This window comes from Lissotriton helveticus, chromosome 12 (assembly GCF_964261635.1).
Source record: "Lissotriton helveticus chromosome 12, aLisHel1.1, whole genome shotgun sequence".
Taxonomy (NCBI): Eukaryota; Metazoa; Chordata; class Amphibia; order Caudata; family Salamandridae; genus Lissotriton; species Lissotriton helveticus.
The window spans coordinates 158,178,507-158,322,685 of NC_136073.1; positions in this window are offsets into that span (position 1 = coordinate 158,178,507).

The following is a 144,179-nucleotide window of genomic DNA, read 5'->3' on the forward strand; positions in this document are numbered from 1 at the left end:
GGGTATGCTCAGACGTGAGTCCCATGATCTCCACACCACTGGAGTCAAGCTATCCATGCTGATGACGGCTGATAGCCAGAAACCGGTCCTTGGATGTTTGATTCCGGTCCAGGAAAGACATGGCTTGGCAGTTGGGGCTGGACTGTTCCCATGAGGCACAGGGTCAAGGCTGATTTGCATATGGCCATGTCTGACCTGGGGTGGTGTGGAGTGCAAAAAAATGATGGATTTAGTCCCAGATCTCTGTACTGGGGTGAATGTATGACAATGTTCTGCATTCTGTCCATCACCTGTTGTTTTTGCCTTTGTCGCCCCAAGTGGGATGGGTATGCTCAGACGTGAGTCCCATGCTCTCCACACCACTGGAGTCAAGCTATCCAGGCTGATGACGGCTGATAGCCAGAAACCGGTCCTTGGATGCTTGATTCTGGTCCAGGAAAGACATGGCTTGGCAGTTCGGGTTGGACTGTTCCCATGAGGCACAGGGTCAAGGCTGATTTGCATATGGCCATGTCTGACCTGTGGTGGTGTGGAGTGGAAAAAAACGATGGATTTAGGCCCAGATCTCTGTACTGGGGTGAATGTATGACAATGTTCTGCATTCTGTCCATCACCTGTTGGTTTTGCCTTTGTCGGCCCGAGTGGGATGGGTATGCTCAGACGTGAGTCCCATGCTTTCCACACCACTGGAGTCAAGCTATCCAGTCTGATGATGGCTGATAACCAGAAACCGGTCCTTGGATGCTTGATTCCGATCCAGGAAAGACATGGCTTGGCAGTTCAGGCTGGACTGTTCGCATGAGGCACAGGGTCAAGGCTGATTTGCATATGGCCATGTCTAACCTGGGGTGGTGTGAAGTGCAAAAAAAACGATGGATTTAGGCCCAAATCTCTGTACTGGGGTGAATGTATGACAATGTTCTGCATTCTGTCCATCACCTGTTGTTTTTGCCTTTGTCGCCCCGAGTGGGATGGGTATGCTCAGACGTGAGTCCCATGCTCTCCACACCACTGGAGTCATGCTATCCAGGCTGATGACGGCTGATAGCCAGAAACCGGTCCTTGGATGCTTGATTCCGGTCCAGGAAAGACATGGTTGGCAGTTCAGGTTGGACTGTTCCCATGAGGCACAGGGTCAAGGCTGATTTGCATATGGCCATGTCTGACCTGTGGTGGTGTGGAGTGGAAAAAAATGATGGATTTAGGCCCAGATCTCTGTACTGGGGTGAATGTATGACAATGTTCTGCATTCTGTCCATCACCTGTTGTTTTTGCCTTTGTCGCCCCGAGTGGGATGGGTATGCTCAGACGTGAGTCCCATGCTCTCCACACCACTGGAGTCATGCTATCCAGGCTGATGACGGCTGATAGCCAGAAACCGGTCCTTGGATGCTTGATTCCGGTCCAGGAAAGACATGGCTTGGCAGTCGGGCTGGACTGTTCCCATGAGGCACAGGGTCAAGGCTGATTTGCATATGGCCATGTCTGACCTGTGGTGGTGTGGAGAGGAAAAAAACGATGGATTTATGCCCAGATCTCTGTACTGGGGTGAATGTATGACAATGTTCTGCATTCTGTCCATCACCTGTTGGTTTTGCCTTTGTCGCCCCGAGTGGGATGGGTATGCTCAGACGTGAGTCCCATGCTTTCCACACCACTGGAGTCAAGCTATCCAGGCTGATGACGGCTGATAACCAGAAACCGGTCCTTGGATGCTTGATTCCGATCAAGGAAAGACATGGCTTGGCAGTTCAGGCTGGACTGTTCGCATGAGGCACAGGGTCAAGGCTGATTTGCATATGGCCATGTCTAACCTGGGGTGGTGTGAAGTGCAAAAAAACGATGGATTTAGGCCCAGATCTCTGTACTGGGGTGAATGTATGACAATGTTCTGCATTCTGTCCATCACCTGTTGTTTTTGCCTTTGTCGCCCCGAGTGGGATGGGTATGCTCAGACGTGAGTCCCATGCTCTCCACACCACTGGAGTCATGCTATCCAGGCTGATGACGGCTGATAGCCAGAAACCGGTCCTTGGATGCTTGATTCCGGTCAAGGAAAGACATGGCTTGGCAGTCGGGCTGGACTGTTCCCATGAGGCACAGGGTCAAGGCTGATTCGCATATGGCCATGTTTGACCTGTGGTGGTGTGGAGTGGAAAAAAACGATGGATTTAGGCCCAGATCTCTGTACTGGGGTGAATGTATGACAATGTTCTGCATTCTGTCCATCACCTGTTGGTTTTGCCTTTGTCGCCCTGAGTGGGATGGGTATGCTCAGACGTGAGTCCCATGCTTTCCACACCACTGGAGTCAAGCTATCCAGGCTGATGACGGCTGATAACCAGAAACCGGTCCTTGGATGCTTGATTCCGATCCAGGAAAGACATGGCTTGGCAGTTCAGGCTGGACTGTTCGCATGAGGCACAGGGTCAAGGCTGATTTGCATATGGCCATGTCTAACCTGGGGTGGTGTGAAGTGCAAAAAAACGATGGATTTAGGCCCAGATCTCTGTACTGGGGTGAATGTATGACAATGTTCTGCATTCTGTCCATCACCTGTTGTTTTTGCCTTTGTCGCCCCGAGTGGGATGGGTTATGCTCAGACGTGAGTCCCATGCTCTCCACACCACTGGAGTCATGCTATCCAGGCTGATGATGGCTGATAGCCAGAAACCGGTCCTTGGATGCTTGATTCCGGTCCAGGAAAGACATGGCTTGGCAGTCGGGCTGGACTGTTCCCTTGAGGCACAGGGTCAAGGCTGATTTGCATATGGCCATGTCTGACCTGGGGTGATGTGGAGTGCAAAAAAGCGATGGATTTAGGCCCAGATCTCTGTACTGGGGTGAATGTATGACAATGTTCTGCATTCTGTCCATCACTTGTTGTTTTTGCCTTTGTCGCCCCGAGTGGGATGGGTATGCTCAGACGTGAGTCCCATGATCTCCACATCACTGGAGTCAAGCTATCCATGCTGATGACGGCTGATAGCCAGAAACCGGTCCTTGGATGTTTGATTCCGGTCCCGGAAAGACATGGCTTGGCAGTTCGGGCTGGACTGTTCCCATGAGGCACAGGGTCAAGGCTGATTTGCATATGGCCATGTCTGACCTGGGGTGTGTGGAGTGCAAAAAAATTATGGATTTAGTCCCAGATCTCTGTACTGGGGTGAATGTATGACAATGTTCTGCATTCTGTCCATCACCTGTTGGTTTTGCCTTTGTCGCCCCGAGTGGGATGGGTATGCTCAGACGTGAGTCCCATGCTTTCCACACCACTGGAGTCAAGCTATCCAGGCTGATGACGGCTGATAACCAGAAACCGGTCCTTGGATGCTTGATTCCGATCCAGGAAAGACATGGCTTGGCAGTTCAGGCTGGACTGTTCGCATGAGGCACAGGGTCAAGGCTGATTTGCATATGGCCATGTCTAACCTGGGGTGGTGTGAAGTGCAAAAAAACGATGGATTTAGGCCCAGATCTCTGTACTGGGGTGAATGTATGACAATGTTCTGCATTCTGTCCATCACCTGTTGTTTTTGCCTTTGTCGCCCCGAGTGGGATGGGTATGCTCAGACGTGAGTCCCATGCTCTCCACACCACTGGAGTCATGCTATCCAGGCTGATGACGGCTGATAGCCAGAAACCGGTCCTTGGATGCTTGATTCCGGTCCAGGAAAGACATGGCTTGGCAGTCGGGCTGGACTGTTCCCATGAGGCACAGGGTCAAGGCTGATTTGCATATGGCCATGTCTGACCTGGGATGGTGTGGAGTGCAAAAAAACGATGGATTTAGGCCCAGATCTCTGTACTGGGGTGAATGTATGACAATGTTCTGCATTCTGTCCATCACTTGTTGTTTTTGCCTTTGTCGCCCCGAGTGGGATGGGTATGCTCAGACGTGAGTCCCATGCTTTCCACACCACTGGAGTCAAGCTATCCATGCTGATGACGGCTGATAGCCAGAAACCGGTCCTTGGATGTTTGATTCCGATCCAGGAAAGACATGGCTTGGCAGTTCAGGCTGGACTGTTCGCATGAGGCACAGGGTCAAGGCTGATTTGCATATGGCCATGTCTAACCTGGGGTGGTGTGAAGTGCAAAAAAACGATGGATTTAGGCCCAGATCTCTGTACTGGGGTGAATGTATGACAATGTTCTGCATTCTGTCCATCACCTGTTGTTTTTGCCTTTGTCGCCCCGAGTGGGATGGGTATGCTCAGACGTGAGTCCCATGCTCTCCACACCACTGGAGTCATGCTATCCAGGCTGATGACGGCTGATAGCCAGAAACCGGTCCTTGGATGCTTGATTCCGGTCCAGGAAAGACATGGCTTGGCAGTCGGGCTGGACTGTTCCCATGAGGCACAGGGTCAAGGCTGATTTGCATATGGCCATGTCTGACCTGGGATGGTGTGGAGTGCAAAAAAACGATGGATTTAGGCCCAGATCTCTGTACTGGGGTGAATGTATGACAATGTTCTGCATTCTGTCCATCACTTGTTGTTTTTGCCTTTGTCGCCCCGAGTGGGATGGGTATGCTCAGACGTGAGTCCCATGCTTTCCACACCACTGGAGTCAAGCTATCCATGCTGATGACGGCTGATAGCCAGAAACCGGTCCTTGGATGTTTGATTTCGGTCCAGGAAAGACATGGCTTGGCAGTTCGGGCTGGACTGTTCCCATGAAGCACAGGGTCAAGGCTGATTTGCATATGGCCATGTCTGACCTGGGGTGGTGTGGAGTGCAAAAAAATGATGGATTTAGTCCCAGATCCCTGTACTGGGGTGAATGTATGACAATGTTCTGCATTCTGTCCATCACCTGTTGTTTTTGCCTTCGTACTAGACTGCCCACAGGCTCTGCTTTTGCAGAACTGAGACACACTTTTACAAGCTGCTTCTCTGGGTGGCACAACCAGGGCTCCAAGCCCACCAGCAGTATTTGATTTACAAGCCCTGGGCACACATGGTGCACTGTACTAGGGTCTGACAAGTAAATCAAAAAACCCTATCATGAATTCACTAATCAATACACAAATTTAACATAGTGAGCACTTGCACTGTGACATGGAATAGCAGTGGCACTGTGCCCAAAGCATCTAAACCAGCAAAACAGATTAAAAACAGAGGAGGCAATCAGTAAAACATGGAAGGGAGACTCACGCCAATGATACCAGGTCTAACACAGAGTATTTGTTGTGCTATATAATCCCCACCTAATAAAATAAATAAATGAAAATATAATTTGGGATGAAACATTTTCAAGGAAATGATCAAGGAAAGAAGGTGTAAGCATAAAGCTCAACCATTAAAACTGTTTACTATGTTAGCAGCCTTTTGCACTCTTTTTGTAATGGCATGTTAAGTAATTGTAACGCGGGAATACCGGCACCTACAACTTCTGGGGGGGTGCCGACCTCGGCCGGTTGCTCATCCTGTGACCCCCCCCTCTTTTCTTCACAGACAATGTACTGGGGGCATACACTGGAATCCGAGGAACAGCGGGAGAAGGACGACGAGGACGACGGTCCCTTTAACTGGCTGCCCTATGGTGGGGAGGAGGAGCCCACACAGACGTCAAATACGAAGGCGGACAACACACAGGTGTGCTTGTACACCGGAGGCGTAGGAGAAGTCGGAGCGGAGACGAGAGAGGAGCCGAACGAAGAGGAAACCACCGAGGAAGAGGAGAAGACCGGAAGAAGCATCGTAACATCCCCGGCAGAAAGGAGGAGAGACCCGTCGGCGGCGCGGGAGCCAGGAGGCCATCGGTATCACGAGCCGCCCAGCCGCACGCCAGGAGGTGTGTGGCTAAATGAGGTATGAAGTCGTATCACGGGCTGGGTAGATAAGAGGTGGAGACCCGTACCCTGACCAGTAGACCTTTGTTTAAATCACTCTCCGTTCACTCACAACCCCCTGTACAGTGCACAAGCGGTGATTCCCTCACTCCGTTACCTGGTATTGTAATATCCAAGGCGGACGTGCCACTGATACTTGCCTCTCTTTTTCTTCTCTCCTGAGCGGCGTGCCTGGAGACATCACGGAGACGGATGAGCCTCTGCCCGTTAGGAGTCCCCGAAGGCGTACTCCGGAAGAAGAATCCAGACCGAGGAGAAGAACCCAGAGGAGCCGATCACCCCGGAGACCTTCCTCCCGCCAAACTTGCACCGATAGACTGTTCATACAAATAAATCCCTTAACAACAAAAACCCGCCTCCTGCCTTTGCCTGCCGATCCCGCTACAGTGGTGGAGAATGCGGGCAGCCCCTCCATCCGTACCATAGAGATGGAAACGATAGTGCAGCAACTTGTAAAGGGCCAGGAGCGCTTAGAGTGGTTCGTTGAGCAGCAGTTACGTTCGGCTGATGCTGACCGTGAAATAATGAAGGCCGCCATGGCCGCCCGGACTAGTGAGCCCGCCGCAACTTGGCCTGGCCCCAGCAGCCGCGAGGAGCGGAGCATGCCGCACGGGATCGGCGGGGTCTCCCTACAAAAGTATCAGCCAGGGGAGGACCCCGACTCCTTCCTACTGAATTTCGAGAGAGCAGCAAGGGCGTGTGGATGGCCCGTGGCCAAATGGCCGTTTTTTTGGGCTCCCCTATTGGTGGGGGAGGCACAGGCGGCCTACCAGGTCGCTAACCCCACAGGAGACACAGCATACGCCGAGGTGAAAAGAGTTATCCTGGACCATTTGGGGCTAGACTCCGAGGACTATCGCCTACGCTTCCGGCGGGAAAGAGGGACTCCAGGGGAGAGTCCGAAGACCCTTTTCGTAAGACTAAAGATGGCAGCCGATAAATGGCTTACTCCCGGTGTAAGTACGAAAGAGGAAATAATGGATAAAGTGTATCTGGAGCAATTCCTCGACGCCTTGCCCTTTGCCACACAGAAGTGGCTAAGGCAACATCACAACATCACCACGGCACAGGCCGTAGATATGGCCGCTACTTTTTCCAGAGCACAGCCCCGGATACCCTCCTGGGAGATGGAGAAGGGTCCCAGACCAGTAGCCAAGCCAGAACGGAAGTCGGTAAAGGCGACTGAAACGCCTTGACCCCGGACTTGGAAACCCGATCTACCAACGTCCTCAGGACCCCAGTGTTTTGAGTGTGGTCAATGGTGCCATATTGCGAGACTGTGCCCCCGAAGGAAAACCAGCGAGGAACCGATGGAGGTGGGATACCTCCCGAGGACTGTCCTCTACTCTGCAGAGACGGGCATTAATTACTGAGTGAGTGTGAGGGTAAACGGGTCCCCTGTAGATGCCCTATTAGATTCGGGATGTAGACAGTCAGTGGCCCAGTCCCCTCTCGTCCTGCCTTCCCAATATGTCCCTTCCGAGGTGGTGTACATACGATGCGTTCACGGGGATGTGAAGCCCTATCCCGTAGCCCACCCCCCCAATAGAGCCAGTACAGGGGGAGCCGCACGTCATAAAAGTAGGGGTCCTGCCTACTCTTCCGGAAGAGTTAATTATAGGAACCGATAACCCTGCTTTCCTGGAGTGGTTCCAACAAAGCCTCAACCCCCATCCCCGGGAGGGCCCCCAGAGAGCAGAGAAAACCCCGTCCCTCCCGGCTATGGTATCCCCTGACCCGTGGGTCCTAGACCGCAGCTTCCACTTTGCCCAGAGCAACGATGCGACCCTGTTCAATGCCTGGGAAAAAGCCCATGAGACCATAGGACAGGACAGACCCGGGTACCCTAGGTTCCTCATTAAAAACGAATTATTATACAGACAGAGTCAGCCCGGGGAACCAGAGCAGCTATTAGTACCCACTTCCTTCAGGGAACAAATCATGTTCATTTCACATGCCCACCTAGTGGCCGGGCACACTGGAGCAGAGAAAACAACGGAGAACGTGCTCCGCCACTTTTACTGGCCCGGGATATATAAAGATGTCCTCACATACTGCCAGGAGTGTGAACTCTGCCAGAGGAAGAACATGTCACGTGCCCCGGCTGTTCCCTTGCAGCCCCTCCCGATCATCGGAACCCCGTTTGAAATGGTTGGAATGGACCTAATTGGACCCCTACCCAAAACCAGGAGAGGATTTCAGCACGTATTGGTGATAGTCGATTATACAACTAGATTTCCTGAAGCCTTTGCTCTGACCACAGCTACCACCAAGCAAGTAGCCGATAAAATGATGGAATTGTTCACCCGGGTGGGGTTCCCCAAAGAGATCCTGACCGATCAGGGGACCCCCTTTGTCTCAAGGATGATGAAGGAGGTATGTCGAGTGCTGAATATACAACAAATAAGAACCTCTGTATACCATCCCCAGACGGACGGACTCGTGGAGCGGTATAACCGTACGGTGAAGACTACTTTACGTAAAATGTTGGAGGTAAGCGGAGCCAAGTGGGACCAGGTGCTCCCGCTGGCGCTATACGTGATACGGAGCCATAAACAAAGCAGTCTAGGGTTTTCCCCTTTTGAATTGCTCTACGGAAGGCAGCCGCGATCCCTCTTGGAAATGACGAAAGAGGCCTGGGAGCAGGAATCACCGGAAGAGACGAGAGCCACACTGGAATATGCAAGGACTCTGAGGTCCAGAATTGGAAAACTCCGGGACCTGGCGTACACAAATCTAGAAAAAAGTCAACAGAAGCAGAAACAGTTCTACGATAAGGGAAAGAAGTGGAGGAGGCTGGAACCCAACGACTGGGCTTTGATCCTGCTTCCCTCGTCTTCCCAGAAATTCAAAGCAGAATGGAAGGGGCCATACCAGGTGGTGTCTGCCGTAGAAAACACCAGCTACAAACTAAGGCTCTCGAGTAGAAAGATACAAACCTACCATATAAACATGTTAAAGAAATGGTTGGGACCCCTCCCGAAAGACATCCATCACACCACTGAGAAGGCGACGGATGGCAGTACCACAATCCGCGATCTAGTGGTGAACGACGAATTGCGGGATGAAGACAGGGAAGGACTCAAGGCCACGCTACAGCGACATGCCAGGGTCTTCTCCGACCGTCCGGGAAGGACGCAAGCAACAGAACACTGCATCAACACGCCACCCGGAAAAATCGTGAAGATAAGGCCCTATCGGGTACCAGAGGCACAACGATTGGACATACAAAAAGAAGTACAAGACATGTTGAGGCTGGGGGTCATTCGCCCGTCCAAAAGTAACTGGTCAAGCCCCATAGTCATGATCCCCAAACCAGACGGATCACGAAGATTCTGTATGGATTTCAGGGCGCTGAACGACATCTCGGATTTCGATGCCTACCCTATACCCCGTATAGATGAGCTTATCGAGAAATTGGGGGAGGCAAAGTACATCACCACGCTGGACCTCACCAAGGGGTACTGGCAAGTGCCCCTACGGGAAGAAGATCGGCATAAAACGGCCTTCTCTACAGCAGATGGACACTACGAATTCACGGTCCTGCCGTTCGGCCTTCATGGGGCCCCGCTACATTCCAGCGTTTAATGAATAATGTGCTGAAAGACAATCCTCATACACCTCTGCCTACCTGGATGACATCGTCATCTTCAGTCCGGATTGGGAAACCCATTTACGCCACCTACATCAGGTATTTACTACCCTGGAGGATGTTGGGTTAAAAGTCAACGCAAAAAAATCCCGGATAGCCTTCCAAAAGGTCAAATATCTCGGTTATGTCCTGGGACATGGAGTGATAGAGCCCCAGATAGAAAAAGTGAGAGCCATAGCCGAGACCACCTTTCTGAGCTCCAAAAGGGAAATGAGAGCCTTTCTCGGGCTGATTGGTTATTATAGGCGGTTTATCCCCCAGTTCGCGCAGAAGGCAGCCCCCCTCACTGACACCCTGAAACAGCATGTGAAGTCAGATGTGTTCCTCAGGCCCACCCCGAGATGCAGGAAGCCTTTCATACCCTCAAACGTGTTATCACTACCGCCCCGGTGTTGGCCTCTCCTGACTCCACCCGCCCCTTTTCTCTCCACACGGACGCCTCCGAGTATGGGATCGGGGCGGTGCTGTCCCAGGAAGGGGAGGAGGGGTCCGACCACCCTATACTGTACATCAGCAGAAAACTCTTTCCCCGGGAACTCAAATACCCCACCGTCGAGAAGGAATGTCTGGCCATAAAATGGGCGGTGGAGAAATTGTCCTATTATCTAGAGGGACACCCGTTTATCCACTACACTGATCACGCCCCTCTCACCTGGATGGCCAGAACAAGTCCAAGAACGCTAGGGTAATGCGATGGTTCCTCACCCTGCAGCCCTTTCAATTCCAAGTCAGACACAAAAAAGGGGCAGACAATACGAGAGCTGACTACTTGTCCCGTAATCCCCTTCCCGAACGGAAGGATCCAGGGGGGATGGTGTGTAACGCGGGAATACCGGCACCTACAACTTCTGGGGGGGTGCCGACCTCGGCCGGTTGCTCATCCTGTGACCCCCCCCTCTTTTCTTCACAGACAATGTACTGGGGGCATACACTGGAATCCGAGGAACAGCGGGAGAAGGACGACGAGGACGACGGTCCCTTTAACTGGCTGCCCTATGGTGGGGAGGAGGAGCCCACACAGACGTCAAATATGAAGGCGGACAACACACAGGTGTGCTTGTACACCGGAGGCGTAGGAGAAGTCGGAGCGGAGACGAGAGAGGAGCCGAACGAAGAGGAAACCACCGAGGAAGAGGAGAAGACCGGAAGAAGCATCATAACATCCCCGGCAGAAAGGAGGAGAGACCCGTCGGCGGCGCGGGAGCCATGAGGCCATCGGCATCACGAGCCGCCCAGCCGCACGCCAGGAGGTGTGTGGCTAAACGAGGTACGAAGTCGTATCACGGGCTGGGTAGATAAGAGGTGGAGACCCGTACCCTGACCAGCAGACCTTTGTTTAAATCACTCCCCGTTCACTCACAACCCCCTGTACAGTGCACGAGCGGTGATTCCCTCACTCCCTTCCCTGGTATTGTAATATCCAAGGCGGACGTGCCACTGATACTTGCCTCTCTTTTTCTTCTCTCCTGAGCGGCGTGCCTGGAGACATCACGGAGACGGATGAGCCTCCGCCCGTTAGGAGTCCCCGAAGGCGTACTCCGGAAGAAGAATCCAGACCGAGGAGAAGAACCCAGAGGAGCCGATCACTCCGGAGACCTTCCTCCCGCCAAACTTGCACCGATAGACTGTTCATACAAATAAATCCCTTAACAACAAAAACCCGCCTCCTGCCTTTGCCTGCCGATCCCGCTACAGTAATGTATTGTTCATTGTGCACTGATGCTTTTTTATATGTAAGGAAAAAAGAGCTACATGCAAAAGAATGACATGGAAGTTGTGGAGGACCAGCTTCTTTAGAGAGCAATGGCAACAAAGTAGGCTGAGCACAGCTTTCTCGAATTTGCTAATTGTTTCTGTGCCTTTCATTGAATTTGTGAAGTGAGCATTGTGGACAGAACACCATGGTGCGACAAAAGTCTAGTTTCAACTTCCGATCAAGTCCAACCTGCCTCACTCTCTCTGGGTGGTCAACATGGTGCTAAATTTTTAAATAATAAAGCTGCCTGGATCAGAAGGATTCAGAACACAAAACAATGAACCCGGCTCCGTACCACCGTACACTCCTACTACTCATGGAGTAACGAACAGTCAACTCTTTTAGCTGTCCAAATGGAATTTTTTGCAGACCATTCCTGTCTCTTTAAACGTTAATCAAAACAATTTTTGGGGAACTGAAAAAGAAACATAGACTTATCAAATTCACACATGAACTTACATGTATATACAATTCACAATAACATACACTTAAAGACAAAAATGGACTTAGACACTGTGAAAAAACTATTAGCAACAACTTGCAACATGACAAAATCAGCAAATGAATTTATACATTAATCTGATGCAAAACACATTTTTTGAAAAATGTACATCATATACCAAATTAAGAAATAAACCTGAACATGTCCAATGTTATGAATCACCTATGTTATTCCAGCTCCAGCATCTAAAGCGTATCTGAATAGTGGATCAATCCTCTCTCCAATAGTTTCCTTCAACACTCTCCACATTCAGAATTAACTAAATGCCTCCCAAAATGCCAACGCGTTTCAAGACCCAGGCGAATAGTACTGGGACTATCATCAGGGCTTCATATAAATGGACCATATATTCTGTTTTCTAGAGTTGGAGCAGCCGCTCTAGCTCGTTTACTCCAAGAGTTTTGGGGTTTTATGCCACTGGACTCGTTTATGTTATTGCCTATGAAGCTCCCTTAACGTTGCCAGTATACATTTCTTAACTGCAGAGTATGGGCAGGACTGAGGGCCATATTATCAGGAAAGGGCGATACCTTACCGCCACTTTTATCGGCAGGAAACTGCCTCTAAAGCGGCGATAATGGGCTTGATAATATGCCCTTGTGAATTCCCATAGCAGCCCAGGTTAACACCAGAACCTGGGCTGCTATGGGAATTCACAAGGGCATATTATCAAGCCCATTATCGCTGCTTTAGCAGCAGTTTCCTGCCGATGAAAGTGGCGATAATGTATCGCCCTTTCTTGATAATATGGCCCTGAGTTCCTTGAAGACTCTTTATTTTTACCTCATCTTCACCAATTCAAAACTCTGGATGCAATGGACTATCCTTTGCTCAAATACAGGCGTGCTTTCCCTCACGGGTATTATTTTATACTCAAAAACGAGAAGGAATATTCAACTCGTGCACCATGCTGGTTGTGATTAAACTACGCAACTCGAACCAGAGCACTTCCTGTTTTTAGAGCTATTGTTCAGAAGGATGGCAGTGCAGCCCTACATTGTTGAATCTAGTAGCCCCTTGCTTTCTGTTATTTTCCAACATAGCACCTGGTCAACACCATGCAAGCACACAGCAGATGATTAGCTTGGCAGCTTTGTTTCTTCTTTGAACTTGAACTTGCAGGCTCATCTGCTATTACCTACCCTCCTTCTGTCCTTATGCACCTACAATCTGCCGCCTGCCCCCTACCGCTGGACATCTGGACACGGATCACTTCACTTGGAATCGTAGGTGACCGTCCCCCTCATTTGGGCCCGGTCACTCCTTCCACCTCTCCTATCACCTCCGAGTCACAGATCCGTTTACTTTATTTAAACACTCGTTCTTTGGTCAGACATCAAACTGACATTTTTCACTTACTTTTGACCGAGAGGCCTGACGTCCTTTTACTTTCTGAGACCTGGCTCACGGACGACTCCCTCCCGGACATACTGGCAGCGTTACCTCCAGACTACTATCTGTTTAACACCAACCGCCAAGGGGGCCGCCCCGGGGGGGGGGGTCGCAGCGGTAATATGTAAGAACATCAAGGTTATTGCCTCCACTTCTATGACTCTTCCTGAAGTGGACAATCTGGTTCTCAGCCTTGGGACTGAGGTAGGCGCAGTTACCCTCATGGTACTCTACCGCCCTCCCCAGTCCATGCCCTCCTTCCCTGCATCTTTTATTGAACAGCTTGCCAGTCTAGCTACTTCTTCCCCACGCATAGCTATTGTTGGGGACTTTAATTACTGGTTTCAGCATAAGGAGGCTGGTCCCCATGCCACCGAATTGTTCGAAGGTCTCTCGAGCCTGAACTTTAGCCAATTAGTCACCTCTCCCACTCACAGTGGTGGTCACATACTTGACCACATTTGGGTCCATGGGGTGAAGCCCTCCTGCCCGCTCACCACACCTTGTGTGTGGTCTGATCATTTCCTTATCGACACCACCATTTCGGTGGCTGGTCAGATCAGGATTCCCCCGCGGGAGGGTGGCATGGCTCGTAAGTGGAAGGCTGTCGATTCCTCTAAATTGTTATCTCATCTGTCTCACACACGTTCCCCTACCCTTAACAATATTGACGTTAACGAGCTAGATGGTCAGGTCTCCGACTGGCTCGTGTCAGCCAGCGAAATCTTTGCCCCTCTAGTCAAGTTCCCTCGATCCCGACACAGCAACTCTCATAAATGGTTTACTCCCCATTTAAAAGCCATACTGCTGGAACTCTGCCAATCAGAACGTAAGTGGAGAAGAGATTACTGCCCGTCAAGCAGAGATACCTATGTGGCAGTCCGCAATAAGTACAAATCTGCCATCTCTGCAGCCAAAAAAGCCTATGCCTCAGAGAGAATCTTACTAGCCCCTTGCAAGTCGAAGGAGAACTTCAGAGTCCTGGATGAATTCACCTCTGATTCCAGAACGCTCCCGACCCAGACCCCGACACAGGAATCCTGTAATGCTCTCAGCACTTTTTTTATACAGAAGATTGTCTTGATTAAGGATACTATTCCGGTCACCTCACCGGGCGCTGATTCTGTTACTCCCCCCCATAATGCTCTCTCCATCACTCAGTTCCCCCCCTTAGACCCTACATCCCTAGCCTCTCTGGCCGCTCGCATTAAGTCTGGTTCCCCTGACGACCGATGTCCGCCTTCTATACTACGGGACATCTGCCACTCTTTACCTGACTGCATCCTTCCCTTGCTTAATTCTTCTCTCCTCTCCGGGACGGTACCCAGCTCCTTCAAGGAGGCCGTCTTGGTGCCTCTGTTGAAGAAGCCTGGAGCCGATCCCGCCGTCCCGGCGAACTATCGCCCTATCTCTCTCCTACCTTTCTTCTCTAAAATCTTGGAAGCCCATGTCACTGCCTGTCTCTCTAGGTTCATCGAGAGCTCTAACTTTCTCGAAGTTAACCAGGCCGGTTTCCGACCTGGTCATTCTACGGAGACTGTGATCCTGGCCGTCCTGGACACCTTGAGAGACGGAGCTGACAAGGGAACCCCCCAGGCCTTGGTATTATTAGATCTGTCGGCCGCCTTCGACACGGTGGACCATAACATCCTCTCCACCGTGTCGAACAGGCCGGCATCCAGGGCCTGGCGCTGGCATGGGTCAAATCCTTCCTCACAGGGAGATCTCAGACCCTCAGCCTAGGCACATTTAGGGCTCCTAGGGAGCACCTGCCTTGTGGGGTCCCCCAGGGCTCCTCTCTATCCCCCTTCTCTTTAATCTTTATCTTCGCCCTCTTCTTTTCTCTCTGAGGCAGTGGGACGTCACCGTCTTTAATTACGCAGACGACCTGCAACTCATCTTTTCTTTAAACTTCCCCTCTGCTATTCCCAATTTCCAGGCAGTTATGTCCCATATCCTTCAGTGGATGTGTCTGAACCAGCTTAAATTGAACCCAGGAAAGACGGAGCTCCTCTTGCCTGGTAAGAGCGCCGCCCATTGGGGCCCACATTTATGGCCGGCAGAGCTTGGCTCCCCTCCCATCCCGGTGGCCTCGGTGAAAAGCCTCGGGGTCACCATCGACGCTGGGCTATCTCTCGGGCCGCAGGTGGGGACGGTGGTCTCCTCCTGCATGTTCCAGCTGCGCAGGATCAGGAAGGTGGCCTACCTCCTCACCCCCGATGCTCTGCTGCAAGTTATCATGGCCCTCGTCCTCTCCCGCCTGGACTTTTCGAATTCCATCTATTATGGTCTCCCTAAATGTTCCATCTATAGGTTGCAGATCATTCAAAACCAGGCGGCGAGATTGGCCCTCGGGATACCAAAATGGCAGTCTGCCAAACCCCTCCTCATCAAATTGCACTGGCTCCCTGTCAGCCTCAGGGCTGCCTTCAAGCTTGGCTGCCTTATCTTTAAGTCTCTATCTGGTTCTTGCCCCGCTTTCCTGAAATCCCTCATTCGGCCCTATTGTCCCTCACGTAACCTCAGATCATCACACCTACACCTCCTGGTTGTCCCTTCCATTAAACTCTGCAGATCTGGTGGTCGGAGATTCGCTTACCTCGGCCACAAATTTTGGAACTCCCTTCCTTTCCCAGTTAGGACTTCTAACACTCTCATCCATTTCCGCAAATCACTAAAAACCTGGCTCTTCCCACAACCTAGCTAAAGTCCCTCTGTTTCTCTCAGCACCCTATCAGCGCCATGAAACTCACGGTGACAGTGCGCTTTATAAGCACCCCCTTAACATAACATAACATAACATAACATCTGCACATGACCCGGTCGATGCTCTTTGCTGTGGAGGAAGTTGTGTTGGCAGGGAGTTGCTTTCTAGTGGCTTGAGTATGAGTTGATTCAATTCCTTTCCTGGCTGTCCCCTCAGCATCCCCCAAACATGAGGGTCGATTATGATTGCGGTTTTTCCGCATCCTCCGGGCCGGCGGAAGCCACCGCCGGCCCGGAGGATGCGGAAAAACCGCTGCGGAGCCTCCAAAGACCCACCGCCAAATTAGGATGGCTGGTGGGTCTGGAATTCCGTCCGCAGCTTTTCCGCCGCGGTCGCCTTCCGACCGCGGCGGAAAAGCTCTAACATGGCTGGCGGTGTCTATCAGACACCGCCAGCCATATTAGGATGGTGGTGAATACATGCTTTTCCGCGGCGGCATTTCCGCCGTGGAAAAGCATACGGACTTTCACTTTGGGGGCCCGTTGCGGGCCCCCTGGGTGAAAGGGGGGTGGGATGTGCACATGGGGGGTACCTATGGTACCCCCCTGCATTTGCATGCACAAAGCAGCAGGCACTGCGCAGTGCCTGCTGCTTTGTGCATGCAAATGCGATGCATGCATTTTTAACATTGCGGCGGGTGCAGCTTGAAGCTGCATCCGCCGCAATGTTAAATATAGAGGATGTGACCGCCACCCTGGCGGTCACATCCTAATCTTCTCGGAGGGAACGCCGCAGCCCTTGCGGACGTTCCCTCCTCCTCAGGGGTCGCGGACGGACTCAAGTCCGTCCGCGATCCTAATCGGCCCCTTAATTTGAGCTATCTGAGCCAGATAGATTATTGGTATTAATGACTATTAATGAAGTTAGTATATAATTCCTCGCCTGTCATCCATTCACTCGTATTCCATGGGGGTGGAGGGCCAGCCTGGGAGTGCAGTGTGTCTGGTCCCAGCAGCAGTGACAGAGAGCACACACTAATAAAAGAGCTGGCCAGCATTTGCCCTGACGATGGACCAGAGTCTAAGAGAGACATGGAGATCACAACCTTCCTGCATGCCTGCATATCAGCATGACAATGCCACCAGCAGCTAACAGGCAGACAGGCAGACAGAACTGGCCTTACAGTAGAGCAGGATTGTGACACGGCCCTGTAACTAGACCAGAAGTTCAGTCTAAGAGCAGGCTTCTTCACTGGCAAGCACCAAGCTCATCCTACCTGCTGTCAGCACAGTACAATGCAGCACAATCTGCAGCTCGGTAAGTGGCCAACAGAGTTAGAAACCGCAGCGGAAAATGGGGTAAATGGGAAAAGAGGAGTGATTGAGACACTAAATGCGGCTACCCCTTCCACAGACCTAGAATTATTTGAATTCTATTCACAGGTCAATATTTTCAGAATTGAGGCACTTACAATTCTAAGTATCAGCACAATTATTGTTGTTATTCATTGACCTGATTCTGCTAATAATTTTTGGTGCATCAACTGACCTGGCTTGCTTTAGATGTATGTTTATTGCTTGATGATGTCTGGATACAGTGAAACCTCACATAGAGACACACAAACACTGGTCATGGCTTTGATTTACTAATGAGAAAGTGTCACACATTTGACAGCAGAATGTCGCTCAAAGCCGAATAGAAACCATATAAATGTCATATAAGCAGTCTGAAGACTTGCCACTTATGAACTGACCATTTCCTGGGAAATCTTACTGCCATTTGGATGTCAAAGACTTTTCTCTCAATTTTTATCACCCTGAGGCAGTCAGTTAGGGGTTGGGGAAAAAGGAGAACAACTGTAAACCACCAAGCCCATGTTACTCCAGTTCATATAAAGACAGGGGACTGTCATTTTCCTAGGGGTGGAGCCTCAGTCTACTCCACCAAAGGAAATCCTTGACCCAAAGGTCCATACACCAAAAGGAGAGCCAGTTCACAGTTGCTGTTGCTATGTCCTTTTTATGGCAAAGCGACAATCAATTAAAACCCGCCAGGTAAGTAGAAATATAAAAGGACAACATGCAGGCTGTCTTCTATTAGGGTGCATAGGTTAAATCATCTACCAACCCAGCATTCTTGTGGGCCACCCATCAGAAGGAAAACAGAACTACAACTTAAATATGTGTACAGAGATATGTTTTCTGTGGCACAAATTTATATAATTGAATCCATCCAAGTGACCAGAACCTGTGTAGAAGCCCCTGTCATAGTGGCAACTCGTGTGTTGAGAGGAGAGTAGTTCTATGTATCCTTTGAGATCATTCTCTTCTGAAAATAACCTGCAATAATCATTTTGTGGGCAATATTTTCTGTGTTGCTCTGAGCCACTGCTATAGTTTGTGCATATGTTTTTTTGCCTTGATGCCAGTACAATGGCAATCAAACATATAATGCACCTGTCAAAAGGCATCACAAAACACCATATATATTTGATAAGCTCTAGAAGTAGGTATGATATTCTTCAAAATCTTTAAAACCTGTGATATGGGGAATACGTTTTTCAGAAATCTTGTTCCTTTTGATTGCATATTCTGTTGTCTGAGAATGAAATGTGTCAGTATTTTTCCTAAGCAAGAATTGCTTCATTAGACCTCTACTGTACATCACAGACCATCTCTAAATCAGCCTAGAATATTTAGAAAAGAAGATGTGATCTGAAGCTATATGAAGTAGGATAAACCTAATACACATTTCAAAATAACATTTGTAATTACAAAAAGAGATTTAAGAGGGGAGTGATTCATCTATCACCTAAATATTCAATCAGTGTTTGGATAGAATTGATTATTTTAGTTTATTTCTAGTATTTCAGGTCCATTAGTGTTACATAAAAAGTTCAAATCCAAGGTCCACAAATGTACGGGCTCCTGCACACTGAGGGGCATATTACCAAGGCGGGCGATATGAGATTATCGCCGCTTTAGCGGCCGTTTTCAGCCGCTAAGTGGTAATAATTTCATCGCCCTATTAGCAAGCTGTCGCTAACAGCAGATAGCGAGAGCTTGTATGCGATAGCGAGCGGGTAGGGGCCCGCTTTGCGAAGCGCGAATATCTCCAAAACCTAACGCCTGCTCAGACCAGTTCTTAGCCTGTATGTCCAATGGGAGGTGGATATTCAGGCAAAGTCCCTATTAGCAATAATGCCTGAATATCTTTGGATTTCCAGCGATATTCACGTATTTCGCAGCTATTGCCGGAAATGTTATCGCTTTAGAGATAAAAATTGCTAATAGCACATTATCTCTGCGATAAAATCCGGCGATGCTCGGCGATTAAAAAAAATTCGCTATGCTTATTTAGCGATAAATATCGCTAGTTGTTGATATTATGCCCCTGAGTCCCTCCCTCAGAGTTTGTTTAAGGGTGGGAATGTGCTAAATGTGCAGGCAGTGGTTTCCCCACATTCAGTTTGCGTTTAGATAAACACTTGGGCATAACACAGGCCCTGCACCTCCTAAGGGGTAGCCTCGCCTTCTTTAAATAGGGACTCCCTCAGCCCAGGGCCCATGAATACCTGAGCAGTATATGGGACTCTCAGGAGCCCCTAACTGCATTCTACATAGCGGACCCATAATTCTGCTGGTCTTCAGTGGATAAAAGTGATATTATTGTATAAAAGATTCTGTTTTCCACATTTAAAGGTGAAAAATAGCACCAGCTTTTATTGCATACAAGCTGTGTCTATTTTGCACCTTTCAATTTGGAAAAAGTGGTAGTAATTGGATTTCTGCATTGTGTTCTCCATTTAATTCTGAATTCACTATCATTTCATTATTACTAGTTGTGGTAAAGCAATTATCAGAATGTGACCTGCAATCTCTCAATGAGGGTTGTACATTTCTTTTATGGGTTCAATTGGCTGATGTCAGTGACTGAAGCTTCCCCTTCAAATAATTTCTGCTGTTTAGATCAGGTCAGATGACAATGATGTAACACTTGGGAAGAAATATGCAAACTACAATCCCCATTGAGGATGAGATGATGGTGAAGACCTCCACAGCAACCATGTACTTCCTTTTGGTGTTCTGATAGGATGGAAGGAACAGTGTCCAGACGGTTAAGAAGGTCACCATGCTGAACGTGATGAGCTGAGCCTCATTGAAGCTGTCAGGCAACTTTCTTGCTTTAAATGCAACAAGAAAACTGGTGAGAGCCAGAAGTGCCATGTACCCCAGGACACACCAGAAGGCTGTGGGAGAGCCTTCGTTACATTCAATCACAACTTTCCCAGTCTGGGACTTCATATTCTGTACAGCGTAGGGGTGGAATGATCCCAACCATATTGTGCAAATCAGTGTTTGAATGAGTGTGCAAACAGAGACTATCATGGCTGGCATTTTTGACCAAAGTCTTCTTCTCAATGGCGTATTTGGATGGGTGGCTTGGAACGCCATCAGCACCAGGACAGTTTTGGCCAGCAAGCAAGAAATGCACATGACAAAGAGGATGCTGAATGTGACCTGGCGAAGCATGCAGGTTATGTGAGTAGGACGTCCTAGGAAGAGCAACGTGCTTAGAAGACAGAGTGACAAGCTAATTAGAAGAAGGTAGCTCAGGCCCCGATTGTTTGCCTTCACTATTGGGGTTTCTCGGTTCTTGAAATAGATGGCAAAGATTGTGAGGACTACCATGGTACTGGCTGTGGCCACAGCAAGCAATATGAAACCCAGGAGCTCTTGGAAGGAGAGGAACTCCACATATTTCTGGACGCAGAGATCCCGTTTCTCGCTGGACCACTGCTCATCTGGGCAGTTTATACAGTCAGGTGAATCTAGAACAAGAGACACAAATTCATGAGGCAGGATCAGACAAACCAGCTTGAGTTTTTTGGTTGGGGTTGGAGTGGAAACATTTTACAGGCATCCTTTCATTATGGTACAGTTACATTTTGGTCAATGTCTGATTATCTGAGTGAAGAGGCATGTGGAACACTTTCGATCTGTGCCATAGTTTGAGCTGCATGGCAAATCATAACGGTGCGAGGTCAACATCTTTTACATATATGGAAAACAGTTAACATCTTTTACATAAATGGCATTTGTGTACAGCAGGCTTCAAGAATAAGTAGCTTGTGATCTACGGGTAGCTCTTCAGTTACCTATAAATAGCTCTTCTGTGTTTAGATCATCCCATTAAATTAGAAGTTGTGGTGTTTTTTAATTAATAAATGCATACCAAAATTCAAACGGGTGTATTAGAGATTATCATTGAAGAAAAATGGTTGAAATTCCAACATATATTTAAAGCTAATATTTGAGCGACAGGTCATGTGTGAATTGAAGACCAATTACTCGTATTATTATCTTTGTGCCAGGGGCATTGCAGCCATGGCTGCTATGTGTTACCCATGTAGAGGCATTTCAAATTGATAAAGCCCTTTAAATATTACTACTGGCAAGCCTTCCTTATCCACTGAGGGGGTCACTGCTAACAATATTGCACAGAATGGCCATATATAACGAGCAGCTGGATGCACCTGGGCCCACCAGCACACATTTCTGGGGACCAGCAGTTACTTTTCCTCAAAAGATTTTGACACAGAACAAGAGAGAGCAAAGCACAACAGGGGGAAATAACAATAAGGAAAAATATGGTAAAACGGTGACAAAGAGAAAGCAGATATGAACAACAAGGGTGAGATAAGTGGGCAGGGAATGTCAGGTGATGGATTAGAAACAAAAGAGGTGGAATCAGGGGTAAACAGCCCTAGTATCCGGGTCACTAACCTTTCACAGTACCAGCCATGGACTTCTGAGCAAAAGTTTGGGCTCCACACTTATTCTTTTACAAATTAGGAACTGGTGCTGTAGAATATTTTTATGTGTTCATACTTTCGTGCATCATTTACTGTGTGCAGAATGCATTTTCACACTCCGTTTTACACAACTATATATATATATTCTTACAAACTGTTCCCACAATACGAAACAGGCTCCAGCACTCTCGGGATAGCTGAATAGAGATCTTATTTCTGACCACGCATAACCAGGTAACTCGTTTAGACCGTGCAAGTGGTCGCTGGTAGGTAGTTATAGTTAGAACCTTGTTTCTATTCAAAAAGCAATTTTTTTCTGCCAATATCTTTGGCGTCGTTTGATGAATCTTCATGAAATTTTCAAAACTGATGGCCCGCTCAGGTTAGCTCCTGTCTTGAAAGTTCCGGGTTGATTCATCAAGCAGGGGCCGGGAAAAAAGGGTAGTCCAAAAGTGTGTTTCTCCATGTTAATTTTCATAGTAAACTTTAGGCAAGGCTACAGCTGGAAATGCTGAACGGAATTACACCAAATATGGCAAAAAGGCAGCTTTTAGTACAGAAAGCACGCTTTTTTTTAAATGGTGTAAATCCGTTTGGTAGGTTTTAAGAAATGTAAACATTTATAGATATCTATATTTGAGAACTGTGAGATCTGATTAGCTGAACCCTCCAGAACATGAGCTTGATTATGATTGGCTGCCAACACTTCAAACCAGGAAGTGTTGGCAGCTGTTTTGTGACTCGGTAAAACCGAGTCACAAGAAAATAGCTAAGAAAGGGATTTAAAAAAAGAATACCCTGACCCCCTAGGCCTGGTCAGGGGGTCCCCAAAGAGCATTTTAAAAAAAATATTTTCAGCGGGATTCGTGAATCCAGCAGAGAAAAAAAAGATGAAGCTCGGTCTCCCGTGCTTCATTTCTTTTAATCCCCCATGTGGGCCAGGTCCCAGGGTTAATGTGTAACTGTTATGCGCCCCGGGGATTGCCACCTCCCCAGTGTTTGTTATTTATGCGCAGGGGCACGCGAACCCCCCGCAGCCCCGGGGTTTTATTTATTTTGGTGGACCACCACCTCCCTGGGGCACTAATTATTCAAATACAGGGGTCCGTTGCCGACCCCCAGCCACAGGGACCACCACCCCCCAGGTGATACATACATGTTGGGAGGGGAGCCGTGCACCCATCGTCCTGGAGCACTCCATGGCCCTGGGGACTGCCTCACCCCAGGGCCGGCTCAAGCAATGTCCTGTGATACCCACCCCCTGGACATTGCACTTTGCTATTGCAGGGTGGGAGCACTGCTCCCACCCTGCCATAGCAAACACTGCTTTGCTTTATTGAAGCAAGAGCAGTAAATCTGCTCTTGCTTCCATGAAGCAAAGCAGAATTGCTTTTGAACAAAGGGAGCTGCATGTTTGCAACTCCCTTTGTCCAAAAGCAATGCCGGCTTCCACTGGAGGCAGGGGACCTGCAGGGACCGCGGAGGCATTGGGGCTCCCCATGCAGTCCCCAACATGAGGCAAGGCCCCAGGTGATGGGTGGGGTCCCCGGACCAAAAGGGCCCCAGGGAAGAGGGCCCAAAACATGATGTTGCACAGCCCCCCTTCTAAAACAAGAAGGAAAACCGAAGCCGGCATCTCGCTGGAGCCCCTGGCCCCTCCCAGCACCACTCTACAAACGTGCCTCCTGGCGTGTTCTGGCGTGTTCTGGGTTGGGGGATTAAGTCCCCTTGTATCCTAAAGGTCCTTAGGGGCCAACTAGCCCACCAGGTACCTCCCGTAAGCCCCACATTGTGGGATTACTGAGAGTTGGTCCGGGGCCAAGCCCCTTTTTACACCACTCTGCAAACACGCCTCTTGGTGCACTGCTGGTAGGGCGATGAGGTCCCCTTGTGTCCTGAGGACTTCAGGACTAAAGTGGACTTCATCCCCCAAGCAGCAATGCACAAGGAGGCATTTTTGCAGAGTGGTGTAAAAAGGGGTCATGGCCTCTGAACACTCTCAGCAATCCAGCTGTTTGTGGCTTACTAGAGGTAACAGGAAGGCTAGTTCGCCTTCAGGGTCCATCAGAAGGCAAGGGGACTTCATCCCCAACCAACCACATGCCAGGAGGCGTGTTTGCAAAGTGGTGGAGAAAAGGGCCTTGGCCTGTGTCCACCTCTCAGCAATACCACTGTGTGGGGCTTACTGGAGGTAACAGGTAGGCTAGTTGGCCCCTAAGGATCCGCAGCGGCAAAGGGGACTTCAATCTCCATCCAAGAGTGCACCAGGGAGCCATGCAAGACCCCCCACCCACACAGACACTCAAGCACCCATACAGGTACTCAGACAACCAATCATTAACCCATATAGATCCTCATGTAGCTACTCACCAACCTATGCAGCCCCTTACACAGACTGATATTCACACAGATTAGTCACTCACCCATGCATTCACTATGACACGTTTAATCACTCACTAAACAGTGAGTCACGCACCCACAAAATCAGCCATACAGACACTCATACACCCACTCATTCTTCAATACACCTTGGCATATATATTGATAACATTCTTATACTCTTCAGAAACACAGAGTGGCTGGATGATGTCAACAGTGATATCATTTGAGATGCCATCAGTGATGTCATCAGTGATGTCACTGACCATGTCCTGAGTGATGTATTATGTGATGTCATCAGCAGTGCATTGTGGGGACGTGAGTTATAGCTAGCTCAACTAACAATAACGGACGAATTTCTCTGGTTTTGTACAAGTGAAATATCCTACTAACTATAACGTTCTATAAACCTGTGGTTTTTTTTTCATTGAATTTCTAAAGTTATTTAAATGCTAATTTCTAACAATAACGTCCCTGAAACCTATGTTTTTTCAGTGAAAATAATATATATATATATATATATATATATTTTTTTTTATATATATGTATGTATGTATGTATGTATGTATGTATGTATGTATATATATATATATATATATTTATATATGTATATATATTACCTACTGGCGGTCGCCAGTAGGTAGTTATAGTTAGGATTGTTTTCCATAGGGAAATCGCAACATTCTATTGAGAATAACTTTGGCGCCGGTTGAGGAATCTTCCTGAAATTTTCCCTAACTTTGCCTCGCCGCGCTCCGGTCCTTCCCTGAAAGTTTGGGGGGGATTCGTCAAGCGGGGGCCGAGATAAAAGGGGGGTCCCAAAACGTGTTTTCCCAATGTTAATTTCCATAGGGCGGTTTGACTCACTTTTAGCTCGAACGGCTGAATGGATTTTCACCAAACTTGGCAAAATTGTAGGGACTGGTAGCTTGATGTGCCTTTGCTATGTCTCAAGATATGTGCTCAAGAGGATTTTGAGTAATTTGGGTTTAAAAAAATATATATATATCTATAGCCGCGCCCCGGTACGCGCACCGGGGAGCACACCGGGCGCGCTACGCGACTTGCGCACGGAAAGCTGATTGGCTCTCGGGTGTCTGTAAACATTCGAAACTGTCCGCAGCGGCCGCCATCTTGTGTGTCGGTAGGATCGAGACACTAGAGGTGGCAAAAAACAATGGGGGAAATGACTAAAAGGGGGCAGGGTACAGCCCCCTGACCCCTTAGGTTTGATGTGGGGGCCATAAAAGGGTCCCGCGGGACAAAAAAAACATATCTTTTTTTCGATTTTCGCGGGGGGAGCGCCCGGTACGTACCATGGGGAAAACCCAGTGAAATAGGAAAATAATAATTTAAAGTGATTAGAGGTAGGGTAGCTCTGCATAGAGTTGTTGTGTTGTTTGGGTGTTTTAAGTATCAATATGTAGGTACCAATGCTGAGTCTTAAATTTAATGTACACCGTTTCCTCTGTAGATATCTTGCATGTTGTTACAGAAGTTATTGTGGTATATGGAATCCATATCATAGTCTGTCAGGAAAGCAGAAAGAACATGGAGGCAGGAGATGAAAAAGAGATGTCAAATACACATTGGAGATAATAAAGTGGGAGAAAGGAAGTAACTATGAGCAAAATTACTATGTAACACAAATAAGTTGCACAGTATATTATAAGTCTGACTTTATATTATAATCAATTTGGTACTAGTTTATGAATTACATATAAAAATGAATAATGTCTCGAACAATTTTTGATTATAAATATAAATTTATTTTTGTGATTGTTTTTCAAAATTTGATAGAACTTCTAACAACAAATTGTCGGAAATGTCCTCATTTTCAATCAGTGAATCTACTGCTTCTACACACTGAACCAATTCATGGTCCAGTGACTCATCCATAAAATCAAAGTCATCATTGTCTTTAATATTTTTTTCAGCGTTGTTCTCCAGAACAATTTTGAAGGAAATATTCTGCTCTCCTTCCATTTTCTTGCTGTAAATTGCATAAAAAATAAATATATCAGTAGAGATAGGGCACTGTTGTGTTTAAGTTCAGACAGGTAGTTTTGATTTTTTAACAGTGAAGTTATCTTTGGGCAGTGTATGGTATCAGGCTGGTAGTAGAAATATAAAAAAGTGTATGTCATAAATCCTAAGTAAATTCATAATTATACAAGACAAGCCTAACTCCATCCATAACTATAACAGAGAAGCCTATCTCAATCTATATCTATTACAGAGGGATAGTATATAACTATCAGAATTTTTTTTCCAAATTAACTTAAAGTGCACAACATACTTCAGTTTTCAAAATAACATCTTACCTTTGAAAAAGCAGTTTAAGTTCTCAGTGAAAATCCTTTTGAAATGTACTTCAGGAAGTAGTAGTCAAAATGGCTGTGTTTCCCTCTCTTTCTTTATATATATTCATGTACATAACCAATCAAATGTCATGAAATAATAGTAGAAAATGAAAGTAACATTTTAATTGGTTGTAAATTCTAACACTTCAGATGTGTTTTTGTCATGTAATTTACCTCAGGATATTTAGAGAGGGCTACAGGCCAAATGGCTCAATGGAATTCCACCAAATTTGGGAAAATGGTAGGGACTGGTATGTAGTATGGCCTATTCTATATTTGGTGAAAGTGTCTCCAGTGGTTTTTATGTAAATTAACTTTGAAAAATTTTTGGGAGCGCTTCCCGGAGCGCGCCCCGGTACGCGTACCGGCAACGCTACGGGAGTCCTCCATTTTGTGTTTCGGTAGATTTGAGACAGAAAATGGAGGACAAACAATGTTGGGAATGGGTATAAGGGGGCACGGTAGGCACTCCCTGACCCCCTAGGTTTTCTGAGGGGGTCTTAGGAGGCCCATATAGGCTAAAAAAAAAAATGTTTATTTTTCGCGGGGTGAGCGCCCGGTATGCTCACCGGGAAGCGTACCGGGGAGCGTACTTTGGTGAAAAATAGTGAAAAAAGTTAGAAACAGATAATCATTTGGAGTGATCAGAGGTAGGGTAGCCCTGAAAAGAGCTTTTGGGTTCTGTGGCTGATTTAGGTACCTACAAGTAGGTACCAATGCACAGTCTTAAATTCAGGAGGAATATTCTATTCCCCTCATCTGAGAAGTGCACACCATCTTCTCTGTAAATATCTTGCATGTTGTAACGCAAGTTATTGTTGTATATTGAACCCATTCCATAGTCTCTCATGTAAGCAGAAACAGATTTATTCACATGTTTCCGTGCTTTCTCAAATTGTGGACAAAATTGGTTGGACCACTTCCATTTCTGACTTTGGCATATATTGGAATATACCAAGGCAGTTTGTGGAAAAAGTGTCATCAATTGCCCAAAGGTGTGCTTTAAAACCATTTCCAGACCTACCCCAGTCAAAGTGCCTAGGTCATTTCCACCAGAGTGCAAAATTATGAGGTCAGGGTGTGGCAGATGGTGAAAGGTTTTCACCAATGGTATCAATTGATGACATCTTAATCCTCTTTGGCCAATCCATTTGATGTGCACATTTGGTAAATCAAGGTTGTGAAAATTTCTGAGAGCTGCATACCTTTGAGCCCAGTGGATATAGCTATGTCCAATAATCCAGACAGAATACATGGTGAGAGGAGGTTTTGGTGCAGTCAGATGAAGTGTAGGAATAAAATGGCAGTTGGAACAGTAGGAGTTTGCAAAAAAAAAACTGTGGAGTTTCAGTGCTCTTGAATCATAAGCAATGATTGGTGGATTCAGATAGTTAAAAACTGGAAGTTAGGGTGCATGGTTCTGTTCTGTGAAAGAAGTAATTTGAATGGTTAAGAAAAAGTCATTTAAAGAAAGATTGCAGCGGATAAGCTGGTGTATTGAGAGGTCAAACCTCCTTGCTGAGTTCATTTGCAACATTGTAGAATAAACTTTTAACCTTGAGAGCTCAGTGAGGAGGGAGTTGCTATGGTAACAGGTAGAAAAGGCTGAGGGGGGGAAGGGTGTTGGTTTGAAAACAGAGAGGGAAGAGTTTTGATTGGTTACCATGAGTAATATGTTTGTAGAATTAGAGGTTTTCTGTGCCATTAATGGTTGCAGTGCCTGGAGAACATACCTTTTTGCTCTGCTAAAGAAATATTGGTGTGTGTATCTAACACTGTTCTGAATCTCCCAAAGCATTTGTAAAGGTGAGTTATGATTCATTTAGATAGAGAGTTCAGATTAAGAAGCATATTGATTTTCTTTGCTGTTGGTTTGTGTGATGCTTTTTGAAAATGCATGGTTTCTATATTTGCAAAATAGAGGATTTGTATTTTGTGAAATAGTGATGTTTCAGTAGTGAAGTTGAATGGTTGTACATAGGACTTGCACTCTGTATCTAAAATGTTATTTTAAATACAATTTTAGGGTAAATCAATGGGTTTCAGTAGTGAAAATGAATGCTTGTACATAGGACCTGTGTTCTGTTCCTAAAATGGTAATTGAAAAACGATTTTAGTGCAAATCAATGGCTTTTACATTTTTAAGAAGGAATAAATAGTGTGTGCATAATTACATAAAAATATTTGAATCTTTTACAAACATGTTACCTGTGTTATCTCAGATTGGGAAGTAGACTGAGTTTTTGGGAAGTAGACTGAGTAGTTGCTGTTGGTTAGTGTCATTTTTTTGGGTAATGCTTGGTAGGAATGTTTGCAAGAGAGAGGAAATGTATTTTGTAAAATAGTGAGTTTTCAGTACTGAAATGGAATGCTTGTACATAGGATTTGCACTCTGTTTGTAAAATGTTATTCAAAAATAAATTTTGGAGCAAAGCAATTGGTTTTAGATTTTTGAGAAGGAATAAATAGTGTGTGCCTGATTACAAAAAAATATTTGAACTATTCTCAATTATGTCACCTGTGTTACCTCAGATTAGGAAGTAGACTGAGTTTCTTTGCTGTTGGTTTGTTTAATTTTTTGGGTAATGCTTGGTAGGAATGCTTGCAAGAGATAGTAAATGTATTTTGTAAAATAGTGACTTTTCAGTACTAAAATGGAATGCTTGTACATAGGACCTGCACTGTGTTTCTAAAATATTATTGAAAAATCGATTTTGGGGCAAATTAATAGCTTTTACATTTTTGAGAAAGAATAAATAGTGTGTGCATGATTACATAAAATAATTTGAAGCTTTCACAATCATGTCACCTGTGTTACCTCAGATTAGGAAGCACACTGAGAGCCTTATTTATGAAAACAGCGATGCGTCACTTTTCACTGAGCACTCCTTGAGACACCAATGATGCATTATATTTAATGTATGACGCATCATGTTTCTAGGACTTACAGATAAGTCAGTATTTCTGATGTATCTGTAAGCGCAAAAGTGACGAATTGCTGGAGTGTGTCACAAAAATGACGCAACTCCAGCAATGCATCCTTTCACATGGGGAAAGCCACATGTGAAAGCGCTTGCCTCAGTCTTACGCCTGATGAGAGGCAGGTGCAAGATTTTGACGTAACAGTGTCCTAAAAGTGATGCAGTGAAATCTCATAGATTTCACTGCGTCACTATTACGAGACTTTTTGCGGGGGAATGCCCCCTCTGTGTACATTACACCTGACAGAGGTATAATGTGGCGCAGAGGTTTAAAAAGTGACGCATCTACCTACATGCGTCACTTTTTAAATATGGCGCAAAAAGGCACATGTTTTATGCCGCCGATGTGTCACAAAAAGTAACGCATCAGCAGTACAAAACTGACGCAGGGCCTCATAAATGAGGTTCATCTTTTTTTGAACACTACTCCAGTTTAGTCCTGTCCACTGCACTCTTGGACACAAGCCTCACATTTTGTGCTCCCCTGAACAGGCTTCATCTCCTCTGCACTCCTGCTTAGGCCTCAGAATCTTTTTTTAGAATAACATTTGAAAAACAGAGAAAAGGTCATATGTATAAGCATTTCATTACACTACTAAAACATTTTTGGCGCAAATCAATGACTTTCACATTTGCTCTGTTCATAAAATATTAATTAAAAAACAATTTTAGGGCAAATTAATGGCTTTCATTAGGTAAAATGAATGCTTGTACATCGGACTTGTGTTCTGTTCCTAAAATGGTAATTGAAAAACGATTTTAGTGCAAATCAATGGCTTTTACATTTTTAAGAAGGAATAAATAGTGTGTGCATAATTACATAAAAATATTTGAATCTTTTACAAACATGTTACCTGTGTTACCTCAGATTGGGAAGTAGACTGAGTTTCTTTGCTGTTGGTTTGTGTCATTTTTTGGGTAATGCTTGGTAGGAATGTTTGCAAGAGAGAGGAAATGTATTTTGTAAAATAGTGAGTTTTCAGTACTGAAATCGAATGCTTGTACATTGGATCTGCACTTTGTTTGTAAAATGTTATTCAAAAACAATTTTGGGGCAAAGCAATTAGTTTTAGATTTTTGAGAAGGAATAAATAGTGTGTGCCTGATTACAAAAAAATATTTGAACCTTTCTTTTTTTATATATATTTTTATTAGTTATAACACAAGAGTAGAAATGTACATTTCGGGTGTCGTTGGTAGAACATATTACAGTGGCGAACGGGCAGAAGAAATGAAGAAATACAATACAATTGTAGGCATACGGACAATATCAGCACCAGAGCTGGGTCAAAACAATACAATACAAATAATCATAAGCAAACATTATCAGAATCCGCCCACCATGGATACAGGATATAAAAATGGACACTCGACACCCGAATATGCATAACAACAGGCGCAGGAGAATACGCCACATCTCTTGTGAAGAAGGGAAAAGGGAAAAAGATAGGTCATAGAACAAAATAAAGGAAAAATAAAAAAAAAACTCAACCCCCCACCCTACACCCCTGCAGATGGCTATGACCTAACCCCACTAGCAGCATGCCTGTTGCCCCCTAAACTACACCCCAAGGAAGGGAAAAGATGGAGGAGGAAGGTCTTACGATATGATGCGGGCTCCCGGACTCCCCTCTCCCCCGCCGCGAGCAGATGTTCCCTACCACGGTACTAAGCGAGGTAAAGCAGATTTATAAGCAAACTGATAGGGAAATCACCAAAGGAGAAAAGACCATCCCGCCCAGCCCCAGACACCACAGAGGCAACAAATCCCATTGTCGAACACAGTCAGTACACCAAACCCAAAAAGAGCAGAGTCCCATCTGGCCCTCACTCCCACCGATGCCACCCAGCAGTGTCAAAAGAAGTCCCCGCACAGAATCAGAACAGGCAAGTTCAGCCCTGGCCTCTACGTTCCATCACACAAACCTCTTTCGAAAGGACCTGCATAACAGCAAAATAGTCAAAACGTTGTAGAAAAGGGAGGGGATCAATATAGCACGAAAGGGTCAGAAGAGTCAAGTCTCGAAGTCTATCAGAAACACGAAAGTCAATCCAAAGAATTTCGATGGAGGTCTCCAGAAACGAAGAAAGAAATAAGTCCTGTGCGGGCGATGACTTTGCTGAGCTTACTGGCTGGTCAGGGGCTCCAGTCGCGGGCTGCTGTAGTTGCGCAGACACAATTGGCATCAGATTATAATGATGCTCGGGGTTCTCCTCTCGGATAAAATCAAGCTTCGCGGGGGTCACCATAAGTTGCGGGTCTGACTCTGGGCTAGGGTCCGGTCTCGAACAAATAGTCTCGATGCGTACAGTCAAGTTGTGGAGAGCAGCCTCCATTTTCCAGTGAAGAGCCCCGATGGCGGCCATTACAGTCCCCAGTGTCGGTCCACACTTCGTCCAATCCATCTCCGCTTAATCGATGACAAAGCAGGTTATCAACCCCGGAGGCCGGCTACTCCGGGGAAACCAACTGGAGTGGGGTGGGCGAAGGCGACTGGCGACTTTCAGGCTTTGCGCTTTTTACACCGCTGCCGAGAGCGGGCCCCCCCCCCGCGGACCCCAAGGGCCGCAGCAGGGTCCCAGGAATCGGACCCCCACTCACCGTGGCATCCACGTCTCGTGACCGTCTGGCTAACATACGCAGGGACCCGAGACCACCACCAGGATCGAGAATTCGTTTCACTCCGATGAGACCGGACCCTGCCAGGTACCCACGGCCGATGTTGTTCAACTGAAACCCGGCTGGGTCAGTACTTGAGGCCCCGGCTTATAGTCTGGAGGAGGCCCGAAAATGACAGACGGTGTAGCTTCGTCAAAAAAGGTGATAAAGACTCCGGGATTGCGCCCCTGGACTCAGAGACGATTCAGACACACAGGAGTCTGGCGGGAGGTCAGTATTAAGTTCAGGATAGATCCGCCAGCGACGGAGGTCGACGGAGCCGGGAGCTTATGCGGCCATCTTGGTTGCTAGCGTAGCTCCTCCCCATTTGAACCTTTCTTAATCATGTCACCTGTGTTACCTCAGATTAGGAAGCAGACTGAGTTTCTTTGCTGTTGGTTTGTTTCATTTTTTGGGTAATGCTTGGTAGGAATGTTTGCAAGAGATAGGAAATGTATTTTGTAAAATAGTGACTTTTCAGTACTGAAATGGAATGCTTGTACATAGGACCTGCACTGTGTTTCTAAAATGTTATTGAAAAATCGATTTTGGGGCAAATTAATAGCTTTTACATTTTTGAGAAAGAATAAATAGTGTGTGCAATGCATGATTACATAAAATAATTTGAAGCTTTCACAATCATGTCACCTGTGTTACCTCAGATTAGGAAGCACACTGAGAGCCTTATTTATAAAAACAGACATGCGTCACTTTTCACTGTGCACTCCTTGTGACACCAATGATGCATTATATTTAATGTATGACGCATCATGTTTCTAGGACTTACAGATAAGCCAGTATTTCTGATGTATCTGTAAGCGCAAAAGTGACGAATTGCTGGAGTGTGTCACAAAAATGACGCAACTCCAGCAATGCATCCTTTCACATGGGGAAAGCCACATGTGAAAGCGTTTGCCTCAGTCTTACGCCTGCTGTGAGGCAGGTGCACGATTTTGACGTAACAGTGTTCTAAAAGTGACGCAGTGAAATCTCATAGATTTCACTGCGTCACTATTACGAGACTTTTTGCAGGGGAATGCCCCCTCTGTGTACATTACACCTGACAGAGGTATAATGTGGCGCAGAGGTTTAAAAAGTGACGCATCTACCTACATGCGTCACTTTTTAAATATGGCGCAAAAAGGCACATGTTTTATGCCGCCGATGTGTCACAAAAAGTGACGCATCAGCAGTGCAAAACTGACACAGGGCCTCATAAATGAGGTTCATCTTTTTTTGCACACTACTCCAGTTTAGTCCTGTCCACTGCACTCTTGGACACAAGCCTCACCTTTTGTGCTCCCCTGGACAGGCTTCATCTCATCTGCACTCCTGCTTAGGCCTCAGAATCTTTTTTTAGAATAACATTTGAAAAACAGAGAAAAGGTCATATGTATAAGCTTTTCATTACACTACTAAAACATTTTTGGCGCAAATCAAGGACTTTCACATTTGCTCTGTTCATAAAATATAAATTAAAAAACGATTTTAGGGCAAATTAATGGCTTTCAGTAGTAAAAATGAATGCTTGTACATAGGACTTGTGTCTTGTTCCTAAAATGGTAATTGAAAAACGATTTTAGTGCAAACCAATGGCTTTTACATTTTTAAGAAGGAATAAATAGTGTGTGCATGATTACATAAAACAAATTTAAGCTTTCACAATCATGTCACCAGTGTTACCTCAGATTAGGAAGTAGATTGTGCAGATGAGGTGAGGCATGTCCAGAGGGACAGAGGAGGTGAGGCCTGTGTTCAAGACTGTAGTAGGAGAGAGGCCTTTCTTGGAGAGCGTAGGTGGTGAGGCCTGTGTCTAAGAGTGCAGTGGACTAGGCTTCATGAAGCCTATCCTCCACTGCGCTCTTAGACACAGGTCTCATCTTCTTTGCAGACGTGGACAGACCTCTCTTCCAGTACACTCTTCAATACAGGCCATACCTCTTCTGCACCCCTAGACAATCCTCACCTCATCTGCAACCCTCAATAGACTTCAACTAATCTGCATGCTTAGACAGGTCTCAGCTTATTTAGAACCTTAACGATTCAAAAGGGGGTGGTGATGGACAGAGTATCTGAATTAAGCAGAACACTCCCACCCAGTCAAAAGATCAGGGCTTGATCCATCACCGTTTTTTAGCTCACTGCACCATCCCAGTTCAGAACCTGGCTACATGCAAATTAGTCTGACCCTGGCCCAGTGCATCATGGGAACAGGGCAGACCAAACTACCAAGCCAATTCTTTACTGGAAAGGAAACAAGCTTCCGGGGAGAAGTTTCTGGTATACAGACGTCTTCGGCCCGGCTTGCTTGAATCCTGATGGTGCAGTGAGCAAGGGACTCACATCTGAGCATACCCTTCCACACTTGTGCTGGCCAAAACGATTCAAAAGGGGGTGGTGATGGACAGAGTATTTGAATTAAGCAGAACACTCCTACCCAGTCAAAAGATCAGGGCTTGATCCATCATCATTTTTTAGCTCACTGCACCATCCCAGTTCAGAACCTGGCTACATGCAAATTAGTCTGACCCTGGCCCAGTGCATCATGGGAACAGGGCAGACCAAACTACCAAGCCAATTCTTTACTGGAAAGGAAACAAGCTTCCGGGGACCGCTTTCTGGCATTACAGCCGTCTTCGGCCCGGCTTGCTTGAATCCTGATGGTGCAGTGAGCAAGGGACTCACATCTGAGCATACCCTTCCACACTTTTGGTGGCCAAAACGATTCAAAAGGGGGTGGTGATGGACAGAGTATCTGAATTAAGCAGAACACTCCTACCCAGTCAAAAGATCAGGGCTTGATCCATCACCGTTTTTTAGCTCACTGCACCATCCCAGTTCAGAACCTGGCTACATGCAAATTAGTCTGACCCTGGCCCAGTGCATCATGGGAACAGGGCAGACCAAACTACCAAGCCAATTCTTTACTGGAAAGGAAACAAGCTTCCGGGGACCGGTTTCTGGCATTACAGCCATCTTCGGCCCGGCTTGCTTGAATCCTGATGGTGCAGTGAGCAAGGGACTCGCATCTCAGCATACCCTTCCACACTTGTGGTGGCCAAAACGTTCAAAAGGGGGTGGTGATGGACAGAGTATCTGAATTAAGCAGAACACTCCTACCCAGTCAAAAGATCAGGGCTTGATCCATCACGTTTTTTAGCTCACTGCACCATCCCAGTTCAGAACCTGGCTACATGCAAATTAGTCTGACCCTGGCCCAGTGCATCATGGGAACAGGGCAGACCAAACTACCAAGCCAATTCTTTACTGGAACGGAAACAAGCTTCCGGGGACCGGTTTCTGGCATTACAGCCGTCTTCGGCCCGGCTTGCTTGAATCCTGATGGTGCAGTGAGCAAGGGACTCACATCTGAGCATACCCTTCCACACTTGTGGTGGCCAAAACGATTCAAAAGGGGGTGGTGATGGACAGAGTATCTGAATTAAGCAGAACACTGCTACCCAGTCAAAAGATCAGGGCTTGATCCATCACCGTTTTTTAGCTCACTGCACCATCCCAGTTCAGAACCTGGCTACATGCAAATTAGTCTGACCCTTGCCCAGTGCATCATGGGAACAGGGCAGACCAAACTACCAAGCCAATTCTTTACTTGAAAGGAAACAAGCTTCCGGGAACCGGTTTCTGGCATTACAGCCGTCTTCGGCCCGGCTTGCTTGAATCTTGATGGTGCAGTGAGCAAGGGACTCACATCTGAGCATACCCTTCCACACTTGTGGTGACCAAAACGATTCAAAAGGGGGTGGTGATGGACAGAGTATCTGAATTAAGCAGAACACTCCTACCCAGTCAAAAGATCAGGGCTTGATCCATCACCGTTTTTTAGCTCACTGCACCATCCCAGTTCAGAACCTGGCTACATGCAAATTAGTCTGACCCTGGCCCAGTGCATCATGGGAACAGGGCAGACCAAACTACCAAGCCAATTCTTTACTGGAAAGGAAACAAGCTTCCGGGGACCGGTTTCTGGCATTACAGCCATCTTCGGCCCGGCTTGCTTGAATCCTGATGGTGCTTTCCAGTAAAGAATTGGCTTGGTAGTTTGGTCTGCCCTGTTCCCATGATGCACTGGGCCAGGGTCAGACTAATTTGCATATAGCCAGGTTCTGAGCTGGGATGGTGCAGTGAGCTAAAAAACGGTGATGGATCAAGCCCTGATCTTTTGACTGGGTATGAGTGTTCTGTGTAACTCAGATGCTCTGTCCATCACCACCCCCTTTTCTGAATTATTTAGAACCTTAGACATGCGTCACCTCATCTGCACCCAGTTACCATCAATTATACTCAATACATTGACGCCTGTTTAGAGGACAGAGATGAGGTAAGGCTTGTCCAAGGGTTAGAGGAGGTTAGTCCTATCCACTGTAGTCATGGACACTGAATGCTTGTACATAGGGCCTGCACTGTGTGTCTAAAATGTTATTTAAAAAACGATTTTGGTGAAAATGAATGACTTTTAGTTTTTTTAGAAGGAATAAATTGTGTCTGCATGATTAAATACATATATGTCCAGAGGTACAGAGGAGATGAGGCCTATGTTCAAGACTGTAGTGAGAGAGAGGCCTTTCCTGGGAAGCATAGATGGTGAAGTCTGTGTGTAACAGTGCAGTGGACTAGACTTCATGAAGCCTATCTCCCACTGCACTCTTAGGCACAGGTCTCACTTTCTTTGTACCTGTGGATATACCTCTCTTCCACTACACTCTTCAATACAGGTCTCACCTCTTCTGCACCCCTGGAGAATCCTCACCTGATCTGTAACCCTGAATAGACCGTTTGTTTTTTGTCATTGCTTTGTTGTTTGGTAATAGTGGTCTATAATGTGCTATTTTTTTCTTTAACACAGATTAAAATCAAGATTTCAAGAGTAAGGAAAGATGCCCTCAAGGCAAAGAAGGAAAGATGATACGCGGACAAAATCAAAAACAGCATCAGAATTACAGCACTCCTTTACAACAAAGACTTCAAAAAACAGGAAAGAAGCTCCTGGTAAGATAACTAACAGCCTGATTCATGAAGCAAAATTGCACTCGCAAAGGGCAAGATTCTCAGAATCTTGCCTTTTGCGAGTGCAATTTTGGCATTTGGGATTCACAATCCCAAATGCAAAAATCGCTAATGAGGAATTAGCAAATATGCGAGGATTAGCATTTAAGGAATCTCTATTAGAGATTCCTTAAATGCTATTCATGACACTTGCAAAAATTGCGATTTAGCAAAATTGGGCCGCTATTTACCGAGAGGTCAGACCTCTCGGTAAATAGCAAAAACATAGAAAAATGCTTTTAAAAGCATTTTTCTAAGTTGCATGTTGCACACACACATGTCCTTTGGACATGTGTGTGCGCAACACCTGTTCAAATGTGCATTTTAGGGGTGCTACAGGGTGTCCTTTGGACACCCCTGGCACCCTTAAAATCGCTATCTGATTTGCGAGTAGCAAATTGCTACTCGCAAATAAGGGATACTCCCCATTCATTCCTATGGGCCTTTTGGCCCATAGGAATGAATGGGGAGTTATTCCTTTTTTTGCGAGTAGCAAATTGCTACTCGCAAATAGAGAACATGTAGGAATCGCTATTGATTTAGCAATTCCTACATGAATGCCGTTTTGCGTGTCCTCAATAGCGAGTCGCTATGATTCGCTATTAGGGCCACGCAAAACGGCCCGTACATGAATCAGGCTGTAAGTCTTTCTTACGGAACATATGTAGATCCAAAAAAAATGTGGGACAGCAGGTAGAAAAAAAAAAAGGAGAGAGTAAATTTGAAAAGGAAGGAGAGGCCATCAAAAAATCTTACTACTGGAGCAGGAGAGAATAATATGTATCGGAATAGAAGGCAGAATCAGTTTAGAGACATTCGTAACGAATGTTTCGCAATAGGGTGGTTTTAAATTTGTTACAAAACATAAGGAAAGAGCTGCTTTTTATAAGAAAAAGAAGAATGTAGAGAAGATTGTTGATCAGGCTTTTGAAGTTAAGAAAAAATTATTTATTTTAATAATCAATAGAATTAGGACACTTAACAAGACAATTGATGTTTTTAAATCAAACAGTAGATGGAAAAGAGTAATTAATCGGACTAATTTTTGTAAAGTTTTTTCAGGAGAATGGATGCACAGTTCAAGTTGTGAGCCATTTTTTAATGAGGAGAGTTACTTCCAGGAGAATGATTTAGTGCATGCAGTTGACACCAGTGGTCGAGCATATGAGGTGAAAGACGGTTGTCCGATTGAAAAAGAGAAACTTGTGCCTAGAGAACCAAAAGAGGTGTTAACTGATCAAGTTTTAGGGAGACGTACTAAGGGTCCAGTGTACACTTGGAAGTGTAGTAGTATTTGTACTGTGCGACAGGAATCAATTGATTTGTTTTGTAATTTCTTACGTACATATAGTAAGAAAAGTCTAAAACAAAAAATGAAGTTGTTGCAAGACTTAGATCCTTGTAGATTGAGAGAAAACACAGGTTTGCAAGGCCATTCACTGGCTTGTCTTTCTCGAAAAGTCTGTCAGAGTGTTTTTCATCATTTTAGGATGTTAGCAGTGCATCATACCAAAATGAGGAAATTAGTGAGAATGTTGTATTATGCAAAAAGTCCAGCACTTAAGCTTAAACAATTAAACAGTGCTCTTTTGCATGGAACTGAATTAGATGTGAAGAAGATTTGTGAAGAAATTGGGATTTCTTATTTTGGTGAAAAAGAGGACAGTGTAGAAATTGACACAGAAATTCAAGGTAATGTGGAAGACAATGTACAGATTTCAAGTACAGAAAAGTTTGACCAGGAAAGGTGAAATCCAGTGAAAGGCCGAATTTTACTTGTGTGTGTTGTCGACGAACTCATTATAAGCATCAAACTAGATTAGTTGATTTATACGTAAAAAGTGAAAAGATAAATAATTATGAGTGGAAGGATTTTGCAACTTATTTGTGGGTGGAGAATTGTTTTGATTTGAGTTATGAGCAGCGTATTTGTAAATATTGTTATGATAAATTAAATCCAAAACAGAATGCCTGCTAGAGCTGTTCATAATAATCTGGAGTTGGTAGACATTCCTCCTGAATTGATGGATTTAAATACATATGAGTCTATTTTGATTCAATGTGTCCATCCTTTTCAAGCTATTGTTCGCATGGAGTCTAAGATAGGGAAATTGCCTCCTTCAGATTTACAGAGAGGATTAAAGGGAAGAGTTGTTTATTTGCCTCTAGATTTCAAGAAAAATATTCATACCATTGGTGTAGAGAAAGTGGAAGAGGAACCTCTGGTTATTCTAGTTAATGGGGTTCCGACAAAGAGTAAGAAAATCTGGCAAGATTTAGTGGATGTTAGGAAAGTCAAAAAGGCAACGTTGTATTTGGTCAAAAACAATGAGTACTACAAACATGTATGTGTTGAAGCAGAGGAAACAGCTGCATATGAAGACAGTGATTGTTCAGCTGGCCAAATTGAAAAAGTTGATGTTTCTAGAAGTGAAGAAATATATGAACATTATACTGTTCATCCTTTGCATTCCAAAGAAGTGATGGGGAATGCAATTGACTTGTTTCAAATGAAAGCAGCAAAAGGAAGTCCCATTAGTGTATGGGAAGAAAGTTTGGAAGCTCGTTGTTTTCCACATTTATTTCCAACAGGTCGAGGTGGACGATATGACGATCGACCTCTTCAAATTCCTGCATCTGAATATCGAACTGTAAGATTCTATGCTGAAGATCCAAGGTTTCGTCAATGCATTCCCTATTTGTTTCATCTACTGTATGAAAGTGACTTGTCTGGGCTTTTTATGCAGTAAACCATATACTGAAAAGTGGAGCACATCTGCAAAATGTTTCGGCGAGGGACTTTATGGAGAAAGTGAATCTGCAAGATAATATTTTGGAATCTCATTTAATCAATCTCATGGCATGTCAGCGTGGTACAAACGAGTATTGGTACCGTCGTCATGGGGAATTGATATGTATGCTAAGAAACTTAGGAACTCCTACATGGTTCCTCACTCTTAGCTGTGCAGAGTATGCATGGGACGACTTACTTCAATTTCTACGAGAGGCAAATGCAAATATACAAAATATAGAATTCAAAACACCTGGAGAACTGTGTTCTTTGGATCCAGTGAATGTATGCAGATATTTTAATCATAGATTTGAAGCTATGATGTCTTTTATTACCAACAAAAAAAATCCTCCCCTTGGAGAGGTTTTGGACTTCTTTTGGAGAAAGGAGTATCAAGCGAGAGGTGCTCCTCATATACATATGTTGTTGTGGATTAAAGATGCACCCAAATTTGGAACAGATTCGGATGAGACAGTGATGAGCTTCATTGAAGAGTATTCAACATGTGCTGTTCCGAAAACTACCGAAGAAAACAGTTTAAGGCAACAAGTTTTACTCTTTCAATCCCATCGTTGTGGAAAGTACTGTCATCGAAAATTCAGAAACAAGGACAAGTTCTACACAAAATGTCGTTTCGGCTTTAAACGACCAGTGATTTCTAAAGGAAGAGTCAATAACTTGATGTCTTCTCTACGACATACTGTGACGAGGAAATCACCCAAAAATACATACAATTTAAAAAGAAACGAAGAATCCAAGTACATCAACGACTACAACCCAGTGATTTTGTCCATGTGGAATGCTAACATGGATATTCAATTCGTTGCTGACAACTCTATTGCTGTGGCTCGATATGTGACGTCTTACATCACAAAAAAAGAAAAGACAGAACTGAAGGAAATATGGGAGGACATTTCACATGAAAAGAGTCTAAGCAAGAAATTATACATTTACAGTCTGAAGATGTTGTCGCATCAAGAAATTTGAGCATATGAATGTTCTGATCGATTGTCATCAGCAAGTCTCTATGCCAAATCTAGAACCATCATTTGGATAAGTCTAGGTCTTGCTGCAACACGAAACCGAGTTTTGAAATCTGTACAAGAGATAGAGTATTTGGCGGAGAAAGAACCAGAAAGTACAGATATTTTGAAGACAAACATGTTTGATACATACTATCCAAATAGAAGTCCTCACCTTGAGAACGCTTGTCTCTATGAAGTTCTTGAAAGCTATATTTATAAGAGGAACATCAGAGAAGATATCAATAATGGAATATATGCTGTCATTGGATGTGAAGGATGTCTAGTGAAACAGAGAAAAGGTCATTTGATTAATCATCGAAAATTGAGCTGTTAAAATCCAGACAAAAGAGAATTTTACTATTTGGCTCTTTTGCAACTCTTTAAACCATGGCGTACAGAAGAGGAACTACTTGGAGATTTTCTCTGTTATGAAGACTCTTTTAATTCAACGAAGGATACCATAGAATGTCCTGTTTTTCCAAATTATCTGGAAATGTTGAATGAAGAAATAGAGCAAGAAGCAACAATTGCTGCAGAGAATGCGAGAGACAGTTCTCAAGACAGTCAGAGTTCTGCTTCATTGAGTCAGGGTCCACTAGGAGGAACAATTATCCAAAATGAACTCTGCCACTGCCATGGATGAGGTGGAAAGAGCTATGGAGCACGCTCAAGAGGATGTAATTAATTTAGAAGATTTGGTGAAACAATTAAACCTTGAGCAGAAACAGATATATGACGAAGTCACAGAACAGGTTGAACATGGATTGAGTCATGAGAAGAAAGAGTGCCCATGTACATCATTTAAGCCTGTCCGACTGTATGTGAGTGGAGAAGCGGGAACTGGAAAAAGTTTTCTGATTAAAGCAATTGCAACTTATCTGCAGAAAAGGACTGAATCACCGCTGTCTTGTGTTGTTACAGCTCCATCTGAGCTGGCAGCACATGATATTAAAGGGATTACTTTACATCGTTTACTGATGCTGCCAGTGGAGCATGATAACAAATTGCACTACCACAAGCTATCTGGAGATGCGTGTTCTGAAGTTTCCAGAGTCCTGAAGAAAATGAAACTTCTTATCATTGATGAAGTAAGCATGGTCTCAAATCTAATGCTTGCTTTTGTGCATTTGAGAATGCAAGAAATTCTTAGAACAGACTATGATGTCTTATTTGGAGGAAAACACATTATTGTTTTTGGAGATCTACTGCAGTTGACTCCAGTGAAAGGTCAACCAGTGTTTAAAATGGTCATGCATGAAGATACCAGGAAGTTCCTAGGAAGCATTGGGAACGTTAATATATGGTTAAATTTCAAATATGCAGAACTACTCCAAAATATGCGGCAGGCAAAGGATGAAGATTATAAAAATATTCTACAAGATGTAAGAATCGGAATAATAAGTCAGCATGGGAAAGAAGCTTTACATGGACGATTAATTTCAAATTTGTACCCAAATGAAAACATTCTTCCAGAGAATATTTTTAAGAAAATTAACGAGAAGAAATCTGGCATATGTTTGATGCCTACTCTGAAAGAATGTTCCATGTTCAAAAACAAAATGTTAAAGTTAGAAAATGAAGCGATAGTGAAACTGGAAGCTATAGATAAAATAGAGCATATGAGAGCAACAATTATTTTGTCTGAAAATTTGAAATCAAAATTGGATTCATTAGAAAAGACTATATCTAACACTGCTGTTTTTGAAAAGACTCTGAATGTGTGTTTAAATTGTCGTATCATTTTGAGAAGGAATTTAAATGTTGAAAGAGGTCTGGTAAATGGAGCAATGGGTCATGTTGTTGGTTTTGTGAATTACAAAAATAGAGATGGAATTGAAATTTTAAAAATTACATTTGATGGCATTGACGAAATAGAACAAAGTTGTCGTTGTTCAGCTAGATTTTTGCTTGTGAAAGACTTATATGTTCGCCGAAAACAGTTTCCTGTTTGTTTGGCATATGCAGTGACAATTCATAAATCTCAAGGTTTAAGTGTAGATAGTGCTTTGGTGAACATTGGAAGTTCTGTGTTTAAAAAGGGTATGGCATATGTGGCATTATCACGAGTCAGAACTTTATCAGGATTGTACTTGATTGAGTGTGATGAAACAAAGATTTGTGCTGATCTAGATTGTGTTAAAGAATACAATAGGTTAAGAAGAGAGTATGCTCCACATTAGCCTCAATATCCTCTGTTTGAAAAACGTGTGGTAGGCCGAAAAAGAAGAAATGAGAATAATCGCAGTGAGGTACTAGCAAAAAGACAAAAAGTAGATGAAACTGTAATTGTAAGGAGAAAGAAAAAGTATTCTGTTGAAGATGTTGTTGGATTTCAGTTTGAAAACAGTTCTGGTGTCAACTGCTATGCTAATGTAGTAGTTAATGTTGTTTTTTATCTTCAAAATTTACAAGAACAGATTGTTGAAAATCGGGATCAAACATTCTGCTGTTTATTGAATTCTGTGTTTCAGAAATGTAGCAGTGATAGAGCAAAAATAGAAAGTGTTTCAGAAATTAGAAATCTTCTAGACATATGTTCTGGTCAAAATCAATTTTCACAGATAATTCAGCAGGATTGTCAGGAATTGTTAATGTATATGTTTGATGTATTGGAAGATGAAGGAGTAGATATAAAAAATCTTTTTAACCTTTCTTATCAATGGCAGCATGACTGTGATAACTGTACTTCTTCAAGTAGTACTAGAATAGACACTGAAAGATTTATATATTTGAGTTTACCAGACTGCAAATCAGTGCCTTTTAATAATCTCTTTAAAGCAGCTGATCACAATATGGTGTGTACCCAATGTAAGTCTGCAATGCTGTCCACATTATTTCTACAAAGGTTTGGTAACTATGTCATTTTAATGTTCCAACGATATAGACCTGATGGAACGAAATTGACAACTTCTATAAAAAAATTTGTGGCTTCTCAGTTATCAATTTCAGGAAGAACGTTTGCAACTATAGCTATTATTTATCATGACGGTCCTTCAACAACATCATGGCATTACACATGCTATTTAAAAAGTTGTAAAGGTTGGACCCTTTGTAATGACACTCATTTGACTTAAAAACAACGTTTGCCTTTTGACTTAAAAAATTCATATCTAGTGTTTTTACAACCAAAAATGAAGTAAAGGTAATTGGCCTATGAAGACGGGAGCAGTTAATAAAGGTTAGTTTGCTGTTTAAAATTATATTCTGAGTAAAAGTGATCAAGATAATATAAAAAATTGAGTTGTCATATAGGTGCTGTAAGTGGATCTCATAGTAAGTGATATCAGTATTATAGGAAATGATGAACATGAGTGAGTCAGAGATAAAATTACAAAAAATTTAAATATTGTGAAAATGTTTTTTGAGTCTTTCTTTCAGAACGTCGGAAAAACGGTAATTTTAGAGTTTGTTTTAAGTAATTTGAAAATATACTGATACATCTGACACTATTTGGCCTTAAGGAATGGTGAAGGAATGAGTAAAGAGTCATGACTGAAAAAAGGAGTATATGAAAATAATGAAAATATTTCAGATGTTCTTGGAGCTTTTCTTCTAGAAAGTCGATGAAATGGATTTTGTAGTTAACAGCAGAGTACTTTCCAACGAGAAAAGGACCTTCATGATATACTATTTGGCCTAAAGGAAAAGTAAGTGAATCAAAGATTAGTGTACATTTGTCATTTGTCAGTATCTAAGTTTTTTTTTAAAACACAATCTTTTAGATTGTGTTTTTTTATTCCCGCTGTCATATGATGAGTAATTTGAACTCACTGTTTTAAGTGAAATTCAATATATTCTGAGAACAGCAAAAATAAACTATGTAACATGTTGTACAAGTTATTCTATACTTTGGATTGTGTAAATTAAATTGTATTCCCATTCTCTGACACTCACTTTCCTTTTTCTATCCTATTTCAGCTCTTTTTACTCACTTATAATGTCTTTCTCTCACTCTCTGTAACCCCCGTTCCTTTACTCAACTTCTTTCACAACCCCTCATTCTCATTTCAACTGTCTGCATTCCCTCTCTCCCTTGCATAACTTTTCAGGTTTCACTCTCTCTGCTTTACTTCCCTTTTCCGTATTTTCCTCCTTTGCTCTTTTAGTAATTCCTCTTTACTCACTCAGCAGTATTGTCGCACTCTATCACTATAAATCACTCACTCTCCCTCGCTTATCTTTGTTTGCTCCTTTCTTTTGACCTCTTCTCTCTATTTTTCGTTCACTACCTCTATGTCCTCAGTGCCTCACTCTCCATGTGTTATGTTCACTTGTGTTTATCTACCTTCTATCATTTCTTTTATAACAACTTCACTGCTCCTCTCTCATTGTTCTTCATCCCATTTCTTTTAGTCTGGTTCCATTACTATCCCTCATTTCCTTTCTTTCAATGTCCTTCTCTTTACTTTCATCACCAAATTATTTTCTCTCAGTACCACTGTTTTAGTCGTCTTGTCCTCTGTTTCCTTTTTTTGCTTCCCTACTCATTTCCTTTGCTTACTCATTGTACTCCACCTCACTCAGATTTTCTCTTAGTGTGTCTGTCTACTAACTTCCTCACTCCATTTCCCTCAATCATTGTATATTATCCTCTCTCCCTTCATCCCTTCACTCTATGACTGTTCTTCGCTTACTCTCAGTTATCTTCTTTTTCTCATTCTTCTAAATGCATCCTTAATTAGATTCTTTTCCGTCTCTGTCATTATCTTTTTACTTACTACTGTTTCCTGACTTAGTTTTGCTAACTCACATTGTTTTAGTATCTTTCTTACCTACAGTTCATTTCTCTGTTCTTCTCTTCCTCTCTGTCAGTGAATCTATATGCCTTACTCTTACTAATTTGCTCTCCTTCTATTTTTTTTATCTCTTTTTGTCCTTCTACCTTACTTTATTTCCCTTTCTATGTCCTTCACTCTTACTTTATTTCTAAATACACTGTTATGCTTTTTAACCTCTTCATTTGTATCTTTTAATTTAAAATACATATTTTACTAATTATAACTTATTTTTTCTTCTCTCTTTCACAGATACAAAGTGTAGTAAAAAAATGTAATTAAAGTTACATTTATTATATGGTAAGTGTGACTAAAAAAATGTAGTTTGTCATCACCCTTTGCTTTAAGCTCACTAATATTTTCTCAACCAACCTCACTCCTGTTTCTTTACTCTGCTTCCCTCACTTATTCTTATTCTCCATGTTTACTCCAATTTCCCTATTTCCCCTCTCATATTCAACTTCTTTCAGTCCCTATTCTTTACTTCACTTACCTTCCTTTGCTTCTTCACTCATTCTGTTTTTTTAAATTATTTACCTTACTCCTACACACACACCTCATCCCCCTCCCAACACATACACACACCTCTAACATACACCCCACAAACACACACCACACACACACCTCATAAACACCAAAAATCCCCCCACACACACTCCTCACACACACACACACACATACATCCCACACATATACACCCCACACCCATACACCCCTCACACATATTTCACACACCCTCACCTCCACCCACACCGAAACACCCCACACACCCACACCCACAGACACACCTTACACACCCACACCCCGACCTACACCCACTGACTCCCTATAAGTCACACACACTGCATTACTTACCTTTCTGTGCTGTTTCACTCAAACCCATTCAGGCACTGTTTCCTTTACTCTCTTTGACCTTTCTCTTTGTCACGCGCCATGTCTTAGCCTAATTCAATTTTTCACCCTCTTGCACCCCTCTTTACTTACACTAACTGGTCTTTTCTCACCGTCCTTCACCGTTCTTCATTTATCCCGGTTCCGCCACTACCCTTAATTCTCCAATGTTTACTGTCCTTTCTTTTTCTTTCAACACCCACTCACATTCTCCCACTATCTCTACTTTAGTCTTCTTCCTCTCTCTTCCTTTCTTTCGCTCCTATAGTCATTTTACTTTTCTCACTTTCACCCTATTACACCTTCTCTGTTTTTTACTATGTAATAAACAATCCCTCTGTGTTTCTCCCTGTAGCTCTCTTTCTCTTAACATTACTCTTTTTGTGTTCTTCCCTCATGCTAACTCCTTCATTAATTTTTTTTTTCTCTTTTTACGGGGCGCGCCCCGGTATGCGTACCCTAAGGAAAAAAAATTAACAGAGATTCTTTAAAAATATAGGTTTATTTTTATAAATTAAAGGTAGTTCTAAAAAGAACTGGTTTTTTTCTTCTTTTTGTTGTTTTATATTTTTTTTAAAATTTTTGAACATTTTGTACTTTTTTTGGCTTTTCTGAACACTTTTATATTTTGTTTGTATTTTTTATGGGGAGAAACAAAAAAAAGGGAATTGAAAATGGCTCAACTGGAGCAAAAAACAAAAAACGGAAAAAATTAGGGTTTTTTGGGGCAATTGTGGTGGTCACCAGCAAGGACGATGAGCTTTACACTCTTTTCACCGTAGGAGATGAGCTTACCACAATAAATACATGTAATTCGGTAATCCTCAAATCGTTTTTTAATGCAAGGCATCGTCTCCGTTGTCTCTGGTCCCGATTGAGTGGGTTGCTTTCTTTTGGAGGTGGTCCTTGAAGATTGGGGGAGGTTACTGGCCAGTTCCCTAATCTCTGCACGAGAATAGTTGTTCGGATGCTTGCGGGTCATTTGTCTAATCATGGTATTATTACCAAAAGAATACTTCTTGTTAGGGTTGCCCCTTGAAAGTTCCATGCCACAGATTAGGCAAGTCACCTTGGCCGCATTGACTTTTTTCTTGCCCTCTGGGATAGAAAAAAACTCCCATACAATGTGTGGTCTTGGCTGGTATGGGGTATTGTCTTCATGCAGCCATCTTCTCCCCGCCTCCTCTTCCTCTTCCTCCTCCTCCTCTTCTTGACCACCAATGTAATCTTGTGGTGGTCCTCTTGGTGGTGGTGGTGGTGGTGGTGGTGCAGATGCTCCAGCTGCTGCTGCTACTGTAGCCATTTTAAAGTACAAAATATTTCTCTCAGTTGTTGAAACAGGTCTTCCTCAGTCAAATGACAAAGTCAGAATAAGGAAAAAAGGGGTGGGCTTTCATCATTGGGAAAATAAAACTGTTCAGGACCAATGAAAAGTGTTATTTTCAAGTCACATGATCCGGGCTTTCATCATTTGGAAACCAAAACTGATCTGCACCAATGAAAAGTGTTATTTTCAGATCACATGACCCGACGCGCTTTCGCTACGCGCCCCGGGGCGCGCCGGTAGTCGCGCCCCGGGGCGCGCCCGTAACGTAAATGTGTCAGGATGTTTCGCGATCGTATGCGCTCGCGTGCTTCCGGGTGCGCTTACGCAGTGCGTCATATGACGCATCACGCGGCTACGCGAAACGTCACAATGTTGTTTTCGTTCGCGGCAATAGCGCTAACAGGACGCTCCCCGGTACGCGCCCGGGGCGCGCCGTAACATTGCGCTTATCCGTGCGTTCACCGGTACGCGACCCGGGAGCGCCCCAGGGCAAAAAAAATAAATAAAAAAAAAAAAAAGACATAATTATACAATATAAAATTTGTTATAAAAAATATTACTTTTCATACCTATAGAGATTTGCTATTAAAAAACCATTGAAATTCACTGAAAAAAACCATAGGTTTCACACCAGTTATAGTTAGGAATTAGCATTTAAAAAACCTATTAAATTCACACGTTATAGTTAGTTGGACTCACTATAACTTGCGCGTGCAATGCACTGCTGATGACGTCACATATTACATCACTCATGACATGGTCAGTGACATCACTCATGAGATCACTGATGACACCATCCTTGTGACAGAGTGACAGACCTCCTTTCACTGTAATGTAACCCTTAAAACACACATTCAAAAATAGAAACTAAAATTTTCAAAAAAATGCAGATACCCATACCAGTTACAACAACCAATTCAATAATTCCACCATCTATATACACATCCACTCATTCACCAACAGTTCTATATAATCACTCATATGTATACTCACTCATCATATGTAGTGATACACCTATACATCCTGTTACACACCGACAGTCATCCAAAAGTTACTCACACACATACTCACACATGCAAATAAACTATTGAACATCCATTTATTTGCATATACAGCTATACACACACTACCACTTTACTTCTAAGGAAACTTACACATACTTACTCTTTTAAACAATCACTTATAGAAACACATACTAATTTAAATAGGAACTCTTACAATCTCTTACTCTCAGATATACTCACTTATATACATCAATATTCACATACACTAGATTAAAACATATGTAGTTACTGATAAAGAAACTAGTGAGACACTCATTCACTCAGTAATACACATATATACACAGTCATCCACCCATACAGTCCTGCACATATGCTGTCTTCAAAACACATGCAAAGAGAGAGTCAGTCATTCATGCATCTATGTGCTAAGTAATACCTCCACCAAACTATACAAACACTCATACTGATACTAAGAAAAACATCTAATAACCTATATACATACACATGTACCTACCCTCCAACCCATGCAGCCACTTATACACAAAGTGAAACACTAATACATATATTTAAATATTTAAACATTACTCACTAATATTTATTTTTCAGAAAGACACACATTCACTGGATGGTGTCATCAGTGATGTCATGAGTGATGTCACTGACCATGTCATGAGTGATGTAATATGTGACGTCATCAGCAGTGCATTGCACGCGCAAGTTATAGTGAGTCCAACTAACTATAACGTGGGAATTTCATTGGTTTTATGCCAGTAAAATTTCCAGCTAACTATAACTGGTGTGAAACCTATGGTTTTTTCAGTGAATTTTATAGGTTTTTTAAATGCTAATTCCTAACTATAACTGGTGTGAAACCTATGGTTTTTTCAGTGAATATATATATATATATATATATATATATATATTCACTGAAAAAACCATAGGTTATAGACCATATATAGTTAGGAATTAGCATTTAAAAAACCTTATTTTACTCACACAAAGCATTGAAATTCCATATATAGTTAGTTGCACTAACTATATATCGCGCACCCGCAATCCACTGCTGATGATGTCACATATTACATCATTCATGACATGGTCAGTGACATCACTGATGACATCACTGATGACATCTCAAATGACATCACTGATGACATCACTAATGACAACATCCAGTGACTGTATGTTTCTGTAAAGTTAAAATATGTCTTACATATTGAAGAATGAGTGGAAGTATAAGTGTCTGGACGAAGGATTTAGTAGGTGCATGACTGAATGTATGAGCGAGTGATTAAATGTGTCTCACTGAGTGCATGGGTTAGTGACTAAACTGTCTTAATTTGTGCATCATTATGTCTGTTGTTCTGTAAACTGCTGCATGTGTACCTGACAGGTACTGCTGCCATTGCGCTTGCGCTGCTGCTAGCGCTATTTGTATTTTAAACCTACCCTATTGGATATTTGCTTTGCTTATTTTATTTTCGTCTTCCCCTGCTTTTAGGCGGGATCAGGCTGGGTCTTACATCTCTCCCTCCCTCTTACCGCATTTAACGGAAAGCACATCGCCGTTTTGGCGAGTCCGGGTCCCGGGGGCTGCCCTGCCTGGGAGCCATCTTAGTTTGGGCTCCTCACCACATCGACGGGCGCCATTTTGGAACGCCCTCGCGATCACGCTGGGCCTGGAGTGCCTATTTAAGGCGGTTTCTTTACCATCTCTGCCCTGACAGGTACTGCTGCCATTGCGCTTGCGCTGCTGCTAGCGCTATTTGTATTTTAAACCTACCCTATTGGATATTTGCTTTGCTTATTTTATTTTCGTCTTCCCCTGCTTTTAGGCGGGATCAGGCTGGGTCTTACATCTCTCCCTCCCTCTTACCGCATTTAACGGAAAGCACATCGCCGTTTTGGCGAGTCCGGGTCCCGGGGGCTGCCCTGCCTGGGAGCCATCTTAGTTTGGGCTCCTCACCACATCGACGGGCACCATTTTGGAACGCCCTCGCGATCGCGCTGGGCCTGGAGTGCCTATTTAAGGCGGTTTCTTTACCATCTCTGCCCTGACAGGTACTGCTGCCATTGCGCTTGCGCTGCTGCTAGCGCTATTTGTATTTTAAACCTACCCTATTGGATATTTGCTTTGCTTATTTTATTTTCGTCTTCCCCTGCTTTTAGGCGGGATCAGGCTGGGTCTTACATCTCTCCCTCCCTCTTATCGCATTTAACGGAAAGCACATCGCCGTTTTGGTGAGTCCGGGTCCCGGGGGCTGCCCTGCCTGGGAGCCATCTTAGTTTGGGCTCCTCACCACATCGACGGGCGCCATTTTGGAACGCCCTCGCGATCGCGCTGGGCCTGGAGTGCCTATTTAATGCTCTCCTCTACCGCGCAGCAGGACGCGCAGATGGGTCGCCCTCGCTTAGCCGGAGTCGTGCCTGAGTCCTGCCCGTCTGCGCCCGTCCGCGCTGAGGACGGGCTGCAGGACGGGCTGCCCTTTACTAACGTGACTTCAGGTATGTTATCTCGGGATGGTCGCGTATGTTATTCATCCGCGATACTCCACTCACTGCGACCCTCTGCCCCTACTTTTTGTGCCCCTTGTATTCTGCCGTGTCATTACTTTTCATGTTCCGGCTGTGGTTTCACTACCGGCAAAATGCAGCTCTCTAAAACCCAACAGTACATTAAGCATTGTAGGGGGAAAAGGAAGCCTACGAAGGGTGGTATTTCTCCTCCCTCTCTGCTCCATTTTTGGAGCTTAAACTGTAGATCGCTTCCCAAGAATAAATTAGACATCCACGATTTCATAACCGAGGAATCTCCTGATGTCCTATTCCTGACCGAGACCTGGATACATGCCAGTTCGGGTCCAGACATCGCCGCAGCTATTCCCTCAAATTATGTTATGCTACATCAGGATAGACCCTCAGGTAAAGGGGGTGGAATTGCTATTATTTTTAAATCCACCTACCAATGTAAACTGGAAGCACTACATCTTCCAGGTAGTGAAGCTGCATTGTTTAAACTTACGATTAATCCCCGACTGACGCTTTCTGGCCTGTTAATTTATTGGCCACCGGGGAATGCTGCTTCTTGGATTCCCTTACTTGTTGATTGTCTATCAGCAATACTTTTGAAATCAAAGAATTTCACCATTCTTGGTGATTTAAATATTCATCTAGATGATGTCAACATTTCCCTTACCAAATCTTTTCTTTTTGATCTTGAGGTTTTTAACCTCAAACTTTGTAATACTGGAGCTACTCATCTGGCCGGTCATCTTTTGGACCCAGTTATTTCCACTCTTTCATTTGACTGTACTCACTTGGCACGCCCGCTTGTTTGGTCCGATCATTATGCTGTACACTTTGTGCTACCGCCCGGTCTCCATATAGCTAGTGATTATGTAGAGGAAACAAAACCTTCCTATCGATGGGACAGGATTGATTTAGCTGCTTTTAATCTGCATCTGACTGAGACAATTCCTTCTCTCATTAACACTGAGCAAAATTTGAATGCCCCCATTTCTAGGTGGCTAACAGATGCAGTATCTGTTCATGCCCCTCGTTCTGGCAGTAAATTTCGATCCTTGCGTCCCCCAGCACCTTGGTACTCGGATGAGTTAAAAATCCAACGTGTTAAATGTAAAGCCTTGGAGAGGAAGTGGAGAAGGTTCTATTCCATTCCCTCTAAAGTGATTTACAAGGATGAGCTAAAAGCTTATCACGCCAACTGTAAACGTGCCAAAGCTCTTAACATCACCTCTACAATCACTTCAGTGCAGAACTGTCCTCGGACTCTTTTTGCTACTGTCAAGAAACTTACAGGTGCTGACACTGTCCCCGCGTTGCCGGCTTTAGATGGTATACATTGCAATGCCATTGCGGACTTTTTTATATCGAAGGTTCAGGGCATCCATCAATCCCTAGCCTCCCTTCCACCTTCTACTGACCCTTCCTTACCTGGCTTTTGCTGTAATGCCTCTGTCCCTCCCACTGAGTTTCTGTACAACTGGAAATTATTTGACGATGTGTCCTTCCTGTCATGCTTAAAAAGCATTAGGTCAGGCTCTCCTCGGGACCCTGTCCCTATGAAGATATTGAAACAACTTGACCTTGAACCACGTAGATTCCTAATGAGGTTACTCAACATCTCCCTCAGTGAATCCCGTGTTGAACAGGATTGGAAACATGCCATGGTCGTTCCCCTACTAAAAAAATCTGGTGCAGACATTACTAACCTGGCCAACTTCAGGCCTATATCCTTGCTGCCAGCTTGCTCCAAAATACTGGAACGCCATGTCAACATCCAGCTAAACGAGTTTGTTGAAAATACGGGATATCTTCATTCATCCCAATCAGGCTTTCGCGCCAATTATTCCACCGAATCCGCACTCCTAGGGGTGACTGAGCGACTCCGACATGGTATTGATAGTGGTGAGACCTTTGCGCTTATCCTTCTGGATTTAAGCGCGGCTTTCGATACCGTGTCGCATTCCATTCTATTGGAGTCCCTTCACTCCCTTGGTGTTGCTGGATCCGCGCTTGCCTGGGTGACCTCATTTCTTAATGAGCGCACATTTCAGGTATTTTCAAACAAAGCTGAATCGGCGATCTGTTCATCTGCTTACGGCGTCCCTCAGGGGTCTATTTTGAGCCCTCTGTTGTTCAATATTTACATCAGACCCCTCGCTACTATCGTAGAGGACGCCGGTCTGTCCATATACTTATATGCAGACGACACGCAGATTGTGTTTTCCTTGTCTGGCAGCAGGGTTCAGGACACCTCTGCCCTTAAAATCGGCCTTTCTCGTGTTGCGGCCTGGATGCAAGTCAATCTGCTAAAGCTCAACGGTGATAAGACTGAGGTTATTATACTTGGCAAACATAAAGATCTGTGGGGCCCTAGACACTGGCCCAGTGATATGGGTCCACTGCCTACCCCCGTGCCAGTTGTTCGTAACCTCGGTTTTCTAATCGACGAGAAACTCTCGATGCGACAACAGGCAACTAAGGTTGCTGCAATCTGCTTTAATACCTTACGCTGGTTGCAGAAGATCCTATGGATGTTGCCTGAGTCTACTCGAAGAACTGTTGTTCAGGCCCTTGTAATGTCCCGTATCGACTACGGCAATGTGCTCTATCTAGGAGCCGATAAAGCCACAATGAATATACTCCAGGTTGTACAGAACTCAGCTGCCCGCCTTTTGTGCAATGTTCCACGAAGAATGTCTGCAACGCAAGCCCTGTGTGACCTTCACTGGCTAAAAATCCCTGACCGTGTAGCTTTTAAAACCTTGTGTCTTCTGTTTAAGATCCGTCAGGGTTCTGCCCCCACTTACCTGCACAATCTTGTTCAGCCATATCAGCCCAGTCGTCCTCTCAGGTCATCAAATAAAGCCAACCTTGTAATTCCTAGAATCCGATTGGCAAAAATTGGAGGTCGCTCATTCGCCCATTTGGGGCCGAAGATGTGGAATGCTCTTCCGTTAACGCTAAAAACAGAGACCAATCTTTTTGCTTTCCGCAAGAAGTTGAAAACTTTTCTGTTTTAGTATGGTCACTGTTCTTGCTCCTTCCCTTCCTCAGCAATTACCTGTTTCTCTTCTCTAGTCTGTCCCTGGCGCCGGGAAACCCATTACGGGTAGCTGAGCGCAATATAAATTCAATAAATAAATAAATAATTAAAATAAATAAATAAATGTGTTGATCAGTAGCTATATGAGTAACTATATGGGTTATTGATTGATTGTCCAAGTATTTGTATGGGAGACTGGTGTATGACTCTGTGCAGATCAATGTGTACTTGTATCAATGATTGTATAAGAGAGTAAGTATGTGTTAGTATATGTTTGAAAATGTAAGGTGCTCTATGTTTAACTGTATAGATTAGAAAATGGAAGTGTGATTGATTCTTTACAGGACTGACTAGGTGTGTGAGTAACTCCATGGATGAGTGGCAGAGTGTGAGTGTCTGTATAGGTGTATGAGTGCATATGATAGTGTTGTAAAGATGAGTGATTGTATGTATGAATGATTGTATGGGTGAATGAGTGAATGTGTGTGTAGACGTAGGAATCAGTGAGTGCGTATGTAGTAACTAGTATTGGTGTGTCAATGGTTTCAAAAATTATACTCTGTATTTAACACTGGGTGTAACAGAGGTTATATTAAAATGTGAGGAGATGCATTGTATTGTCACATGAATGATATCATCAGTGATGTGGTCATTGATGTCAAATGAGATGTCATCAGTGATGTCATCAGTGATGTAATTTGAGATGTCATCAGTGATGTCATCAGTGATGTCACTGACCATGTCATGAATGATGTAATATGTGACATCATCAGCAGTGGATTGCGGGTGCGCGATATATAGTTAGTGCAACTAACTATATATGGAATTTCAATGGTTTTGTGTGAGTAAAATAAGGTTTTGTAAATGCTAATTCCTAACTATATATGGTCTATAACCTATGGTTTTTTCAGTGAATTTCAATGTTTTTTTAATAGCAAATATCAAAAGCTTTAAAATGTCAAGTACGTGGTAGGTAAAAACATTTTCGTGTTTATGCACGCTGATGTGCTTTGAACGCTGCCCCCCCCCTCTTTTCTTTTAGGAGTATTCTCTCTTTGCAGATAGTGAAGGGTAGGTAACGCAGGCCTTTGCCCCCGTTGTAATCCGTCGTGCCTGCTTCCCTCTCCATTTGATTGATTGTTATCCAAGCATTTACTGTTTTGGAATTAGTTCTCTTTGGTTCATTCTCTATTTACAAACAAGCACAGAGTCGCAATACTCTGTTTAGTCTTTGCAGATAGTGAAGGATAGGTAACGCAGGCTTTAGCCCCCGTTGTAATCCGTTGTGCCTATTTTTATCCCTCATTTGATTGATTGTTTGGCCGAACATTGATCGTTCAGAATTGGTTCTCTTTGGGTGATTCTCTATTCACAAATAAGCACAGAGTCGCAATACTCTGTTTAGTCTTTGCGGATAGTGAAGGATAGGTAGTGCAGACTTTTGTCCCCTTTGTAATCCGTCATGCCTATCTCTGCCCCGTTTGTTGGTAGTTGGTTCAGCCCGGACCGTTTATTAGAGGTAGATCATCCGACTCCACCGGAGGACACCCCTAATAAAAAGGACATATATATAAAATGCGGACTAGCCGCTGTATCGTGCAAGCAAACTATAACATAAAAATCGTTAGAAAAAACAAAAGGAATCAAGCAAAATCAGTAGGCCACTGATGGGATCTCTTTTTTACCTCGCTAAAATAGAAACATTAGGAACAACCCCTCATGAGAAATATGAAACTAGTGAGAGGAAGCGAGCTCGACGCCATGATGTCTGCAAGACAGCTCGGCTCCGCCGCCCACCCCGCCCAAAATAACGACAAACCCTATGCAAATATTATAAATATATACAACACACCAGCAAAGTAACAGGGTAAAACGTTTTATTAAATAACTATTTACATGGCAGCCTGCTGCAACATCGATCCAAATGCATGACGCTGTTCCTGTCCCTCCTTCCTTAAAGTAGCAATGCTGGGCTACTTTGGGCTACTTTTTAGTAGGATGTGGGCTTTAGAAAGTCTACAAAGGCCATCACCCGGCGAGGTAGCGGCCTAGGGGTGGAGGACCGTTGTGCAAATAGCCCGGGGGCGACACCACGCGCCAAGGCTCGTCCCCAATACACCCAGAGATGATGTCCAGCAAGTTGTGTGGGGGGATGCCTTGCTGATGCCGCCACCCCCCCACCTTCTTGTTGCCTGATCCGGCCAGCTCAATCGATCGAGCATGAGACTCTTAAACCCAGGGTCGTAGGCCCGGCCATCTTAGTGATGTGTAATGCATGCCCCGACTACTCTGCGGCCTACGAGATGGAGAGGCCGGGGCGTTGACTAGGCGGGGCCTCCGGCCGCAACCACAGCGCCAACGATCGCTGCTGACGGAGGGGAGCCTTGCCGGTGAGAGCCACTGATCTGAAGAACTGCTGCCTGCGGTGCCTCCCTGAGCCGATTGACGGAGGCCCCCGAGGGGCGGTGTGGTGGCGCGGACTCGGAGGGGGTGCTTGGCTCCTGTCCCCTCCCCAAGTCTTGTTGCCCTGGTGTGGCCTGAGATCGCCCCCGGCATAGGCGGCCGGCTCCCGCGGTCCGGCGGGACTTTTAGCCTTTTGGTGACTCTTCCATTCTGGACCCTGTCCCACAATCCGTTTGACCTGGGGACACGTCCTGCGGTGCCCTCGCAATGCGGCCTGGTCCCTGAATGTGTGCGGGGGGACGGTGTTGATTGGATCAAGATGGCGGCTGGTGCCCTTCTTCATGGCTCACGTCCGGACCGGGCGACTGTTCCAGGCCCCCGAGGGGCGGTGTGGTGGCGTGGACTCGGAGGGGGCGTTTGGCTCCTGCCCCCTCCCCAAGTCTTGTTGCCCTGGTGTGGCCTGAGATCGCCCCCGACATAGGCGGCCGGCTCCCGGGGTAGGGCGGGACTTTTAGCCTTTTGGTGACTCTTCCATTCTGGACCTTGACCCACAATCCGTTTGACCTGAAGACACGTCCTGCGGTGCCCTCGCAATGCGGCCTGGTCCCTGAATGTGTGCGGGGGGACGGTATTGATTGGATCAAGATGGCGGCTTCACACAAAGCTGACTCAAGTGTTGCTGCTGATGCTATGCAGACAAAAACTGGTTTTCAGTTTGTACATTCTACAGGATTTTTCCATCCAAGGCTGGTTGAGAGTTTGTAGAACGATGGCTTCAGATTTTCAACATACTACTCTTCAACATTCTTCATAAATGTAAGAATGTGAGACTCACTAGGAGAACGGCCGTTTATCTTTCCTTTCAAAATGCTGCCAACAATATTTTCTGTATGGAAGACACCATCTTGTAGCATAAAGGGCTGCGTCAAGGGTGGTATTGCCCAGAATGTCTTGTTTTCAAGTGCTCGTAATGACGAAGCCAGGACTGTGGCAGAGCGTCCAAAATCTAGAAAAAACACCACTGCCAACTCTTCAATAACTTCCATCACCCAGCACCGCATTTCCAAAGAAACAGCATAGCAAGCTTTCGTGGCCTTTAGAGTTTTCGGAAGCAGTTTCCCAAGACCATCACTGCAGCCTTTGCAATCCAACAGAGGAACTTTTTCCAAGATCGGCATATTAACAGGGCTGCTGGTGTAATCGGGGCTCTTGCAGCCATTCAACTTAATTGAAGCTTTCACAATGACAGACCGCCCACTGAACTTCGTGCCATGACATTTACTTATAACATTCTGCTGGGTCTTCGCCGAACTGAAGTCTACAAATGCAAAGCATTTCATTCCGCTTTGACATTTCTTGACATGTAGTGGGTTGAAGTCTTTAAAGAGGTCCACAATTTGCTCCTCAGTCACATCACTTGAAAGATTCCCCAAGCCAGGCAGGTCCCACATCACTTGAAAGGACCTGCCTGGCCTCGACCAAAATGGCGCCAGTATGGGAGCGACTTGCAACTCCTTATGACGTTCTAGTTACTTAGCCTTGACGTTATGGGGGATGTATGCGGTCTTTGTGCACATGGCGGGCGGGGAAGGGTACTGACTGGGCATACGGACAACCCTATTGATGTCGGTTTTTCATTATTGATTATTGTATTATTAAAGCTTCGAAGTAATGTTACCCATGATACTCGCCCTTGGTGTGCGTATGGACGATTTTATTGTAACTGATCCTGTTATACTTTCGAATAAAAAATCAACCTTCACTGATCCTGCAACCGTTTGTCACGTTTATTTTTTTCAATTAAATGGCTCGCTTGTTACATACTCCTATACCCCTGGCTTTTGACCCTTTCCTACGCGCGGTCTGTACTACCGCCCTCGGGCGATCTATGTAATGAACAGACTACCATTGCCGAGACACAAGGGAATGCATCTCAGAGAGATAAGTCAAGTACGTGGTAGATAAAAACATTTTCGTGTTTATGCACGCTGATGTGCTTTGAACGCTGCCCCCCCCCTCTTTTCTTTTTCTGCAGGTTACATTGGAATTTCAGCTAAAGTATGGAGAAGACCTAAACCGCACCGTGTTCCACGCGAGGAAAAATAGGCTAGCTCTGTGAGATGGTACATTATATGTACGAGCTATCTCTGGGAGCGTGAAAGATTGTATGGTATGAATGTGCACATGGGCCCTGATTTGTACGGTATGAATGCGTATGTGTGGCGCACGACTGGGTCAATAAAAGAATGCTTTTTGTATGACTGAGGCGTTGATCGAACGGTTAATGGAATGAGAAAAATAAGCCCGAACATGGTATCCGCATGTGAAGGACGAAAAAGAATATAGCACTTTCCTTACTTAGGAACGACTCTCTCTGGAGCTAGTGAATGGGAGAGTAGCCTACACCAGAAACTTGAAGGGTTATTTCAGTACGACGAACCCGACCCCAACCGATATTCCAAATGTACACCCAAAATAATGCGCACCAGTAAGTAAATTTATGTGCTGACTAAATAAGAGAAGTTAGCTCGGCTCCGCCGCCCACCCCGCCCAAAATAACGACAAACCCTATGCAAATATTATAAATATATAAAACACACCAGCAAAGTAACAGGGTAAAACGTTTTATTAAATAACTATTTACATGGCAGCCTGCTGCAACATCGATCCAAATGCATGACGCTGTTCCTGTCGAGGTAGCATAGGTGGCGGCCTAGGGGTGGCGGACCGTTGTGCAAATAGCCCGGGGGCGACACCACGCGCCAAGGCCCGTCCCCGCGGTCAGCTGCAGCAGGGCGACCCTTAGCGTTTCACTCCCCGGTCAGCTGCACCATGACTGCCATTGGCGTCCCACTCGGTTGGATGGCCGGGGACCCGCTCCGGTGGCCGGGGTGAAGAGCGGCTGTTGCTGCGGAACGCTCAAAATGGCGGCCGACTCCCCGGATTTGGGCCTGGTCCACTAGAACGACTCTGGACTACGCTGGAACTCGAATGCTTGCCTGCTCGGGCATGAGCCCCACTCTTGAAGACGTCCTCTCAGTTTTAAAGGTTCTACGAGAGTCGTTGGCCCTCGACTCCCGCGGGCTTCCGATGGGGGCAACCGATACTGTTGCTCGACTATCCCCCATGGATATACCGCTGCCCCGGGTGTCCGCCGCCTCATCCACATCTGGTGCCGTGAGGGAGGCTGATTCAGTGCATTGGCGGAGGGATACGCCTGCTGTCCCGCTCTCCGGAAGTGGCCACAACATTGTCACAGGATGGCAGTGCTCTCATGCTGACGCCAGTTTTTGTCCGAATTACTAAGAGACACTGTAGACTGCCAACTTGATCAGCTCCGGTGGGACCTCAGCGTGACCCGGTAGGGAAGATTTTGCCTCCCTCGCCTTTGAGTCATGGTTCATGCTGCCTGTTCTTTCTGTTGGCGCTAACGAACTTTTTGAACTGCCGAAAGGGATTCTGGTCCTGCCGCTACTTATTGGAGACATTGAACTATACTCTGAACCTGCCTGGCCTCGACCAAAATGGCGCCAGTATGGGAGCGACTTGCAACTCCTTATGACGTTCTAGTTACTTAGCCTTGACGTTATGGGGGATGTATGCGGTCTTTGTGCACATGGCGGGCGGGGAAGGGTACTGACTGGGCATACAGACAACCCTATTGATGTCGATTTTTCATTATTGATTATTGTATTAATAAAGCTTCGAAGTAATGTTACCCATGATACTCGCCCATGGTGTGCGTATGGACGATTTTATTGTAACTGATCCTGTTATACTTTCAATTATAAAATCAACCTTCACTGATCCTGCAACCGTTTGTCACGTTTAGTTTTTTCAATTAAATGGCTCGCTTGTTACATACTCCTATACCCCTGGCTTTTGACCCTTTCCTACGCGCGGTCTGTACTACCGCCCACGGGCGATCTATGTAATGAACAGACTACCATTGCCGAAACACAAGGGAATGCATCTCAGAGAGATAAGTCAAGTACGTGGTAGATAAAAACATTTTCGTGTTTATGCACGCTGATGTGCTTTGAACGCTGCCCCCCCCCCCCTCATCATTTAGATTACCACCGCCCATTGCACAAAAGCGTACCGGGCGCTCCCCACGCAAAAAAAATGATTTTTTTTTTTTTGTTGCCCCGCGGGGCCCTTTTAAAGACTCCACATCAAACCTAGGGGGTCAGGGAGGATCTACTATGCCCCCTTATGGTCATTTCCCCCTTTGTTTTGGCCTCCTCTTGTCTCTCGATCCTACCGAGAGACAAGATGGCGGACGCTCCGGACTGTTTAGAATGTTGACAGACACCGGAGAGCCAATCAGCTTCGCTTCGCGAAGTTCCGTTACGCGTCAAGTACGCGAACCGGAGCGCTACCCGGAGCGCTGTTACAGATATATATATTTTTTGGAACGTTAATTTATCAAAATCCACTGGAGCACATATATTGAGACCTAGCAAAGGCACATCGGGCTAACAGTCCCTACAATTTTGCCAAGTTTCATGCAAATCCATTCAGCCGTTCGGGCTAAAAGTGAGGCCAACCGCCCTATGGAAATTAACATGGGAAAAACGCGTTTTGGGACCCCCCTTTTTTCTCGGCCCCCCCTTGACGAACCCCGCCCAAATTATCAGGGGCTGCTCAGAAACAAAATGTTCCATTTTCCTGAAAATTTCAGCCAATTCCGTCCACAAACGCCAAAGTTATTAGACATAGAATTTTCAAAAATCCCATAGAGAAAAAATCCTAACTATATATACCTACTGGCGACCGCCAGTAGGTAATATATATATATATATATATATATATATATATATATAATGGTACTCCAGACGTCCCTCTGGGCTGTCTTGGGGAGCCCAGAGGGACATCTGGAGTGCCGACGGGAAGAGCGGTGCTCTATTTACCTGCGCTGTAGCCAGGTGAGGTGGAGCAGTCCTCTCCTGCCATATAGTAAGGAGATGGGTGATTCAATTCACAATCAGGTGATATCTTTTTCTATTATATATAGCAGTAGCGCTAATGGTCCTGATGAAGCAGCAGGATACCTTTTGGCTCCGTTTGTCTGCAGAAACATGTTGACCTTACATACTTATTAGTAGTTATCTGTTTACACTACTATTTTCACACTCCTTTTAAGATTTGGACGTGAAGAGGTGCATATTAAAGTTTCTCACCCCTTTACTATCCAATTTTATTCATAGACACATGTCTTATCACTTATTATTTTTTTCACTATTTTTTGCACTGCTATTCAGTTGAAACCCATAACCCCTACACATTACACTAATCACTGGGACCCACAGGCTAGATTAGGCTTATACATCTGCCAATACGCTGTGGGTATGCACTCTTGCCTTCATGGAGTGAAGGATCCCAGATGATGAAGGGCGGTCTAAGTCGATAACTGATGGGAATTCTTTTCCCCAATGAATGAATACCCTAGGTGAGATTTCATAGGTTCAGCTGATAAGTTGAGTTTACTCCATCTTCCTCCTACACAGATACTTAGTTTGTAGTTTCTTTTTGTTTGACCCTCTGCTACTTTTTTGCTGGTACATATATATATACAGCACCTTTTCTTTTAAACAGTCAAATGTCATGACAATTGTTTAATGTGTGATGTAACACTTAACTACGCTTTGGCAAAAAAGTACTGTACCGTTAAAGCTAAAATGTTCTTTACAAAGCTGTAAACCAAAGAAAACCTTTTTACTATGTCTATGACTGTGACTATGCACTTAAGCACCTATATATGTATGCACTCGGAGATGTAGGTCATGTGACCAAGACCACGGATGTGGTCGAAACGCGTCGTCCTATCTGCCAAGAAAAATAAAGACCTAAACTTACTGCAACTGCTGTGGGCTCGCCTGAATTCCTTGTGTCTGGAATCCTTGGATCAGAATATATATATATATATATATATATATATATATATATATATATATATATATATATATATATATATATATATATATATATATATATATATATATATATATATATATATATATTCAGCCAAACACTCTGCTCCATGCAAGAAAGAAGTCCGGGACACTTTAGAGTTGCAAAGCGTATTTAATTCAGAAGGCTTTCTTTCAACGCGTTTTCGCAGGTGAAACCTGCTTTTTCACTTTTTCTGCATGGAGGAGAGTGTTTAGCTGAAAATACAAGGACTCGCTACCCCGTCCGAGGCCCGCCACTGAAAGCGGCAGGGATTCAAAGCGACTTCGTTGGGTTTGATATATATATATATATTCCCAAAGTTGCCCTGTGCATAGAGGACGCCACTCCACAGGGATTAGGTCAACAAACCTTTATTGGCAACAAGCAGCTTCACAAACAGGGAATGTTCAAAGACGCCCTGACGCGTTTCGAGGCAGCATGCCTCTTATTCATAGGGCAAAGCAGTTAGTGCGCGGCTGCGCAATACAACCCTTTTATTCCCATTCTGCATGCCACTTCCACATGGGTTTTCCAACAGCATGCTGGGTGTTGTAGTGCCATGATACCCTCCAGTGGGTGATTTCATGCCTCTGGTGGCTTGCCATGCACTAACATTCATTGTTGCTTTTTCAATCGTCTTTAAAAACCCTCCAGTGGGCCTCCGTTTAAAAAGCTGTCTGTGAATCAAAGGCAATCCTTGTGCTGCCATGCCGGCATGATTCCGGCATGTAGACCCGCCATTTCTTCAGGCGGGCGGTGCATCCGCCCACGGCCGGGCTACCGTGTGATAAACATCTTCCCAAAGTTGCCCTGTGCATAGAGGCGCCACTCCACAGGGATTAGGTCAACAAACCTTTATTGGCAACAAGCAGCTTCACAAACAGGGAATGGTCAAAGATGCCCTGACGCGTTTCGAGGCAGCATACCTCTTATTCATAGCGCATTACAACCCTTTTATTCCCATTCTGCAGTGCTGAACTCCATCTCTAGATATCGCTATGATTTAACTTGCAATTTTCTCAGAAACTACTGAACGGATTTACACCATTTAACAAAAAACACAATCTGCAAACAGAACGCTACCTCTCTGCCAAACTTTGTGTAATTCCGTTCAGCCGTTCGGCTTCCTGGTTTCGAGTGTCTGTCAACACTCGAAACCAGAAAGTGTTGGCGGCCATCTTGTGCCTCGCTAGAACCGAGTCACAAGAAAACAGTAAAACAAAGTTGAGAAATAAGGGAAGGGGGTAGGGTAGAGACATACGGACCCTCTAGGCTTGCTCAGGGGGCCGCACATGGATGTTTAGGCTCTATTTTTATTTTTTTAAAGAAAAATCGCGGCGTACGCGTATGGACAATTACGAGCAGGAGCTGCAGGCTGATTGGCTGTCAATACTCCAAACCAGGAAGTGTTGGCAGCCATGTTGTTTGTCGGGAGAGCACAGTCACAAGAAAACAGTAAAACAAATTTGAGAAATAAGGAAACGGGGCAGGGTAGAAACATTCTGAGCCTATAGTCTTGGTCAGGGGGTGGTACATGGATCTTTAGGCTCAATTTTAATTTTTTTTAAAATAAAAAATGGCGGTGTACTCGTGCAGTACTTGTACGCGGTGGAAAAGGTGAAAAAAAAGTAGAAGTCAGTTTTATTCATTCGGTCCCGGGGGGCAAATTACGGGGGCAATTTTTCTGCATAATGGGGGCTTGTAAGGTGCCCCGAGCACTGGGGAATGGCACTCCTCTGGTTTTATTTTGAAGTATGCGGGGGGTTACGGTCCTACTCCCCGCAGTCTCGGTGAGCGGCACCCCTTGAGTCTTTTTAAAAAAAAAATATGTTTTGAGCTCTCTCGCTCTCCCCGTACACGTCGCGGGGAATGGGGAACACCACATTTCTGGGGCAGTGATATGTAAAATGACCTTCCAGCTCCGGGTACCTGCATTGTCTGGAGTTTTTTATTAATGTTGGGAGGGTGGGCTTGATAATACGTCCTTGTTAATTGCCAAAGAAGCCTATGCCCTGGTGTTAACATGGGCTTCTATGGGAAATAACAAGGCTGTATTACCATGGTTATTATCGCCGTTTTATCAGCAGTTTCTTGCCAATAAAACGGCGATAATTGTAACACCGGTCCTTGATAATATGCACCTAAGTTTACTGGTCAAAAAAGAGCAATGGGACATATTATCAAAACAAGGCAATACATTACCTTCGCTTTTATCGGCAGGAAACTGCCGATAAAGCGGCGATAAGGGCTTGATAACATGCCCTTGTGAATAGCCATAGGAGCCCAGGTTAACACCAGAACCTGGGCTGCTATGGGAAGTTACAAGGGCCTATTATCAAGCACATTATCGCCGCTTTATCGGCAGTTTCCTGTCGATAAAAGTGGCGATAATGTATCGCCTTTTGTTGATAATATGCTCCTTCATTTCTTTTTTTTTTTGGGTAATCCTCATATATCACGAATGGTACTCTTGATGGAAAGCTGGCACCTCCATGCACCATTGGTCGTTCCGTACCGGCCCTCATTGTTTACGGCCAAAAAGCAAAGTGGTACGCCTGCATCCTCAAGTAGCCACTGCCTTCCCCTCCATACTCCTTTTTTTCGCCGATCTTTGGGCGCCCATGCTACTTAGGAGTCCAGGGAACCAGCAGGACTCCAGACAAATCATTGGAAAACCAATCATCGAAGTTGCCATGCCACCAAGGCCTCCCAGACCTTAGTCTCACTCACGGGGTCACATGCCATATCTGATTTACTTGTTATCATAATCTGCCGTAGACATTTAGCAAAGGTAGGGGGAGTTGGGTCCTTCCACACCCTACAGATCTCTCGCCTTGCCAACAAAATGATGTAAAAGACAAATTTTGTGGGAAGATCGTCTACCTGATAAGCCGTGATTAGCCCTGAGATGATAGTGAGCGTTGAAACTAATATGGGCATTGAGAGGACCTCTTCCAAGAATTTCCTTATCTTACTCCAATATTCCTCCAATTCGGGACAATCTGCGAACATATGTACATCATCTGCTTTCAGATGACCGCACCTCGGGCAGTCGTGATCTATGTTAGAGTATTTAGATAGTTTCTTAGGCGTTATATAAACTCTATACATTGTGAACAGATGATTTCTTTTCAGAGCTGCTGGCTTAATTACAGCGTTTAACACTCTGAAAGAGTCGTGCCAAAACTCCATAAAGGACCCACTGGCCGGATTTATAGCGTTGCTCCATATTTTGGTAATTTCAGCCTCTGACACCTCCTCACCCTCTAACAGTGCTGAATACCAAAAAGATATTTGACTCTTCCGCTTGCCCCCTCTCGTTACTGCATCAAATTTGGGATTGGGGGGATAGTTAGCCGTGGATCTTACGGGTCTCCTTGCCCACCACCCTGATAGTTGATAATATTTAAACCTGGACAAGGTCCCCCTTGTTAAATTGGAGAGCGTGTCCCAGCTTAAGAGCTGTCCATCTTCCTGCAGATCCCCCCAATATTCCAACCCAGCCTGTTTTAATGGTAGCGATAAAAGGTCATTTAGGCATGCAGGAAGTCCGGGAGAATCCCATATCGGGGCCTGTGATGCATAATAAGGGATGTTCAGTTTATTCTTCACAAATACCCAATTTTTCAAAGCTGTCCCCAAAATCTTCAACCTTACTTTTTTGAAAAAATTTGGATCCCCGAATTTATAAAGGAAGAAACTCGATCCCTGGAGGACATCTTTTAACAAGGCAGAAAATAGCAAACCCATCGATGATTGGTCCAGTTGACCAGCCATGGTTCTAAAATGCTTGAAGTGGAAAGCTTGACAATACATAGGTAAATCTGGAAAAGCAAGCCCTCCTGTCTTTAGACCTCTCCTTAATTTTTTCAAAGCTATTCGAGGGCCTTTGGCATTCCAAATAAATGATCCTAATTTTCCTTGTAGTTTTTTAATTAAAGCTAACAGAAAAGATAAAGGGATTGCATTAAATAGGAAAGTGATTTTTGGAAGGATTATCATTTTCAAGAGGTTCACTCTTCCATAAATATTTAGGGGGAGCGAGGATCAACGTTGTAATAAGGCAATTATGTCTTTAGTGACTCTAACTAGATTAATTTTTGGGATTTCTTCTATCTTATTCACTAGATGGACTCCCAGATTCCTCATATTATCTTTTTTCCCTACTGAGTCTGTCTGCTGGTTCCATTCCATTATTTCCGTTTTTTCTACATTTATAGAATACCCAGAAATTTTACCAAACCCTTCGGCGAGATCTAATAATCTGGGTATTGCTTCTTCTGGATTTGACGTATACATCAGCAGGTCATCTGCATACAATGCAAACTTCAATTCCATGTCAGCGATCTTAAAGGGTTTGATTAATGGTTCTGCTCTTAACATACAAACAAAAGGCTCAATATATAAGTCAAACAAAAGGGGGTATAAGGGACAGCCCTGACGCGTGCCTCGGGTAATGCATATCTGCTCCGTCAGGGAGCCATTTACTAAGACTTTTGCTGTTGGGGCTGAATATAGTAGCTTTATGGCTGTTATAAAACTTTCAGGGAAGCCAAATTTTTCCATCGTCATCCAGAGGTAGTCCCAGTCAACCTGGTCAAAAGCCTTGGCGGCGTCGATTGCCACAATAGTCAGGGGCAACTTCTTCTCTTGGGCTACATCTATTGCGGCAACTACTTGAAAGGTCAACTCGTTGAGTTGCCTATCCGGAATAAATCCCCTTTGGTCGCAATGTACCAACGCTTTTACTACCTTTGCTAGTCTGGTTGCTAACACCCCTGCGAATACCTTATAATCTACGTTTAATAAGGAGATAGATCTATAAGACTCTATCCTACTCGGATCCTTATTTGGCTTCAATATTAGTGTAACTATAGCCTCAGACCATGATCTTGGAGCCTGTCCCCCTTGAAGTAAAATATCGTTAAACAATAAGGTCAAAGCCCCTATTATCTGCTTTTGCACGATCTTGTACAATTCCACTGGAAGCCCATCTGGACCTGCGGCCTTACCCTTAACCATCTTTGACAGCTGAATCCTCACTTCTCCTTCTCTTATTTCCGAGCTAAGAAAAGACCTGTCTGAATCTACCAACTCAGGGATCTGTGCATTAGCCAGCCATATTTCTGTCTGCTGCCTACTCAAAGAGGGGTTAGCTCCATAAAGGGACTGCATGTACCTCATTACCTCTTCCCTAATGAGGTCATCATCATTAGTTTTTTCTCCCGTGCTTGTTAGTAGTAAACTGTCTATTAGGTTCCTTGTTCTGTCTGCTCGGGCTTTCCACGCTAAGAGTCGCCCACACTTCTCGCCGTAGGCGAAATGTTGCAAATTACTTGTGTCCCACTTTTCCTTCAAAGTTTTATCTATCTCCGCTTGGTATTCAGCCCGCAGACAATCCAGTTCCCTCTGAAGAGATAGTCTATTATCGGTCTCATCCACAGATGCCCTTTGCAACTCTGATTCTTTGAGTTTGATTCTCGAAATCCTTGCTTCCCTGCTCTCTCTCTCCAGTCTGTTCCTCCTTATCATCAGGGTTGTTAAAAGGCCTCGAGAAAAGGCTTTATATGCATCCCAGACAGTTTGTTTACTTTCTGTCCCGATGTTGACCCTAAAGTACTCCTCCGCCTGGATCACTAAGTCCTGTCTGACCCCCTCTTCCAACAGCAACGTCCGATCCAGTGTCCATCTCCTTTGCTGCATTTTTTGCTTCAGACTGATCACCACCTCCACTATTGAGTGGTCTGACAGAGTTGCTGGAATATATGATATAGAGTCAACTGCTGATGTAAGAGTTTTATCCAATAGAAAGAAGTCTATCCTAGAGTGATGTCTATATCGTCTGCTGTAGAAGGAATAATCTCTTTTTCCCGGATTTCTGAGCCTCCAAATATCTGTCAAGTTAAAATCCCGTATTAGATTCTTCAACTCCAATCTAGTTTTTTTGGGGGGTGTGAATTTTACTCTTGAGGTTCGATCCAGTTCTTTATCAAAGATTAAGTTGAAATCGCCCCCCAGAATTATGGGACCCTCTGTCTCTATTAAACTGATTTTGAGTTTCAACAGAGCCCCAGGGGCATCCAGATTCGGACCATAGTAGACTGCACAGGTAAGAGGGGTACTCCCAGCAATCAAAGACGTCACCAACCACCTACCGGAGTTATCTGTCTCATGTTTAATAAGCCTGATCCCTGTGCCTGCTCTGATAATTATTGCCACCCCTCGCGTACTGCCACCTTGTTCTGAGAAAACAACATCCTGGACCCACCTACATCTACCGAATGTTCGATTACACTCTTCCCTCTCCAAATGCGACTCCTCTAGTAGACATATATGAGCCCCTGAGTTAAACATAAAATCAGTGATCCTTCTCGCTTTCTTTCTATCCCTTAACCCGTTAACATTCCAGCTTATTAATTTTATTCTACTTATCATGTCGACCTTGTTCCTCTATGCCCACTTTGAGGATTCTAGACCAGCTCTCCATGAGAGTACAATTTAATTTTGTGCATAAATGAGGATTATTTTTTTTTGTTTTTTCCCACGCTCCCCACCCTCCTCCCCCCCTCCCCTGAGGAACCCCCCCCTCGATTCTTCTGGCGAACATGTCGCCAATTGGGAGTTTTCCAGACCCCTGGATGGTGACCCCCTATAGCAAATTACACTTTGAGAGTACGCCAACTGTTTGAGATTCAAATATATATAAAGAGAAAAATGTGCAAAAAAATACCTAGGTGACCCCCTTTTTTTTTTCTCCCTTTTTCTCCTTTTCATTCTCTTATTTCCCTTTTTTTTTTTTTTTTTCTTCCTTCCTTCCCCGCCCAAAAGAAAGAAATATCAAAGAAGATTCTGCTTAAAGCTTCTTATGCCTCACCTATCCCCACTTATTCACATTAATACAAGTGTTGCTTAGTTTCTAACTGTACCCTTGGTTGTAAACTTCATTTTTACACCCATCTTTAAGACCTGTGCTATAACTTCTATATATCAGGGGCGCCCACTACCAAATTGTTGAAAGTTTTTGGGATTTATGTCTCTCTTTTAAGCATGGGCGTAAAATCCGTTCCGCTCGCGGATTTTGCGGATTTTCGGCAAATTCGCAATCCGCGAACTCTCGGGAACTTGCCGAAAATTCGTAAAATCCGTGCGAAGCGGATTTTTTGCTTGGTCGCACTTGCCAACTAGAATACTATACAATTTCGCGGGAATAAACACTTGCGAACACGTAGATGCTGCGGGCAGCGACAATCTCGCAATTGCGAGATTGCAAAATTTGCAATTTCGCACAAGAAATCCACCAGCAGGCAGCATAAACCTTGAAAATTATGATTTTTATCAGAATAACTCCTCAGGTTGACATTTGCCTGCACTTTATCTTTGCAAGGATTCCATTTTGGGGGGGGTGGGAGGAAGGAAGTGCCCCACAGTCTCCAACTTCCTGTTCCTGTCTAGCAGGCTCCTCCCAGTGCTTTCTTCATGTGCTGGTCACTTTGATTTGGATCTTGACCTGGAAGGGTTACTTTTTGTGGATGCTGCTGGATATTTGGATTTTTGCAAAACTGAAAGTACTCAGCAGGTGCAAAAGTTCAATCTTATCATTAGTAACCTTTCCCTGTAGTGCTTCCTGAGGGGCCCCTTCAGAGTTCATTTGCCTACTTGCAACTATTCTATGACCCTTCTCTGACCCTCACAGCAGGCTCAGAGAATAGCTACAAGTATACAACAAAGGTCCTGTTAAAAAAATTACACTGCAACAGAAAGCAATTACAGACAAAACTGGAAGCACTCAGCAGGTGCAAAACTTCAATCTTATCATTAGTAACCATTCCCTGTAGTGCTTCCTGAGGGGCCCCTTCAGAGTTCAGTTGCCTACTTGCAACTATTCTATGACCATGCTCTGACCCTCACAGCAGGCTCAGAGAATAGCTACAAGTAGGCCACAAAGGTCCTGTGAAAAAAATTGCACTGCAACAGAAAGCAAATTACAGATAAGGAAGCAGGTGCCAGCCAGACTGGAAGTTTAAATTCAGTGACACATTAATCAACCCCAAATTAATTCATGTCAGTTGAAGCAGGGCAGGTGTGCTTGCTTTTTTTCACCCCCATAATCTACAGTGATAAACCAACCAGAGGGTGGCAGTGATGTACCAGAGGGTGGCATGGGTGTACCAGAGGGTGGCAGTGGTGAAACAGAGGGTGCTGTGAACCTGTGATGATAAACCAGATGTAGAAACAACATAGTCGCCGCCGTTTTGAGCCGACAAGTAAGTTCGCAATTGCGAACTGGTACACAACCCTCGCGAACTGGCAGAAACCCTTGCGAACACAAAAAAAAAAAATCTGCAAATTCGCGAGAGTTCGCGGATTTTGCGGATTGCGAATCCGTAAATACGCACGTTCGCGGATTGCCAATTCGCAAAATCCGCCCATGCTTACTCTCTTTCTTAAATTGCACTTTCTCGCATTAGGGTGATGAAGGAATCAACTTCTTGTGTTGAAGTGAAATTATGTGTCTTGTTCTTCAAGACCACTCTCAAAAAAGCTGGGAACTTCATTTGCACCTGGGCCCCCAAGCTCCTCAAGTCCGGCATCCGGCTCCCTAGCTCCCATTGCCTCTGCGCCGTTACTTTCCCCACATCAGATCGAATAAGATAATTGGCTGAACCAAATTGTAAAGATTTTTCTTGCAAGGCTCTGCTCAGAATTAGTTCTTTAACCGTAAAGGTCAAGAAATTTACCAGGATCTTCCTCTGGCCTGACCACCCCGAACGTTGCCTAAAGGGATCTCTGTGTGCTCTTTGTATCTCGTCTTCCAGGTTGATATCTGGACTATCGTTAAGGACACCCTCTCTGAGAATTTTACATATTAGGCCCTTGACATCCCCATTTTCCACTCCTTCCGGTATTTTCAAAAATTTCAAGTTGTTTCTTCTTGAATGAATTTCAAGTCTTTCCACGTCCATCTGTAGAGCTCTGTTCTGCATTCTTAGAGTCTCGATGTCTCTGTCATGTCTACTTGAGGCCCCTGTTAGTAAGCTAACTTCCTCCTCCAACACATCCGTACGTTTACTGACATCTACCAGCTTTTGTTCTAAACTAGCACACTGCTCGTGAATGGTTTTTTGATTGGCTTCAGATGTATCGAATTTGTTGTCGAGTTTTGTCAAAAAGTCTTCTCTAAGACTGAGGATAAGAATCTCGACCTGCGACAGACCTGTTCCCAGGCTTGCTGATTCGGTTACTCCATTACCGGCTATAGCTTCAACTACAGGTGTAGTTACGGGGATTGAAGAATTAGCTTGGGCTACATGAGGGAGCTTCTGCCTCACAGATATATCCTCTGCTCCATCTGTTTCTGTTTGCTCTGATTCTTCTTCCTGTACCTGAGCATCCTCCATTTGTGCCAGCACCGTATATCTATTTGTGAGAGACACCGAGGGGGATATGTTCGGCATGCTAGGTACGCTATGCGGTTTTGATTGGATAAGCTAAGGGTACTAGGTGCGTCTGTTGTATTGAGGTCGCCTGTTGCATTAAGGTCGTCTGACAGCAGGGAGGCAGGAAGATCAGAGTTAAGAACACTTGGGGTATTAACTGTGTGTCCCCCCGAGCTGTTTCTTGCTCTCCCCCACTTTGGGGTCAACTACCTTTTCCATAATTTTAAAATAAGATTTCAAAGATGGGGCAGGCTTTGGCAATGTCCAGCGCACTTTCGGGAGCTTCTGCCTCTGCTTATTTACCTCCCCTGTCCTAGAAGTGTTACTTCTCCTGTCCCTCCTCTCTTCCTTAGGGGAAATCGGTATGGACCCTGCTCTTGCGGGGCTCGGGCACTCAACTCCTGTTTTTTGCAGCACAAGTCTGGATCTTAATTGATACCTATTCCTAACCTGTGAGACAGGGGGTGCGTGAGAAAACTCCCTGCCCTTGCCCTTATCCTTGCTCTTATTTTTACACTCTTCCCCAGCTGGGCAACCCTCTGAAGTGTCAATCCCGTTGACTTTGGCTGATTCTACTCTACGCTGTGAATATGAGGGAGACTGTGGGTGTAAATACTCTGTGTCTAAGTCTGGATTCATTTCTAGGTCCATACCCTTGCGCAGTATGAAGCTCTGAGCCACAGGAGCCACAGGAGCCCTACTCGTGCTTCTCCCTGCTTTCATCCGACCTGCATCGCATGGTACCCCCCACATATTTTTCGCCCTGCAAAGCTCACAGAACCATTTGGCCCCCAGGCCCCCTGGTGCTCCTCTCTCAACAATTAGGGGAGAAAATACAAATTGCGGTTCAGAGGCTTTCCGAGACTTATTTTCGCCAATAGCCTCCTAGCATGCCTCCAAAAACTTGCCCGGTCCTTTTGGTCCCCCGCTGAATCACTGGTGCTCCTCCTCCCCTTAGGAGAACCGGTACCTGCTGCTACCGCTTGTCCCACGGCCCCGGCCGCTTTTCCACCTTCTGTCTCCACCGTGCATCCGAACGGCTGTCTGCAACAGCCCATAGCCTTCCGCCCAGGCGCTTGCTTCGCTCACCACTCCCCCGTCTTCCTGTGCCTGTAACTACAGGGTCCTAGCGCCGGGTCTGTATCTGGGTGTATTCGGACGCCGTCTTGTTTCTCGTTTTCTCCAAAAAAAAAGGGAAAAAGGGAAAAGAAAACTCCCATCAAGGGTTAGCCTGAAATGTAATACAAGATCTCCGCATCGTCTCACCATTCAAGCGTCTCTGCTACAGCATTTTCTTCGGGGAAACCATCTCCCGGTCTGGAGCTCCCACGGCAGACGTCAGCCTGCCGCCATGTTCCTCCTTCATTTCTATGATAGTATGTAAAGCTTTCCTTTTTTTTGGTGTAGCAGTTGTACTCTCTTCGCATGCTCAGCGTCGTTTCAAAGCCCACGTTTTCTTTTTCTTCAAGTTCAACAAGCAAACCTTTCTTTATATCAGTTAGTAAATCTGTTGCTTTCTTTTCCCGGTTCGTGTGTGTCATCCGCTGCTGTACTTTTGTACAGTATTAATAGTCATATTTTTTATATATTTATTTAAAAGGTAGTGCCGAGGCGCCAAACGTTGATTACGAACTCCCTCCACCGTCATTTTAGTAGTTTCTCACATTTGATTTTATTATATCTGTTAGTTAGAACTCAGTAGTTTTCAATCCTAGTCTTGAATATCTTTCTATAGTATTTCAACAGTATTTTCATTGTGGGCCGTCATACCTCTCCCCCACAAAATGAAAGAAGGATGTAATTTTTTTTTAATTTACTTTTATTAAATAATAAATATAAACGAAACTCAATTATAACTATATTAGAACTGGAAAAATAACTTAAACAATGTTATAAACAAATTGTGAAATGGATTCCAAAAGGTGTCCGATTGGTAATCTGCAAAAGAAAAAAGAAAATTAGAGTTTAGAATTATGTAGATGTGAGTAAATGGGCTGAAGCATTACGGGGCTTATTATCAAGAACGGCGATAAAGTTATCGCCGTTTCAGCGGCAGGAAACTGCAGCTAAAGCGGCGATAATGGGCTTGATATTATGCTGTTGTGAATTCCCATAGCAGTCCGGGTACTGGTGTTAACCTGGGCTACTATGGGAATTCACAAGGGCATATTATCAAGCCCATTATCGCCGCTTTAGCGGCAGTTTCCTGCCGCTGAAACGGCGATAATTTTATCGTCATTCTTGATACTATGCCACTACAAGTTTTGGTAACTCTACGGTTTTACATGTGCAGTGTGACTCGTATATTCCAGTTCTGTTATAGTGCCACGTTCAAGTGGTGTCTATATGGAAGTGCCTACTGCGTTACTGACGCCCGTTATGGCGACTTCTTTCTAATGCATTCCTATGAAGGCTTTGTAGATCTAGGCCTCTGTGCTTACCGTTGTATAAACTTTGCGGGTAAACATTTCAGGCAGTTGGTGTCACAACTTATTCTGAACAATTCTTCTACACGTCTATACGTCCAAGACAGCAGTGTCTAAGTTTAGGAGAGAAAGAGAAATTATGTCACAGAGTGTGAGAGAGAGAAAGAGAGAGAAAACAACATTAAAAATGTGTCGCAGAGTCTGGAGTTGAGATTTTTTCTTGAAAAGTCAGACGTAGATTTACTAGCTCCTTGCATCACTTTACCCATGTTAAAAGTGACTCAAAAGTGGCGTAATAAGGTTGCGAATCTGTTTGTCAGACTGTTGTAAGCTATCTGTTGTCATTGCTCGGAGGTAATTATAGATTTTACAGAGAAGCTGCTGTACACTACGCACTCTGGGCCATAATATCAAGCCTGGGCGACAAAATTATCACCACTTTATCGGCAGGAAAGTGTCGCTAAAGTGGCGATAATGGGTTTGATAATATGCTCTTTGGAATTCCAATCGAAGCTCATGTTAGATGTCCTTCACATCTAACATGAGCTTCAATTGGAATTCAATAGAGCATATTATCAAACCTATTATGGCCACTTCAGAGGCAGTTTGCTGCCGATAAAGTGGCGATAATTTTGTTGCCAAGGTTTGATAATATAGCCCTCTCCCTTTCATAAATAAAAGTTACACTACAGTTTTACGAGTGCAGTGTACCTGGTGCATTTTACTTGTTATAGTGCCGCATTCAAGTGGTGTCTATATGGAAGTGCCTACTGCGTTACTAATGCCCGTTATGCCAAATTATTTCTAATGCATTCCTATGAAGGATTTGTAGATCTAGGCCTCTGTGCTTACCGTTGTATAAACCTTGCGGCCAAACACTTAAGCCAGTTGGATTGGCAACTTCATTTCCACAATTCTTCTACACGTCCAAGCAGACAGCAGTGTCTAAGTTTAAGAGAGAAAGAGAAATAATGTCAAAGAGAGTGAGAGAGAGAGGAAGAGAGAGAAAACAACATTAAAAATGACTCAAAAGTGGCGTAATAAGTTTGTGGATCTGTTTGTCAGACTGTTGTAACCTATCTGTTGTCACTGCTCAGAGGTAATTATAGATTTTGCAGAGAAGCTGCTGTACACTACGCACTCTGGGCCATAATATCAAGCCTGGGCGACAAAACTATCGCCACTTTATCGGCAGGAAAGTGTCGCTAAAGTGGCGATAATGGGTTTGATAATATGCTCTATGGAATTCCAATCGAAGCTCATGTCTGATGTCCTTCACATCTAACATGAGCTTCGATTGGAATTCCATAGAGCATATTATCAAACCTATTATCGCCACTTTAGCGGCACTTTCCTGCCCATAAAGTAGCGATAATTTTGTCGCCCAGGCTTGATAATATGGCCCTCTCTCGTTTGACAATTAAAGCTAACACTACAGTTTTACGAGTGCAGTGTACCTGGTATATTTCAGTTGTTATAGTGCCGCGTTCAAGTGGTGTCTATATGGAAGTGCCTACTGCGTTACTGACGCCCGTTATGGCGACTTATTTCTAATGCATAGCTATGAAGGCTTTGTAGATCTAGGCTGCTGTGCTTACCTTGTATAAAGAGTGCGGCCACTGGAGTTCACCATTCGACTTGAACTCTGCGTCTATACGTCAAAGTATTTTCAATAAGTTGCAAAGAATTCCATTGCTATTGCTCGATAGGCCGTGGTTGTTTCTGAACGATGTTTGATGAAGGAAACAAAAGGACATTTTGATTAGTCATCGTAAACTGAGTTGCGTAACTACTATCAAAAGTGAATTTTAATGTGGGTTCTTAATATTCCGTAGTTAAGACTGTTGCAGCTCCAGCAAACAAAGGAAGATCAATAAGTTAATAGAGGCCTGGGACAGCCTTGTGATGCAGAAACAAAAATACTATCATGGACGCACAATTAATAATAATAGAGGCCTAAGCACGTGGCTTAGTACAGAAATACGACACAGAAATTTATGGACGCACAATTTTTAAGATTAGAGGTGTATAGGACCTCGTGACTTATAAAGAAATATTTCAATTATGTAAGTACAATTTAAAACCATTCAGGGGTAGGAAAGCCATATGAAGGATAAAAAAATAGCATTATGCATATACAATTTTCAGTGGAGGCTGATGTTGTGACGTCTTTTCTTACCTTTGCTTCTGTCGTCTTTTGTTGTGTCTTGAAAGGCTGCTGTTTAGCTATGTCTTGGGTGTTTTCGACAGTCTGTCTGTCACCGCAGCAGAGGCAGGCAAAAGAGAGCGTGCTCACGTCAGTGCCTGCATTATATGGGAACCACGGGGGATGACCAAACCAAGCCCAGGGCTGTCATTGGTAGCGTTTTCACGGTCTGCAAGAATGATGGCCCTGGGGGACATGCCATTGGGTAATGTATTGGTTTCGAGGCTAAATGATAGCAAGCATGCTAGGTGGTGGCATGTGGATAGTGTGGGCGGGCGTGCACCGTGCAAGTATGAGTGTGTGCACTAACAATTAACAACAGAGAGAGATGGGGGCGGTGTTATAAAGTACGCAGAGGCAGGCGCAGAATCGGATCTGCAATGAGTCAGCACTTCTAATCATTCTCCTTTGCGCGCCCTGAGCTCTGATTTGTCACTGAGAAGGTGATCGCACCATAGTTTGTACTGCTTATCATACTCAGCGTGTACCCGCGCATGCGTTACGAATATGCTTTGACGTTACGCGTCGCATTAAAGCTTCGGTGTGACGTCATGTACGGCTTTCTGTAAGCGAAAGTGGGCAATGTTTCCACTTGGTTTAAAACATGTATGTATTTAATGTACATACCAAGGGCAGAAATTTGGGAAAACTATGAATTTTTTTAAATACTTGTAACAAATATAAAATACTTTTAAAAAGAATTACACAAATAGCGGTAGAACATCATGCGTACTCATATTGAAAGAGCTGCGCAAGCGCATCATAAGCCTACGCAAAGCCATGTGACTTTAAAAGTAGAGATATGATTGGTTCATAACTTTTCCTATTGCGACTGTTGAAAGTTCCGTCCCATTATAATTATTCGACTTTGACTTTCTAAGAAGAAGCATTTGTTCTGAGAATCTTCTCAAATAGAAGGAAGATCACAATAATAAGAGCAATGGAGTCATCTTCTAGCAGTTCTTCAGAGGGAGATTTCATTCCTGAAGAACGTCCAAAGAAGAGGAAAGAAGCTCTAATTTGGAAGTTTTTCACTTTTCCAGAAGGTCAAAAAAAGGTTAATGCTCCAACAGTAACCTGTAAAATTTGCGAAACAACTCCTTCAAGGGGTGATCCATGTAAAAAATGCTCATTTGGCACAGCAAATATGGTGCGACACGTGAAGAACTTGCACCCCAAGAACTTTGCTCGAGCTGCAAGACGGAGGTTGCACGAGAACCCACCTGCTGCCACACCAAGCACATCAACTGCGGCAGCAGCATTTTCAGCAAGCAGTCCACAGCCACATATTGTTTCTGACTTTTCTAAAGTTAAAATTCTATGCATTTATTGCGATAAACTTTTGTGTTATGGGGAACAATCTATAGACTTGATGAAACGCAGGATGCAGGATCATTTCTGTCCTCGACATTAGTTGTTCTTTTTTTCATTCTTTTGTTCCGCTTCGAATTTGTTGAGAAAACACACAAAAAAATACAAAACAAAAAACCCAGTTCTTTTTACAACTACCTTCACTGGTCAAAGAAAGAACTATATTTCTATGTTAGTGTGTAAAAGTTTGTCAGAATAAATGTGTAGTTCATAAATGAATGAATGAATATGTTACTAGTGTATGGAGAATGTGAAAGTGCAGAACTATAAGGAACTGCTACAGCATAAATCTATAAGGTGTTTATCTATAGTATCCTGTAGTATGTCCGAAGCACTTGAATGTATCATATGTACATAAATATATTACAAGTCTATGCTCCAATTTGCGCTGCTGGTGAAAGTGCCTGGGTGACTTTGTATGTGTTAGGGGGGATTTACAATCCCCTTGTGCCTCTTTTACACAGCTGTTGCGTCACTTTTGTGACACAGCGGTGGTGCAAAAGATGTGCCATGGTGTGTGCTATTAACAATGTGACGCATCTGGAAGGTGTATTACATTGTAAAGCGCTGCACTAGAAGAGGCTTTCTTGTGCAGAAGGGGGTGCAGCAAGGCCTCCTAAAAGTGACTGAGTGAAATGTATAACATTTTATTCAGTGACCTTTGAGCTTATGCTGCGTCAAAACCTTGCACATGCTTGAAGCAGGTGTAAGGATTGATACAGCATTGTGAGCATAGGGCCCCAAGAGAATTGCTGGAGCTGTGTTATACAAGCAATAATTAATCCAAAAATTACTTTGCAATTTTAGTTAGTTTTTGTTATTTTTTTATAATAAGAATATGAAATATAATCTAAAAAATAAAATAAATATAAATATTTATATTAAAAATATAAGAAATTAGTATAAAAAGAAAGACATAATAATTAATACATTTATAAATGATCAGGGATGTCATTTGAGATGTCATCAGTGATGTCATGAGTGATGTCACTGACCATTGTCATGAGTGATGTAATATGTTACGTCATCAGCAGTGCATTGCGGGCGCGCAAGTTATAGTTAGCTGAGCTAACTATAGCGGAGGAGTTTCAAGGTTTTGTATGAGAGAAATGTTCAGCTAACTATAACGTGTGAAACCTATGGTTTTTTCAATGAATGAATTTGCAATTTGCACTGCTCTTGCAGGACTACAGTCAACTGTTTATGTGGGTCACAAAGGGTGGCATAAACAGTTCTTCAGGCCCTGGTAACCCCATTTAACTCCCATGCCCTGGGTACTGTTGGTACCTCTTACCAGGGACTTATAAGGGAGTTAAAGTCCTTGCCAATTGGGGTTACACATTTGCATACATCATATTTAGGAAGAGAGCACTGACACTTGGGTTTGGATAGCAAGCTCCAGTGCACTTTGAGAGTCATAACCATCAGCATAGGGAAAACAATTTTGGGGCTGACCATACAAAAAGGGCACTTTCATGCTACCTGGATTTAGGAATGGCATGAATGGACGGCTTCTGATACAGACCTACAGTTTCCTAAACAGGGTATCATCAGCATTGGAAAGTTAGATTTCCTGAGTCAAACTATGAATGATAGAAAGCTGTTCCCTAGACCTGCACACAGTTTGAAGCATTGAACACATCAGATTGGATGGCTATAGAGAAGGAGACAAAGAAAAGTTGAGGCAGGTGAAACGCACATGGATTGTCAGGAAAGCTGCTGAAGAGAGTGTATGATGGAGGGAGTGAGAGTTTTTCCTGCAAATGTCAAAGAGACAGCAGCGAAAAGAAAATTCATGCTGGAGTAAGAAAAAACAAAATCAAGACTCAGAAAAGGAGGATAACTTTTTAAATAACCTTTTGAATTCCAGACCTCCTCCATATATAGTGGAAGAACAGAGAAAACAATTTGGGTCTGGTACTAGACATGGTTGGAGCAGGAGATAGTATGGGTGTAAAACACAGGGACCAATTACATTTGAGGTTGTGAATACGATAGCAAGTGCCCCAACCAAGATTGCAATTACAGCATTGCCAATTGCTAGCAGAAATAATTCCCTTTCCTTAGTTCAGATTGATCCTCCTGTTACTAATGCTACCTTTGAGGAACCTCCAATGAGAATGTTATTCATTTTGGTCATTTAAAATTTTAATTTGTAGAAATTTTACAAGGGACAATAGACTTAAACTGATTGTTAAGGAGACAGTGGCAGTGTCTCTAACCTGCTTGCCGGTTACCTCGACCAGGAGAACGTTCATGTAATGGGAACTATTTTAATTCGAATTGTAGCAACATTTTAATTGAATTTACACTGTATTGTAATTGTGTGCTTTTAAAATTGGAGCGCATTACTTGCACCCACGCACTCACTAAAAGCAGCTCTGCTTCCAGCCCTCCTCGCTTGGGGAAACGCTAGGCTGCCGCCTCCCTCGCTTACAAGGGGGTGGTAGGCTCTTTGACTCACTTCCTGTTCACTTCCTGGTCCACTGGGAGCGGTTAGCGCTGTAGTGGATCCTCACAGCGCTATATAGGCAGAGCGCCTGGGGTGCTCGCTGTGGGAAGGAGACAGTGGCAGTGTCTCTAACCTGCTTGCCGGTTACCTCGACCAGGAGAACGTTCATGTAATGGGAACTATTTTAATTCGAATTGTAGCAACATTTTAATTGAATTTACACTGTATTGTAATTGTGTGCTTTTAAAATTGGAGCGCATTACTTGCACCCACGCACTCACTAAAAGCAGCTCTGCTTCCAGCCCTCCTCGCTTGGGGAAACGCTAGGCTGCCGCCTCCCTCGCTTACAAGGGGGTGGTAGGCTCTTTGACTCACTTCCTGGTCCACTGGGAGCGGTTAGCGCTCTAGTGGATCCTCACAGCGCTATATAGCCCTCGCGCCTTACCGAGCGCGCAGCGATCGCGCGCAGCCCTGCCGAAGACCCGCCAAAGAGCTGCCCGTCTGCGCCCGTCCGCGACAGGACGGGGCATAGGGGCCAGGGACACTGCACCTTCCATCTTGCCACGTTTAGGTATGTGTTCACATCGTAGTACCTATACCGCCCACGCCCTACTAGACTTAAAACCACAGATAGCATGTGGTTCTAAAATACCATGGCACACCGTAGAAGGAGCATTCTCATGTTTCCAATGTCATCACCGACTACTCGGTAACAACGCCCCGTCCAACGCAGGAGCCCCAGTTACTGGGCTGAAGGCTTTCCTCCTAAATGTACGGTCCCTGCCTAAACACCAGCATGAGGTATGGGACCTGGTAAACTCTATCCAACCAGACATATGTTTCCTTACTGAAACTTGGATGAAGCCCCATACCATCACAGCTGTAACAATGGGGATTCCTATTGGATACAAACTGAAACATCTAGATAGAGAAGGGAAGACAGGTGGTGGCCTAGCAATCATACACAAGGATGATTTAAAGGTCACCATATTCTCACAATATCAAAATCTGCAATTAGAAATCATGTTTTTTAAAATTGCCCTTACTAGCCACACTTTCTGGAAAGGAGCCCTTGCTTACCGCCCACCAGGACCAAACCCTGATTTTTCTCTCCTTCTTCAAGAATTGTTAGTTCCCCAACTTAAATCCAATGAAGACTTCATTCTTCTAGGGGATTTCAACATTCATGTAGACTTACCAACTTTACCTGAATCTTATACCCTAATCACTGACTTGCTAAACGTGGGTCTAGAGATAAAAAATACTGGACCCACGCATAATGGGGGCCACACGCTAGACCTTGTTCTCTCCAATTGTCCCAAGGTCATCTGTCTTCCAGCCAGAGAGATCTTATGGACAGACCACTTTCTTCTAGAATTTACACTCTCAACTCCCAAAAGACCGATAAATAAAGGACCCTCCCTCCCTTCCTGGCGCCGTCAATGGCACAAAATTTCCCTAAGCAATCTACAGGAAACATGGGTACAACCCACCATATCAGCAGAAGATACAGTAGATGTAGCATTGGCTAAACTTACAGGCTCAATCAAACAAGCCATTGACACTTTGGCCCCCTTAAAACTATACAAAGAGTATCCTGCCTCCAAACAAGAAAGCTGGTACACTAAGGAGTTAAGGGAGGAAAAACAAAAATGTAGGCAAGCCGAAAAAAAATGGAGGAAATATAAGACCAAGGAAACAAGAGCGGTCTTTCATCATGCTCAATCTAAGTACTATAAAAACATTAGACAGGCCAGGAAAAATCGTCTTCAGCAACAACTAGAAGAAGCCATTAACTGTCCCAAGGAGCTTTTCAAAATCCTCCAAAACTTTGTTAATCCTGCCGCATGTGAAAGCTCAGAGGAGTTCTCACAGACCTTATGTGATGAGATATCGTCCTTTTTTGAGAGTAAAATTGATACTATATACGAGAAAATAGTGGCTGCCAATAACAGTACGAATGGCGCCAGCAGGATTACACCTCTAAACCTGCCCAAAGACAAAGACAGTGGAAGTCCCATATCACACTTCCCCCTTATTGAAAGTGCAGATCTCCCCCACCTCATCACCCACATCAATTCAGGGTCTCCAAACGACCTTCTCCCTGCTAAGATGGTTCCTCCCCTGCTCCCTCTCCTGGGCCCCTTCATACAGAATGTCATCAACACATCTCTTATGAAAGGACAAGTCCCAGCAGATTGGAAGAGGGCGGTAGTAAACCCAATACGTAAGAAAGCTGCTTCCCCATGGACCGACCTTTCCAACCTGCGTCCCATTTCACTCTTACCATACATCAGTAAGATAGCTGAGAAGCATGTGAACACCTATCTGTCACAACATCTAGAAGCGACGGAGGGCCTGGACTATTCTCAATCTGGGTTCAGGCCAAACCACAGCACCGAATCTGCCCTCCAAACAGTGACCAATAACATCAGAATGGCACTGGATGGGGGCAATTCCATGATTCTGGTGCTGTTGGATCTCTCCGCCGCTTTCGATACGGTGTCTCACAAAGTGCTTCTTGAGCGACTAAAAGACGCAGGTTTGGAGGGCACGGCATTGGCATGGATGGAAAGCTTCCTGTCAGGACGCTCCCAAGAGGTCAGGCGGGGCTCCCACAAATCCATCCACAGGGAGCTCAATAAGGGAGTGCCACAGGGCTCCTGTTTAAGCCCTACACTTTTCAACGTGTATGTGGCTCCCCTAGCCAACCTAGCAAGATCATTTGGGTTTACACCAGTGTCGTACGCTGACGACACCCAACTTCTCTTCCCCTTTAAAGATCTGACACCTGCGATAAAAAAATCTTTCGCAGAGGGAATGAGAGCAATATCTGCTTGGATGTCAGCAAACTGTCTCCAATGCAATATAGGAAAAACGGAGGTCATGCTGTTTGGACAAGCAATAACACATTGGACACCGGACTGGTGGCCCCTGGAATTAGGCCCCGTTCCTAGCCCCAAAAACACAGTGAGAAACCTAGGAGTGTTAATAGACCAAACACTTACTTACAAGGACCACGTAAACCAGGTGGCAAGCACCTGTTTCCGAGCCATTGGTATGCTAAGGAGAGTGTTTCCCTACCTGCCAGACTGCCATAGAAAAACACTAGTGCAAGCATTAATCATCAGCAGAGTGGATTACTGCAACGGCCTTCTTTTGGGAGCAAATGAAGGGCAGTTTAAAAAACTGCAAGTGATCCAAAACACGGCAGCAAGGATAGTCCTCAACGCCCCCCCCAGGACTCCCTCCCTTCCCCTGCTGACCAAACTCCATTGGTTACCAGTGAGGAAACGAGTGCATTTTAAGACCCTATGCACAATTCACAAAAGTGTGATAGGTAAAGGCCCCAAATATCTGGCCAACATCTTCCTGCCTTATGCTCCTGGGCGAACCCTGCGCTCTGTGAACCAACAGTTTCTGCAGGTGCCCAGATTAAAAAAGGCCAGACAAGGAGGGCGAGCCCTGGCCCATCTTGGACCAAGGCTTTGGAACTCTCTGCCTCTTGAGATAAGAACACTGACCAACCATCTGACCTTTCGTAAGGTCTTGAAAACACATCTGTTTCCCATTAACTAATCTCGCTCTCTAAATGCACCATTCACCTCTTCTCTTAACACCTGAGGATATACTCACTGGCAAAGCGCGGAGATACCCTTCCGGGGGTCTATTCATGCGCTACAGAAGAATATAAAATAAAAATAAAATAAATATTGTTGGAAGATCTACAAATGAAGCACATGGACAAACTTGAAGACCTTGCTGATGATTGTGAGCTAGGCATAGGTAATGTGATGAATGTTAGGAGAAATTACGAAATGGATCTATCTAATGATGAAATAAAGGACCTCGGTTTAATAACTTTAAGGGCTCAAAGAAATACAAAGATGGAAGAAAGTAAAACTAGTAAAAAGAAAGCTTCAGAAACAGGGAAAAAACGTTCAGGAGTCAATGAGTGATTCAGAAACAGGGGCAGTTTCCCATTAAGAGAAGTACATGGAGGGAATTATGTGTATAAACGTGGCTGATCTGATTGCTTTTACAACAAACTTTCCAAAATTCTGAGCGGGACCTGAAAAATCACACAAGAAGTTTCATAGGTTGAAAGCCATTTCCAAAATGCGCTGGACCGATTTGAATCTGTTGTTTGAAACTGTAGCTATTAGTCATTTTTAGTCCAAGTGTAAGGTTGCTGCTGCTTGGCCAAGTGAGGAACCTGATTGTCAGGATGTCAGCAGTGCAAGATAATAAAAGCCACTAACCTCTGAAATCGGCCAGTGGGGACAATGGCATGTTGAGGAGCCCTCCCCCCACTCCCCTGGGTGCAACCTCCCACAGAGTAAGGAACATTGCTATGCACGGAAGCACTCCGGGGAAAACGGAAGTTGATAAATAATAAACACTGCTGCAGGGATGGCTCCTTGTCTCCCTATGTCTGGTCTAGGTGTCTGGACGTCTTCAATGACCACCCCACATAAGAATGCTGCATACAACAGAAGAGAGAGAGGTATGAGAGGCAGTATGGGAAGGATCATACAAACTCACTCAACAGGACTTGTAGACGTTCATACACTCACTATGTGCCATGCAGCAATACACGCATAGCGGGCAGAGAACACCAATCCTGGAGAGACCACAACTTCAGAGAGTCTTCAAAGAATACCAGGATCATACATGCTCCAAATACAGAAAGCAAGGCAACGTAAATATTATGATCACTTGCAATAGTTCAGAGAAGTAGACACCCCATAGTCTCAGACCTTCGTGGGCAAGTTCAAATCAGCAACAAATTAGTTTCCCCAACTGCTGTTGAGCTTCACAGTGTGAAACCTTATGGAGTATCGGCACCAGTAAAAGCTAAAAAAACAGTGCACCCCACCGCTGTTTGAATCACAGTGACAGTGCTTGCAGGCGCTAAGACAACTGTTGATTTTCAACTGCAAGCGCACCCGGCCACTGCTCTACATCACAGAGTGAGTGCTTGCGGTTTGTAGGCGCTTATTTAAAACCCAGCGTGGGAGAAAACAAACAATGTCGTGGGTGTGAGCGGAGCGCTCCGGCGCTTCTCCCCAGTCTGAAACTATGGTACCTGGGGACTCCCCACGCCGGGGGTGTGGATCTCTGAGAACAACGCTGTGCTCAGGAAAGAAGTCTCTCCTTGGGATCAGCCCAAAATGCTGTGGAACCGATGCCGAAAGAATCAGGAACAACAGCAGGGACATACCTTCCGCTCACTTCGAGAAACAGCAACAGGTAAGATTGTCAAGCACCACCTTCTGGAAGAGCAGGAGCTTTATAGGGGCAGATTCCCTGACGGCGTCTGATCCATTTTCCTCCTATGCGTCCCAGTCGTTTCTTGGATGTGTAGTGTGCTAGGTGCCTAGTCCAACCAAACAAATCATCATGCACACAGGGGAGGGCAACTCTGCATGAATGTATGTTATCTGCCTTTCTTCCCTGTCCCGCTGTGTGATCGCGACACTGCTAGGTTTGGGCATAAGAATACGCCTTCTAATGTGGTTGCTGACACATACAAGGAGGAGATAGAGCATTTGAAAAAGAAGGTATCAGAGAGACATTAACTCTGCAAATATATTGCAATCCTAACAAGAGCAGAAAGAACCAGTATCTGCCTACTATGAGACACTTATGCAGATCTTTATGGTCTGGGACTACCGACCACCCCCTCCCTGCGAGTGTACTAAGCATGGGCTGAAGATTTGTTCCGCTCACGGAATTTGCGGATTTTCCGCGATCCGTGAATCTCGCGAAACCACGGTAAAATCCGCGAATTAGCGGGGACGACTTTTCAGCCAGGCATTTACAGGGTTACAGCAGCCGGTGCAAAAGTTGAAGCTAATTTTTTGTAACCTTTTACAAAAGGCTTACAAAGAAAGTAAGAAATTAACTTCAACTTGGGCACCTGCTGCTGTAAGCCTGTAAGTGCTTCCTAGTGCCTCGTTGCCTACTTGCAACTATTCTCTGACCCTGCTCTGACCCTTGAAGCAGGGTCAGAGAATAGTTACAAGTAGGCAATGAGGTGCCTGTCACGAAAATTAAACCTCAACAGGAAGCACTGACAGATATAAAAACAAGCATTTGCAATGCAATAGGTATCGCATTAGAAAAGTTTGAGCTATTGGCCTTGTAAATGACAATTTTTTTTATTAATGTGTTGGTTTTGAAAATAGTTAAATTAATAACTTTGTCATTTACAATGCCAATAGTTATAACTTTTGCAAATGTGACACCTATAGCAATTGTAATGCAACATGTTTTGTATTTACGTGACTTAGCTGTATTGATATTACAAATTACAATGGCTTTTATTTTTTTTAAATAATTAATACTTAAATAAAAGTGATTTTAATTTGTAATGGCAATAGCTTAAACTTTTGTAAATAACGTTTGTGAAGATTATGTTCAGTGTATTTTATTGTGACGAAAATCCAAGAACAGAAGTGAAATATTAACATTTTTTGTCATAAAGTTTGAAACATTGAGAGAACATATTTGAACCAGTTGTTGTTGAATGGTTGCGCAGATTGATGCTGGGGTGTCGCTGAGTAGTGCTGTGCTGGTGCAGAGGGTGGCAGTGGTGAACCAGAGGGTGACAGTGCTGAACCAGAGGGTGGCAGGGGTGAACCAGAGGGTGACAGTGCTGAACCAGAGGGTGGCAGTGCTGAACCAGAGGGTGGCAGGGGTGAACCAGGGGGTGGCAGGGTGAACCAGAGGGTGGCAGTGATGAACAAGATGGTGGCAGGGGTGAACCAGGGGGTGGCAGTGGTGAACCAGAGGGTGGCATGGGTGAACCAGAGGGTAGCAGTGGTGAACCAGAGAGTGGCAGTGGTGTACCAGAGGGTGGCAGTGCTGAACCAAAGGGTGACAGTGGTTAACCAGAGGGTGGCAGTGGTGAACCAGAGGTGCTGTGATGAACCAGAGGGTGACAGCCGTGAACCAGAGGGTGGCAGTGGTGAACCAGAGGGTGACAGTTCTGAACCAGAGGGTGGCAGGTGTGAAACAGAGGGTGCTGTGATGAACCAGAGGGTGGCAGTGGTGAACCAGAGGGTGGCAGGGGTGAACCAGAGGGTGGCAGTGGTGAACCAGAGGGTGGCAGTGCTGAACCAGAGGGTGACAGTGGTTAACCAGAGGGTGGCAGTGGTGAACCAGAGGTGCTGTGATGAACCAGAGGGTGGCAGTCGTGAACGAGAGGGTGGCAGTGGTGAACCAGAGGGTGACAGTGCTGAACCAGAGGGTGGCAGGGGTGAACGAGAGGGTGGCAAGGGTGATCCTGAGGGTGGTAGTGGCGAACCAGAGGGTGGCTGTAATGAACCAGAGGGTGGCAGTGAGGAGCCAGAGGGTGGCAGTAGTGAACAAGAGGGTGGTAGTGGTGAACCAGAGGGTGACAGTGGTGAACCAGAGGGTGCTGTGATGAACCAGAGGGTGGCAGTCGTGAGTGCTGAACCAGAGGGTGGCAGGGGTGAGCCAGAGGGAGGCAGTGATGAACCAGAGGGGGACAGTGATGATCCAGAGGGTGGCAGTGATGAACCAGAGGGTGGCAGTGATGATCCTGAGGGTGGCAGTGGCGAACCAGAGGGTGGCAGTAATGAACCAGAGGGTAGCAGTGATGAACCAGAGGGTGGCAGTGGTGAACAAGAGGGTGGTAGTGGTGAACCAGAGGGTGACAGTGGTGAACCAGAGGGTGCTGTGATGAACCAGAGGGTGGAAGTGGTGAGTGCTGAACCAGAGGGTGGCAGGGGTGAACCAGAGGGTGTCAGTGGTGAACCAGAGGGTGACAGTGGTGAACAAGAGGGTGCTGTGGTGAACCAGTGGGTGGCAGTGGTGAATGCTGAACCAGAGGGTGGCAGCAGGAGTGAACCAGAGGGTGCTGTGATGAACCAGAGGGTGGCAGTGGTGAGTGCTTAACCTGTGGGTGGCAGGGGTGAACCAGAGGGTGTCAGTGGTAAACCAGAGGGTGACAGTGGTGAACCAGAGGGTGCTGTGATGAACCAGAGGGTGGCAGTGGTGAGTGCTGAACCAGAGGGTGGCAGCAGGGGTGAACCAGAGGGTGCTGTGATGACCAGAGGGTGGCAATGGTGAGTGCTGAACCTGAGGGTGGCGGTGATGAACCAGAGGGTGGCAGTGGTGAACCAGAGGGTGGCAGTGATGAGCCAGAGGGTGGCACTGGTGAACCAGAGGGTGCTGCGATGAACCAGAGGGTGGCAGTGATGAACCAGAGGGGGACAGTGATGATTCAGAGGGTGGCACTGGTGAACCAAAGGGTGCTGTGATGAACCAGAGGGTGGCAGTGATGAACCAGAGGGTGACAGTGATGATCCAGAGGGTGGCAGTGATGAACCAGAGGGTGGCAATGATGATCCTGAGGGTGGCAGTGGCGAACCAGAGGGTGGCAGTAATGAACCAGAGGGTGGCAGTGATGAACCAGAGGGTGGCAGTGGTGAACCAGAGGGTGTCAGTGGTGAACCAGAGGGTAACAGTGGTGAACCAGAGGGTGCTGTGATAAACCAGAGGGTGGCAGTGGTGAGTGCTGAACCTGTGGGTGGCAGGGGTGAACCAGAGGGTGTCAGTGGTGAACCAGAGGGTGCTGTGATAAACCAGAGGGTGGCAGTGGTGAGTGCTGAACCAGAGGGTGGCAGCAGGGGTGAACCAGAGGGTGCTGTGATGACCAGAGGGTGACAGTGGTGAGTGCTGAACCTGAGGGTAGCAGGGGAGAACCAGAGGGTGGCAGTGGTGAACCAGAGGGTGCTGTGATGAACCAGAGGGTGGCAGTAATGAACCAAAGGATGGCAGTGGTGAACCAGAGGGTGGCAGTGATGAACCAGAGGGTGGCACTGGTGAACCAGAGGGTGCTGTGATGAACCAGAGGGTGGCAATGATGAACCAGAGGGGGCCAGTGATGATCCAGAGGGTGGCACTGGTGAACCAGAGGGTGCTGTGATGAAGCAGAGGGTGGCAGTGATGAACCAGAGGGCTACAGTGATGATCCTGAGGGTGGCAGTGGCGAACCAGAGGGTGGCAGTAATGAACCAGAGGGTGGCAGTGATGAACCAGAGGGTGGCAGTGGTGAACAAGAGGGTGGTAGTGGTGAACCAGAGGGTGACAGTGATGATCCATAGGGTGGCAGTGGCAAACCAGAGGGTGGCAGTGATGAACCACAGGGTGGCAGTGATGATCCTGAGGGTGGCAGTGGTGAACCAGAGGGTGGCAGTAATGAACCAGATGGTGGCAGTGATGAACCAGAGGGTGGCAGTGGTGAACAAGGGGGTGGTAGTGGTGAACCAGAGGGTGACAGTGATGATCCAGAGGGTGGCAGTGGCAAACCAGAGGGTGGCAGTGATGAACCAGAGGGTGGCAGTGATGATCCTGAGGGTGGCAGTGGCGAACCAGAGGGTGGAAGTAATGAACCAGAGGGTGGCAGTGTTGAACCAGAGGGTGGCAGTGGTGAACAAGAGGGTGTTAGTGGTGAACCAGAGGGTGACAGTGGTGAACCAGAGGGTGCTGTGATGAACCAGAGGATGGCAGTGGTGAGTGCTGAACCAGAGGGTGGCAGGGGTGAACCAGAGGGTGTCAGTGGTGAACCAGAGGGTGACAGTGGTGAACCAGAGGGTGCTATGATGAACCAGAGGGTGTCAGTGGTGAGTGCTGAACCAGAGGGTGGCAGCAGGGGTGAACCAGAGGGTGCTGTGATGAACCAGTGGGTGGCAGTGGTGCGTGTTGAACCTGTGGGTGGCAGGGGTGGATCAGAGGGTGTCAGTGGTGAACCAGAGGGTGACAGTGGTGAACCAGAGGGTGCTGTGATGAACCAGAGGGTGGCAGTGGTGAGTGCTGAACCTGTGGGTGGCAGGGGTGAACCAGAGGGTGTCAGTGGTGAACCAGAGGGTGACAGTGGTGAACCAGAGGGTGCTGTGATAAACCAGAGGGTGGCAGTGGTGAGTGCTGAACCAGAGGGTGACAGCAGGGGTGAACCAGAGGGTGCTGTGATGACCAGAGGGTGACAGTGGTGAGTGCTGAACCTGAGGGTGGCAGGGGAGAACCAGAGGGTGGCAGTGGTGAACCAGAGGGTGCTGTGATGAACCAGAGGGTGGCAGTGATGAACCAGAGGGTGGCAGTGGTGAACCAGAGGGTGGCAGTGATGATCCAGAGGGTGGCAGTGGCAAACCAGAGGGTGGCAGTGATGAACCAGAGGGTGGCAGTGATGATCCTGAGGGTGGCAGTGGCGAACCAGAGGGTGGCAGTAATGAACCGGAGGGTGGCAGTGATGAACCAGAGGGTGGCATTGGTGAACAAGAGGGTGGTAATGGTGAACCAGAGGGTGACAGTGATGATTCAGAGGGTGACAGTGGCAAACCAGAGGGTGGCAGTGATGAACCAGAGGGTGGCAGTGATGAACCAGAGGGTGGCAGTGGTGAACAAGAGGGTGGTAGTGGGTAACCAGAGGGTGACAGTGGTGAACCAGAGGGTGCTGTGATGAACCAGAGGATGGCAGTGGTGAGTGCTGAACCAGAGGGTGGCAGGGGTGAACCAGAGGGTGTCAGTGGTGAACCAGAGGGTGACAGTGGTGAACCAGAGGGTGCTATGATGAACCAGAGGGTGGCAGTGGTGAGTGCTGAACCAGAGGGTGGCAGCAGTGGTGAACCAGAGGGTGCTGTGATGAACCAGAGGGTGGCAGTGATGAACCAGAGGGTGGCAGTGGTGAACCAGAGGGTGATAGTGGTGAACCAGAGGGTGACAATGGTGAACCAGAGGGTGACAGTGCTGAACCAGAGGGTGGCAGGGGTGAACCAGAGGGTGGCAGGGGTGAACCAGAGGGTGGCAGTGGTGAACCAGAGGGTGGCAGTGGTGTACCAGAGAGTGGCAGTGGTAAACCAGAGGGTGACAGTGCTGAACCAGAGGGTGGCAGTGGTGAACCAGAGGGTGCTGTGGTGAACCAGAGGGTGCTGTGATGAACCAGAGGATGGCAGTGGTGAGTGCTGAACCAGAGGGTGGCAGGGGTGAACCAGAGGGTGTCAGTGGTGAACCAGAGGGTGACAGTGGTGAACCAGAGGGTGCTATGATGAACCAGAGGGTGGCAGTGGTGAGTGCTGAACCAGAGGGTGGCAGCAGTGGTGAACCAGAGGGTGCTGTGATGAAGCAGAGGGTGGCAGTGATGAACCAGAGGGTGGCAGTGGTGAACCAGAGGGTGATAGTGGTGAACCAGAGGGTGACAATGGTGAACCAGAGGGTGACAGTGCTGAACCAGAGGGTGGCAGGGGTGAACCAGAGGGTGGCAGGGGTGAACCAGAGGGTGGCAGTGGTGAACCAGAGGGTGGCAGTGGTGAACCAGAGAGTGGCAGTGGTGAACCAGAGGGTGACAGTGCTGAACCAGAGGGTGGCAGTGGTGAACCAGAGGGTGCTGTGCCCATACACGACCGCATGGGTAACTTCACTGTGCTAGCGGGTCGCGAACACACACAAAGCCCCGCGATTACGCAAAAATCCCCGCAAACACGCAAAAACCCCGAAATTTGCAATTTCGCACGAATTCACGAATTATGCGGATCGCGAATTTGCTTTCGCACGATTTCATGGACCGCGATTTCGCAGATTTCGCCCAACCCCTAAAGCAAATACTTACAAGAAGTTTCTTTGGAAGGCGGGGGTCTCGCGACCCCCGGCCGTATTAATTAAAATATGAAAACAAATAAAAATTGGTTAAAATAAACATTATTTACATAATCAACAATTTGCAAAATTCTGAGATTAGATTTACAGCAGTGTAGACAGGTATGAAAGAGGGGCTAACCTTAATAAATGTCTAATACAGCGTGTTCCTAACCGAATCTAAGATCCTATGTATGAATATTGCAATTCTAAACATTTAAGGCCTACGGCAAGGTCGCTAACTGGTGTCAGATCCTTATTAATTAGCTATGCCTTCACGTATGAGTGCGCAAGCGCGACAGGGCCCGGTTAGCGGGAGAGTACGTCCCTCTCCTGGTTACCCCGTACGCTCCGTGAACTCCATTAAACCAAAAGGAGGGCCCTTTCACTCGCGCCGTTTGATGAAGGCATAGTGTATGTGTGGGGTGGCTACCAGCCCGAGGAAAGCGTGACTCCCTCCCCCGTACCCTTCCAACCAAGCGGATGTCCTGCCCCTGAAGTTCTAAGAGAGACCATTGGCCCCTCCCCCTGGGCGTCCCCATTCGAGAATGGTGCCGCCCCCTAAGGATCTTAAATTGCTGCTTACCGATCATGACCTTACCGCCTGACCTCGTAACAATAAATACGACAATTAATTCCTGTAAATGGGGGGGGGGGAAGAAAAAAGAAGGCCTAAGGACTAAATTTATACATACTTCAACTCCACACATATTGAACATATTCCTGTCAAAATGGAAAAAAGGCCTAAGGACAAAACAAATGCACATACTACATCCTATTCCCCATGAAATGCCAACATTATACACCTGTAAAGGAGAAAACAACTAAAGGAAACTTCACCATATTATTCACAACTACCTAGTATCTCCACGGTCAACCAACTAATGCTTTCACTGAACCCTCTGCTTAATGGGATGGTGGGTAAGGAAAATTACAAGCCCCTCGCCAAGGGGCACGGAGCGATTCTGGGGAGCGTGGCAACAAAGAGGGCGCCTCCCGCGCTCCCCAGACCATATATGCCCTTGTCTTGGAGGCAGACCAGCGTGCGCTGTCCTGCCACTCCTTGGCCCCCACCCTTGTCCCGGAAACACTTCTAGTGCTTCCGGGCCAAGAAAGGGGGGCTCGACCAATCGGTGGTAGGGCGTCCCCCGGACGCATCACCAGGATGCGCCGCAAAGGAGGGCACGCTCCACCACCCAGGATCCAGGGGAGGAGGGAAGCCAGGCCCCGCCATACGTGCGTGGGGGCCGAGCGGCCCCCCCTTTCCTTATGGTCTGGGGCTACCGACCGACCACCCCCTCCCTGCGAGTGTACCACCACATCAACCCCTAAAGCAAATACTTACAAGAAGTTCTTTGGAAGGCGGGGGTCTCGCAACCCCCCGGCAATATTTATTAAAATATGAAAACAAATTAAAATTGGTTAAAATAAACATTATTTACACAATCAACAATTTTCAAAATTCTGACATTAGATTTACAGCAGTGTAGACAGGTATGAAAAAGGGACTAACCTTAACAAATGTCTAATACAGCATGTTCCTAACCGAATCTAACATCTACATATGAATATTGCAATTCTAAAAATGTATGGCCTACGGCAAGGTCGCTAACCGGTGTCAGATCCTTATTAACTAGCTACGCCCTCACATATGAGTGCGCAAGCGTGACAGGGCCCAGTTACTGGGAGAGTACGTCCCTCTCCTGGTTACCCCGTATGCTCCGTGAACTCCATTAAACCAAAAGGAGGGCCCTTTCACTCGCGCCGTTTGATTACATCATAGTGTATGTGCGGCGTGGCTACCAGCCCAAGGAAAGCATGACTCCCTCCCCTGCACCCTTCCAACCAAGCGGATATCCTGCCCCTGAAGTTCTAGGAGAGACCATTGGCCCCTCCCCCTGGGCGACCCCATTCGAGAATGGTGCCGCCCCCTAAGGACCTTATATTGCTGCTCACCGATCATGACCTTACCACCACAGGCCAGCATTGTTGACCGACAATCTGGCCCCCCAAAAACCTACTCTGAAAGGTCATGCCTACCTCGCAAAACCCTCCATCCATGCCAACATATTCTTTGTCAGTAGTTCTTTCCCTGTTCAGTCAAGTGGACCCCATCCCTTAAGTAAAACTCCTACCCCCAGATGCACCCATGTGGAATATTCTTCAATTGGGGTGTACGGAAAAGCATCTCTGTCTTGTTGTTAATCCTCTTTGCCGAGTAATTCAACGTCTTAACTGAGTGCCCTCCCCTCCACTGCAGATGAGGAATCAACTGCGACCACACTATGGTGCAGCCTGGACAGGTCTTTGCCAGCCAACCCACCACAGAAATAATTTCTTCAACCAGGACCCTTCTTCCCAATTTCACCAAATCATTTCACACCAGGTGTATGATAAACACTGTGGGCGGCGGGATGTGTTTGCCAAGTACTTCTAAAAAGAAACCCCTGAACTGGCTGAGGCAGATCCCCCCCCTCCCATGCAAGGAAACCTTAAAACCCCCCTGCTCTGCCCTCCGTCTACATTCACCTGCAAGAAAAACAGATTTAGCTCAGGTAACATAAGAATGCCTCACAATCCATACAACTTGAGTCTGTCCTTTGTCTTCATCGTTCCGCCGTGTTGATGAAGGCTGATGTTGCTGACCCGGTACCAGTTCCCACCCTGCGTCACAGGCTCGAGAAACTGAAACATGAACAAATGACAAGGCAGGTGTCAGGTGGTTTAGTCGCACCTTACAACATGTGCAACCGCACGTAACGTTTGTAACTATTGGAGGCCCATCTCCCAATCCTCTTCACACTGTTAGCATGCAACCCTCTCGCTGAGGCTTCCATGGCTGCTCCTATCCTGAATGAATGTGTTCCATAATCCTTAGGATTCAGACCCGCTTTAGTGATTGCCATTGCCAACACTCTCTTAAACTGGAACGTGGTCAATGGGGTACCATCTGCATGTATCAACAATGCACCCCGTGCTTGGCCCCGCCGTTGTCTTATGAATGCCTCCACATGGGACACAGGGCAGCAGGGATTATTGCTCGCCCGATGGAGCACCACGCTATCTCCCCGGGCCTCCTTGTCTGTTTTGGATCTCACTATAGTTAACAACATTCTATCCTCTATTATCCTTGTGTTGCTGAGTCGGAGACCCCCTAGCGAGTCCAACTTGTTGCTCGCCACCAACTCGTTCACTCGTTGAGCCCCATAGAATGCTATAGAGAAAGCTGCTCTAAATAAGAGGACCTCTCCTGGGGAGCTACAAATGTCAGATAAGGTTCCCAATAACACAGCCAATGGTTCCAGGCCTATTGGTTGTCTGGTGTCAGCGGTATTTGCCTGTAGGCGCCGCCATCCCTTCAATGCCTTTCGTACTAAGAAGCTGTTCGTGGGATCCCTGGCCCCCTTCAATTGTGCAAAGAAAGAAACAGCTGCCTTGTGTCTGTTCGCTGTCGCCGCTGAACGCCCCTCCCCGTGCAATGTTTCCATGTACAAGGTAAAGTTTGCCTCCTGGTCCCACTTAGCCTCCCAATCCTGATCCAGAAAACAACAGTAATACATAAACGCCCCTTCGTAAGCTGTCCTGGTCCTGGGGGCTAGGCTGACTGCCACGAGGTTCTGTTAAGCGGGGGCACCAATTTGCCAAAGTGTTGCTGGGAAGTGTGCTGGTGTGGCTTCTGCAGATGGTAGATGTTCCCCGAATACCTGCATCTTGAAGCGAGAGAGTGCGTCAGTAGCGTTATTCAAGACCCCAGGTACATGCTTTACCCTAAACTGTACATTTAGCTTCAAGCATCTCAGCACAATCTCTTTCATGAGACGGAGTATGAATTTACATCGCGCCGCCTGCTGATTAATACACTCCACCACCGTCATGTTATCATGTTATCTGACCAGAAGGTCACAGATTGATTACGCAAGTCTTCAGGCCAGACTGTCAAGGCCACCCAGATTGGAAACAACTCCAGAAAACCAATGTTCGCAGTTAGGCCATTTTCTCCCCACCATGTCAGCCACTGTTGTGCCACCCACTTGTTTCCAAGTATGGCACCAAAACCTACACTCCCAGCGGCATCAGACCAAAGACCCAATTCTGCTGAAGAAGTGGGGGGGCCGCCCCACACTACCCTGCCGTTGAAATCCTCCAGGAAGGCCATACAAATCCGCATATCCTGGCGGACCTCCACTGACAATCTTGTGCGGTGGTGCTTCTCCCGCAGTCCCTTCATGGCCTGAGCGATGGAGCGGGAAAAGGGGCACGCTGTCGAGTTCAATGCCAAAGAATTCCGGGCATGTCGCTGGTGCCACCGTTTTACCTGGTGCCAGTGGGACACCAAAAGCACGCATGAGCACGCAAAATTCCTGCAATGCCCATGTACACTCCTGGGAGCCCGCTGCACCCAGCAAAAGAAAGTCATCTAGGTAGTGCATGACATGACGGTGACCAGTCTTCTGTCTCAAAACCCATTCTAAGAAAGAACTAAATGACTCAAAAGAGGCACATGACACAGAGCAACCAATGGGCATAAACTTATCCATATAGAATTTCCCCTGAAATGAGAAACCCAGCAAATGTTGGTCCCGGGGGTGCACTGGCAGCAAGCGGAAAGCGGATTCTATGTCTGATTTAGCCATTAAAGCCCCAGGCCCAAGAATCGTCAACATCTCAATGGCCTGGTCAAAGGATGCATATTTGACACGACAAATGCCATTGTCTATTGCGTCATTCACTGATGTCCCCCTGGGTGCTGATAGGTTGTGGATGAGTCTGTACTCACCCTTTTCTTTCTTTGGGACCACCCCGAGTGGAGAGCATACAAAATCTTGCACAGGGATTCTGCAAATGGGCCCGCTATCCTTCCCAGGCGCAACTCCTTGTCAATTTTTGCCGCCACTACCCCAGGGTTGCGTCTAACCGACAATTGATTTTTACACTCTGGCGTCCCGGTATAGCCTAATGCCGGGATCCTAAAACCTTGAGAGAAACCTTCCAGCAGCAACCTCGCAGTGACATGATCAGGGTACCTGTTCAGCAAAGGGATCATAGCAATTACATCGACTGGGGAGTGGGCAACCCGCAGGCCTATCACCCTATTCCTGTTTCTTTCGTCCCCTGTTGCCTGAGTTGTTACCCTTGGAGCAGCAAGCTGTTTCTGGGTGGGAAGTATGGCCACAGATGTAACATGCATGCCTGAATTTACATGTGCCTGCTGCCCTGGTACATTTTTTTCTGTTGAAATCCCAACAGACGCCCTTGCAATCTCCACTGTTCCTAGCCCTCCCTGGCGTGTCTCCCCCCTGCGCAGTACGAAAGGGCTGCTGGAATTTGCTGGGGTACCCTTTCTCCCAGCTTGTGTTTGGTTTTGTCACCTGCACCCCTGAAAACTGGACCTGCCAAGAGATGGAATCCACCCTATACCAGGACAGTGATTGATCAAATTCCCTCGCTTTCCTGAAGGTTATGTCGTACTATTTCCACCCGTCACCCCCGTGCTGATCACTGAAACTCGTGATCCTACTCTGATAGCATGCCAACTCTGCTTGTACGTTAGGGGGGCGCTCTGCCATGACCGCCGTAAAAACAGAGAAAGCCCTGATCCAATTGATCAATGTCTCCTCAGTCCTGAATTTGGCCAACTGAGTCCGCCATTCATGAGGATAAATCCACTCCTTCTGTGACTTGGCATACTCCATTTCCCTGTTGTCTAATAGAAGCGAAAAAATAATGATATACTTGTTGTCCCAAATCAACTCCTTCACCCCTTGTGACACATGTTGGGCCAGGTTCTCTCTCCTGGACGGTATTGTACCTGTCCCTAATACTGGCAAAGTCACCTCCTTACCACTGTCAGCGGGTTTCGTTGTTTCGTTCTCTTGTCCCGCGTCGCAGCCCGAACCTGAGGGCTGCGGACAAATAGTTGCACCTGACACCCCTTCATTCCCCTTAGCCAGCATCATTTTTGCCACCAACCTTTGTGCCTCCGCGGCGGGATCCTCAGCAGAAGGTAACAACTCCCCTATTCCCAACCACGGACGTACTGCCGCTAATTGAGCCACCAGCTCGGGGGGCACTTGACCCACCCTGGGAGGTACCACGACCGGAGTGGGCAGTGTCATAGGGAGCACTGGGGGCGGTACAGTGTTAACTGCCTCAGGGACCCCACCCGCTAATAAATTGGGTGCCGACGGTGGTGTGGCTGGAGCCGGTGCCACCGGTGAACTAGGTTGTGGGGTCTGCATGTCTACCACTCGCTCCTTGAGAACCCGCCCATCACCTTTCTTGGCTTTACCCTTCTTTGGCAAAGCGTCCAAATCACCCCTGGGTGGGGGTGGCACTATGACTCTCTTGGGTCGGCCAGATGGCCCTGCCTGGTAATCTAGCCTTTTACTTAGCGCCGCCATGCTCCTCCCCAACTGTGCCACTGTTCCCATACTCCTGTCCATTGCTGACATCTTGCGCATCATTGTCTGCAGCACGCGCTCCATGTGCATACGGTTAGCACCGCGCCCCCTTGACATTCTTACACTTTTGTCAGTGAAACGCTACACTCAATGTCACCAAATGGGCACCCTGTGGGCTGTACCTGTACTGATGGAGGCTCCCAGGCTGGCCGCGAGCACCACGCAACTGTGACCGCAACACACCAGCTAGCCTGGGTGCTTGGGCGAGCGTACTCTAGACCGGCGGCCCGCCAGAAGCAGTGAAATGCAGGCCTGCCTGAGTCCTCAGATCACAACGTCCCCTGTGCTCACCGTCAATCCAACTCCACAGAGCGTCCTTTCTGCTACTGGCGTGCCTGGTCTACGATGAAAAGAATATTAGCCACAGCTTGGATGTCACAGTACTTGTCACCTTGCAACTCAAAACCTGTTCCCCTTGTGTGAAACCGACTTCGTCCGAGCCTGATTCTTATCAAAACACCCACAATTGATGTGTCGCAATGCACGCTTATTTGATCCTGTGTTGCTACCAGGCAATTCAGTACCTTTCACTACTGCCCCTCCTTCCAGGTCGTTTCTCTTTGAGTTACTAACAAGGCTAAACCCTGTTTACCATACACCACCAAACTCCCAGAAGCCTTGCTGACTGTTATTCCCAGAATTTGTCCCGACAAAAACAAGGGGGGGAGGTGGGGGAACCCAATTCCAATTTGCCAATATGGTACCTGAAAATTAATTCACCTCCAGATGCACATATTACACAATAAATGCTAGCATCTCAGTGTTGTAAAGGCTTATATGCAAGAGGGGCAGACTGAGTGTTTACTGGCATGGTACGCTTATTTATTAGAAAATGCAAACAAATTCAATTCACATTTCTCCCCCACATGGTAAGCCCCAACAATATTAATGCCGCCAGCCACTCTTTCCTTGATACCGCTCTCTAGCTATGTGGTTTATCGCAATGCCTCACTGGTCTCCCATCCAGCTGCTGCCCGGCTGACCCTGCTTTGCAACCTTACTTCCACGAACTACTAGGGCTGCATCCCAAGCTCTGATGCCCCGTTCAGTCTTCCCGGGACTCCGGATTTAAAATTGCCACCTCGTGGGATCCCTGCCGCTCCGTCTTCACCGCTACTCTGGTCAAAATTCCACCTCGTGATTCAGGTCTCCTCTGTTTCCACCGCACTCCAACAATTACGAGCAAACCCTGCAACAAAAATAAAGAAAATGACAAGCCCCTCGCCAAGGGGCACGGAGCGATTCTGGGGAGCGCGGGAACAAAGGGGGTGCCTCCCGCGCTCCCCAGACCTTATATGCCCTCGTCTTGGAGGCAGGCCAGCGCGCGCTGTCCTGCCCCTCCTTGGCCCCCCCCCCTTGTCCCGGACGCACTTCTAGTGCTTCCGGGCCAAGAAAGGGGGGCCTGACCAATCGGTGGTGGGGCACCCCCCGGACGCATCACCAGGATGCGCCGGCAAAGGAGGGCACACCCCACCACCCAGGATCCAGGGGAGGAGGGAAGCCGGCCCCGCCATACGTGAGTGGGGGCCGAACGGCCCCCCCTTTCCTTAAGTAGCAAAGCAGAAGCAAAGATCCTGTGAAAGATGATGCTGTTGGATTTGTTTCTGCTTTTGTCATGGATTTGCGTCCTGAGCTTAGTTCTCATATTTAAAGTCTATGAGCGGCTTAACAAAAAGTAAAGATGAAATCCTGAAAAATACCAAATACTGCAGCAATTTGTTGGATGCATAGCGGACAATGCAAAAACAGAATCTGATGGTTGCCCAGAATAAGCAGTATGAGAGAAATGGTAGGAATCAGTTGATGAGGTCTTACTTGGGTTATGTTCAATACAATTCTGGAATGAATGTACAGTCCTCAATGCAAAGTGTGAGAATGGGAAGTGGAGTGACACAAGTGGAAGGTCATGGAAGAGGGATGGTGAATCATTTTGGAATAAATGCTATCGTTGAGAGGCTGATTGAAAAGGCAGAGGAATCTTCTGAGTCATCAAGAGTTTTATGTCACAAGAAGCAAGCACCAGTTCTCATCAGACTAGGGTAGAGTGGTGTGAACAGCTGGCCAGTTTCTTTAATACAAAGATATTAAACATCAAAGCCAGTCTGTCATCATCCAAAAGGGTGAATGAAGATGTATTGAAAAAATTGCAGGCCAGTTTGTCTATGCCTTCTAAGGCAAAGCCATCCACATAGGAGGCAATCACTTGACTGCTTTCTGAGGGCTTTGAAGGCCCTCAAATTTGGCTCTCCAAAATATCTGTGCCCCCCAAATTAATTAATGGCAGGAGCTGCTATTATCAACCCTGCTGCTAATTCAACACTTAGTGCTTCATTAGGGACTGCCACGGTTCCCAGCTCTTGGAAGCAGGCAAAGATTCTACCACTTGTGAAAACGCCATCAGCAGATCCTACTGTCCCAGCTAATTATAGGCCGCTCTCCTTGCTGCCTGCTCTATCTAAAATACCGGAAAAACATGTGAACAAACAGATCTCCAACCATATAGAAGTCAACAATCTGCTACACTCGAACCAGTCAGGATCCAGACCCCATAATAGTACTGAGACAGTATTGGTTGAGGTGTCAGAACATATCAAAGGCCTTGTTGATATTGGGGGAAATGCTGTATTGATCATGTTAGATCTAGCTGCAGCATTTGACACTATTCCTCATGCCATGTTGTTGGACTGGCTTCAGTCTATTGGGGTAACAGGACCGGCTTGTATCTTTTCCGTCTAACAGGAGCCAACAGGTTTGGATTACCCCATGTTCTGCCACTCCTTAAGAATTGTCTGTGAGAGTCCTACCTCTTTTTCATTCCTCTGGTCCAACTAGCAGATGACCTGGTAGCCAAAGTGATCTCCTACGCGAATGATACACAACTGCTATTCTTATGGGGCAAAGAAGAGGAACTGATGGGCACATAGACTAAAACCTATTTTACAGCTGACTTCCACAGGCTAGCAACCTCCCACCTCAAATGCAACAAAGAGAAAATTGAAATTCTCTTCTTTGGTAACATCCCTTCAGACTTCTAACTGACTTCCTGACCTGACGATGCCTCCCCCAGGACTCCTAAGTGGCCCAGCTAAAAATCTTGGGATAAAATTTGACAACAACCTGTCCTTTAAACTGCAAGTCAAAGCTTTGGTAGACACCTGTTTCGGCATCATGCGGTCCCTAAAGACATTTCTTCATGTGCGGTCCTTTCAGCTAACAACTTGGTCATTCAAACTCAGATTATTTCAAGAATCAACTATGGCAACGCCTTGTACTTTGGGCTCCCAGAATAGCAACTGGACAGATTCCAACTGGTCCAATATACGGCTGCCCGACTTATGATAAATGTACTGGTGGGAACACAGACTGCACTCTACTTGTGGACCCTTCAATGGCTGCCCATTAGGAGGACAGTTACATTTAAGGTTCTCGCACTAGCGCATGTTACCTTATATCAATATGGGGCTTCTTACTTCAGAGCCAAATTTGGATTCTACAATCCTCCCAAAAAGCTGGCATATGACAACAAACTTGTGGCAGCAATCCCCAAAATTCAGCGAGTAAGAATGGGTGGTCCCTCACTTATCTGGGCTCAGTTGCATGGAATCTGCTTCCCCTTGAGTTGTGTGCTGTTAGCAATGATGCGGAGTTTAAGAAAAAGCTTAAAACCTGGATTTGTGTGCAGGAAACTCAGCTGTTCGTTTCTGACCTATGCTTCTCGCGCCAGGACTCCCCTTGGAGTAGCCGTGTGCACTATACATTTCTGTCATAATCAACTGAAGAAAACCATTGTTTGTCAATTCTGTGATAAAATCAGGCACTGGAAGTGGGACTGTCGACAAAATTCAGATCCGATTCAAATTGATTTTATGGCATGACACGGAGGCCAATATTATGCAATCTCCTTTATTGCTTAGCTCACAGCAGCAACAATGAAGGGTTCTAGAACTATAACAAACATTCCAGGTAGGTATATAGTCCATGTGCACGTAGTGGTCTTCCTTCTTTGTTGCTGCTGCTCACAAGATAAGTAACCTTCTTTACTCTTATGCTCTTGACTATTTTGACTGTCTATTTGACTGTTGTTTATGGTATATATTGTGAGCTGTGGGAGGTTTTGTGGATTCCCCTCTCCCCTCCCCTAACCCTTCAGCTCAGCAACTTCATGTGTCTGAGATGCTTTTATTGAGAATCCCTGGTTATTACCTACTCTCTTCTACCGTCTGTTTCTTCAGCTCCCCTTTCGATTCCCTCCTATATCTCTCTCAAGCACTGCTTTCCCTTCCTACAAGCTTGTATTCACCCGTGCTCTCCCTCGCTCGCTTCCTGTCTACCTAACGCTACCGCGAACGGAACCGCTCCTACTCCCGAGCTCCGCTTCCAAATTCTGATCCCCTTTGCTCCCTTGGTCGCTTCAGGCCATAGGAGTAAACAAAACGAGACCGGCGTCGTTTGAACGCCTGCCCTGTACATTTCGGGACCGGCGTCTTTTGAAACGCCGGCCCGATACTTCCGACCCTTCTGCACGCGTCTCCATGACAGCGCGGTCCTCTACGTAACAGGGCCGCGCTGGGTTTCCATGGAGACGCGACTCGCGAATGAGACTTCACCGGCATGACACGGCCTCTACCAGCATGAAAACAGGGCCGCGCTGGATCTCCATGGTGACGCGACCCACGAACGGCTCTTTCCAACATAAATTCATGACTTTTACCGGCATAAACAGTGGAATGACACACACTCACCACGCTGATGCTGACGCTGAGGTCCTTCTCCCCAACTAAAAAAAAAAAAAAAAAAAAAAAAAAAGGTAGAAAAGACGATCACTTAGGACAACCCTTACAGTACGTGGAAATAAAGATAGGACTACCTCTTCCTTTAGAGGAAAGCACATTATAAATGATAACTAACAACTAGGAAACAGAGTAAGGACTATCTTACATTAAAGGAAAGCCCCTTGGCACCCGAGTCTGTTTCCATGACTACTCACCTCCATTTTGTCACTAACATTCTCGCTTCTGACAGTTAGCCTTTACCTACCACAGCTTCCACATCTACCCTTTACTATGGCTTCAGATCCTTCAACTTCCACTATGGAAGACAAATTAGAGGGACATATTAACAAAGCCCTAGACAAAGTGATGGGGTCTCTGGACGAGACCATAAACAAAAAATTAGAATTACTTGCAAAACCAGACTGGCAACAGAAAAGAGCCCAAGGGGACTCTTCAAATACTACTTCTATCCAAAGAAAAAGGCAAATCTACAATAACCCCCCTGATGGTGCCAAAAAGTCTAAGAGCTCTATCTCTAATTTACAGAACTCATGCTCTGGCGGTGACAATATTGATGCCTCGGGCACACAAGATGGGCAGTCTAAAGGCCCAAATTTTCTTATCCCCATTGATAGTGACGACGGATCATAAGACGACATAAACCTCTCTTGTTCCTCAGACTTTAACTCAGACGGAGAGGAAGGCGAAATCAGAGAGAGTTTGGGTGAGGCATCTGAGGCCTCTGGGTCCAAAATGGGAATACTTGACCCCTTTGGGGAACACATGTTCGACCCTCTACTTATTAAACACCCCCTCTCGCCAGAATGGACCCCCTCACAACATATCGGGGAATATATTTCTTTTTGGCTCCGTAAATAAATGCCAAAAGAAGTCAGGGCTCACCTGAGATCCGAATGTCCCCGACCCTCCCTTCCCGACAAAATCGCTTTCACCTCTGACCTAGATAACAAAGTGGTGGCTTTCATTGCCAAGACGGGCAAGGACCCCAGAAGGGGACTTGACAAGGGCCTAAAATCCTGTCAAGACAGGCTCCTAGACATCACTGGTCCACTCACTAAAATGTTCGAGCTGGCGGAAGGGGCGTATGTATCCGATAATCCCATTGACCCAAAAGAACTACGCCAATGGGCACAAAGAGCAATCTGCCTCCTAGGCAACGCCAATACTGCACTTTCTAATGAAAGACGCAAGAGCATACTCTTAAAGATCGACCCGAAATTGATTGAGCTTGCCACAAACGAAGGGGGTGCATCATCTCAAGGCCTTCTCTTTGGAGATGACTTTATTAAGGAGATGGTGAAGTATGTGGGAGCCTTTAATTCCATCCAGAAGTCCCAAAAAGATATCAAGAGAGTTTTTAACAATAGAGTTTTTTCACGGGCCAGGAGGATGCGGGGTCGATTCCCCGGCCGTGGAAATTCTTCATCGAGACCCTTTGGAGGACGTGGTGGAAGATCCTTTCAGTCAGGATATGGGTACCAGTCATCCTTCTTTCCCCAGAGACAAAGATTCAGAGGAAGAGGCTTCAGAGGCGAAAGGAGAGGAAGAAGCTTCTCTACCGGTAAGAACCTTCAAAGACCTTTCAGATATCCCTATAAAGGTGGGCGGGAGACTAGCCCTTTTCTCTGGGAACTGGACTATGGTGAGTCAGGACCCTTGGGTACTAGACACCGTGAGGGGATACAAAATAGAGTTTACCGACTCTCCTTTCCAAACAACTCCCCCACAAGAAATACGTTTCTCACAGAAAGACTCCGCTCTAGTATCCCAGGAGGTCAAAGACCTTTTCTTAACCACTTGGATGCTAAGGGGTTTACAAGGCCTCCATTGACTTTCCATTGAAATCAATGGAAACTCCATGACGAGTTACCCTTGTCATTAGCGCTGAAGGGGTTAAAGGGTGCAATTCGGGAGGGAGAAGAGATTGGCTTTGTCAGCAACGTGTTTCTAGTAGAAAAGAAAGACAAAAAAATGAGACCCGTCATAAATCTCAAAGAACTAAACCAGTGGGTGATCTACCGCCATATCAAAATGGAGGGAATTCATCTTCTCAGAGACGTATTGAGAAAGGGCGACTGGCTTACTCGCCTGGACCTCAAGGACGCGTATCTGACAATCCCGATCTGGCCAACCTCACCAGAAATTCCTCCAATTCTTCTGGGAGGGCAAACTTTGGCAGTTTTGCAGCCTCCCTTTCGGTCTCTCATCGGCCCCTTGGTGCTTCACCAAGGTACTCCGCCCGATAGCAGGATGGCTAAGGAACAAAGGGGTCAGACTAATCCTATACTTGGACGACATCTTAATAATGGCCGAATCCAGGGAAGTTGCTTCACAACACACTACCCTCGCAATAAATCTTCTGGGACATCTAGGCTTTGTGATAAATACAAAGAAGTCCTCTACGTCTCCAACCCAGGTCACCCAGTTCTTGGGGTTTTCGGTGGATACTCTCCAAGCGGAGTTGAAACTGCCCGGAGACAAACTCAGAAAACTCAGAAAAGAACTAAGGAAAGCACTAAAAATTCGCACCTTTCCTCTAAAGACCTTAGCAAGAATTCTGGGCCTACTGTCCTCAACTATCCAAGCGATTTATCCGGGTCCCCTACACTATCGGGCACTACAGAGACTCAAGGCCAAAGCCCTCAGGGTAAATTCATCCTATTCTAAAATGGTTTGCCTGGACACAGATTCCAGGAAAGAGATAATTTGGTGGTTGAAGAATGCAGAAGCCTGGAACGGCAGAGCAATCTTCGGAGAAGAACCGGACCTGATTATCCACTTGGACGCGAGCCTAGAGGGTTGGGGCGCCACGTGCGGCGATTCCTCAACAGGGGGACTTTGAACCTCACAGGAGAAGAACCTGCTCATCAACTGCCTGGAACTTCTCGCGGGGTCCTTTGCTATCCAGAGCTTCACCAAAGACCTGATGAAATGTTCAGTCATGCTTCGCATGGACAACGTATCCGCAGTGAGGTACGTGAACAAAATGGGAGGCCCTCATTCGAAAGGCCTCTCGGATTTGGCCAAGAGTTTTTGGACCTACTGCCTCAACAAGGGCATCTCTGTTCTTGCCGAACATATTCCGGGACTGAACAATGGAGTAGCAGACTGGTTCACCAGGAACTTTGTAGATTCAAGCAACTGGAGACTAGACAGGAAAGTTTTGCTTGCGATTCAATCTCGCTGGGGTCCTTTCGGAATAGACCTTTTTGCGGACCGCCTCAATTCTCAACTACCCAAGTTTTTCAGCTGGAGACCGGACCCACTGGCCCTGGGAATAGACGCATTTTTTCAGAACTGGCTTGGTCTGAGACCCTATGCATTCCCTCCTTTTGCAATGCTCCCACGCCTCCTCGTTCAGATACGGAGGAACAGAGAATCTGTAGTAGTAATAACTCCCCTCTGGAAGTCTCAAGCTTGGTTCCCCATCCTTCTAGAAATGAGTGTGGACTTTCCAATTCTCATCCCCACTTTCGAAGAATTACTGACAGGACCTCACGGGGAGTGCCACCCACTAGTTCTTCAGGGCATCCTGAGCCTGATGGCCTGGAAGATTTCAGGAGACCGTGGCAGATCCCAGGACTTTCGGAGGGCGCTTTCAGACTCATGTCAGAATCATGGGCCCCTAGTACCAGAAAAGCCTATAGACTGGCTTGGCGTAAATGGGTTTGCTGGTGCCTTCGACGGGGTTACGATCCCGTTTCAGCTGATGTAGTTCAAGTTCTTAACTTCTTGACGGAGATTTTCGCTTCGGGTCTAGCTTATCGTACCGTTAACGTTTATAGATCGTCAATTGCAGCGGGTCACTGCTTGCAAGATGGTACCTCTGTAGGCCAAAACCTTTTGACCAAAAAACTCTTGAGGAGTATGCGTGTTTTAAATCCTCCTCAACCTAAGTACTCCGCTCTCTGGGACGTGAGGGATGTTCTCAGACTTATTTCCTCTTGGGGCGAGAACTCTTCTCTCTCATTAAAAAAACTGTCCTACAAGTTGACTGTTCTACTGTGCCTTGTTTCCTTCAGACGTACTTCAGACGTAAAGGCCTTAGATCTCTCTAGTAGGGCTTTTCAACCTGAAGGTGCTTGTTTTTTCATTAAAAGACACACTAAAACTATGTCAACTTCTGTTTTTTATCCCTTTGTTCCTCAGAATGAAATCTTGTGTGTGGTGCGTTGTCTGTTGGAGTATGAGAGAAGGACTTTAGGTCTAAGAGGTTCTGTAAATCAACTGATCATTTTCCATAGATATCCTCATAGAGAAGTTTCTTCTCCCACCTTAGCTAGATGGGTTAAGGATGTCATGAAAGAAGCTGGGATCGATATTTCAATTTTTGGCGCTCACTCTCTTAGAGGCGCTTCAGCTTTAAAGGCTTTTATTTTAGGTGGTGGCCTGCAAGATATCCTTAGGGCTGCGGATTGGTCAAACGAATGTATTTTCAAAAGATGTTATTTTAAACCTGTATCAAATGTAATTGATAGTGTTTTGAACACACTTTGAACTTGCATAATATTGGCCTCCGTGTCATGCCATAAAATGTAGATTTTTCACAGCCTGCTGGGCAGAAAATCTGGATTTTATTAAAGACACGGAGGCTAAGATTATCCCGCCTCTCTTGCTCCAACCCTGGGATGTGATTTTTTCTCTTATCTTTGTTACTTCTATTTTGCAGATTAAGTTCTCCACAAGATTCCCGCGATGCCTTCAAGTTCTATGGCTTCAAGTTTGTTCCTTCAATGTTCTTTAAGTTATTTATATAAGTTATCTTGTTCGCTGCGCAAAGAAGGAAGACCACTACGTGCACATGGACTATATACCTACCTGGAATGTTTGTTATAGTTCTAGAACCCTTCATTGTTGCTGCTGTGAGCTAAGCAATAAAGGAGATTGCATAATCTTAGCCTCCGTGTCTTTAATAAAATCCAGATTTTCTGCCCAGCAAGCTGTGAAAAATCTAAATTTTCTTCCTTTACTCACAAACAGAGACATGTACAGTCAATGGTCTAAGTCTCACCAACTCCTGCGCAGACCATGCATGATCAGAAACATGTTTATATAATTATGATAATAGCACCAGCGTTGCAGCCAAATAATAAAAAACATAAAATTAGATATTATCCAGGGTACCAAAAGAATCCATTGATCTCGAGTAAGGATTTTCCTCAGTCTTCTCTTGAAAATAATTATCAAGGACGGTGCCTGAGGGGGGAGTGCAGATTGCTTATATGGAGCAGTGCTGGAGGTAGACAAAAGTAGCCAATAGATTGATGAAGTCAATGGCCATCCTGTTTCTATCATGTTGACTACAGTGCTACCTATTCTACAGTTTGTTCTGTGGAAGCTTTAAACCTACCCCTCGTGGGAAGAGAAGTCCAAGTTGTAGGAATCAGTAATAAACAGGTTACTAGTCAGGCCAACGTAGATGTCCATGGTAAATATTGTCAATGGAAAATAACTATTGGTTCATTATGTATGATTCACTTTGTGAACTTGTTGGGCAAAGAATTGATTTGCAAGATGAATTGAATGAAATATTGAACACCGGATGGTGCTGCATTTGAAACCAAGGATAAAGATTCTTCATTTAAAATGAAGTCAAAAGATTCAAGAATTTAGCTCTTCCCAGTTCTGAATAAAGTTGATATACCTCTGAATTTAAAACCTGCTCTCAGAAGAAGATCTGCGAGAGAAGGAATGAAACCTGTTGTTGAAAAAGTAAGTAAAGAAGGAATTATTTAGGAAGTTCTTGGTTGCCCTTGCTGCTCTCCTGTGATGGAAATTAAGAAATGTAGTGGTTACTCTTGTAAATACATATGCAGGACAGCCAGTCAGTCAATAATTCTTTATTTTGCTACATTTCCATAGCATGTAAAGTGCATAAAATATATACTACAGTATACAGTATATTTGAGCTAAAAAACAGGATTAAGACCATTGTTGAATGGCATTAAATAATAAATTATTACTACATTAAAAGCCACCCGGCATCATATAAGGCTTTAAAGGTGCAATATGCCATCTCAGTAGAATTCATAATCACAATATATCATTGAGAAGTATCTTTATTATCTTCTATCGCTACTTATTTGGGATCTCCTGCTCTTCAAAGAGGACCAGAGAAATGGCGCTAGAGAAAAGCACACAAAAGGATCAGCAAGCTTTTGAATAATATATAAAGCTTGTCAGCATTGCCTAAAGTAATATTTATGCAAGAGCAGAAGGATATATCTTTTTCTTTGACCATTGCAGAGACTATATAAAAATAGTATGTGTAAATCTGTCATCCCATCGCAGGGGCAGTCAGATCTCCTGCGGAATGAGCATTACTGGGATAGCCAAATATCAGCGGGATATAATTTATGCGGAGCCTCACTAGAATAAAAAGATGTTGCAGGTTTTTCACAATGGCTAAATGAGATTGTACATCCTATGTAATGGGGGGGGGCATTTGGTATAACCCCAGGGTAGATTTTGTGCCGTTTATTCCATTCTACCTCTCGCAGGAGCATATTAGCAAGGGCCTTATCGCCGCTTTAGCTGTGCTTTTTTCCAATAAAGCAGCGATAATATTATCGCTCTATTAGCAAGCTTGCGCTAACATGCGTTAGCGCCAGCTTTCCGGCGTTAGCTGCCGGATTTCCTATCGCCTTGCATGCCAGCGATAATTATTGCTAATGACATGCAAAGTAGGCGTTTCTTACAAAAATTACACGGTAAAAGTCGCTTTCACCACTTCGCTCTATTACCAAAGATGTCCCACGATACCAAAAGTTGCGCTAAACCCCGAGTAGCGCAAGAACTTAACACCTGGTAAAAACCTTACTAACAATGGTGCTACATGGAGGTACATAAGGGAGACTAGCCCTGATATCCTTCTGAGGAGCCACAAACACCAAAGAGGTACAGGTCATGCTTCAATATTAGCCCCTTAGCTTGTATGAAGGTACATTTTAGCCAGCCATTGTTTCTACTCATTTCCAGAAGGTGCAGCACATCACAGGCCCTCATTATGTTGTCCTGATCCGACCTTTCACAGCATTACATACATGTTAACATTCACTGTTGTTACTGCTGCATAATTCATCCATTGATTGGGTCATACAGGGGTTTTTCAGGCACTCCATCACATTAGCACTGCTAACGCGCTGATCTCATGCTATCACATGAATGCCTATCGCGTGTTAGTGGGAGTTATCACTTCCATTCCCCGACACAACCCATCTTACAGATGTGTTCATAATACATCGATAAGAATGCGAAAAGTGTCCAGTGAAAGAAGCGATAAAAAAAAATGCTGATACCATGCGGTGGCGATCATTATCGCCTTTTGTAGATAATATGCCCCGCAGTCTTTGCTGAGAAAGTTCTCTTAATTCTCACCTTCGGAATTAGTGCACCACTGTGGGTTCTTGCCTAACTTCTGTAATTCTAGAGACTTCAATGCGCACTTTACATATTGCAACCACATAATCTTATGTGTGAAAAATCTCTCAGAATGATCTGATTCAAGTTAACCACTACCCTGCTCTATATTTGATTCCACAATAAGATAGGTGCAAATTAAATAATATTTGTTTTAACCTTGATGGGCTTGGACCCAAGTTTCTTAATAAAACTAAAGATGTCCATTATACTTTTTTCCTTTAAAAGAGGTCTGTTAATTATCAATCATTCCATGTATAATTTCTGTTGATGCGAAGCCCTAAATAAGAAAATGTATATACCACCTCCTCCCTATGGGTATCTATTTGGCATACTGGGATATATTTAGGACGAGGCACTGCCATGAGTTCGAAAGATTTTGCTACATTTACACGAAGATCCATACTTTCCATAAATCTGGTATATGCATCATGTGGGAAGGAACATCATCTTGTGTGTTTTACTTTTCACCCTATGTGGGAAGGGTATGCCCAGACGTGGGTCCGGTGCTCACTAGGCCACTGGAGTCAAGCTATCCTGGCTGAAGACGACTGATAGCCAAAAACCGGTCCTAGGATGCTTGATTCCGGTCCAGGGAAGACATGGCTTGGCAGTTCTGGCTGGACTGTTCCCATGAGGCACAGGGTCAAGACTAATTTGCATATGGCCATGTCTGAACTGGGGTGACCTGGTGAGCAAAATACCGATGGATGAAACCCAGATCTGTGACTGGGGGTGAATGTTTTGCCATTGTGCAACATTCCGTCCATCATCTTGTGTGTTTTTGTCACGCTTCCGAGTCATAATGGCGCTATTTCGCCTAATAAAAACCCACCCCTTTCCCGTGCACCAGCACTCCTTTTGTAATGTGTAAAGAGGGTTTGTGTATTTTACTGATTCATTGTAATGTGCTTCGTAATCTGTTATTGTTGTACACTTCGAGACTGTTGCTGTAAGCCTTCGTTTGGGTCATGTCTTGTATCTAACTATTTTTCTTTAGTTTAGGTGCAGCAGGGGCGCTTTAGGCAGACTTTGAGATTAGGAGCGCTTCTGGCAAATAACTGCATGCTGTACTCTTGCGAGCGCATCAGCCCATTTCAGCTGAGCGCACGCAAGCGTGGGGTGTGGCTGGGTGCGGTCAGGTATTTAAACCGCACCCAGCCTTCTGGAAGGCGCTTTGCCTTCCGTTTGGCTCAGAGGAAGGTCGTGTGTAAATCCCTTGCTCCCGAAGACGGCTGCATTCGCGCAAGAAATCACTGTCCACAACTTCTTTCAAGAGCAAGAAAGGCCACTTTATTTAAGACAGGTGTGTAAATCAATATCTGTTGAACACATTAATTATTTAATAAATTCCAATCTTTACAGCATGACTAAACATCCCTACCTAACTAAAACCAGAACAACTAACTCTTGAAGAATACCCCCTGACTTTCCCAATAAACTACCCTTTCAGGATGGCCAACCCGCTCCAGGCTGCCCACCCCCACTAGAAAAACCGCCTACTAAAAGAACCAAGACACCTGTCCTAAAAGTGGCAAGGCCCGAAGGCCGGAGCAGCGCCTAGAGCACTGCAAAGTAAAACCTAGCTAGAAAAAAGGGGAAGGGTGGGTGGGGCAAAACGAACCTCCCTTCCTTGCCTCCCCCTGCGCACTTCCCTTTCGCCTGCCTCCAGCCCCTTTTATCACCTCCCCTCCAATCAGCCACACCTGCCCTGTCCAGCTCGTGCCTCGCGCGAACGCACCCAGGGAGAGACCGGCTCGCGCCTGGCTCTCCCTGGGTCCCCCCTTCTGCTTGAAGACCCTGGAACTTCACTCTGCTACCTTCGGCATCTTCCTGGGAGAAAAGACAACTTGGCAGTTAATGCTTAAAACGGAACCTGCAAAGATGTAGGACGCAAGAGATAAGTGTTATTTCTTTTAGCTAATAGGCGCCCTTCACAAGAAAGGAAACCCGAACAATTTTTGGAACTTAAAAATCAAAAGACTACGCAAAGACTTTGGATATTAAGATAAATCCTAATAGGTGTTTGATATAAGAATTCCAATTTAGGGAGTTTGTATTGTTTTGTGTAAAAAGTGTTTAGTGGTGATCCCTGTAATCAGAAAGAGGTTATTTCTGAATGTCAAGCCTGTTATGTTTTCTTGCTTGGTGAAATCTTTATTTTAGAAAGCAAGTCACAGAGAGAAGACGCAGATCGTTTCACAGAGTAAGTTTACAGAGGAGTGAGTTGTGATACAAAAGGAATCAGTCAGTCAACGCACGCTTTATTTGATTTACAAAGAAACCATAAAAAGCACATACGATACATATACATTAAAATCACATTTCATAATTAAATATTACAACGGGATGACCTAAAATTTTACTAAGCTACATCATGTCTAATACTAATAAAAGATACCTTATTTACAATAAAATGTTCAGTGGAGCTCGTTTTTTTCTAAAATGAAAGGCTTCTGCTAGGAAACTGGCCACACTAAAAGTAATGTAGATATTGCCCAACATCTGGAGGTAAATTAAGGCAGGTCTAACTTGAGTAAAACCAGCCTCCCTCAGCACAGGTAATAGATGTTTTTTCCTGGCAGCAGTATAAAACTCACAAAACATCATAAAATGCATGGTATCCTGCTCAGAAAATGTATCACAGTCACAAGGGGGTGCATCTTTCGGGTGATTCCATGAAGGGTAGTAACCGAGAGAGAATTGGATTAAATTAAACCTGAATCTTGTTAATAAAAATCTGTGAAGGGGTTTTGTAACAAAATTCAAATATGGTTCCAGGGTTGGGGTAGTAATTAACATAGCATGGGCTCTTATGAATGGTTTCATCATTTCCCTCCCCTCTCTACTAAGGCGGACCCTATCTGTAAAATGGACTTTAATCCACCTTACGTCCTCTCTCTTAATATTGCGAGGGAATAAGAAAAGTTCCTCTCTACCCAAAGCTGAAAAAGTGTTTTTTAAAAACTTCAACCAGGGTATTTTCATAGCATGGTCCAAGGACATGACGTCCTCCAGAATAAGATGGTTTAAAGTTAATTCTGGATTCAGCCATGTCCTTGCCCATAATAAAAGAGGTGTCAAATTCAGCTTGTCTGTGATGTAACCCAAACCTACTTCCTCATGGATAGAAAATGTGGGGGACGATTTTGGCACTGAGAGCAATGTTCTAATTAGCCTGTTTTCTACCCTTTGGATTTTATCTTGATTAACATAACCCCACAGGGCAGCTCCATAGGAGGCAATAGGGATGCACTTGGTGTTATAAACCTTCAAAAGGGTGCACAGACATAATATCGACTCCAAAATATCGTTTGGACAGAATATCGAGTTTGAAATATTGTTTGGACAAAATATCGACAGGACAGAATATAGACAGCCAAAATATCGTTTTTAAGGTAAGTGAAGTAATATCGACTGTAAATAATATAGAAAGTGAAAATATCCAAGTATATCATCTAGATAGTAAAAAATATCGTCTTTTAAATATTATTTAATTATTTATAGTGTTTTTTATGTTATAATATGTGTGAAAAGTGTCATTTTATGTTATAATTATTTTTAATTAATGATTTGTTTTTTAATTATTGTGTAATTTTATTCTGTAGCGGGTTGTGGGTTTATAGGGGAATAGGGTGGGAAGTAATTTAATTATAATTAATTAAATATGTAAATTTATTAATTGGTAGTAATAATTAATTAATTGGTAATTAAATAATATTTGTTAATTATTTAAAATTTAATTGGTAATTAATTTAATTTAATTGATTATATGCTAATTATGTAAATTAAAATAATTTATTTCCTGTAGCGGGTTGTGGGTTTATAGGGGAATAGGGTGGGAAGTAATTTAATTATAATTAATTAAATATGTAAATTTATTAATTGGTAGTAATATTTAATTAATTGGTAATAAATAATATTTGTTAATTATGTAAAATGTATTTGGTAATTAATTTAATTTAATTGATCAATTGCTAATTGTGTAAATTTAAATAATTTATTTCCTGTAGCGGGTTGTGGGTTTATAGGGGAATAGGGTGGGAAGTAATTTAATTATAATTAATTAAATATGTAAATTTAATAATTGGTAGTAATATTTAATTAATTGTTAATTAAAAAATATGTGTTAATTAATTAAAATGTAATTGGTAATTAATTTAATTTAATTGATTAATTGCTAATTATGTTAAATTAAAGGGGTATTTTTAGGGTTCAGGGTCAGTTTTTGGTTTTTGGGTAAAGGGGTATTTTTAGGGTTCAGGGTCAGTTTTTAGTTTTTGGGTAAAGTGGTATTTTTAGGGTTCAGGGTCAGTTTTTAGTTTTTGGGTAAAGGGGTATTTTTAGGGTTAAGGGTCAGTTTTAAGTTTTTGGGTAAAGGGGTATTTTTAGGGTTCAGGGTCAGTTTGGGGTTTTTGGGTAAAGGGTTTTTTTAGGGTTCAGGGTCAGTTTTGGGTTTTTGGGGTACAGGGGTACAGTGTAAAAATAAAGTAAAATTAAATTTACATTAAATTAATTTAATGAAATTAAATTAAATTACATTATATTAAATTAATTTTAAATAATTTAAATTAAAAAAATTATTCTATACTTACCAATACTTACGTTGTAATGGTAGTGCGTTGTAAAAGTTGCGTTGTAACGTCATATATCCACTGTTGCACTCTTTGGAGTGGGAATAGTAATTTTAACCCCTACGCTATCCAACGCTTTCCCTACTGTTGCACCCACTGGAGTGGGAATAGTAATTTTTACTCTTTTGTATTTGTACGTTAATAATATTGGCTATTATTTAATTACATTTTGTTACTATGTATATATATGTTTTAAGAAATATGATTAAAAAAATATTATTTTTTTACTTTCATTCATTATTTAATTATTAAAAGTTATTTTAAGTATTGTTAAGTATATTTTAGTAATTAATTTTTTATATTAATGTAATTAAACATTGTTTTTATTAAAGTCGATATTTTTTACAACTATATTTTTGTAAACGATATTTTTAACTCGATATTTTTGTACTTACCTGTTTGTAGATAGAAACTCGATATTTTGTCTCTCGATATTTTGTCAACGATATTTTTGTTGGTCGATATTCTGTCCCTCGATATTATTTCAGTGATCCCTTCAAAAGTGCTTCCATCGGCCTGGCCCCCAGCCTTTTGGTAAAACCCAGCAAAGCAGATGTTGAACGAGCTAGGGCTAAACTCTTTGCCTTTAGCTGTGGGGCCCACTCACCCCCTTTCATCAAAAAGGACCCCCAAATATGGAAAAACCGGAACCCTGGAGACCACCTCCCCCTTACATTTGAAGGTTTTAGATCTTAATTTCCCTTTCTGCTTCCCCACTATCATTGTGTGGGATTTTTTCGCGTTTACTTTCAAGTCAAGTTTTTCCATAAAGGAGCCAAAACTATCCAGTAATGTCTGCAGACCGATGCCTGTACGAGCAATCAAGTACCGCATCATCTGCGTATAGGAGGGCCGGAATGGACTGTCCTCCAGCCCGCGGCACATCTGCACCCCCCTCCTCCAGCTGTTTTTCCAACCCATTTATATAAATGGTGAAAAGGAGGGGGGCCAGGATGCACCCTTGGCGGACCCCTTTCTCTGACCTGAAGGTCCCCGTACATCTCCCCTCATTTGTGACCCTTACTTTGGCGAATAGCTCCTGGTGTAGGGAGGCTAAAAAAGCAACCAAGGAAGAATCTATCCCCATCTCAAGTAGGATTGACCATGATTTGGACCTATTTACCAAATCGAAGGCCGAGGAGAGGTCCATAAAGCCCAAATAAAGGGAACCCTCCCCAGCCACCGCATATTTGGCAATTAGAAGGTGCAAATTCAAACATTGGTCCAGGGTGCCTCGTTTCTCCCTAAAACCGTATTGTATGTTTGATAGCCCTCCGCAGATCTCCACATTTTCCCTAAGTTTAGCCAGTAAGACTCTGCCCAAGATCTTAATGGCAGAGTCAAGAAGGGAAATGAGTCTATAACACCCCGGGTCATCACGTTTTCCTTTTTAAAAAATTGGCACTATGATGGAGATTGCCCAGGTATTTGGAAACACCTTATCATTTGCTGCCACAAAGACTTTGGTTAATATCTTGGACCAGATTTTCGGGGAATGTCTATATAAGTCCGCAGGTACAAAAGGAATCAGATAGGAGGGGGAATAGTTTGTAACAAACTGTTTGTTTATTTCAGTGACACTCTCCAAGGGAGAACGCAAACAGAAAGACAACAACACAGAGGACAGAAAATCACCCGACTCAACAAACAAGAAAGACATACTGGACGAAGGAAGGCACTAATTGGATAGTAGTATTCCATATATAGATTAGAGCTAGAATAATCTTAGGGTTCTTGTTGTTTCGCAGGTCGTCAGCAAGAACACTACGTCCAGTACCGGCCCTCCTCCCCATTGTCTAGCTAATATCTTGTAGTGAATAATACTTCTTCAAGGTAAGGGTTAGTCTCTAGGGAGGTTGGTCCCTTGCGTCCCTGCGAAATTGCTACTCGTCTCAGGATTTACGCTTCAAGACAAGGTAAGGGACGACGTAGTGTTTGTCTTGACAGTTTTGCTCAATGAGTTTCTGCAGCACCTTCCTAGTTCTAGCTATTAGCACAGCATCATCTGTGTAGAGGAGTATTGGCTCGGGGACTGAATTAAAAAAGGGCACATCTTAGTGAATCTAGTCAGCTCTGCCTCCACCCCATTGGTATAGATTGAAAACAAAAAGGAGGCAAGGACACATCCCTGTTTGACGCCCCACTGAATCTGAAAAGGCCTTGTGCACTCCCCATCCCTTCCGTAGCAAACACAGGCAGTGGCCTGTAAGTACATCTGGTGTATAAGAACTATTATAGTCCTATCTATGCCCATACCTTCCATGACTGACCATAGCTTGGAATACGTGACACAATCAAAGGCGGCCACAGGTCTATAAAAACCATATATATTTGGCCATTCTTGGCTGTCGTATATTTGGCAATATTCAAAATCAGGTTGAGACATTGGTCTATAGTTTCTTTCCCCTTTTTAAAACCATACTGTGTTGGTATCCAAGCAGTCCTATCCCTGGCCCAGTCCTCTAGTCTATTCAATAATAGGCGCCCCACCAGTACCATCCAACATTTTTAAAGAGTCTGGCAGTCCCTCCTTATTTATGATGTTAATAATATTGGCTAATAATGGTGCCCAGAGATCTTGGTGTTATAAAAAGAATTCTATAGGGATCCCATCTGGGCCGGTGGCTTTTGCGGCACCACATTGACCCATCCCACGCCTCACCTCTGCCAGATTAAATACCAAGCTGTCTATTGGTTCTGCCTGCAGGATGTTAGTTGAAAAGACTGAATTCTTACCAGACACCCCAAATATTTTCACAAAATGGGGGGCCACCCAAGCTTCCTCTTCAACATTTAGCGCGAAGGTCGGGTAACTTTTATCTTTGAGGAAGGGGGCATTCATTACTGTCAAAAAATGCTGGCTATTTTCTGTGACAGCTGCTTGTTGCAGATTCTCTCATGCTTCCTCCCTCCGGTTCCTTAATCTAGCACTCCGTGCCACTTCATATTGCACCAAACCCTTATCTTTTAGGAAAATCCCACAGGCTGCGTGTACATTTTTTTAAGTCTTGAATAAGCATCTATAAACCAGCGCACTATTGGTGTCTGCTAGGGGTGATCTGTCCAGACCAGATTGCTTTTAGTTTTGCCCAATATCTTGTCAACTGCTATTATCAACAGTTACGGTTCAGAATTGGCAGCTAGGCAGATCAGTACCGCTGTCTGTTTTTTGGTGACAATCAATGGGACAAACATCTCCTTGTTAACCTTCTCCCATTTTAAAATAAAACCATTCCTCCTTTCTAAAACTGGCTATGGGACTTTTTCCACTAAGAGCTTCAATTTATCATCCCATTTAATGGAGCAAAAAAGGGTGGCATGATTGCTGAAGTTTAGATGTTTCATTCTCCTTGGGTTATCTACCCGCAAAGAATTTCAGAAGCCACAATGAAATTAATAATCAATCTGTTATCCAGGCTCCCAAATGTCTTTGCTAATAGAACTTTATGGGGCTCTACCTTATTTTTTTTTTTCAATGTTTCTAGTTATTAGCAGCCTATTAAGTGCATTTCCATACTCATTGTATGTATAGTGGGAGTTACTTCCTCCTCCCCATCAGCTAGTTCGCACACTGGCTTTGACATCTTCTCGCAGCTGTGAGCATTAAAATCACCCAACCATAGTATATTAATACTGTTGGGGTTCATTGCACAAATGAAATCAATCTCCTTTTCTGGGGATAGGCGTGGTGCAGTGGCCAGAGCAGCTGACTCCGGAGCTTGGGGGTCACAGTTTGATCCCTTGTGCCGGCAGCAGGTCAGCTCAGCATCATGTGACTCTGGGCAATAGTTCACTTAATCTTCCCGATGGCCCAAAGCTCCTTGAAACTTTAAGGGGTGATAAGTTCACGCTTTACAAGTATGGATTTATTTATTTCTAATAATCCAGCCACCAAGGCCATATTCTCCCTAAAGTTGTTGTTATAATAATTGATTAAAATCCAGTCCCAATCATTAAGGGCTTGCACAATAGGATGTGGTAAAATGGAGAATTATTTTGAACCTTTATAGCCATTAATCTTACTATATTCACTGTCAGGGTTAAAATACCACCCCTCGCTCTACCAACCATATATGGAACAGCTGGGGTTTGATATGAGCAGTAACCATCCATAAAAATATGGCCTTTTTCCCAAATTTCCTGGACACATAGCATGTTCTGGTCTTCTACCAATCTTATTAAATTTGGATTCCCCAGCTTCTGCCTTACGCCTGTTACATTCCAAGTAATTATTTTTAGCAAGTGCGTCTCCTCCTCCAATAAATCTACCCCATTATGTGTCTCGATTTTACGTCACTTATTCTCGTATCAAAGCATACATTTGCTACCCAGTCAATCACAAGATTCAAAGCTCTCCAGGGGGCAAGCCAATTATTTACCCTTGCTTCGAACCTAACAGGCTCGGTATTATGTCGAGAAAAAGGAGGATGGGTAAAAATTCTACCCCATTCGGACTCAGGGGCCTTAGGGCTTTGTAGAAGAATCCCAATGTTGGTGCAAAATAGGTGAATCAGATGAGAAGGTATTAGAGATCTACGGTCATTAAAATAAAAGACCATTCAATCACCCCCTATTGTTTGAGTCCATGCCCACCCAAGTCACCCTCCTTGCCATGATAATATGTCTGCTGAGTTTGTGCCCCCTTAGCAAATCTGGTCAATCAATAAAGGGCCTTTACCATGAGCTGCTCTGTTGTCTCTGTCTGAGACCGACTCAACTCGGGGGTATTTGCCAGTATTAACTTTTAGGTCCTCTTGCCCCCTCATCTCATCTGTGCCCTATCACCCTCACAGCTCTCCATCTCATTCGACCTTGCCCCGCTGACAATATCTATCAAATCTGAAGGTCTAGAAGCTGCTGTCCCAGGCTATTTCACTGTCTAAAGTTGAATTCCCTGCCTCAGTAGGGGTCAAGCTGGTTGAATGAGCTGTAGTGGTTCCCTTATGGGTAGCAGGTTGTCAAGTTGGTGTTAAAGCACCCCTCCCACCTATCAACATCCATTAGTATAATTTCTCTCTGCATCTGATGGGGGTGTTCTATCAGTCCCACAAGTCCACCATTTGTTCTCAAGGCACTATATACTGACACTGATATTAATGGAGTCATCAAAAGATACTTGCTACCCTCACCCTGTCCCTGCCTGTCGCTTGTATTTAATTTCACCTCAACATGATTGCCAACCCTGCTATTAGTGAGGGAGGATAAACTCTCTTCAATTTTGGTTAATCAACGATAAAGGGTGTAAGAACAATAAAAATACACTTTCCAGTCTTTACAAATTATTGTTACAACTGGATCTACCATTCCTTGTTAAAGATTCTGTACCCAACGTCTTTTTGGCTTTCGTGGCATTATTATTCCTTGCACCTCCCCTTTTTCTTTTAACTGGGGGTTGTATTGGAGGAAGTAACTAAGCACCACAGGGACTTAATACATGACCTAATGGGTGAACTCACCGTAGTGTAGTTCCTATTTCCCTTATAGGCTCTGCTCATTGGAATAATATACACAGTCGTTTTTGCATAGGACTGAGGTCAGTATACCTCTAAAGAGTATAATAAACTTAATTACTTTGTGTTCCAGATGACTCAGAGGTCACTAGAAACTTCTCGAATAAACAAGAAGGGAGTAGTTTCTGACAACCGAATAAACGTGACAACTTTGTTTCCCTTAGAATAAGAGCAGTTCTCAGAATCGTGGAAACAATAGATAACCGTTTCACTCAGTCAATTGTGCATGCTTAGTTTCTTCAGAGTTACACAGAAATAGATAGACGGCGTTTCAATAAAAAGGATTTATTGAACAGTCTTATTTCTCGTGCAAGAGATATGAGCTGTTAGAATCGCAAGAAAGTATGCAAAATATAATACGTACAGCCTAAGCACTAAGCGGCCGATTCTGATTCGGGTCAGATGGGCTCCGAACCATGGTCTGAGCCCTTCTGACCGAATCGGTCAGTGCCGGACGGATTCGTTCCCGACCGAGCCATTCCGATGGACTCGGTCGGGAAGGAATCCGACTCGGATTTCCGGATTGCGGACGACCGGCTCGGAGAGCCTGTCCGCAGTCCGGAAATCCTCCATTACTCCCCCGGTCGCCTCTGTGTGAATGATGGAGTTTTTCACTGCCTTTTCGTGTCGGTCTGTTCGGTACGAAATAGCAGTCGGAAGCTGTTTCTGGGGCCACCAGCAGGGCCCCCAAGGGTGTGAGGCCACCGGATGGCGGCCTGGGGGGCACCTATGGTGCCCCTCCATTGATCCCCGCACCCGGTGGCAGGCACCTTGGGGTACCGGCCACAGGGTGGAGGGATGAACTTCACCCCTACCTTCAGCAATGCAAGCATGCTTTACGACCGGAAAGCATGCTTGCATTGTCAGGTATACGAGTGCGACCGAACCCTGTTCTTTCACATAGTATTAGCAGGGCAGTGACCCACGACAGCAGGTCAGTGGGTTACTGCTCCTAACCGATGTCAGATGGACCTGAGTCCGTCGACATTGGAATTGGCCCCTAAGAAGGAATAATACTGCAATAGCATGGTCTTTTAGCTATGACATATATTCATATAAACACATAAATAACATGGGCTAAAATGTGAATACTCGTCCGGTGCTTCTAATTAGTTCTCCCCCAGTGTATCTAACCTAAGTGTAGTACGAGGTAAGAGTTAGGTGGTGTTTTCTATAGTTTGGTAAGCTATAGTTTGTATTGTGTTTGTATGCTAAGAGTCCCTCTAGGTTCTAGTCTGCTCCATACCTTAGAGTGAGAGAGGTGGGAATCTCCTTCCGGATCTTAATCCCTAACACCCCGCGAAGGGAGTCAGGACACTGGAAGCTGGATTCTCTGCAAGCAGGATTACAGCGTCTGGTCAGTGCGTCAGGCGGGGACTCGAATTCCTTCCCAACTTGCCTTGGCGAGCCGTATTGAGCTGTGTAGCTGAGCCGTGGTTTGCCATGGTAAGTGAAGGTATATTTATACCTGGAATGTGCCTAGGAATGCTAGCATTGACATTAAGTCGGGCAGAGGAAGATGTCATGAATGAACCCATAGGGAATAGTTGTTCATGCATAATAAATAAGTTTGTGGAGAAATCAATAATCCAAGCTGGGAAAGTCCCAATGGCATAAGGGTCTGGTTTCTAAGAATTCGTTGTGACGTGGGGTGACCATGCCTGTATTTGGATAGCATGGCTGATGCCTAAATAAGGACTGGGATACTATGCCTAAATAAAGGCCATGTGAGTTGTGCCTATATAGGGCATGATTTGGGAAATCTATGTACGTGTATCTAAAACGAAACAAAACACCACTTCCCTTGCCGGAACAGCAGAATTCAATTAGTCCTATGTTTAGGGCATTGCGTGAGCATCCACAACTATTCCTACCTGCTCTAGGTAAAGGCGATGTTCGGTTAATTTGATCTCTAGTCAACACATTCTCAGCCCTCTTCAAGAACATTTCAAAGGTGTTAATTATTTTGCCCCCATGTCCGAGTTGTTTAGCTTTCCTTTTAGCCAGTCACTCTTCCCAACACCAAATGCAACAGCATAAAGGGGGGGCCTGGCCAAGCCTTTTACGGATGCTGACGGGCATGGATGGGCCCACCCTTGGCTTTACCAGGCCATGAGCACACGCACGTTCAATGCCACAGGTTGGCGTTGCACTTAATTGTGCATGGCAACTTTACACGGGATGATGGAAAGTATAGTTTTTCCCCAGTGGAGTGGGCAGCCTTCGGCTCCACTGCTGCTGGTTTTTGTAGCACTTTAAGGCAAGTGGCAACTTCGCAGAGGATGATGGAAAGTGGTGAAAGCAGTCTTTGGCTGCACTGCTTTCCCCCCTTTCTCCATCAGGCAAATAGCCAGATATTATATACTTGAAAATTAGATAGTAATTCAAGAAACAGAGCAAGGTAAAACAGAAGGATATACTATGATAAACACAGAAGAGGTATGTTGTTACTTGTTTAGTCTAGTTCAGACTTTTTTGAGCGAATTGCTCCAGAAGACAATTAATGAAAATTGGAAATGTTACAAGAGAAATTATCAGGTCTTATATGTCACTCGATGGTACAAATATGTACTGTTTAACACAAGGTTGAATCCCATGGCCAAGTATTTGCACAGTTACATGCTGTGAGATGTACAATGGTAAGAACTTTTAATACGTTTTGAGACAATACATAATTTAGAAATGTTACTAAGGATTTGTGTAGTCTCTTATTTAAGAATAATTGAGGACTTAAGAATAACATTTTAATGAGTCATAATGCCAAAGCAGAGGGTGCATTACAAGACTTCAAGCAGATTTTGTTGAAATGCAAGTTTAAACATTTCTTAAATACATTCTTGTGATTGTTTGCTGCTTTGTATATGGATTGAGGCATATTTTACCTGGGGACCTAACAGCCTGAGAGTTGCCAAACTTTTTGAGGGAATTAATATAAAGATTTGACTTGCCGATCTATATTGAGACAGATCAAGGCTCACACTTTAAAATTTTGATTTTGCTATTCATTTATACAGCTCACCATATTGATCAGAGGCACAATTTTAGGTAGAGTCTTCAATTTTCTGGAGTTGTGAGAGAATGAATGAGACCATTAAAAACAAACTGGCCAAAGTATGTACTCCCACCGGTTTGAATTGGCCAGATGCTTTTCCTCTTGTTTTGATTAGCATCAGGAGTACAGTACTCCTGACAAAGAATCTTGTCTATTGCCCATGAAGTATTTGATGGTGGGAGCAATAAGATTGGCTTAGACTTCTTGAGATAGACTTTCAATTACTGATTGCATAATTTTTTGTTATAGTAAGGGTCTGGCTGATGTGGTGAAATCTGATTCTCACCAGGTGAACTTGGCAACAACACAAGACAGAAGGAACTAAATATCACACATTGAACCCAGGTGACTGGAATATTATCAAAATACATGTTTGTAAGTGTTGCAAGTTATATTAGTGACTAACACTTCTGTGAAGTGTGCAGACATTCTACAGTGGGGCCAAGCTACTCAGACAAAAAGAATTAAGGTGGTGAGTGAAGAAGTGATGAAAACAACCTCTCACTCACAGCATCTAGCTCACAATTACAGCATGGATCTAGAGGGGATGAGAAAGAAGTTGAAAGTGAAACCAGTGAAGACACTGATATAGACGTCCTTATTGACGAGAGGGAATATACTGGTGAAGGCACAAGCAGTGGTGTCCAGTTTCAAACTAAAGACCAGAGGGAATAGCTGTTACTATGTCAAAGGCATAAGAGCAACAAGAAGTAGTCTCTGATTCAGTCAGTGATAGGCTCCAGTTGAATAAAGAGTCACAAGAACCTCTAGTGGAAGAAAACAGTTCTCAATGAATCAAGTTACTGATGTTGATCAAAATTCAAGTCCATTTGTGAGTGGAAAAAATTCAGCAGTAGTCACAAGTAAAGACAAAAGGACTGATGGAAAGTAGTCACTGATAAGAACCTGCAGTGGAAAGCATTGGCAGAATGAGAGACAAAAGTCAAGCAATGAAGAAATTGAAGTTGATTCAGAGACCAGTGAAAGTATATCACCAGCTGATCCAAGAACAGCAGGAAAGAGAACTCCAAATGGAAAGTGTACTTCATCACAGTGGCTGCATCTAGCATCAATATTTGAAGAAGAGGAAGAAGAAGAAACAGAAACAGAGATCTATAGTGCAATACATCTTTGCCAATACCTCTTTAAAATTGAACCTGAAAGTAATCCCAAAGAAGAAGAACCACCTTGAATAATCTTGGGAGACTGTCAAAAACTTAACAAAAGGTGAGAATTTCCAAACAAAATATAGAAGGAGAAAATGTTTTCTTTGAGAGCATGACCTTTATGAACAAAAACTTGAAATTAGAGAAAATACCCCTTTGAAGTTTATTTTTAATTATTGTTTTCATAGAAATTAGGACAAAAGGAAGAAAAGTGTATTATTGCTTTAAAGATATGTTTTGTAAACTCTTGGACTCTCATGATAAAATGTTATTAATAGTCTTAATAGGAATTGGTAAATAGAAAAATTATTAGTCTGATTACCTTTTTAACAATACTTATGTTTTAGTTAGTTTGTTGTTGCAACTCCTTTCTACGGTGGGATATGACTTAGTACATTATGAATATAAACATAGCACACTTACATGTAGGGAAAGTTTTGTTAGTGAATTTCATGATATTATTTATATTGCAATGTTGAATGAGTATAAGTTGAAATTATGGATGTTAAACACTGGTATGTGTGTACTTTTCTTCACTCTTCTGCAGGTAAAGGTGTTACATACTTACAACTGCCAATGGCTTACAGTTTATCACATAATATGTTTGCTAGCATTTTTTAAAACATGACTTTTTGTCTCATCTGTCGGATCTCAATATCTCACTCGAAGATCTACCTGTGTTTAAAAATGAAAATACTAATAAGGGTCTTAAAGAACAAATGACTTACCTTCAGCAAAGCCTTATCTGGTATAGACTTAGATTACTTAGTTTGGAATTATCTCCAGGCATCAGACTGGATCAGGAAATTCTTCTTGAGCAGTATCCCTGTGTGCCAAAAGGTGGCATTGTTCAGCTCCTTGTGGCATTGTTGGCATCATCCCTGATGGAAGTGAGATTTGCGGTGCTTATATAGGTGCAGCCCAGGCACACTAATGTCAGTCACTTTTTGCAACTTTCAATGCATGAAGCGCAGAGTCAGGAAGTACACTGACCATTAGTGTGGAAAACTAGGGCTCTGGAAGGGGAAGGCCCTGGCCCTATAAATACGTTCACAAAGTGTGGAGTATGGATGGGTTGGAGGATTTCCAGGACCAGAACTCCACGAGCTAAAGAAGTTGTTGCAGCTTTAGCTCTGGTGGAATGAGCACACAAACACTCAGAGTATTGTTTTTTAGCCATTGCCTAGCAGATTTTTATACAGAGACCCATTGTGAGATGGTCATTTTCTGTCTGTTCTTCACTCCGACATACCCCACAAAGAGTTGATCGTCCAGCCAGCACTCTTGTGTGCAGTCAAGGCAGAATGACAATGCTCTTTAAGAGTCCAGACAGTGTAGTAGCTCCTCTTCTTTGAAAGGAGTTGGATGAGCATACAAAGTAGGCAAGGTGATGAATTGGCATATATGAAATTAATTCAACACTTTTGGAAGAAAGTAGGCTCTTGTGCGAAGCACCAGCTTATCAGGATAAATGGTGAAGTGCGGAGGCTTGGATTACAAGGTCTGAAGCTCACTGACCCTCTGGGCAGATGTTATTGCAACCAAGAAGGCTGTCTCATTGGTAAGGAGCCTGAAGGAGACAATTTTGCAGAGGCTCACAGGAAGCGCGTATAAGGAAAGTGAGGATGAGATTGAGGTCTCACTGAGACATGACAAATGGAGAATGTGTAAACAAGTGTTGTATTCCTTTAAGAAAGCTTTGTACAATAGAGGATTTGAAGGGAGATGGCTTATGAGGCAGCCATTAAAAAGCAGAAGTGACAGAGAGATAGGATTTCATAGTTCCTAGAGCAGAGCCCTGCTGGGCAAGGGAAAGGATGAATACGAGAACCAGAGAAAGGGGACAGAAAGTAGATCAAGTTGTCTTTTTGTACACTATGCCAAAAACTTTGTCCAATGGCAGGTGCAAACCGTCTTGCTAGAGGGATGCCTGGCTGCCGAGATAACATCACAGACTTTGGCCGGAAGGTCAAAAGCTGTCAACTGTTGCCACTCAATCTCCATGCTTGATGGTGGGGCGTTGACAGGTTAGAGTAGACCCAATTGCAGTTTGTTAGCTATCACTAAAGATCTTTTGAAGTTCCCGCTGAGATCTGAACCATGTAGGAGAGATTATCCTGATGCTGCGCCCACTGGAACTTCAGGTACCACTTCAGAGCCCGCATATGCCAAATGACATGTGTCACAAGCAGAATACCGAAAGCCATGAGCCCCAGCAGCCTCAGAGCCTTTCACATCAAAATTCACGATAGAGGCTGAAGCATCAGTATCATAGCCTGAATATCCTAAACTCACCAGGATAGGCCCGAAAGTCCACCATGCCCAGAACAGCTCCAATGAAAGGGCGTCTCAGGGAGGGAATCAAGTGTGACTTTAACACGTTAATAGTGAACCCCAGAGAATGCAAGAGGTCCGTCGTAGTCTAGAGGTGGGAGACAACAGCCTGAGGTGAGCCTGCCCTAAACAGCCTGTCATCAAGATAGTGGAAGACTAGTCCCCCTGATCTCCACAGATGAGCTGCAACCTCGCCATCACCTTGGTGAACACCCGAGGGGTGCTGGTGAGGCCAAAGTGCAGTTCAGTAAACTGAAAGTGCTTTTGGTCCAAGGTGAACTGCAGGGAACGCCTGTAGGCTGGCAGAATGGGACTATCGAAATATGTGTACTGCAAGTCAAACACTATCATTCAGTCTCCAAGGTCCAGGGGAGTCAGGACCTGAATTTTTCCTTCATGAAGAAGAAATCTAGAGAGAGCAGTTTGAGGATAGGATGAAGGGGGAGCCAAAAAGTAACAGGTATAGTAAACACAACCTGCTTTTATGTTGTCACTTTTTGACGGAGAAGAGATAGTGGTCCTCAGTCAGCCTGTTGTATGTAGGTGGCATGGAGGACGGGGTTGTCTCAAAGGGGAGGGAGTAGACACTTCAGACAAGTTGCAAAACTGCCTGTTTGATGGTATTCATTCATTCATTTCAATCTCTATTTCGATCTATTTGGATCATAAAAGAAATGCAGAAAATATACAATCGATTTAAAATAATACCAAATAAGACAAAGATTGAGAAGCATTACAATGAGCCTGTTAAAAGCAATTACAGTGTGTTACATTTAAAATCATCAGTACATTTCATTTATCCCGAATCTGTCTTAGACTTCATGTAGCGGGTGCGGGTGTGCCACATCGCTGTTAACATTTTTGCCACCGCAAACACAATCGGGGGTGATAGATCCGTCTTTAAAATTCTATAAGCTGGGAGGTAGTGACTGAAACCTAGGTTTTTAAGAAGAGGAACAAGCCAATATTTCCTCGATCTTTGATAGGCATTACAGAAAAATATAATATGCAAGTCGTTTTCCTGATGGTGTGAGCATGACGGGCACTGTTCCCTAGTTGATGACTGGGCCCAACGTTTAGTAAATGCCCTGATGGGGAGTGTGCCATAACGCCACTGCATAAATAGTTTTCGGTTCAGAACGGGAGTAATACCATCGAGAACATGCTCTAGATAGTATGAATCTTTAGATTTAATAAACAGATTTGTAAGGGACCTCTCCCGTGTATTCCTGATTAAGGCCAGTAACTTTAGCTCATAAAAATCCCTCGAGAGGAGTTTGCGTGGGATCCTACTGCATGCATTTCCTGGATCTAGCCATAGTTCCGGTCTTCCTAGCGTCTTACATGTCTGTTTTATGTATCTCAACCATGGGATTTGTGTTGCATTGGGTAGGCGTAGGATCTCTTGGAGCTCAGTCCTATAATTCGTAAGTTCTGGCATGCTCCAGATACGGCGCCAGAAGGTTATTGGTTTTAGTCCCAGCTCTTCTGTAATTGGTCTTAGACCCAGGTCCAGTCTCATCGGGAGAAGCGGGGTGTTTATTGGTAAAGCCGCCAACTGCCTGATGAATTTGTTTTCAGTAGTCAGTAGGTTTTGGACAGGAGTGTGACCCCACAGTTCCCCTCCATATAAAACAGCCCCTCTTGCCTGCATTTTATAAATTTGAAGCACAGGACCAAAAGGTTTATAGGTGGACCTACTTGCCATCCTACAAATGCCTCCCGTTAGCTGGACCAATTTCATGTTGGCCTTTGTCCGATGCGTGTCCCATGTCATATCCTGGTTGATAGTTACCCCCAGGTATTCAAAAGTGAGAACCCTCTCCAGTCTTAGTGGACCTATGGTAGGGTTAGGGCATGTTGAGGAGGGGGGGTTGAGAATCATGTATTTGGTTTTCAATGCGTTGATCTCAAGCCCCCGCTCCACACAAAAAGCTGAAAACCCGTCCAAGAACCCTTGTATTCCCATGGGGGACTTGGACAGCAGCAGGGTGTCGTCCGCAAACATAATAGCGGGCACCCTGCTGCCATTTAGCTTGGGGGCGTCAATGTCACCCATCCTGGTCAAATGGGCGATTACCCCGTTGACAAAGAGGCAGAACAGGGTCAGTGCAAGCACGCAACCCTGTCTCACCCCCTGTCAACGGGGAACCTTCCAGAAAGTGCCCCATTTCTACCGCACCTGACACGTGCAAAGTTCCCCTGGTGTAATCTTATCAGAATGGCTAAGATGTCAGCCAGAATACCCAACTCCGCCAGTACGGTCCATAGTCTGTCTCTTGGTACTAAATCGAAGGCGGCTCGCAAGTCCACAAATACCGTGCACAAGCTGCCGCCTTCGATTACCGCGGTCTTCCAGAATAGAAGATTCAGACGGAAGATCTGGTACATGGTTGAGACCCCCCTTCTGAATCCCGCCTGGTAGGGACTAAGAATGGTGAATTCCTCTATCCAGTTTTGCAGGCGATCTAGTATCAGCCTACCAAATAACTTCTGGGGTACATCTATGAGGCTGATGGGCCTGTAGTTGGCTGGGAGCAGAGGTGATCCCTTCCTAAATATGGGAAAAATCTCTGCGCCCAACCAAGTACAGGTTTGATGGTATTGACTGCAGGCGGGGCAGGTGATGGGGAATCTGTATTCTGCCTGGGCACCCGTTATGGTAAATGGGCAGACTAGGAACGTTTGGAGTCTGCAGCTGCTGGGTGGGGGATGGACTGACATGACCCCTGGCCACCTGACCTACAGGGTCGGTAGGAGCTATGGCCACGCAGAGACTGGTAAGCTTGTGTGCCACAGTAGCTTGATGGTTAAGAATGCGCCTGCATACCCCTTCCCTGGCCACGAAAAGAATGAAAGGTGGATTGAGGGTCATGAGGGGGCATAGAAAAGCCCAAGGACCTGGCCATAGCTCTGTTGTCCTTAAAGCTTTCCAGCGCAGAATCAGCCTTGTCTCTGAGGAGATGGGAGCCATGAAACCTCTCTGCCCATTGAGTCGTTGGTGTCTTGTCCACAGTGAATGGTGAACCTAGATGCATACCTTCCATCAGCAACATCCTGGGGGAGCACGGCTCGGGCCTCCTCTGGGACCATTAGCAGCACCTATGTATCCATATCCCATAGGCCCAAAAGGAATGCAGTGTTCACCTACCACAATACCAGGCTGATGGAAGAGCTGATTTTCTTGTCAAAAGAGACCACTCGCTAGGACTTACGATCTGGTGTGCGGTTGGGAATGCACCTGTATTTATGTGGGATGTAGAGGCCTGGACCACTAAGCTCTCCAGAGTAGGGTGTTGGGTGAGGAAGTTTGAGTTCCCTGGAGTGGGGCAGCAATGGTGGGTAATTGTACTGTTAACAAGAGCCCCTGTGTTGGGATTGGACCAAGTTCTGAAGGGGAAACTCCTAGATAAGCATGGGCGGATCTAGCGGATCTCGCGTACGCGAAATTGTGTATTTACGGATTCGCAATCCGCAAAATCCGCGAACTCTCGCAGATTTGCGGATTTTTGTGTTTTTTGTGTTGGCGAGCGTTCGCGAGGATTTGTGGACCATTTCGCAATTGCGAACTTACTTTTCGGCTCGCAACGGCCGCGACTATGTTGTTTCTACGTCTGGTTTATCATCACAGGTTCACAGCACCCTCTGTTTCACCACTGCCACCCTCTGGTACACCCATGCCACCCTCTGGTACATCCTCACTGCCACCCATTAGGTTTGTTTATCACTGTAGATTATGGGGGTGAAAAAAAGCAAGCACACCTGCCCTGCTTCAACTGCCATGAATTAATTAGGGGTTGATTAATGTGTCAGTGATTTTGAAACTTCCAGTCTGGCTGGCACCTGCTTCCTTCCTTATCTGTAATTTGCTTTCTGTTGCAGTGAAAGCAAGCACACCTGCCCTTCTTCAACTGCCATGAATTAATTTGGGGTTGATTAATGTGTCAGTAATTTTGAAACTTCCAGTCTGGCTGGCACCTGCTTCCTTCCTTATCTGTAATTTGCTTTCTGTTGCAGTGCAATTTTTTTTCACAGGACCTTTATGGTCTACTTGTGGCTATTCTATGAGCCTGCTGTTTGGGTCATAGCAGGGTCATAGAATAGTTGCAAATAGGCAACTGAACTCTGGAGGGGCCCCTCAGGAAGCACTAGAGTGAATGGTTACTAATGTTAAGTTTGAACTTTTGCACCTGCTGATTGCTTTCATTTTTGCTAAAATCGTTTTTCTGCAATTTCGCGCGATTTGCGGGGCGCGAATCCGTGCGAGATCGATTTCGGAAGCCGCGAATCCGTGCGAATACACTTTTTTTTTTGCGGCGTGTATGTTCGCGTGTTTTTTTCCGCGTTCGCAAGGCGCTTGTAGCGATACGTTTGCTAAGTTACCCTAGCGGTCGTACACGGGCGCGCCATCTTGTTTGCGTGACGTAATTCCGTTTCCAGCCGCTATGTGTAATCTCGCAAAGTGTGCGGCTCGCTAGTACAATTTCGCGCGTGATCGTGAGGAAAATCTTGCGCGAACTTACCCACGCGGTCGTGAACGGGCGCGGCCATCTTGTTTCTCATTCATTGCTATGGTTCTGGGCATGCTTTCTGTATCCTCTCTGAATCTCTGCCATCCTTTGCTTGTTTGAAGTTTTTTTGATCTATTTTACTTATTATCTATCCCTCTATTTTCTAGCTCTATATTTTTGTGTTTTCTGCTACTTTTTGTTAATTTTAAACTACTTTTTTAAACTCTTTTCTTTTCTTCTTCCCTATTCTATTTCTTCTTTATTATTTAACTTCATTTCTGCCCAGACCGTGGTAAAGGGAGCCGGGAAGCACTCTGAGAAGGGGAAGGGTCCCGCACCCCGTGCCCGGCTCCCGTGCGGGCGTTTGAGGGGGGAGACAGTGACAGCACGGGAGATTTTTAGTGCGGAGGAGGTGGCCGCACTAATATTCCACGTCCACTGCCGCCTCCCCAAGACCATCCTGGGAGGCGGCAAGATCGCAACCGGCTACGGCATCCGGGAGCGCCGGAAGCGGTGGGAGAAGGTGTGCCGGGCCATGTTTAAACTCTCTGGGGTCCGGCGCACCTATAACCAGGCCACTCACCGCTGGACGGATGTCATGGACCGGGAACGCAACTTGCTGGACGTGCTCGGCGTAGAGGTCCCCGGGCTTGGTGAGTAGTAGTAGCTATTTCTAGCTATTTCATAACTACTCTGTTTTATCCGGCTCTGTTATTTGCAAATCTTTGTTCTTTACCAAGAGCAATAATGCTGCCGATTACATTGTAGGTAAATTATATTTCAAAATCTTCTATGCATTTCAGGTGCACTGCTCTCCTTCTCAGTAGCCTTGCTACTATGCTTATTTGTTTTGTATTTTGTGTTCATTTCATTGGCCTGAGAAATTATGTATGAGTGTAGTGTAAAGAACTGCGTAATGCTAGACACTAAGGGTCATATTTTCAATTACCGGCGCATCCCTGCAAAGTAGCAGGGATGCGGCAGTAATTGTGCGCCATGCCACCACCACCACCCATGGGCCCAAAACGTCACAGAAGCCTTATGAATCTGTGCCGTAAAGGCGGCGCATTGCTGGAGTTGCGTGCCAACGATGGCGCAGCTCCAGCAATGCTCTGGGGTGCCCTATCTCCCCAATGCTGCATCAAGCCGTACGTCGGCTTCAAGCAGGCACAGGGTTTGAGTCACGCATCATTGTCCTAAAAGTGACTGATTGACATCTTGTAGATTTCCCTCAGCCACTTTTAGGATTCGTTCCTGTGCAGGAACGCCCTCCCTTGCGCCGGAACGCCCCCTGATGGCGCAGGGCTTTACAACGTGATGCATCTCCCATATGCGTCATTTTTTTTTTTATATACGCCGCACCATGGCGCCTCTTTTGTTCTGCCGCTGCGCCACAAAAGTCACGCAACAATGGAGGAAAATGAGCCGCAAGGGACTTCTAAATCAGCCCCAACAGACTCAAGTCCAGTACTTCCTTGAGACACATGGCTATAAGAAGAAATAGTGGTGGTGGTCGGTGGATTGATAGTTTGAGTATTCACTGATCTGCAAGCACGATGGACTTTGTCTGTCACTTCGCGTGCTGCGGACTGCTGCCTGCCAGGCCTAGGCAAACCTTTTTAGTAGTCTGTTTAGTGAGTTACATAGGAACTTTCAAAGTCAACGGTCCGCAAATCAGGCAATACGAATAACGTAGTATACCACATGAGATTGGTCAATATATCCCGTGGAATAGTTGTCTATCTATTTGCTATTTCGCCAAAATATTTTGTTATTGTTCTTTTGAAATTTTTGATTTGGTTGACAAATATCATCCATGTTTTCTGGTCTTTCTTTCTTTCATGTTGTACATCAGCTCCCCCCAAGGGCAAGAGGACACAGGAGGAGTAGGGTGCTGTTCAGGAGGATGCAGGCCAGGATCGGGCAGGCGAGGGCTCCTTTGCTGGCCCCAGTAAGTTTTAATTTCAATATAGAGTACCTATTTTTTCCTAGCGTTCCTCATTCGATTTTTTCTAAATCGTCTTTGATCTTCTTGTAGACTGGATCTAAATTCTTATCCTGCCTCGACTATGACTCCCTGTGGTATTACTAGATTATTCTTATTAGTCTGTCTGTGTAGCTAACTAAGATTGCACATTTGGCAATTCCATTGGACTCCCATTCTAGTCAGCAATAGCTCTATGCACTGAGTGCAGTCCTCTGGGATTGTCCATAATGTCTTTTCAAGTCTTCTAAATGTTTATGCTTTGACAATTGCCAACAATAAAAAGGTGAATGACCACCAAGAAAGAATAAGATACTACTTTACTTTTGGATAGGAGGACAATCCATTCTACTACTGTTGCAGGGACAAATCTGCACAAACCGAACTATGAACACTAAATAGTGCATTGTGTATCAATTATAATAGGCGCAGGTAGATTTTCTTTCCACATACCTCAGTGATATCAGACTTTGAAGAACCCCCAATCTCCTTACTGACTAGATAGTGTGGCAGAGTCATTTAGCTCCCAAAGTCACCGATGATTGATCCCCAATGATGATTAGATTATCCAACGCAGGCCAAGAGTACGGAGTCAGAGTCAAGAAGTGTCAGAGGCACTCATGCTTGCAAAAATTCCAAAACCTTTAGCTCATCCACTCTAGTCTGGAGGACCAAAAACCACAGATTCTATTTAAGTTTAAAAGCTTTATTAAAAGTAAACACATTTATTAAAATCAACTTTGTCATAAAAGTAAACGTTTAACTGAAAATAGAAAAGTGCTTAGTGCTAACGATTAATTGGACACATTTCTTGTGGTCGAGCTGAGCTCTCACCTTGTTTGAACTTGAGCTTGACCCTGATCGTGTTCTTAGAAGTCAAGCTTCTGTTAGGAGAAAAAGTGGTGTGTGTTAAAAATAAAAAGCAAGCATTCATCAGTTGTGCCAAAAAGTGCAGCAAGACAACAGCCTTCCCTGGAAAAAGGGACATTTTTACTTTAGAGTAGACAGTTACAAATTATTACATTGTATTTCGTTTTTTTAACATTTCTTTATTCCTCCTAGACCAAATATTATATAGTAGTGAGTGGTGTATTCTAACATTCTTAAATGTACTTTGTAGGTGGAACATCTGGTGGCGGGGCCAGCGCGGAGGTGGTGGTGTTGGAGGAGGACTCTGGGGAGGAGGCGGTGCAAGTGCCGGACGTTCCTGTGAGGGTTCACACGGTGGTGGCGGGAAGAGGTAAGCTATATATTCCTTACTTATTGAGATTGAAGACTGCATAGTGTGCTTTCTGCACGGGTGTATTATACATCAACCAGGTAGTAGCCTCCTCTAAATGTATTTCGACTAGGCTGTGAAGTTTTTGGTGAGAAGAATCCCAATAAGATCTTAGATGAACCTGATGGATGGGATGAACGAAAAGCGAAAGAAGGGTGGAAGTAAGTGTGGAAGGAGCAGAAATTTTATGATGGCTGGCAAAGAAGAATGATATGTGTTTGCTTGGTCCCCGAGGTGGCTGGGAAGGAAAGAATATGGTATGGTGCATGGCTGGGTCAATGATGAAGCAAGGATGGGTGGAAGGAGAACAGCCTGGGTGGGTGAAACAGAAACTGTATGTGTGCATATACTTTGAATGGATGGATGCCTAGAGCATGGTATTATCTGACTCTTAGATAGCATATGTGTATCTAGAGAGAGTAGATGGTCACTGCACTGGATAACCTAAGTGTTACCTTGAAGAGCATGTAACACCGCACCCGCACGTCCGTTCCAGTGTAGGGAAGGCAAGGAAAAGAAGTTGTAAATTTGTCCAAATACTACCATGAATAGTAGCAGTAGTTTGTATTGCAACTGCAAGCACAGCATATATCCGGTTATTACGGTGGACACTCCGTACCTCTCTTAATAACTTTAGTTTCGTAGTAGTACGTCATTCATGTGTGGGTGTATCACTGTTCACTCAATAATAAGCAAAGCACCTAAAGTCATCCCATATGTCATCAAATACATCCCATGTGAAGTGATAGATAATCAAATTATTTAGCTTCTTCATTTTCCTTTTCTAGTACTCATTTGCACTGTAGGGTGAAAGCTAAATTAATTAAGCAGTAGCCCTTGTAACAGAGTATTCTCAGTGCCACCCGTAATAGAAAAGTAATAGCTTCACCACCTGCATGTACTGGACCGGTACAGTAACGCAAGTCTGTCTCACTCATCATGGTGTGCGTCTGTTTTTCTCGGGTGCAAGTTCACTGTGCTGGCATTCTGCCGGCTTGCATAAGATAACGTGCCAATTTTCCTAAACAAGAGAGAAGAAGAAGAATAAGACTGGTGTACTGTCATAGTCGACTGTAATGGAAGTCCATAGTGGTCGTAGAATTTGTTCATTAAACTCCCACTAATGTTAGAGCAAGGATGCAGAAGTGGGAGGTTAGATAGATACTGTCCTCAATAGTTATGTACTGTGCTTTCAATTTGCTACTTGTACTGTGACACAACTTTCGGCTCAATCACTTTGTGTTATTAATGTTAAGGAGCATTGGTTACAGACTATGTCTTTCTTTCTTCATATAGTTGCTCCTTCCAAATCGACATCACGGAGGGAGCAGTCTCGAATGGCCCGGCAACGGAGGCTGGATGCCACTGTCGCCGAATATCGGCGGCTGGTGGCCCTGGAGGAGGAGGACACGCAGTCAACCAGTGGAACCACAACATCCTCCACTGGGACAGCTGCATCCTCCTCCGTGCCCCCACGGGCTGCCAGCCAGCGCAGTGCTCCAGCGGTAGGGAGCCAGGCTACCAAAGCCAACCGCCGCCGCCGAGCAGCAAAGACATCAGCTGCCCCCCACAGGAGTTGCAAGGTACGCCAACGCCGCTTATCCCTCAGAGTCTCCTACCTGGAGCAGGAGGTCCATAGCTACAAGAACTTGGTGGAGGGCCTCCGCTTCGACCATGCCACCCTCCGCAAGGAGTATGATGCCCTGGCCGCTAAATTCAACAGCACCCTCCAGTAGTGTAGTGTCCCTTGCCCTTTTTTTAGAGACTTTTGGGGGGTGGGATTTGGGAGTTGGGTTCTTTTTGGGACTTTTGAAAGACAATCGTTGGGGTTAGGGAGGGTCTTGAGGGAGATTATTTTGTTAGGGCTACATAAATATACTTTTTTAAACGTTATCTGACCATACCTGTTTTTTACTGCTTTTGAGTCTGGTGGGTGGGGGTTTAACAGTAAATTTGTTTTCCTGAAGAGTCCTAGGACTTTAGTAGTACTACCGTCAATCTCTCGTCTAGTCCTAATACTCCATTATACTACCTCCCACCAAACGCTTATCTTACCTGTAATTTGTGTTTGAAAGTAGGGCTAGGCCCAGGGCTGGCTCCACGGGAAATGGGAATTAAGGTTGGCAATCCTGGGCGGATGAAATGTCCTCATTGCGGTGGTACTAGTGGTGTGACACAGTGGCAGTTGCATGCATATGGAAAAAAAGAAAACGAAACCTGGTTTGTCCTTACTGTAGCATTACAACGGTTACGGTACGATAGAGAATATAGCAGGTGACAGTACACTAGAACAGTGCCACAATGTAGCCTAACAAATGGTAAAGTATTGCAAGTATAACTAGTACTTGCGTTGAATTTATTTGACATTGGCTCCTACTACTACAAGAAATAGTACTGAAGCTGAGTAAGTCTAGAATATATCCTCGGATTCCTTCACCAGCCTGTTGCTGCTATGACCTTATCCTCCCCAGCAAGTGTGTGGAATTATTGATGTCATTTAGTCACACATCAAGCAAAACCACACAGCCCGGGGGAAGAGGGTTAGGGTTTGGAAAATGGATGGGAATGGGGGTTTCTTTTTGGGTAGGTTTTGTTGAGAGAAGAAAAAAAAAGCACAGCATGGACAAACAATAATTGAAGATAAAGAAATCTTTGGGTACAAACTAAAGCTAACCACAAATCTTTAAAGTTACATAAAGGAAGTGCATGCCCTACTGCATGCATTGTTACTGAAAAGTAAGTAGTACTAGAATGCGACAGTACAGGGCTGCAGCGTTTTCACTAGCCTATCTCTGCACTCAGAGAAACACTTCTTACATTAAATTAGGTTTAAAAATTAGCCGAAGTAAAACCTATAGAATGGCTGTAGGGATCAATTTAGAAGCAGAGAGAGATCCAAGAAATGCAGTCACACTCATAGAAGAAAACAATGGATACTGTATCTGTATGTTGTTGGAGTTGTCCTGTTGAATTTGGTAAGTAAGTTGCATGCAGCAAACAATTCCTCTTATTAGCGGCACTCCTCCATTCCAGCTGACGCTTCGTCCATCAATGTTGGTGACCACTGACAGAAGACACCCTGTCCACTGCCTGCCTGGCGGATGTTGAATTGCGGCTCGTTAATGTGAAGCCTGACTCCATCTTTTTTCCCCATTGCACAGACTGAAACCCAGCCTGTAATTATTGAACGGAAAACAGTAAGTGCTATTACAATACCACTGATAAATAAATATAAGGTATGTACGCTGTGTGGTGCAAAAAGTCACACTTTGATATTCCTAATAGACAGTACAATATTTTTGAAAGTGCGTACTCTGTCTGAGTCACCTTTTGAAGGATAAATAAGTATGGCCAAATTAATTTAGCGGATCTTTCCCCTCAAGCTAGGTGTACTGTAAACTGTGTTTTAGAACAAAATTAGACCTTCCCAGCAGTGCTCCCACCCAGACCCTTACTAAAGCCAGTCGCAAAAATGTAGAAGACCCCCAATCAGATCTCAAAAAACGAGGCCTTGCAGAAAACTGGTGACAAAACGTACTTTGAAAGTAAAAGTAGGCCCAAATACCCCCTTACCCACCGTGGATTGTATTCAAACCACTTGCAAGCAAGCAAAAGTATCCATAGCCATCATCGCTCCAAGAGTGCTCTAAGACCCCAGAACTCATTTGCAAAAATCTAGAACACCCCGAAACACATGCAATCCTGCTGCTAGGGCTAACCCTAACGAACCCTAAGTTACAGAAAGGGCCAAAAGGCTTTTCTGTCATATAGCTACTGTATATCTTTATAATGTGTTAAGTTAGCATAGGCTCATTAAATGTTTAAACGCCATTTTTCCTTTTGCTGCTTCTGCACACGACACTTAATTGTTGATTTAGCTTTCAACCTAGTAGTTCGTTGTGGTGTACTTGAGAATAATATGTTATTACTCTGATATCAGCTTTGCTTAATAAACGATGTCTGTACATAGAGTGCTGAAGCTTCAGGAACAACACGATACAGAATTGTTATGAGGTCTAATCTTCGCGCCTTTATAGACATAACATAAGTGCAGCTTCTGCCAACTTTGGGCTTGAGGCGGGTTTTATATTGCTTTGCTTGAGGCACAAACACACACTTGATGCTGTTCGCATGCAGAGAGAGCTGGTGTATGGTGATGTGATCTCTTCATTCTAGGATCCTGAGGTATGGGCCCGCCCTAATTCAACCCAAAGAGACCTTCTTAGCTATTAATATAATATGTGTGTTAGGGAGGGTGAGAAATAAGTGTTGTTAACTCTTATTCATTACAGCATGTTAACATGCTGTCACCATTCGCTTTTTATGGACTAGTAACTATGCTGATAGCTTTGTGTTTGATAATATGTTTCCTTGTATTATCTAAGATACTGCGCCTGAGAAGACGGCATTAGTAAATAAATATTTCAAATGTTCACGTGTTCTTCTTGACTCCACGTTCTGGTTTGAAATGATTGTATAACGAAAGAGTGCTCATGTGTTCCACGTAACCTGAGGTATTGTAAGCTCATGTTCTGGTTTGTCTAAACATTGGGAGTTTGTTATGACCAATGAGACACTGTAGCTAGCTCGGTAAGGGGTTTGTTGGGTACTAAGGTGAGTTTTGGGTCACCCTAATTCGCTGAGGTTCCAATCCTCTGCACAGTTCTGTGGGAGAACAGAAACCCTGCTACATGGCGCCCGTACGTTGGTGGTCTTATATCATGACACTCGAGTAGTATATCATTCAAACCTTGACCCCTTCACTATCGTTTCTGGAAAACTGTGGTGTCGGTGAAACCTACCTGTTTTTTGAAATAGGTCTTTTCAAGCTTGAATCTATCTAAAACGGTTTCCTTGACTTACTAACCAGTTGTGCTACAAAGTTTTCTTGGTTATTCAGTAGTTCCGGTGTTATCATGGCTGTGGCCATTGCGCAGCATAGTCGCATTGCGGTGCGCAACCATTTACAAACTTACCAAGTCCCTTTGGAAGGCATGGCTGTGATTTTGGTGGTGTGTGCGGATCCGGCGTACCCTTTCGAGCTGTTTTACTCGTGGGTCACATTTCCGGAAGTGGACGCGAATTCTCAAGTGTTCCTCCACTACACACCCTCCCCTGTACTGGCTGAATATACACTGTACAGGGCACTGGAAATACCTATTGATCATTGGCAGCATTGCGTTTGGTTTGATGGCGCCCTCCCCCACTCTTTGTCAGCTGCGAGGTTAGGTCCACTTTCCATTCCAGGTACAAATTGGCCTGCTTTGGGTGGATTCACCCCGCACACGAATCACGGCGCTTGTCCCCTTGCTGATACTACACGTTGTCTCGATTGCTCTGATTCGTGCATTAGTGCAATACATAGGTCGTCATCTCCCGGGTGGTCCCCCCGGGGGTGGGGCCGTTCAAACGGAACGTGGCGGTTTACGCCTGAATCCGGTTATGGTAAATTCGGTTTTTGGTCAGCGTCCCGTTGATAACGATGACTTCCTTTTCTGGCTTGCCGAGAAGTTTGACCAACTGGAGGCTGTGTTTCCGAATTCTACTCCTGCTGATAAACATAGAATGTTGACGATTACTTTACCAAAGGATTTAACTCCTGAGCTCGTTGACTGTGACAGCTGGGGAAAAACTTTTGCGGCCGTTTATACGAGGTGTTTCGGCACCCCGTCTATGACCGCACTGCCTGAGATCGTTAAACGTGTTCAGGATGATCACGGACCGGAGGCAGCGGTTGAATTGGGTATGCGCCTGTGTGGTTCGTTTGAGATAGTAAGTGATCTCATACTCTCCAATATTAAAGGAGATGCGGTGAACTTTCAGGTGTCGAATGCTTTGGCTGTTCCTCCCGATGCCGATAAACCCCGACAGTTAGCGAAGATAGTTGTGGCCGCCTATAAGACGATTGGCCGCACAAGTAGAGGTCTGAAATATTTTCCTGTCAAGGAGAAAAAACAACCACAAGGACAGTCTGCTGCGGCAGATGTCCAGCCCAAGTCCAAAAAACAAAATTGGCCTAAAAAACAGACACAGGGGAAGCAACAAAAGCAGACTCAGGATTCTTATCCTGCAACACAAGTTCCCGCGCCGACTGAAAAAGTTTATGATTTGCGCGATCGCGCGATGATTAAATCGCCTGATCGATTTCAGGTTTCTGATCAACGCTCTCCTCGTTCCTTTCAGGACTCATCGGCACCGAAAACCGGTGGAGGAGGAGGCGGTAGGGGACGTGGTGGCCAACAGGGACGTGGCCAGTCCCGCCAGACAGACGGCGCAGCGAAGCAGGAGGATTCTACGCCTAAAAGACCACAGTTTGCGAAAAAGAAAGTCGCAGCCTTAACAGCGCATCGATATGCCACAGATAGTGAGAACGCGGCTTCGGAATCTGACGTGGGCTCTGACCTTGCTGGACAGCGCGGCGGAGATTACCATAGTCAGAGAGGCGCTGCGTCCACTACTGAGGGTGACAGCGACTGATGTCTACGTTGTAATTGAAACAGCAGACACGAGACTTGCTCCCCCTGAGAGACTTTATGAAATTGTCCTGTTAATTGAAGGTGACATACAGCGTACTGTAAAAGGGGTGTTTTGGGAAAATCTTTCGTCTACATATGATATTTTGCTTTCGGAGGCTGACTGGCCCCCACCTTTTGTGCTCGCGGCGCCGCGAGGGGAGGAGGTAATCCTCCCCAGTTTCGCAAACACTGTCTCGAAAGAGCATGCGCAGCATTTTGCAGAAGAGTGGGCTCGGGCTCTCGCACCGGCTCTGTACCGTAACCAATGTGGTTGGGACAGATTGTCCCCTTGCCACGAAATTCCGTTGCGGTCTCAGCCGCAGCCTCAACCTCAATATCCCATTCGGCGTGAAGCCAAAGCTTCCGTCGCGGAAATCCTTGAACAATTAGAATATCAGGGAGTTATTGAAACGTGTGTGTCACCGATGAATAATCCTCTTTTTACTGTGACCAAGCCTGACGGATCATATCGTTTGGTATTGGATTACCGGCATTTGAACTCGCATTGCCGTAACTGCGCAGTACAGAATACTCACGGCTCTGCCCTTGTGGATAGTCTCGTGCGTAAGCGTTTTAAGACAACGCTTGACATATCCAACGGTTTCTATGCCCACAGATTGGACGGCTTTAGCTCCCAATGGACCAGTTTTACGTGCGCTGGGGTCCAAATACAATTCCGGCGTCTCCCAATGGGCTATAAGAATAGTCCTGGTATATTTACAGCACGCATAGTCTCTATTCTGGAGGCACTCGACCCAGATGCTTGTTCGTATGTGGATGACATATATCTCACAGACGACGATATTTGGGAGCATCTGTGTCGTGTAAATTCTGTTATTTGTAACTTTGCAGACATGGGTTACAAATTTAACTTTGCAAAATCGCACATTGCTGAGCACACAGTGTTGTTTCTGGGCTATGAGCTCAACAATGAAGGTAGAGGTTTGGCTCCTCACTTCTTGGAGAAATGCGAACAGCTGCGCGCTCCAACTACACTGAAAAAATTACAGTCTTTGCTGGGCTTTTTAAATTTCGGGAGGACATACATTCCGGAATATGCCCAGCGTATCAAGCCTTTGTATGCTTTGATACAACCAAATTTTTCAAAATCATGCTGGCTGCCTGAGCATTCGGCCATTTTGCAATCCTTGCAGGCTGATCTGCTCGCTTCGAAGTTCTCACTGACTCGTGACAACCATACCAACCTGGTGATAAGAATCATACCAGGGACGGTGGGTTTCACGTACCTCACTTTTAATGAAGGTGACACAGTTCCTATTGCTTACAAGTCACACTTGTACACTTCGGCTGAGATGCGGTTTCCCACTGTGGAAAAGGTTTTAACAGCTGTGCAGATGGCTATTCTTAAGGAACGAGCTCTGTCACAGGGGAAACGCATGTTGGTTGTAACACCCTGTCCTCATTTGGAGGCAGTCACGGAAGCCAGTGTACCAAATTCAAAAGCTTTGCAACCTCGGTGAATTCAGTGGGCTGCGTCCTTGACGTCCACGGATGTCACGTTTATTTTTGACACCTCGTTGCGGTCGCAGGAGTACTTGCAGTATGAGTTTGTTCATCCTGCTCCTCTAGCAATGCGACCTTTGGAGGACTTCCATTGCATCATTTACACTGATGGTTCGGCGCAGGTTGCGCATGGCTCTAAACATGCCTACGTTTCCGCATGCGCCATTGTGGTAGGTGCTATGTTGAATGATGATTTCATAATCAGGGAAGTGCACACGTTGGCACTTGGAGATTGCACAGCACAATTGGCAGAGCTTCGTGCTCTCTTACTAGCGTTGGAGTACGCAGATCCTAGTGTTACTACTCTTATTGTAAGTGATTCTTTCTATTGTGTCCAGTCTTACAATGAAAACTTGTTCTTTTGGATTCAGAATGACTTTCGTGATTCCAAGGGTAGCACAATAAAACATAAATTGATCTGGGTTCGAGTGGCGAAGCTTAAGGCTTCGTTGCCGCTCGTTTTTGTAATTCATACTCTTGGCCACCAGCGTGTTGGAGTCCACGCTGTCGGTAACTTGCTTGCTGATGAAGCAGCGAAATCAGCAGTGTCTACATACTTAGTTGCAGCAGTTAC